Genomic DNA, 143,026 nt, shown 5'->3' on the forward strand with positions numbered 1-143,026 from the left:
GACCCCCCCCCAAAGTACAGTCATCTCACGGTGATGATCTGAATTAATCTGTCCAGCAGCAGCAAGAACTCCAGGCAGCAAAGGTAAAATAGAGCTGGAAGCAGCCAAGGAGACGGGAAACGATCTTCAACATCTGACAGCAACAACGTGATTGGTGTCAAAGGTCACAGCTCGATGCAGTTCGGTGAGAGGAATATATAAATTAAAAAAAGCACAAGGATAAAGAACTGTTGAGCTGTTTATATCGTGAATAAAAGATAAATTCTTTGGTTTAAAAAAAAAAGGGAAAGATGGCACCAAAAGGAATTTTATGATTATTCTTATTTACTAAACACTGAAAAATTCAATCTCAGTGTTAATTCTTTTGCTTCAGCACAACAGAGGACACAATGTTCAGAGAGAGAAAATAGCTGACATGCTGTGATGTGAATTTGGGGAAAAGCTAGTGGTAAATCTTTGAATTATGGAGTACAGTTGGCCCTCTGTCCTACCAGCTGTTACTGTATCTGCAATGTTATTCCAGGTGTAAATCTGTCCCACCACCAAAATGAATCCCAGCTGATCTGACAGACAGGATTTAAAAACACTCATCTCTTCACAATCAAACTGCATCGTGTCCTAAATCTAATTTTTGAGGTCTTTGTAAGATGCACTGCGAAACAATTCGAATCATCTTCTGTCAGAAGCCAATAACATCCTTTGCTTTTAAAGCAGTTTGATATGTCTTCAATCAAGAACATCTCTGAATAAAAGAAAGCACCTCAGCTGAGAAAGATAAGCTTTGATTTGATCCTGACCTGAGTTGTGGTGTCAGCCGACCTGCTAATGCTCAGGATTAGAAGCTTGTATGTGCTGGAGGTGTCGAAAGGGGTTTGCAACACTTTAGAAATGGAAGTTTTCTCATCAACACACTCGACCAAGTTGAAATAAACCCAAAACGCAGACTGCTCAACGTCTTGTTTGTCTGTTGAGACAGCTGAACAAGCATGGCAGCAACAACCTCTGTGCCCAGGGCTTCAATACTCCAGCTGAATTATGTCATCTGATAAACTGTCAGACATGGCGCAGATACTCTCTGCCTTCCCACAGGGAACTGAAACATGCTGACAGAGTCAACTATAGAACCTCTTGAGTTTATTGAGTCTAATGTTTTGAAACCACCACGATCACATAGTTGTGATTCCCATCTGAGTCTCTGACACCACAGACCTTATAAACATCTGTCTGTCTTCAACTGACTTTAACCAAACTTCATCTTCACAAAAGGCACAAAGTGCACGTCAGACTGAGCAGGTGTCATGTTAACCATTTTCTTACTGTTTCTGTAAGTTAACATTTTTTAATTAACACCACACTGAAGGAGCATTTGACAAGAGTGCCTTCAGTTTAGCAGATTTGTAGTGAAACCCGGGTCCTGGGGTGCAAGAACCGATGGCAATGGACAAAAAGATCATTATGTTTATTGCAGCTTCATTGCAAATGCAGCTATGTTCCATAAAGATGTGTGATTACTGGCCCAGTCTGCCCCATTAGGAGGGATAAATCGTGAGCAACCTGGTCGCTCCTCTGGGAAATAAGTGAAAAATTGGCTGAGGGATGCAGCAGAGATGCAGAGATGGAATTCATGCATGACAGATTACTTGTAATAAGTATGTAGATGGGACCATTAGGACATAATTGTACAAAGTTACTAAGACATTCACAATGTTATTATTATCTTCCTATAATAAATGAAAACTTGAATCATCCTGCCAAGTGCTAAAGTCTAATTAAATCCTCATCAGTTTGTATTTTGCCAACCAGTCTTTGTGATTCAGACATTAAAGCCACCCCCTATTTCACTGTCACTGATGGCTTAATGACCAATCAGGACAGTTTAAATCAGATAATCATATTCCTAGCAAAGCAACATCTGTTGCTAATATTAATATGTGTCAATATTCTCAGAAACTTTGTTTGTACATTGTTTTTATTTGCATAAAACTCCTAAATTAGGCCTCTATTACAACAATTTAGCTCCACAGGCCTCAGTTGAATGATATAGCTCATTTAGCTGTTTTGGACAGCTCAGTTTAGACAATAGCATTATCTGGTTAAGATTGGATGTCAAAACTACTTGGTTTTGATCGTTTACTGACCCAAACCATGTGAAATTATCAGCTAAATCCAACCAGTTGGTGAGAGAGTTTCATCATAATGTTTCTGGTTTGAATGTAACCACAACAACAGCAACATGGAGTGAGAGTGATGGGAAATAAATCTGGATATCATCAAAATAACCAGAATGTGTTTACCACAGCAAACACGATCCTGCATGTTGGGATATTTTAAAGTAGCGAGCTGACCAGTCATCCCACTGTTAGTATTGGCTAAAAAAGGATCGTCAGTCTTACCTGCATCTTTAACAACTTTAGCATCAACTGATCGTCATCTTATCCTGTTACCAGGATGCTGTCAGCTCACCAGTGTTTGATTTCACAGCAGCATCACCAAAAACATCCCAGGACGAAGGGACATGAGAATAAAAGCAGCCCGAAGTCTCAGGCAGAGATTTTGAGTCAGATAGCAGAGTTTTTAAACATCTTGAAATGCTGACAGGATGCACAGTTCCTTCTCCCTGAATTGATGCCACATTAGACAAGACAAATTCATTTTCCAGAGCTGGTTCCATGATCGTATCGCACGACAACATCATACAAACATTTCCCAGGACTTTGTCCTCTGGAAGGCTTTCCTAAACACCAGTCACAGAAAAACACTTATCTTCCTGGCCCTGACACCAGGAGGACAGCTGATGACAACAACGCGCCGGTCTATGTCTTTATTTGGGGCTGGAGCGCAGAAGTCCTTACTCGAGGCTGCATCTCACATACACAGCTCAAGGGCTTCACGCCAATTGGACTCATCCATGTTCTGTAAATACAGAGGTAATGTGTAGGTGTGTGTGTCTGTGTTTACACTCCTGGGTCACAAGGTTGTGTACTCGATTTTTAATGGCCAGGCCACTGCTGCCCCATATACAAGACATAGATGAGGACTAATGGGAGTCTTACTGCAACATTACAGCTGTGGTTCTACCATAAATAAATCTTTGGATATACACATGTTTAATTCCATAGGTTCATCACACATCTAGAGATACAGATGGCACAATAGTTTATCCAAGAAGTCATCTGATATTCATAAATTCACCCAATAGTGTCGTTAGCAAGGCTAACATGTGCTAGGCTAACATGTGCTAGGCTAACATGTGCTAGGCTAACAGTAAAGCATTCAGTTATGTGTTCATATAAAGCCAATAAGGAAACACATCAGCACTGATCTTAGAGAAGCAACTGCTGCTGCCCATCGACGGGTTATGAGCTAATTTCCAGTAGCTGTATGTCAGAGATAGAAAACTTCTGTTTGTTGTCACTTATGTCATCAGACGTCATCATGATAAGAAAGGTCTGCACTCTGTGATAGTGATTGGAAGTTTTGTTCCTATGCTGCTGAAACCATGCCTCCCTTCATCCTGAGTACAGGTAATTCTTTACCTTGAACAGAGCTTTCACACACACGGATACTGGTATTTCCACCCAGAGCCACGTATCAGACAGGCCTCAGTTAACATCTTAAATGTTAAATTATTCTGTGGTAAAGTTCACGACAGAACAATCAGAGAAAGACCAAACAAGACCAACAACAAATGTCAAGCACAGTGGTGGAGGAGTGATGATTTGGGCTTGGACCTGAACACTTTGCAGTCACTGAGTCGATTCTAAAGTCAAATGCGAGGCCATCTGTTGCATGAACAAACATCCCAAACACAGCAGCAAATCAGCAAAGAATCAGAAAAGAAGGAAAAAGACGAAATAAAATGGTTAAAGTCCCGAGCTCAGACTTATTTAGATGCTGTGGTGGGACCCTTAAGAGAGCTGTGCATAAATGAGTTCCTGCAAACCTCAATAAACCGAAGCAATGTTGTGAAGAAGAGAGGGCCAAAATTCCACCTCAACAATGTGAGAGACTGATAACGTCACACAGAAAACAAGCACTTCATGTTACTGCTGCTAAAGAAGGTTCTCCAAGACAATAAATCATCAAGTGTTCTTAGTCTGTCACACACTGCCTCTGTATTTTGCTTTAGTTCTTGCTAAATAATCAGTGTTAAATTGCAACATGTCAAGTGTTGTTGTTCATCTGAGGATGCATTCGCCAGATCTTAAGACCTTATAAGGACCAGATGCAGTTCTGATATTTAATACTTGCAGTTTCTTTTTCACATGACTCTACATGTTTGATGAATTTTCTAGAAACAAAACCTGCAGTTGCCTCACACATGTGGTCTGTTAATGAGTTATGTGCCTCATATAACGAGCCATGCAAACCCATGATAGCTAATCGGAGGGTCTTGCCCTCTTGTCATCTGCAGAGTTAAACATTAAAAATTACAAACACCAGCACACTGCAGGAGGCTGCTTATCTTAAAGCGGCAGTGAAAATAGGTCTTTATTTTTAATGTTCTTAATGTTTCATAGCAGACGTAAGCCAGACAACCCCCGCTGTACAGAACACACACTTTAGTGCAAAAGACTTTGTGTACATTTAGTGACTTTCTGGAGAGGGGCAGGCTGGATCATTAGCAGCAGTGTCTTCATCTTCTACCGGTTTCTGGAAGGTCTCCACGAGACAAGTCGTTTGGGTTCCCTGAAAGAGAGACATGCACTTTTATTTCATAATATTTCAAAAGCTGAAGACGAGAAAATATGATGAAAAAAAGCAAACATTTATACAGAGTTTCATTTGTCCGAATAAAGAAAACATTACTGAATGTTGTGTATTTCAAGTTATTTGTTAGTGGAAATAAACCATCTCACCCCAGTGACAAATTGTCAACAGGTTTGTGTTGAAGATAAAAACAAGTCTCCACACTTGGCAAGTTGTCGAGATGGACTCTTCCTGCGGGGGGGGGGGGGGGGGGGGGGGGGGGGGGGGGGGGGGCTCACAGTAGGAGGGAAGCTTCAAAATCTCCTCCTGCTGTGAGCAGGCTGCAGGGGGGGGGGGCAGAGTAAGACAGTGAGACGCTGCACAACAAAATTTAGCCAACGAGCAACTAAAGAGTAAACAAACAAAACATTATGACCAGAAAAACTCAGATGAAATTAATAAAAGATCTACTGAGCACCTTATTTATACCATTGCATCAGAGTTTATTATAATGATTTGTATGGATATCACACCCCATCCCTCCCCCCCCCCTGCTGAGAGCGGCCGGGCCAGAGACACGACTGTCTGGCACTGAAATGAAAACAGTGGTGAATCACACTGTAAAGCATCTGAGAGGATTATCTGGGTGACCTCTCCAGGAAAAGACCTTCAACATAAAGAAAAATACACTGATGTTTTAGCAAAGATTCATTCACCTTTCTCGAAGAAACTATGTCTCATCTCAACCGCATTTTATAGTTGGAAAAACTGTTAGATCTTAACCTTTCACGATGTTTTCTGACCTTCACCGTGAGGAAGCCTGTGCCCGGTCAAACCCTCTTGCCATTTGATGAATTCTTTACACATAAAACCTTTGAAGACATTGGACCCACGTCAGGTCAACCCAGGATGTTTATCTCCGGGTGGAAAATAAGTTTGTGCAATGGAAAAATCCAAAATATCAACAAGAAAAGTTTTTTTAGGCCTGTTGCTATCTGTCATTTTGCACATTAGGTGCAGAGATATTCTGAAAATCACGTTGAGTTCAGCTGACAGGAAATCGTCTGTAAAGATGGCTGCAGAATATTTTCAATCAACAAAGATCTCATGCAACAAATGTGTTAAAAAGAGAAAATAATACTGATAAAACGTCTTCATAAATGCTTAATTCTATGAAACAGCTGTTCATACATTTTATGGCTGTAAATTTTTACTCCATTCATTTCTTAATCATTTATACACCAGAATATTTTCTTTCTGGGGATAGATTTGTGGGTCATTTCTTTGATGGTGGAAAAGTCAAACCAAGAAACAAATCAGAGCAAAGAGCCCTCAAGGAGTTGGCTCACTTTAATGCAGATGAGTCACAAAGAATAGGGAATAAAAGCCTAATTCTGAGCGCCACAACAACACAGAGAGACGATGAAGGGACCCAACAGCACCGGTGCACAGCAGCTACCCTCAGCTGACGCTGCAATGCACCTTCTGGATCTTCTGAATCATGGAAATACAGCACAAAGCGAGCACTCCTGTGGGATCCACCTGGTGTACAATTTCCCATTTACAACACAGAAGAGGAGAAGTAGCTCCAGAGACTCAGAGATACATCTCTGAAGCAAAATCACACCTCCCACTCTGAGACATGGCAGACAAATAGGTGACGGAAGCACAGCAAACATTACTCCTGCAGAGCTGCAATAACATAAAGACTCTGTAAATATGAAGTCTTTCTTCTCCTTTTAGTGTGTTTTAGCTCATCTGTTTCTTCTGTTAGCTGCTGATGAAGCACTCCAATCCACGCTTATATCCACTTTGTGCATCAAACACACAGAAGAGGACATTTTGAGTCCAAGGTGCAGTTGATGGCTGTGAGTATTGGACTTGTGGATTTAAGCAGACTAAGACCAAATTTCCCCTGGAATTAAATATCTTTAATGTTTGACTCTCACTAGAAACCATCTAACAGCCTCTGTTGCTTCATTTTGTTCACTTTTTAATTCCATATCCATCAATAAAAGTGTTTTCTTTTTAAAGTTGCCACTTTCAGCTTCAGCTTGGGCCGATAATTACTCAAAACAAAGTAATGCCTTTTGTCTTTCCTGTGCCATTAAAGCTGGTTTAGGTTCAAACAATCCAGAGGAAATCACTTTAGGGCAGATTAGAAGCAGATGATGAAGTTTGATGCAGTGCTGCTCTCCAGAACCAGAGGAGCTAAAAACAGCTAAAAGCGTTGCTTTCCGGGTGTTCGTACCCTCTGTGACGTACAGTATATTTCAATCGATACAATGACTGTGTATAGCTATTAGACTAAATACTTTATACCAACAGTAGGTATAACAAATACGTGTGTGAGGTTTTTAAACGCAGGGCACAGTGATTACATAATAGTGTGTATTTGCAGCTTCTTTTTTTATAACACAGGTAAATTCACCAAGGAAGTTCAGTTACAGTCCCTTTCCAGTGCAGTAACAGCAGGATTTTCCTCCGTGCACATTGGTACAGGTAGCAATTATAGCTGGACACCAGCAGGACATATGGCTGCAGTTTCCCCCTGTGAGTGCATGTGTATTTGGGAGTGAAAGCAAGAGGCTTGGAGAAGGTGGAATATAATCAAAGCCTGCTATAAACAGTTTATTAGACAGATTCACAGATTATCTTGAACGTTTGCAGGCTGCTTTCTGCAAACTCTCCGGATAGGTGGATCATCTCACGGATCCATTCATGTGCAGGGAAAACATAGCAAATTGAAACAAATGAAGACTTTTCTGGGCTGAACATCGATCTCACTGCGCTCTCCATTGATTTCTCACAAATGTAGGGCCACGTTTTGGCATTTTGCTTCCATCTCATCGAGATGTGGAACAATCTAAGCTTTGTGCTGCTGCGTTATCTCTGAATTCTGTACATCGGTATCTTTTTAGAGGACTGTGCATATGTTTGTCTGCGTTGAAAAAAAAACGTTGAGAGCAACTTTTAGCATACTTTCAGGGGGATATGAAGCAGCTCTTATCTCTTACAAAGAACTGGTATAAATATCACATCACTCTGTTAGAAATAAATGGCACTGCTACAATTAAAGGTAAGCTTTATTGGGATGACCTTTAAAGAACAATGTGCATTTTCAGGCCGTTTTAAGTCATATTTATCCAATAGATTCCAGTTTGTTAATTTAAATGAAGAATCTTCCTCACACACCAAAGTAAGTCATGGAGATCCACAGGGGTCTGTGCTCGGACTGATCCTTTTCACTTTATATATGGTTCTGTTTGATAATATTATTAGACAGCATGGCAGAAATGTCTGTTGCTATGCTGATGATACTCAGCTGTACTTATCTATTAAACCAGTCAGTTGGTTAGACTTCAAGCATGTCTTAAAGACATAAAGACCTGGATGACTCATTTTTCTGCCTTTTCTGTCTTTGTACTTGAGCACATCAGGAAAAGACTGTATAGATATAGTTACTATAGATGGTATTTCCTTGGTTTCTAGCACTACAGTGAGATTCTTGGAGTTATTTTTGACCAGGATCTGTCCTTCGACGCAGATATAAATCTTGCTCCTTTATAATATTGCCATTTAAGGAACACCCTGTTTCAGAGTTTCCATGCATTTGTTACGTCAGTATTAAACTACTCCAATTCTTTATTAATGGGCTGTATTGGGCAGAATATAATTAAAAATTCGTCTCTTCACATCTTAATGACCAAGCTCCATCATATCTTAAAGATCTCATAGTTGGATATTTTCCCAACAGAGCACTTTGCTCTCAGACTGCAGGTCATCTTGTGGTTTCTAGAGTTTCTAAAAGTAAAATGGGAGGCAGAGCCTTCAGTTATCAGGCCCCTCTCTGTGGAACCAGCTGCCAGATACCCTCTCTACCTTTAAGGGTAGGTTTAAAACCTTCCTATATGATAAAGCTTATAGTTAGGAATGGCTCAGGTTATCCTGAAACATCCCATGCTATAGGCCTACTCTGCTTCTTGGATGAAGAAGGTTGAGGAAGATGGCCACCCTCCTGGTTCTGGTGGGTTTCTTCCTGTTAAAAGGGAGTTTTTCCTTTCCACTGTCGCTGTGCATGCTGATGGTGGGAGATTGAATTGAAGAGAAGTTTGGATGCAATCTGTTGGTTTTTTTGGCTTCCCTGCTTTTTTTAATTGGTAGTGTGTGTACTGGACTAATTTGGATTTTAATTAATTTCATTTTATTATAATCGTCCTGCAGTTTAGTTGATTATAATTGGCTTGTATTTACTCTGCATCTATGAAGTGCCTTGATATGGCATTTGTTGTGATTTGGTACCGTGAATATATAAAACTGAACTGAACTGAATATCTGTAACACGCCTTACTGTGAGTAGATATTTGATGTTATATATGGGAACCATGGTGGCCCCCGAAAGTTTATTCTCGCCTTTGCATACTGTTATGAGAACGGGTCCGTGAGCTCAAAGGCGTGCATGTCACATACTTGTTCGTGCATTTGATCTGCAGAGCCGCCCCGTGTTTGTCGTCGCCTGGTGGCCACAAAGAGAAAGCGATCGTGTGAGCAGACAAGAGTGAAGGAACACAGTGCTCAGAGCACATCGCCTCCTGTTGCTGCGGCTCACTGTGGGATCCGCTGTCGACCTTTCAGACTACACACATGAACGCAGAAAGCCATTTCACGCGTCTCCTCGCTATGAGCGACCAGGACGGTTAAAGGGGTTCACCAGCTCGGCGGCGCCTGCTGCTCTGAGTCCGGAGGGGAAAACCGGGCTTGTCGTTGAGGGGATTTTTTGACACAAGTTGTCAGAGAAGTCGCCTGCTGCTGCAGCTGCTGCTCCCGGAGGTGGCTGTTTGTTCGGAGCTCTTTGCGGACAAAGTGTGAAACAAGTGTCAAGAAAGAGAGCAACAGATGTTTTTGGTGGATATGCAGCCGGCTGAGGAATGAGAGCAGCAGCGAGGCACCGGCGGCCCTTCCAGCGGTTTTGCTGCTGTGGAGTCGGGCTGGTCGCCGTCATTTGGCTCGCACAGGTCATCCAGACACCAGGTGAGACCTTAATATAGACGTACAGCTCCGCGTGTGCGTACACAATTACTGCAATTCAACGCTCCATCAAATGATTGAACTGAAATATATACATATATATATATTTAATTTTGATATTAAGAACATTCACGGTTGTTAGAGTTTATATGAAAGTGTCTGTTAGCACTGAAGAGAAAAGATGAGCTCACTTTGTGCCAGATATAGCCTAAATTCATCCTGGTGAATTAACACATATCTTCCAAGCATAAAAAAAGACTAAATCACGCCCTTATACTACTACTATAATACTACTGCTGCAAACAAAGAGCTGCATCCCTTAAAGTCCTGGAGTATATTTAGTTGAATTCTGTCACGATGTGTCTTCATTTGAAGCCACATGTCTCCTTTGTATGTATGTGGCACAAGCTATATGAATCCACACCTTCTTTAGAAGTGCTCACATGTCACAGCAGCACATACCACATTCTCCATCAAAATGTCTTATGATGGAGTTAAAACTGACTATTATCCGGGACTGACTGTTTCAGGCTGAGAAGCAAGCTGAGCCTGCATCGATCAGTTTCATTTCACAGCAGAATGCCATTTATAAACCACCAAAAGTGACAAATGGTGCTTCGTGGTGGATATTTCAGCATTTCCTAACATGCCCGCTAACCGTGTCCCAGCCTCTTCTTGGGATGATTGACTCTGTTCACCCTGCAGGGAGGTGACAGATTGTTGATCACACAAAGCAAGCGCAAATCGTGGCATCTACAAATCCAATCACTGGGAGTGAGGACAGTTACTGTGTAGGTGAGGCATCCAGTGGATATTATCTTCATCTCAGGGGATATACGACATACAAGTCTGCACACAAAGGTCTCATTTTTTTGGGATATATTTGCTTTATCCTCAGATAAACTGCTATTTCTATCTTTTTTCTCGGGGTGTTGAACATGTTTACACCAACTAAACAAATACTATGTGATTTACGTTTCAGTAATAGACAAATTAATTTTGAAAGCCACGATTTCTTACAGTGAATTCCATTTAATTCCAAACATAATCCAACATGACACACTCCCTTAGATCCGATGGTCATAATCCTGATTTCCCCACGGACCGATTTCCCCGCACGCCTCAGGGTGAAATAAACTTCACACACTGACTGCGATGCATCTAGAAAAGGACACGTAGACAAGCGAGTGACATGCAAATAGTCTGATGTGATGCATTTTCTGTTGGGCACATGCACCCACTGGAGAAAATAACGCTTTAGTGTCAAATCAGGCATCACCCCACCCCCCCACTCTCCTCCTCTGCCTCCAGCTCGTCATCCTCTCATCACCTTTGCTGTCGCTGTCACACACTGTCTCGCACACACACACACACACACACACACACACTCAGCGGATGCTTCAGCACCATTTTCCTCCTCTGTCCTGCATAAAGATTTTAAAAGGTGAACTTTTTGTTCTGTTTGGAGTGTTTGATTTACATTTGGGCTTCATCCTGCTCTTACGCACTGTCCTTTGTGGAAGAGTGTCCTGTTGAATGAGCGGCGTCATTAATATTTATACTTCACCTTTAAATTATGAGTGTGCCATCAACCTGGAGAGGTTTTCAGGACAGAGACCGAGGCTGCTGGGCTTGAAGCGCATGAAAGCGCTGGGCAAAGCTTGTGGTCTGCTGTTTGTAATGGTGACAGGCAGGATACTCACCCAATACTTGGAAAATATTACACCTACTGTAGCATCCTGAGTAACACTTATAGCCATTTATGGATATCATCCCTGATAGTAAGAGCAAAAGGAGGAGAATGTACTTTAGCGCTTCGCATATGATGAAGAAGTGTGTAAAAACCACCTTTGGTCAGCGAAACGGCTACTAAGATACAAAGTAGTGAAGCAACGCATCATGTCCAAGATGGCTGGGCCTCGTCCTTACAAAGAAGCCATGAATTCATCACAAAAAACATTTATGTACTGAGGGAAAATGCAGCAAATGCTAATTTAAAAAGCTCTTATGTAACCGTGGTTACGAGCCAAATCGTGATTATCTCTGCGCTAACAATAGAAAATAAAGCAAAGCAAAGATACAGTTTGTCGGACCTGGACTACTGGTGGACTATGAAAGGAAATATTGTCCACAGATTCGACTCAATCACACGCAGAATCCATTCAGCTTCATGAGCAACTTGTTTAGTTTTATATTAAACCAAAATGGAAACCTGTCAAAGCTGATGCAAACAGTAACCTCGTTGTATTTCCAGCAGACACAAAGCAACATCTGTTTCTTCCTGATGAATTTTACTTATTTATATCTCCTTTATAGATGCGTTACTCAGGGAAATGAGTGACTCCTCAATGCTCACTCCACAGCTAGCTTGCTTTTCCTTCATGTGGTGCTGGATATGGGGTGAACGGCGGGTTTATCAAAGGTTTTTTGATTAATCCTCCAGTCTGATATGGCAGGAAACATAGTCAGTAAGAGCAGTGAGAGCCAATTAAAACAGTGAATGAAAATCCAGCTTTAAAACGATGAAATTCTCCCTGTTTGACAGTTTCAGACTGAATGAGAACACCTCAGCTATCTATGTTAGCCTCAACCAGCTAATGTAGAGTATAGATTTAGATTCTCTCAACAGTATCACTGACATTTCCAGTTGCAAACACTTGACAACATGTTGTCACGACTCATCACTTCCCGATGTGAGCTGCTGTCTTACTGGTGTCAGGGAAGCATAAAAGGTTTCACAGCCGAAGCCAACAACAGCCAAAAGAATACCGAAAGTCTTAGAAAAAAGGAAAGCTGCACAGTCAGCATTTTTAAGATTACTTGTGTGTAATCCAGTACAAGTAGCACACCTTAGGTGCCGTTAACCTTTGAAGATTCCACATGCGGAGACTTTGATCAGGTAGAGCAGGATGTGTCCTACTTTTGTTCCAAATAGCTCTGTGACAAAGTTCGCCTCCTGGCTTGTTGTTGTCTCTTATTTGTTCCAACTTTTCTGACTCAAATCCAAAACGTCTCACATATTTTACAAAGTAACCGCAGACCTGCTGCTGAGCCTCCTTTTGCTATCTCCACTCTACTTAAGGAGGTCACTTTGCTAAAAAAGGTTGGACAAATCTAATATAACACGATGCATTCAGGTGAATTTATTCATGAACTTCCACCTGCAGCACATCATCAGTCGATCAGGTTTAAACTCTTTTTATTGGAATATTACCTGCTAACAAGGTCCTGCTCAAGCTGACTGTGCCAAATAATAAGCTCTTTTCTTTGACTTTGATGGAAAACGTTAAGGAAAGGTGTTAGGAGACGTTCTTAAGGATCAGGAAGAGCCAGCTGAAGCTGTGATGTGGGTCTGCAGCTCTGAAACTACACATGTTCAATGAATATCCTGCAAAAAGTCGTAAAACCTATATCACACGTGTCGTATTAGCACAAATATAAGATATCACATTATTATCAAGGTTGGTAATTAAAGGAATTAGACAAAAGGGCTAAAAAGTGAAAGACGTGGATAACTTATGCTGCTCAGACTCACACTATTAATGCAGATAAATCCCAGTTAGGACAATTTGACGCTGGTTTAAAAGTCGCAGCCATAGGGAATTATGGGATGGATGCGCGTTCTTTCTCTAGTAAATAATTATCTTTTGTTTCCTATGCTAAATGAGATAATAAAGGAAGTATTGGAGCTCCTTTCTTTAGTATTTCAGAGAAAATAAACATATTTTATTGTGTCTTTATGCTCAGATGATTTATCTCAGTTAGGAACCTTTATAAGCTAAAAACACCACCAAATATCAGTGTAGTGATAGGTCAGAAGCTCAAGCTGGCAGTGAGTTTCTGGAGCATCTGTGGAGGATCACAAGGCAAATGACCGGCAGTGGTCAGCTGCAATTATGGGTTGTACATCTGGAAGTCAAAGGGTTGCAATTCAGAGCTCAACTTAAACCTTTGAGTGATTAACTGAAGTTTGACGGCATTTAGTGGCAGCTCTGCTCTACATGGACCCTAACCCTGGACAAAGGGGAAGAAAGTACAGTTTGTTTCTTAGAATCAGTTCCTGAGACATTTCTAATAACTGTACAAGTTATGTTTTGATCCCCTGCTCCTATAGAAATATATATTATTATATGTCTCCAGCACACTTGAACGGCACCAATTTGAGGAATTTTCCCACAAACGCATGATATGAGATGATATGAGTCAAAGTGTTGCAGTCTGAGGAAAGTTCACTTTGTGGCTTCAGGGAGGAGGTGAAATTGTATTCGCTCTGTGTCAGAAAGTGCAAAGAGTCATTCCCAAAAAGGCAAACTGGGAGAAACGCATTAAAGTGCAGTCAGTGCCAGCTTATTTTAAGATGGAAAAACATGCTTTTCACTTTGATATTTATGAAAGCGAAGTTTAAAGGGGGTTTATTTCGCCTCGACACTTACTGAACGTTCAGTGTAAATCTGGAGCTGGGAGAGCTGGGCTGATATATGAATGTTATTCTTATAAAGAAATATCTGGTTTTATGTGCAGCCAGACACATTTACAGCCGCTGCAGCCTTTTCTTTCTTTTCTCAGCCATGTTCCTCGGACCGGTCTGACCTGTTGATGTGTGACTGACGGCTTCAAATGTCTTGTTTCTGCTAAAGAACAAGTAGACAAAAGTGGTTTGTCTTTTCAGGGCAGAACAGATGATTATTTGGAGTCTCGTGTCCTTAATTCCAGCTTCTTCTTTAAAGTCCTGCAGAAATCAAAAGAAAAACGCTTGCTTTGATGTGTTCTTTGTCCTGTTAAATGTCAGGTTTGCAGCAGTCCCTCCGTTCAGCATATTCGCTGGATTTCTGACTTCTTTACTGCTGAATAGATCAATAAACTGCACAGCAGACAGCTTCAGCTGGAGGGTTCCTCACAGTTTGCACAGCTAACGAATGAATCCTGTTATTACCGCAGTTGGTCTTCGTTTGTATGTTCAGGAATCTGCCATCAGGATTAAGTTATTTCCATGCAAACACCATTTTTCAGGCTGTATCGCTGATTGTTCCATAACCTCTCCCCTGTATTTACATGCCGGGGCTTCAGTCTTATCTACTCCACCAAATCCTGTAACAATCCCGTCAGCTGAGACGCTATAAATCACCAAAGTTACACTTCAAAGGCAAAAGTCTGAGTGAACACAGTGTTGCTTTGTGCTTTGAGAAGTTTGATGAGTTGCGATATTGTCCAAATGTTTCCATCTCCAGGCAGCTTCTCCCTCTGTTTTTTTTTGTTTTTTTTTTTGTGGTAATTAGGAAAATAAATTAGACAAATGGGATATTTGGCCTAGAAAGCCATATAGAGTATGTAATCTAATAAGTGAAGTGGTCACAAGATGAGAGGCGCTTAACAACAAGGCTGAACAGTCCCTTGAGGGAAACCCTGTTTAGTGTTTAGCAGCAGCAGCACCAAACCTAACAATCTGAGTCGTCTGGGACACATCTATCACCTGAAGCCATTTAATCTGTCTTTAACACAATGAGCACTGTTTGCTCTTTTAAGGTGTGTTATTGTGAGATACATCATGTTCCTGCTGGACACTCACTTAGTATGAAGGCTGCTTTTGATAATAATGTCACATGAAGGAATATAGGATACATCAGTTCTTTAAAATGAATTATTTCATGCCACACGGTCCCTGTTGGAAGTCTTAAAATAGCTTTTTTATCTTAGCCAGAATCAGTTTTAAATGAACTAAAGTGTATGAAAAGAGTGTTTGTTTTTAGCCAGATTTTTGGTGCAGTTAATCAAAAGTCTGTTCAAGCTGCCGTCTGCTCTCAACACGGAGCTCAGATTGTCTCCAGTTCATGAAATCAGAATCTAGAAAAGAAACAAACATCACATTCTTCGTAGACCTCGAGACAACATGTTTGTTTAGGTGACTTGTCCCAGTTAGAAGTGTGAAAATGCTGCAGAGCCATCTGTGGCAGAGAAACCCATTTGAATTTCATACGAGTCGAGCGCCTCTTGATGCCTCAACATGAAAGCCCTCATGGCTCTTCTCAGCCACGACCGCTGCCCCCTGAAATGGGCTCATTGAGCTGTGAGGTACAAAGAGAATCTGCAGCGACTGGCAATCACCAAATGCATCAGACACAGGCGCCAAGCTGCCTCATATTAATACTACATGTGTACAGAGAGCGTGATGAATGGCTCTCTGTCCCCGGTGCAAAGATCTCTGCGGGTGGTGCAGAAGGATGCGCTTTTTTTCCTGATAGAAGAGTTGATGAGACAGATATACCTGATGGGAGTTCCTCAGCTGTCGCCCTCGAAAGGCTGCAAAAAGTCAAACCCACTCACGGATTAAGCATTTTAGAAGGAAGAGAAAAATACGAGCTGTTGAGATTTCACTGTTGAAGGCTCAGGATAACCAGGAATACTGCTTTCTGCATACCTCAAACCTAAAAACGTGTCGTTTCTTTGCTGAATGCACGCTGGTCAGAGGCTCAGAGTCACATAAGACTGTTCAAATTAGCAAATTCTGGCACCATTTTAGGATGAAAAACATATTATGGGCGTTTTATTACAGACTTTTAATGTTAAAGTGCTTTTCTTTGAACATAACTTCATAAAAATCACAAAAATCTCACAACTGATGTTCATGAATTCTCGTCTGCGCCGTGTTTAGCTCAAAGATATTCAACTAATCACTTTACTGACTGATTAAAGGCAAAGTGACCAACACTCCAGAGTAAATACTGAAAAATACTGTAGTTTTTACCTCACAGAGCCTGTGTGGGCCTGCTTTTGATCCGAAATGACTGCTGTTGTTTCCAACAGACACAGACTCCTCCGGGCTTCAGCCAGGCGTGAATGGTGAGCTGCTGCGATGGACGCGCAGGTTGATGCAAGAGAAGTCAGACAACCAGAGCCTGGATGAGCCTCGAGCAGGTGAGTCACTCTCCTTTCCCTGGATAGATGCCTTCTGGCCCCCCAGGACACACCTGCAGACTTTAGGCTCATACACTATCATCAGTTCTTCTTCACATATATTGACACTAGCATACATATTTTACCTGTTCTCAAAGCCAATGAAACTAAATAAGCAAGAATATGTGAATTTACAACTTCTCCACGGTTTGTGGCTCCTGGCGGATCAAAACATTTCAACATGTTGATGTAACAAAGCTGTTTAGTGGAGCTGATACAACCGGAGACAATCAGTCATGCCCATCGACACCGAAGCTTTTACAACTCAACCGGAGCAAACATGTGCTTAATGGATTAAGAGGCCACATACCTGTCAACATAACGTCTCACATTTGATGATGCATGCCAGTGCAAAGCAGTTCATGAGGCTAAGATTCCTTTGACAGGACTGTGTCCAGGCTCAGATCTCTGAGAGGATACCAGAAGATTTCCGCTGCTTCTAAAGCGCCCAAAAGTATAGAATTAAGGCCCTTGATCTTACAGGTAACCAGTGAGAGTTCCTCAGTAGTGATGGCAGAAGCTGACAGATGGACAGACATCATGCAGCAGTCCATCACCAGGAAGCATCAGGCTGTTCCTGAAAGGAGAGGCTCAGCATCGCCTCACGAATGCCATTAAAACACGGTGGTGGCAGCGTCATTCTGGAAGAGTTGAAGGAAAACCTCTCAGCCTTGTGTGTGCCACACCTTCAGCACTGTCAGATGTTTTTTTATCTGCATGTGGGCCTGTCAGTGAAAGCGATCGCTCCGGTTGGCTTTTCCACGTGTTCATGCGTTCAATAACTGCGTTAGCTTTGAATGCTTGAGGCCTAAAGCCCTGCGGTGTGCTCAAATATTTCTATTCTGCTGGTTTGTGATGCCGGTTTGGTGCTTCAGGGCCAAAGAAACCAACCTGAAGCCCAGTTGAACCTCTTTGGAGGGAGAAAATGGCTAAAAACGGGAAACAATCTAAAAACTCTGTCTGCGTTTTCACTTCTTTCTCACAGTTTTGGAATCACAAGTAGCCAACTTGACTCTAAAATCTGTGCGTCGAAATTGCGCAAAAATTCTTTTGACTGCTGTGAGTTTTATAAAGTGGAGTCGGGGAAGGTTTAGTGACGTGATTTTTCTGTTGTGTGTTCATACATGGAGTGTGTTTGGCGTTTGCATGTAAAAAAAACCAGTGGAGCAGACATCTCTGCCTCTCCCCTGCAGGTGAACTGAAAGGTCATGCAGACCAGACGCTGCATTTGTTTGTAGTCTCTGTGAAGCTCGTGCACTGAGATATTCCGGGACACAGATGAAGCACGTCAGAGGAGGCTGCCAGATAAGATTTTCTAAGGTGATCTGATTTTATCGGATGCTCAGTTACTTTCTTTGGCTTCCTAAATTTCTGGTGCTTGCTGAATAATTAGGATGGATTCAAACTGCTGCTCGGGAAGCCATTACTGAGACATGCAGCCTTAACCAGACCTCTGTTTCTCCGGTTCCCAGGCTGATTAGGGCTGCTGGCTGACATGAGCCGCATTAATCAGAGCTGACAGTTTTATTATGAAAGATTTAGATCGAAGAGGAGATCTCTGTATTGTTGTGCAGGGTGAAACGCTGCAGAGCAGGTAAATGAATACGGCAGCACAATGAAAAATCTTTAGCTGTACTAACAGAAAATAACCGTGTCTTCGTGTTATTTGCATTAACACTGTGGCCAATACAAGCCCGTCTGTCACAATGCAGCATAATATGCAAATTACACAATTATTGTCAAAGCCCGGCAACAAAATGTCAGGCACAGTCTTACGGAGATGTATGCAAATTGAGTTATGCTAATAATAAACCGTGCTCGGATTGCTGGGATCACACTCCAACTAAATATCGCTGCCTGCAGAGGATGTGCAACCTGAGAAATGTTTACTCAGTATATAAAGTCGAGCTGCGGCGTGATGAATTTCAGTGAAACATTCTTCTTTGATCACCTCATCTGCATGCAGGTGTGTATCCATATTTACAAAATACAGAAGATAATGGAGCGTCTCGTCGGCACTTTAAAGAGCCCATATTATGCGTCTTTATGGGATCGTTATTTCATCGGTGTACTTGAAGATGTTTGCGTAATTTCATGTTTTATAAACTTTTTTCTTCTTCTTTTGTACATTGCTGCAGCGTCTCCCGTCATCTGCTCTGTTTTAGCTCCTGTTTCTTTAAGGCCCCCCTCCCAGAAAGGCCAGATCTGCTCTGATTGGTCTAAAATGGTTGGGCGCCATCAGCTGCTCTCTCTTTGCTTTGTGTGGTTGCATTATTTAAATGTGTTGTATGCTGATGTGGATAAGTAGCAGAAAGTCATTCCCCTTGGTGTGGACTTTGGTGCTTTAACCTTTATTCTACTTGTCTCATGTTGAGATTAGAGATGAGAATTGGGGAGCACTGGGATTCTAGCATGGCTGCGTTTGATTAAACAAAGGAAGGGAAGGGGTGCCATTTCTGTTGTCTGCTAAATGATTATAAAGGTCCTTTAAAACAACATGAGATTCACTTTCAGGAGTGACATGTTCTGTATATGATGCTTAGCGTAAGTGCAGCATCAGTGTTTAATAACAATAACCTAAGTTTTGCACCCTTAATCAACAGGAGAGGACTCATATTTCAGGTCTTCTGTAATCTAGTATAAAGATAAGTGTGAAAAAGTTTGTTGATAAGCAGCATAAATAACTTTTATGAAATCTTATCAATCCCCATCCTCAGTTGAGATTTGATCCAAAAATTGTAGCCTTACCTTCAAGCAGCATGCACACATTGTGGGTTTTCTCTCATATTGTAGAGTTAACTTTGTGTTTCTTGGCAGTTTTTAGTTGAGTCACATCACAAATAACCTTTTTGCTACATCATTAAAAAAAATGCTTGTATTTGAGAGGTACCTGACCACCAGGAACAACTCATCTGACCACTTCACTGCTCCACAGTGACACTCTGTGACATTACATCAGCTGTTTTTCTGACTCTTGAGAGGGAAATGAGAGTCGTGTCTCTCTACCAGGGCTCAATTTGCTCTGTACAGCCATTTGTATTCTGCTACCTGATAACACACTTAACCTTTATTGAGTTCCTGGTTGCAAACAGATCTCCATCATTATCTCTAACAAAGACACAAGCCCAGTGCGAGTGGATACTTCATTGGTGTAAAACACTGGGGACAAGGAGGGGACTTGGATGGGGTTTCTGGGTCGGTTTTAGAAGGAATTACAGGAATTTCAGTGTTTCTATGAATCAGAGACTGTTGCCTGGGGTTCCTCCAGGCTCTGTTCTGGGTCCTTTGCTGTTCTTACTATATATTGTCGTCTGGTCTGATAATGAGCAGCTGTACTGCTCAAACAAGGACTCTGAGTTTCACTTATGTTGTGCTGATAGATTTAGATGTTGGATATATACCTCAAAACCTGCCTACCACCCACACTGGACCCCTTCCATCTCCACAGCACTACACTCTGCCTCACCTGGACAATAACAACAGCTATGTGAGAATGCATCACAAATAACTTTTTGCTACATCATTAAAAAAAAAAGAAGCTTGTATTTGAGAGGTGCCTGACCACCAGGAACAACTCATCTGACCACTTCACTGCTCCACAGTGACACTCTGTGACATTACATCAGCTGTTTTTCTGACTCTTGAGAGGGAAATGAGAGTCGTGTCTCTCTACCAGGGCTCAATTTGCTCTGTACAGCCATTTGTATTCTGCTACCTGATAACACACTTAACCTTTATTGAGTTCCTGGTTGCAAACAGATCTCCATCATTATCTCTAACAAAGACACAAGCCCAGTGCGAGTGGATACTTCATTGGTGTAAAACACTGGGGACAAGGAGGCGAACAAAAGGCTGGACAGGTAGTGTTAGACACAGCAGTGAGCGCGGCTCCAGGCTCAGGTCGCCTCCCTCTTTCCTCAGCAGGCCGTCTGACAGCGATTGTATAATCTGTGCTGTGATTAAAAAGCCTTCCCCGGGTCTTTGGGGATATTATCTTGAGGATTGCACAGTAACGTCCAGCCTCAGACTCTCTTTCTCTCTTTTTATCTCTCAGCCGCTTAACAAGATGGAAACGGCGTGATCCGGCTTCAACTGACAAGCCTTCGGAGACCGCTGTTGCTAGGCAACTGAATGCTAAATTTTGATACCCAGACATTTCTGTCTTTCAAGCATTAAAAGTGCAAAGCGGAGAGCTAAAAATAGACGGGAGGTTTTCGGGGTGGGGGTTGGAGTTCAAAGAATCCCAACCATGCAAATGAAGTAAACGGCCTGTGCCGCGTGTCGTTGTCGAGGTTTATTATGATGTTTATTCTGGCCACAGACACTCAGCTGAGAATAGTATTTTTCCACAGCCGTGTTTTTGGGGGCAAAAAGTGTTGAGAAAGAGAAACTGGCAGGTCCTCGAATCCAAGTTGTCTGGAAATGGTGGTGAGCTACGTGTTTTTTTGGGACAGTCGAAGCAGATACGTTTGCATGTTTTCTCCCACATTAAAAGGAAAAAAAATAGAAATTCTCTGAGCCAGAGGTTCGTCATAAACTTTCTCTTAAAGTTGTGATTGTCGTCGCTGAGAATCTGTTTTGTCTCTGTTTTGTGGTTATTTCCCCGCCAATCGAAGCCGTGCATTTGTTTTATTCTAACGGCGTCCTTGCTGTTTTTATTGATAAGTGAGTTGGCTGATGTGGTTTGAAGCCCTGCTGCTGTCGGCTCATCAGTCTTGTATTCAAACCGCCTCAAAGGAGAGTAAATCAAAGAACAAATGCATAATTGAATTTATATTACACACCTGGATGAAATATTTATTTTTTTGATTCCTCATAAAAAATGCAGCCGTGTTTCTGATGTTTGTGTGTGTGGAGACACAGACGGCGGTTTGATTCGTGCACGATGTGTGGCAGGCAGAACCTTAGCTTGACTCCAGGACTTCCTGCAGACTCCCAGATCGATACCAGCATCTCGTACCGCCCACTGCCTGTCATTCACCTATGATTCAGCTCAGCTGCTCGCATCAGCGCTGCTTCCTCTTTTCGTGCCTTGAGAGGAATTTGCTTTGACGTACGCTGAAAGATCTAATCTTTTGCGAAAGCTTTATTGATTTAGAGTCAGACAAAATGCTTGTTTTTGCAGGATTATGTCATCTCCACCTCATAAACACAGATCTGTTTTATTCATCATTATTACACCATCCAAATAACGCCAAAAGGAATGATGCCTCCTCGCAGTTGTAAACAGGACACTCTTTGTGCTCAAAAACAGGCAGTTTCTCATTCTAACACACATCTGCTGGTTTATAGTGTTTATAGGAGCTCATACAGGGCTTCAGAGTACCTTTTATGGCCCCTAACGGCTACAAAATGTAGCTGCACCCATATTCTTCCACAGTAGTGCCATGATAATGCATTTTAAGCTTTAGCATTTCTTTAACATTGGCAGTTAAAGGCGCCACATGTTCACAGACTGTTAAAAGAAGGCAGGACGCCACAGAGTGGTAATCAGGGCCCGTCCCAACTTGCTGCCATTAAATTCAAGATAAATCGATGCTAGACTATCACAGATTTATCTGAACAGCTGTTTTCTTTATGTCTACCAAAGGAAAGATTTATTTTTCTTCTTCTTTTTGTTCCTTTAAGGACACAAAGCAGAAAAAGCTGCATGAGGCCATTTAGAGGTAGATCCTTCCCATCGTTTGCAGAGCGGTGTGGCTCTAATTCAGTCTGCTGCAGTTCCCGTCACAGTGTCTCCATAATAAGTGGGTAGCTGGTTTGTAGAATACATGAAGAGCTATAACATGCATTTTTACAGTTTTATTCATGTTTATTTGTTTAAAAACATGTTATTGGAATGTTTAGCTGCCTAAATATTGTCATTGGCCCCCAAAATATGTTATTATATTAATTATTATGCGTTCTTCCCTGATTCATCATCATCTCTTGTCTATTACAATGTTTCACCTAACACCCTGCGTCCTGTTTCACCTTCAACCAGATCCGGTTTAACTATTTTAACTGTTTTCCAGCTGGAACGGTTTATTTCTAATTTATCCTGCCATATCCTAAGCAGTAATCCACTTGAAATAGACTCTGGACGCTTGTCACTGGCACCATTTCATTTTCTAATACTTTCAAGTCCAGCATTACTCCAGAAATTCTGCAAGGCAGAATTGAAGATCTTCTGATATGAGCTTTTCTCCAAAGTAGGAGAGAGGATAAGATTCACTTTCAGTATGGTACTTGTATTTGTGTTTGTGGTATTTGTCTTATGATGGGAATTCACCCTGCCACTAAAACCTTTTATCTCAAGAGTCTAAAGGTGGGTTTTATTCCTCAGCCTTTGGCACTGCTGATCGCAGCACCTTCCATGACTCGGATGGGGTTTCTGGGTCTGTTTTAGAAGGAATTACAGGAATTTCAGTGTTTCTGTGAATCAGAGACTGTTGCCTGGGGTTCCTCCAGGCTCTGTTCTGGGTCCTTTGCTGTTCTTACTATATATTGTCATCTGGTCTGATAATGACCAGCTGTACTGCTCAAACAAGGACTCTGAGTTTCACTTATGTTATGCTGATAGATTTAAATGTTGGATATATACCTCAAAACCTCCCTACCACCCACACTGGACCCCTTCCAATTTGCCTATGTGAGAATGCTGTTCATAGACTTTAGCTCAGCATTCAACACCATCAGCCCCTCCCAACTGATTAGCAAACTCAGTGACCTGGGTATCAATGCCTCAATGCCCAACTGGGTACTGGACTTTCTAACCAACAGACCCCAGCAACCTAACCACACCTCCTCTACACTCATCCTGAACACCGGCGTCCCACAGGGCTGTGTGCTGGGCCCTCTCTTCTACTCCCTCTTCACCTGTACATGGTTCTAATACCATTATCAGGCCTCATCAGCAACAACGATGAGACGGCACACAGAGAAGAGGTTCAGCATCTGGCAACAACCTGGCTCTCACCACCAAGAAGACCAAAGAGCTCATTGTGGACTTCAGGAAGAAGAGTGGCACCCCCACCAAAATCCTTATCGACGGGACGGAGGTTGAGCGCGTCACCAGCTTCAAGTTCCACATACGCACATACTCTGCACCTTAACCACTTTTACTGCTGTTTTGCACTTCTGGTTGCATGCTAACTGCATTTAGTTTTACTTTGTGCAACAATAAAGTTGAATCTAATCTAATCTAATATAGATACAGTAACTAAACTACAGTTAAACCCAGAGTCGTTCCAAGCAGCTGATCTCAAACTGCTTTTTCCACCTGAGGAATATTTCATAACAGGAGCTTTTATGTCTCTCTTGTTTCTGCTGCTGTAACAATGCAGTGGTTGACTTGTCTTAACAAAAAAGCCTTTTATTATCGTCTTCAGATCGGACTGCAGCGAGACTCATAACTGGAACAAACCGAGGAGACTCATGACTCTTGTATTAGCATGTCTTCATGGGTAAAATTTAGAATTTTAAAGTCTTTTAAGGGCATTTAAGGGAAGATTGTTACACACCAGATTTAAAACCCTTCACTTCAGCTTTACTTTGCATTGAGAGCTAACACCTAAAAACAGCTTATATGATGTTATTTAGAGAGAGATTTGATGTAATATTTGTGTTTTTTCTCATCATTTGATCTCTTTTTCTGTTTCATCGTGAAGCATTTTGTGATTCTTTAATTCTTTGTGATAAATTTACTTGCATATTTCAGATAACCCTCTTTCTGAAAGCTTTCCCGAGGTTTCACACGCTCATTGTTGAGCACCTCAGCTCACGTGGGAGTGAAACAAAGACACATTAGCTGCGGTGACAGGCAGAACGGGATCGGAGGTCAATGACTTGAAAGGAGTATCTTGGCAGTAAAAGTCACAAATTAAACAGAGATGTGATGCTCGATGCCCCCTGCTGTGAGAAAGCGTGTAGCTTTATGGAGATGATCTTGTCTACATCGGTGATTTGTGGAGCTGCAGATCAACCCTGGTGCTTCCGGTGGTGGCCTTGCTCTGTGAGACCACAGCATAGGAGTCTTGGCAAAGCTCAGCAGCCTTCAGTAAACCAACTTACTGTCTCTGTGTGTCTCCGTGCCGTTTCCCCCCCTCCCTTGCTCTCTCAGACCTCTCCTGAGGGTTTGTGAGGAAAAATAAATATTTTTAGACATTACAGTCCAGAGCTGCTGTCACTTTTACTCTTTTTTTTTTCATTTTTCATAAACCCTTACCATGGGAAACACATATTCACCTCCCCCTTTCTCACTGTTCGCGCAGTCGCCCAGCCTTTGGCTTCCTACTGCCACCCATCAAAAAGAAAAAGAAAAAAGAAAAAGCTGCCCCGAGGGAGAAGGTCACCATAGCAACTGCCTTCACCAGAGCAACCTATGAAAGCGTCCGTCTGAAGCTACTCGTAGTAGTCCTGCGTTTCCACCCACAGCAAAAAAACCCTGAGAGTTTGTGTCGGGCGGAAAGGAGACTGGAAGGCCTCCAGGATGCGAAAAGGAAAGATGAAAATGATACAAAGCCACACAGAGAGCACAGATGTCCAACAGCTGATCAGCTCGACAGCCCGCTTGAGAAGACACACAGAGTGCAGCCTCTCATTTAAGCCCCGTCCTTCGTGTGATAAGATGACAGAAAGTTTACATGCTAAGCCTCCATGAATCATTGAACCCTGCGCTGCAGCAACAGCTTGCACGCACCCAAAATTGGCTTTTTCCTCCAGTCTTAAGAGAGCAAGGAGCAGAGATACGACCACCTCAGACACTCATTTCAACTCCAGGTCTTCAAAAAAAGAAGAAGCATCTCTATTTTCCATCCGAACGTGACCAAATCCAAGTCCCCTCCTCTGGGCCATATGGGCTCCTACCCCGTGCCACTGCAGTATCAACCAGCATATCTCTTATCCCTGATCCCAAGGGACCCTCTGTTAATCCACCCAGTCTGTTCTTCAGTTTCTGTGCATCGTGACAGCTCCACTCTGCTTATTTGGTGCTTGTCGACCCATTGTTGTCTCACACAGCAGAGGAGCTATTAATAGCCGCATGCTCCCCTGTAGTTTAAATTCATCCAGCTCAGCTCAGAGTTGTGAATTGGAGCTGTACCACACACTCTCGAGCCTCTCTTTCGCAACGGTTAGGGAACAGCTACCATTTAAGAGGGTTTTTTTTGCTTTGTGCACTCGAAAGACGACAGGAAGCAGCTGTCAGTTTCACTTCCTGCCTTGTTCTTCAGTGCAGGATGAATGCTGCGTCTGCATGTTGTGGGTTTTGCAGCACATCTGTTCTCATGCAGCATAATAACACTAATGTCCTAATTCAAAACAATAAAAGGTAAAGAAATCTGTTCCTGTCGTCTTTGTTTGTCGTTTTCACGCCTCTAAATGATAAATTACCCAGGTAGCATGTTTCTCATGATGTTGACCCCCCCCACAGCCATCCATGAGTTTCCAGAGGACATCTTTACCAAGGAGCAGAGGAAGAACGGGGCTGTGCTCCTACATGTACTCTGTGTGAGTGTTTCTCATGATACTCCTGAAATCTGCATATTTTACCCATTTATTCATATCTTTGACTCATCATGCTGACATTTGACATCATAAATCCGGTTTATTTCATGTAAAAGCTGCGCTCTCATGTGTGCTCAACTGTACTTCCCAGGCCATCTACATGTTCTACGCTCTGGCCATCGTCTGTGACGACTACTTTGTCCCTTCCCTGGAGAAAATATCCGAGGTGAAGACAGCCAGCCTCAGCCTGGCATCAGATACATTTCTTTCTTGCTGAACCAGGTCACTGTGATGATATTTTATTCTGGCCTTCATCTTGCAGAACCTGCAGCTCAGCGAGGATGTGGCCGGGGCCACGTTTATGGCTGCGGGAAGCTCCGCCCCCGAACTTTTCACCTCTCTCATCGGTTCGTAGCTCAGCCGATCTCGACCAAACTACAGCGGTGCCGGTTTTTAGGAGGCATATCAACACTTTTTCTGATGTATTCTCAACATTTAGTCTGAATTAGAGAGGGTCTGGGCTCTGCACCTGTCAGAATCCTCCAGCAGATGTCAGCAGAGTTCAGTTAAAAGCACCAAAAGAGGGCTTGAATAGCAGATAAAATCACAAACAATCCCTTACAAACAGATGTGTCACTTAGAATAAAAGTTACAGTTGACTTTCCTGTTTCAGCTGTCAATAAATGTCCTTTTTGTCTGTAAAATTGAACAGAATTCACAGTGGCAGGCGGCAGGGTTTCTCTATCTAACCTGAACTTAAACTGAACCCTCTGGTCTTCAGGTGTCTTCATCACCAAAGGTGACGTTGGGGTCGGCACCATCGTGGGCTCAGCTGTCTTCAACATCCTGGTCATCATCGGCCTGAGTGGAATCTTTGCAGGACAGGTGGTGCAAACAGCTCCTTTTCTCTGTTTTTTGAGTGAATCGGACTTTAAACTCGGGTCCATTTGGTCTGCTTGAGTAGCCAGTTTGGTTGTTTAAGCGTTATTTATTCCACATCACAGGCAGCGTTTCTGCTCTGTAATAAAATCCTCGGGCCAGTATGGGTCTGAATGATGGAGTTATCGCTGTAACCTTCCTCCACAGACGGTGGTTCTGACGTGGTGGTCACTCTTCAGAGATTCCTCCTACTACATCCTGTCTGTGCTGGCCCTCATCATGGTGAGATGTGCATTCAAAGAGTTGTTTTGTATTGTTTCATGTCCTCCTAACTGCTTGATAAAGACCCCCCCCCCCCCCTTCTCTCCTCTCTCTTTAGGTTATCTACGATGCCAGAGTTGTCTGGTGAGTTCTGTTTGTACATTTGCTTGATTTAGGAGTTGTTCCGCTCCCTTTTTGGAGCGTGAGACGGCGTTTTACGCTAATATTTCACACTTATTTATGAAAAGAGCGAGCAGTACGACCACATTTTCCACTGAAGTTTTCCTGCTCAGGTTTCTGTCACAGTTCTCGTGGTTTTCTGTTTCTTGTCACGCCCTCCTTGTGTCACCATCAGAGAGCGAAGGTTCCTGAAGGAAACATCAGAATAGCGGCTGTGATTGAGCTGGTCGGGGTGTTTAATCCGTGTGATGGCGTCCGTCACCAGGAGCAGCCAGTGTGCAGCGTTGCTGTTAGCTTGTTTTATTTTGGGAAGCTTTTGCATTGAGTTCGGTCCAATCCTCCTGAGCTTCATGGCCTGACTTTACAAGAGTGCTTTAATGAAAGAGTGGATTTATTTCTGTAAATAATGTTCGTTGTAGCAAAGGATTGTTGAGATTCACAGCCTGAGGCCGCCCTGCTGTATTTCACCTCTCCACAGTGCCTCTGAGCACAGGTTGGCAGATTTGTGTTTTAGCTGACTTTGCCAAACTCCGTTTCAGAACAGCGAGTCGTAAATCTTCACACACGCCGCTGTGCTGCATGCAGCGTCTCTGCACCGGCGCTTTGCACGAGTTTGCACGAGTTTGCACGAGAAGCTGATGAAGCTGAGCTGTTGTGGAGTTGGATTTATTTTTCTTTATGTACTGACAGGGAAATGGGGCATAGAAGCAGGGAGTTAATGCAATTCAACATTTGTTCTGAGCTCCTTTATCCTCCAACACAGCCTGAACCCTCTGAGACCAGCTTTCTGTCATTTCTTTAAGGAGTCTTCAGGAATAGTTCTCCAGGCTTCTTGAAGGACATCCCAAAGCTCTTCTTTGGATGTGGGCTGCCTTTTGTTCCGTTCTCTGTCAGATGATCCCACACTGCTTCAATAATGTTGAGGTCCGGGCTCTGGGGAGGATTCATCCCTCCATAAGACCTGTTGCCACTGATTTTCAGTCCACTTCTTGTGTCATTTGGCACAGCTCAGCCTTTTCTCCCTGTTTCCCTTCCTTAAGAATGGCTTCTTGACAGCCACCCTTCCATGGAGACCATTTCTGATGAGGCTTGGGCCAACAGTAGATGGATCAGCTGAAGGTCCAGATGCATCTCTCAGGTCCTGTCAGGTCTTTGCTGGATTTTTTCCTCTTTCTTAAGGACATCACTTTCAGATCCTGTTCATCTGCTGTAGACAGTTTTTTAGGCCTGACACTTCTTCTTTTGTCCAGTTTCCTGCATTTTTTTAAGGACACACCTCAGACCTACTGAGATGTCAGGTTTTCAGCTGAAAGCTCTTTGAAAACCACCTTGTTGATGTAAAAATACTATTTTATGTCCATCAAACTGTGCCATCTTTGGTGTTTTCCAGGATGCAACAAAAAAATGGGAATAAATTATGTGTCGAGTAACAAAGCGCCAAAATTTTAAACTTCCTTTTCTGTTCATCCACTGGTTCATCCCATGACTTTGATGCCTTTTTGTGCTTGAATGATTCATAGATCAGTGTTTATCAGGTTAACGAACCAAAGACAGACAACTGCTGGACTGAAAATGAGCGAAAAAGCAGCCGATGTCTAAAGAAAAAGAGACTTTCAGGAAGCTTAAAGAACTATCTCTCACGATCACTTTAAAATATTACAAAAACGTCTGGCTCCTTGTCAGCAGAATAAGACTTTACACAGTCCTTTAGGTCTGTAGAATTACAGGAAAGAAAGCAAAGTGACAATGAAAATGCAGTTTGGAGCACATTCAGTGCAGAGAAAACCGACCAGAAAAAGCTTCATATTGTAACAGCAGAGCCTAAAACCAGCTCTAAAATGATACCTGTGAGATATTCTTCATTCAACAGGTGCTGTTGTTCTCTCTCGTTGTTAAGAACCAGAATAATAACCCACCCTTAAAGAGTTTAATAGCTGCACTCTGAGACGGGTTTTAGCTGCACAAACACCAACTTTGTACCTTTGTGTGCCGCTCACTGTGCAGGTGGGAGTCCTTGATGCTGATGACCATGTATGGAATCTACATCATCATCATGAAGTAAGTTTGAGCGGCACCAGGCCGGCAGTCCGGCTGCTGTGGCGTGGACTGTAAGGGGAAACCCGTTCGCCCTGTGCACAGACATGAGACCACAGTGTTTGTTTGGTGGCAGGTTCAACTCTCAGATCTCGGTGTTCGTGACGCGTCAGTTCAGGGGCGGCGGCTCGTGCTGCCGCAGGTCAGAGGACCACCGGGACAGTAAAATGGGAGAAGATGCGTCGGCCTGCAACACCTCCTTGGTTCTTCTCAACAAAGGTTGGACAAGTTCACTGCTCAAGCTGCTTTAAAAGTCTTTAAAGCGTGTTCTAAAGTGCGACTGTCACCTCTCACAGGGCAAGCCCACGGCCAGGAGAACCCTCCAGTCGTCATGGTAGACGAGCTCCTCATCCTCAACCCCCACAAACTGTCCTTCTCAGAAGCCGGCCTGCGCATCATGATCACCCCCCATTTCTCGCCCCGCACCAGGCTCTCCATGGCCGGACGCGTGCTCATCAGTGAGGTATTTGGACGCGCTCGGCAGACATTTTAAAGCGCTGACACAACACAAACGCATCACTCTTCCCCACAGAGGCAGAGGCTGATCAGGAGTTCCAAGCACCAGCGGGACGGCGACGCCGGCCCCGGCTCAAGGGGCGGGTCATCCAGCAACAGCCTGAAGAGGACGGGCTCCTGCAGCCTGGAGAACGGAGGCGGGAGACCCGGGTTAAAAGATGCGGAGTCAGGAGACAAACCCGGGGTTGAGGTGTGCCAGCCGGAGGAGGAAGAAGACGACGAGGACGGGATTTTTAGTCCGGTGCGCATACCAGGTGAGGACAGACCTTTCCCAGATCATCAAAGATCATCAAACGATGTTAAAATCTGTGTGAAATCAGAGAATAAAACGCACCTACAGACGGGCACCGTTTGTGACTCACATGCAACCAGTGAACCAGATGTGTTACTGTGTGAAAGCTGCCAGATGTTTCCCTGTCCCAGGCAGCTGCCGTGCGCGGGTGAAGTGGGTGATCACCTGGCCCCTGGGCTTGCTGCTCTTCTGCACTGTGCCTAACTGCATCCGGCCACGCTGGCACCGCTGGTTCATGGTCACCTTCGTGGCCTCCACCCTGTGGATCGCCATTTTCTCCTACCTCATGGTGTGGATGGTGAGCTGCAACACCTCGTGCACCGCAGACGGAAATCAATGCCAGAATGACCCCAAATGTTGCAGATGTTTCTTTTCCTTCCTCTCCTGGTTTCCAGGTCACCATCATCAGCTTCACACTAGACATCCCAGACTACATCATGGGCATAACCTTCCTGGCAGCAGGGACCAGCGTCCCCGACTGCATGGCGAGTCTGATTGTAGCTCGACAAGGTAACTGAATCCCCCTGGATCTATTTCCGGCTCTTTGTGGTGTTGGCTTCAGCTCAGGCTTTCTTTCTCCAGGCATGGGGGACATGGCGGTGTCTAACTCCATCGGCAGCAATATCTTTGACATCCTGCTGGGTTTGGGCTTCCCCTGGGCTTTGCGAACCCTTGTGGTGGACCACGGATCTATCGTATGCGCACGCTTTATCACCACATTCTCATTTCCTGTTGTATGAAATGACTCTGGGGGGCTGAGATGTTTTGGGTGTCACTTCTGTTACGACGATCTTAACAACTTCACCCCCCCCCCCCCCCCACAGGTCTCCATAAATAATAAAGGACTTGTGTATTCGGTGGTCCTGCTGCTAGCATCAGTGTTTCTGACGGTGAGTACCTAATGTTGCACAGCTGTTTCCGTGTTCACTACGGACCTGAAGGCTGAGCGCTCTTCTGATTTTCTTCAGTGTTTTTAGAAGCTGAAGCAGTTCATTGTGAAACAGATTCCTTAAATGCTTTAAAAACAGCACGAATCCCACCGTTATGAGCTGTTTCAGCTGTGTTCTCGCGTTTGTTTCAGATCAAATTATGTTGCTGTCCAACGCTTCTGTTGGCAGGAACTTCAAAGATGCGTGTTGTTGCTCAACTTTTGGAGTTTTCCCACTTATTCCAGTGCAAAAAGAGTATTATTTCAGGAAAAATAGCTAAAAACACATGAATGTGAATAGAAAAGGAGATTTGATTGGCTTTTTTTGTTCTCATTCCCAACACCTAACTGGTACATTTACAGCAAGGAGGAGGTGCTAGACTTGATTTTTCTGGCAGTGCCAGTCCACCCTTAATTTATTACATATTTCAGCTCATCGCCTTTATTTTTATCCTTTTATTTCTGTTACTTCCACTCCTCGTAGAGCCTCAACAAGTTTGTTTGGCATGCACAACTTCCCGCTCGGTTTTGTACCCCACGTGAGCAGCTCATGAACGGGTGGGTGGTCGGTGGCATCAGACGACATATTTCTCTTCTCCTGACACCCTCCAGCTGTAACAATGTGATGTAGAAGGAGATGAATTAACTAGAAAAGCTAGAAATGGCTCTAAGGCTGGATTCACAACAGAGACCACGGATTGTTGTTTTTTTTTTTACAGGTGTAGCAGCTGGTTGTCTGGTTTTTGTTTCTATTTTTGTTCTATTTCCTCTTCTTCTTTCCCGGTCCGGTTCAGCTATGTCATATATTGTAAACAAAAATAAATAAATGGGCATCAAGGGGAGCTTTACATTTATAAAACTTCCCTTGGCAAAGCAAATCTGTTTGGCATCAAAGGTATTCAGACTACAATTCTGCTGCCATAATGCTGAAGAAACTAGAAAAGGTTAACGTGTGTTTCTATAGAGACGTCTGGGCGTCCCTCCTGCTGATCCAATATAGCTTCTACTATAATACATTCCTGTTGTTGCACAGCTAATAAATGCAAGTTTAACGGCACACTTCAGTAAAAAGATTGCCAAAACAAAGAAAAAATGTAGTTTAGGTGCATTTCTTTCCTGCCCACTGACTCTGCTTCGGTCCCTCAGGTCACCAGTGTTCATCTGAACCACTGGAGGCTGGACCGCCGGCTGGGTCTGGGTCTGATGTTCCTCTATGCCATCTTCCTTCTCTTCTCCATCCTCTTCGGGCAGATGTGAGGCCTCGAGGTCAAACGTCCACCTGTCAGTCGACTAGTTACCTTTTTACCAGACGTCTTTTAACCCGAAGCCAAAAAAAAACCCAACAAAACAATCACAAAAAAACCGAGTACAGTGTTGTTGTGTTTCTTGTAAAAACTTCTGTAGGAATCGCCACGACGACAACGTTCAACTTCACTAACATGCGCGTCTTTTAGCACGTTTTTTGTCCTTTTTGTACAGTGCTGTGTTTGACTGCAGTGTTTTGGTAGGTGACTTAGCCAAAAACTACACCGTGAGGTAACAGATGGAAGCAGCGTCTTTATTAACGTTAAACAGGAAGCGACACCGACGACCAACGGAGCTTTTATACTTTTTGCACAGTTGCTATTTACAATAGTTTAGAAACCAAAACCGAGCGTAAATTTCACGCCTTTTTCTGCCCACAAAGCTCCACTTTTCCAGCTAAAGCTCCGGTTACCTTACAATCAGCTGACAGATGCAGATCTGAACCGCTTTCATTCGAACAAACGTCGCTACCTTATTAAAGCAATAAGCCGATAGAGGTTTTAACTCGGAACAATTACACATAATTTCCTCTTCATTCCTGTTTTTTAGTGTTTGAGCTGTGAAAGCTGCTGCGGCTGAGCTCACTACAAGCACAAGTCACTGCTGACAGGGAAACTCTCCCAGCTTCCACCTGGTGCTGGCTGCACTGCCTCTTTTTGGGACTATTTCTTTTTTATCTGGCAGCACTTATCAAACAGTTCGAGCAGGTTTTGCACAGTTGAGATTTTACAGGAGGGGGAATTTAAGGGTTAAAATCAACCTCCCACAGGAAAAATGCCCAGAGGCTTATAGACGCGTGAAAAAGGCTGAAATCAAAGAGGATTCATACTGCTGTGTCATGACTATTTGTTCTGAATGTACACCCCTCGCTGATGTTAGCATTAGTGTGACAATACGAGATGCATTCAAATGTAGCAGGTGGCACTGAATTACAGCGAATAATCTCCGGACCGCTAATAAAAAGGAGACTTTTAGAGTAGTCGATGTAAAAATGCACATTATCGTGACAATACTTTGTCTAACTACTTCGAAACAGCGAGCACTAGTAGGCTACAGCACAAGTAAAGAGATAAACTTAGTATTACCGTATTTTTAAGTCTTATGAATATGAAATCTAATATATATATATATATATAAAATGTACTTCTGAGTGTCACAAACGTTGATGACCGAGTGCAGGTTAGTGATAGACTTCATGTTTAGGTACGACAATCGATGTTTTGTAATGTTTCTTGTACATTTTAGGGGATTATTTCAGTTTGGCAAACACTCAACGACCGGGACGGACGCGGCGCAGCGCACGTGCGGGCGGCCACGTGACGAAGAACGCGCCTCCGTCACTTCTGCGGTTTTACGTCTCAGGGCTTTAAAATCATCCCATTCTTACGGGGTCTTTAAAAACAAACCTTTTAACTGCGTTAAATGTGAAGGTTTTTGGCAGATTTCAGCCAATCGTGGCTCACTTTCTGCATCCCTCGGTTTTTATTGGACAAACAGTGAATATTTGACGTGTAGTTTTCCATCCGATGAGGATTAATCACCTGCTTTTGTCCTGACACGTAAAACCTGAGAACTGACAGACGACGTCCTTCCTCCCTTTTAAACGGCGGCACATTATTCACATCGTGTGCGTTTGATGCTGAAAAGATGCCGTTTGTTCCTTTTTTCATTTATTTTGAGTGTTCCTCAATCTGGGCACATATTACAGTTTAACTTTACGGAGGAACTTTCAGTATTTGGTATTTTTGGTTCTTTATCTCTGTGAATCTTATCGATTTATTAGTTGTTTTTTTTCAAATGATTGTACAATACCGTCCACCAGTACTTTAGACTGTTTTAAATGTTAAATTACTTACCTAGTTTTACAGGACTGAATGTCTGAAAGAGACTTGTTTTGTGGTATTTTGATATTTTTTAAAAGATACATAATGTAAAGCCTATTTGTGAATTACTGTAAGAGAATGAATGCATATTTGTGTGTTTAATGGACTGTGAAGGCTTTAAAAACCAGACGAGCGCTCCTCTCATCCTTCACCGTTTTTTCCTCCGTATTTATCCACCGACGCGCTCGACCTCATCGTCTGAGGTTTAAACGGGGTTTCGAGGTTTTTAACATCACTGAAATGAGAAGAAAACGTCTGTTTTTACTCCTTCGGTTTGTCAAACATGAGGAAGCTTATTCAAACTCTTTTGTTGACTTTTAATGATTGAATTGGGGGTAAATGACAGCAAACCGCCTCCTTCTTTAACTAAACGTGTTGTAGTTTAGGGTCTTTCTCCGTCCTCGTGGCGCCGGCTCGCACCGACCGGTCCGACTCCTTCGCTCGGTCAGAAGCTCCTGATAACAACGATCATATTAATCCAAACAGCTGAACTCAGTTCTCCAAAGAATATTCTGTTCATTCTGTTGTGATGTTGGAGGTAGATGATATCTTAGAGTAAAACTTTACTGCTTTAGAGATTGTATTGGATCCTAGAAGACTGTTGTATTTTGAGTGCAATAAAAAAAATTGTGCAATAAGACGGATGTTTTGAGCCTGTTTTGAACCGATTCTGGAGTCTGTCGCCACTCAGAGACCAGAGATCACCAGCTTCATCTGGATGAAAGATGCTGCAGTTAACCACATCACAGAAAAAGCCAGTCTATAGTGCTTAGTATTTTATTTTCCTGAAGACATTTTTCATACAATAAAACATTCCATCAAATAAAAAGTCCACCCAAAGAGAATTCACCAACTACGTAAACCTACGATCTTGATTTAAATATTACTTATTGAGCGACTCTCTCCCACAGCTCGAAACGAGCTGGACAATCTTCTTGTTTGTGGGTTTGGTGTGAAGGCGGGAAGCTAAGCCGGTCAGTGTTTGCCTCTTAATCCCATTACGGACTTTGCTGCTCGTTTCCAGCTTTGGAGGAGAGCGGCTCGGCTGAGACCTGGATCACAGGATTAACTAGAGAGCGGAAAATGTCCCACACATCGGGTACGCCAAAGTCATCCATGAATACAAAACAACAGATAAATATTCTAGTAGCCACTGTCTCTAGGTAAAAACAGTAAGTTTAAAACATGTTGTGAAGATAAACCGAATGACACGCGTGTAATGCTTTAGTATTTGTTAGTCGCTTACTGGAACATGATAGCGTGATTAATTTATATTACACCACTTCCCCAACACCTTTAACAACCTAATTCTGAAAGGACTAAGTAGCATATGAGAGTGCAGACGAGCACTGAACTGAACATGCACTTGTTTCACTGTAAAATATGCAGTTAGTGAAGCAGACGCCGCAGCTGTCCCACCCACCAACCCACAGCACGTTTCAACCCTAAATACTGTTCTGTTTGAGGTAAAGTAGCCGCTGCAGCAGCAGTTCAGACAGACTTTCTATAGACCTGCCACAGAAGGAAACTATTGCATAATAAACCCCTAAAAGCAACGACAGAAACAGCAGCGTCCCCAGGACTGAACATGTCTCCACGACAGGGAGCCCCAGCAGACCTGTAAGAACGTCTTCTCATCAAATTTACAGTATCACACATCATACAGGAGCTCTAATATTGCTTTTCCACAGTGAGAAAGTGGCAACCTGCGAGATCCCTTGCATTACAATCTAACGGGCACCGGTTCGGGTGCACGGTCAGCCAACTGCTAGAACACAGCGATAATGCTGTAAGGAGGATTTGGAAGCGCCACCGTTACATTTCCACATCCATCACACAGGCGGTGGTTGTGCAGAACAGTCATTTATCAGCGTCAGGTCGGCTTTCTGTCCACAGCTGACAGTTTTGTCCAAAAAAAAAGGCCCCAAAGCCGAATGAACGTGCACGTTAAATGCATGTTTACGAGCCGAGTGCAGCTCAGTTAGCCAGCAGCACGCCGTCTAACCCGCCAGCGTGGAAATCCTGCAGCTTCCTGGCCAGAAACTAAGGGATCGTGTTCGTATTTCCAGTTTTTCTCAGTGAGCTGGTGGCAGTGGATGAGATGGGAAAAGAAAAGAAAAACAGCAATCTCAGCAAATCCCTTTGACTGTATCAGACGGATCATCGTTTGGTTGGTTTTCAGCACTACCGATAATAAAAGACCGTTCCTTTTCTCCAATTTATACATACGTAACACTATTATATACTATAGAAATATATAAATATTATAAAATGTCTTTTCTCCATTAGCAAGCATGGGCATGCCGTTTAATTTTCATGATTCTGCTCGAGTCAGAAGATGATTACATTGCAGACAGTGACGAGGCTTTAGCGACTTTATGTATAAAAGCTGAGTAGGACGTGATAATTTGGCTGTTAATGCTGTATCTCTGACACCAGAGCTGCTATGTTACGCTAAGCAGGTGATAATAAAAGTCCATCAGACTGAATCTGAGGCTGGAACTGTGTAACAGTCATATCTGATGCTAAGTGAGGCCAGTCTCGCTGGGCATATACTTCCCTTTTCACAATTTGAGTGTCCCTCTGAGGTGACCCTGTCAGGGCAGCTTATCGTGTATCTTCAGGGGTGAACCAGACTGCTGTGGGACGGTTGGGTGACGAGTGGAGCCGGCTGGAGTAGCCATCATGACGTGGGCGCGTTCTGGTTCTGGTATATGGATGCCTTGTCTTTCAAAAGGTCCAGACATAGATGGCAGCTCCAGCTCCCTGAACGCCACAACCACAGAGAAACCACTGCGTCAGAAGGCTTTTGGGTCACCACCAATCATCTTTCATCACTTTAATGACTCAAACATTTGTTTCTCAGGGTGGATTTACCTTCGGGAGGCTCAGACATCGGCGGGTTGAGGCAGTACATGTGATAGCCTCTATCGCAGTCATCACAGAACAAAAGCTGATCCTGGGAACAAAAAGTCAGGAATAAATAAACTCCTGAACAATCCTACTTTACTAAGTGGTTAGCATGTAAGATTCAGCTTCCATAGACGATCTGTGCGTCGTTTCTTTTCCTTTTTAACCTTAAAAATATCTAAAAATCAAAGGTGTAAATGCTCTGAATGAAACCTGAAGCTCTCACTTCATCAGTGATCATTAAAGCGAGTGAAGCTCTGATCAGCACAGAACATCAGAGACTCATCCATCGCCTGTTCTCACAGATCATCCAACAAACTCACGTCGTTCTCCGACGTGCCGCACATGTTGCAGCACTTGCACTCTATGCACTGCCAGCGATACGTCTTCACGGCGGCCATCATTACAGGAGTGAACTGCAGGCAGGAGGGGTGGCCTGCATGGAGGGAAGCAGTTTATTCTCACTGTGCATGTGTGTGTGTGTGTGTGTGTGTGGAGCTGATCGATACACGCAGAAAGTACCTGAGCGTCCGCAGTCAGAGCAGGACACCAGCTCCTCCGACTGGCCTGTCTTGTGATTGGTTTTGGAGTCTCCCAGGCAGAAATCACAGTAATTATTAGGCAAAGCGAGCCCATCTGGACCTTTCTTAGGAGCTGGTTGGCAAAAGGAAAACAATCCGATTATCAGTTCCTCACAAATCCAGCCGGCTCCAAGTTACAGCCCATTCAACCTGGTGCTCGTCTCTTACTTTTTGGCTCCTCAGGCAGCGGCAGGGAAGACTCGTTGATTTCCATGTCTTCCTTCTCCTCGCCCTCCTCCTCAGCCAGGTGGGAGTGGGCGTAGTGGTAGCTCAGGCCAGGACGGTTCTTGTAGCGTTTCCCGCAGGCTGCCACCAAAATGAGAAAATACAACGTGCATGAATATGAAAACACGGACAAGCATTCAGTTCCATGCTGTAAAAGCTGATGAAAAACAGACAGTTTAAAGGTAACTTCTGTGGCTAAATGAGGGAGTTAAAGATAAATAAAACCCTGTATTTTCCTTCTTTAAAGACACTTAAAGGACCACAATTAGACAGAAAACGAGAACTGTGCAACTTAAGGCTCTTTTGTGGTGGTTTGATTGAATTCACTGTGGCAGCATTAATGTGTGGATCAGTGATAATGTGGAGGTTTCAGAACAGGCACAATGAAACCGGACTGAAAGATGAAGAAAAGTGGGAGCCGTTTAAAAACACATGCTCAGTTTAAAGGATGAAAAACTCTCCAGTCGAACTTTCATTTCCTAACAAAGCGACTCTCAGCTTTCACTGTGAATGTAACAGAACCAGAGGAGCTCGTGCACGCTGTATCCGTTCTTAATGGGTTAAGATAACATCTGAGTCACTCGTGCTGTCACACATCTGCAGTTAGTAAATGAAACTTGTGGCTTCTTCCTAAAACTGGCTTTTATCTTCAATTCAAGTTCCTGAGACGCACCAGTAGTGTTTACCGCCTAAATTACACCGAGTGACTCGTCTCATTTCACTTCACTTCTACAGCAATCATCTTTTTGGGGCTATAAACATTATTTTCATTTCAACTAAGAGAAGCCAGCGTGATTGTGTAAGGATTGACTTTAAAGAGTCTGAAGATGCGAGGCTGTTGTCACAGAGGGTGTGTGACGGTTGTCATAGCAATACTTCCCTCTTTCACATCCATATAAGCGCTGGTTTTCATTTCCTCAAACTCTAAGTTACCTGATGTGTCATTTAAAAGTGTTTGGAAAGCATCTCAGAGACTAAAGACAGGCACAGTCACAGTGGTGAGGCAGAAGAGACATGAAAAGTCCTTCAAAAAGGTCAAGCAGACAGATGTGAAATGAAAAAGTACAGGATGCAGAGGTGGTGAAAAGGGGAAAAAAAAGAAGACGAAACACAAACAAAATCAACTTGTTGGCATTCAGTATTCAGACAAAAGAGGGGAAAACAGCCGCAGCATCCAGCTGTAGTCTCTGTGAGCTGATTACAGACTACACTTTGACTGATGTGTGGTTCTTAATCTAGTGAAGGACATTTAACTAAACTGAACGTTTACTACGAGCTGAACTACACGAAGCGTAAATCTACACAGACAGGAAATTAAAAACAGGCAGACAAGACAAGGCAGACTGGAGGGAAAAGTAATGAAGAGAAATATACCTCTTTCAGAAGGTTTTGAAATATGCTTTTGTTTGATAGAGTCTGAAAGAGAGAAGAGAAGGAGAGAGCACTGACAGAGGCTCAGAAACAGGCTCAAAGACTGACAGAGTCAGTCAGCAATGCCCCGCTGCTGAAAGTGAAACTGCTTCACAAAAGAGGAACAAAAAAAACAAGAAGAAGAAGAAACAAAAAAAACACACATTAAGCAATACAGATCTGGAGTCTGACAATTCCAAAGAAGTGTCAGGAACACTTGCAGCTTCCCATAGAATGATTTGAAATGCAGGTTAAAGGAAAGTATGACATCATAATGGCAAAAAAAAAAGCAAACTAGGTTCAGAAATAACAGATTTAAGAAGTCTAACAGAGAACAGAGAGAAGATGGAAAACAGAACAATAAGACGAAGGGAGGAGGGTGAGAGGAAAGGTGAGAGAATATAACGGCTATTAAGATCAGCAGAGACCTGAGGTCACATGCTCTACTCTGGCCTATCAGGACTCACTGTCACAGGCGTAGGGCTTGTCTCGGTCCTCCAGAGCCGCCGTGTCCAGTTTCTTCCGGCTGCTGCCCACTCCTCGACCCTGAGGACATCACTGAGGTCAACAGACGGACCGGGGCAAAAAGCACAGACACGTGTCGCTGGGATTGAGCCGTCTTTACCTTCCCTTTCCCTTTGCCTCGCCTTTTGGGCGTGTCTTCCTCGTAGTCCTCATCGTCGAGGTCATCCAGGAAGTCATCTGGCTCCAGGATTCGCTTCAGTGACGAGAGGACGGAGCAGGAATTTAAATGAAGGAAGCCACACCAAGCCCAGACACGTCTTATAACTCATCTCTGCCTGAACGACTTTAACTAGAAAAATGATGGCAATGCAAACAAGAACCTTTCTGATTCTGGCAGCGGGGTTGAGGCTCCCGGTGTAATCACTCTGGTTTGAATCCTCCTCTGATCCCCGGAGGTCTGCGGCCGTCCGTTTGTCCAAGGAGTCGCCCTTCAGCAGGGCCTCCAGGCTGCTGCCGTCCGACGACAACACAGCGTCCTTCTTCAGTCCTATATCAACCTCTGAGATAAAAACATTCTACAGTATGTTTCACGTCCTCCTGACGCACACCTAGAGTCACACAGCTGCTCACACTGAAGAAATATTACACCAAACTGAATTCAAAGGGAAAAACCTCTCATTTGTTATCTGTTACTAATTACAGCAGAAAAAAATCCACATTTTTCTTCAAAGTCTGAAGGCTGACAGGTTAAAATGGAGACGGGCTGAGCTCGGTGCTGCGGTACCTGTCTTGACAGGAGGGAAGATAAGTCGGGGGTCCTCTGGAGGATGAGATTTCCGTTTCTTCCTCCATCTCCTGGCTGGATAAGTATAAAGCTGCCCAGGAGCCATGCCTGGGAGAAGAAAGAGCCCATCCATCAACATCACACTAACTTAACCCGTACAAAACCACCATCAACAGACCAAAGTCCACCCATCATACTTTCTTTAAGCACTTTTAGTGTTCTCACTGAAAAAAAAAAGAGGGTCAGCAGAAGATATGTGACTCCCTATCGATGTTGTTATTTGTATATAAAATGTTGTAAAACAGTAAAAAACAGCAACAAACTCTGGTAAGACTTTAAGGAAGTGTTCAATAACTTATACCCCAAAGTTTATCTCACGTTTAGCCCTGGAAAGCGTTTCAGGGAGCATGTCTCACCTGGTCCCCTGTGTCTCTTCTCCATCCATATGTAGCAGTTGCTCTGGGCAACACCGGTCTGAGAGTCGAGGAAGGGCATTCGAACGCTCCTCTCGGCACAGAGCCTGGCATTGTAGTTGTGACACTGCTCCAAGGCGTCTCTGTAGTACTGCTCTCCCAGCCTGATGAAACAAAACCAGAGAAAGATTGAGTCAAAAACGGCCGAAAAGAGCAAAGTTTCTGTATGGATGAGTTCTTGTTTGGGTAAGACTTGGTAGTCAGCACCATCCCATCTGCGTTGTTTTATCAGCATTAATGTGCTGCATACTTATTCCCTATTAGGAAAGCTAAGACGTCCTGACAGGCGTCTCACTGTTTGTTCAAACCACTCATCTCCAAGACATGAGGAGGAAATGAAAACAAAAGGTCTCATCATCCAACTCCTGTAGCTGTCGCGGTGCCCCAGAGCACTCTCCAGAGCTAAAGTAGCACCCATTATACTGGCTTATTCTTTTAGTTTTACGCTGTTCTGTTCTCATAGAGGTGAAAGGGAAGTACTCAAATGATCTTTCAAAGTGATCCCAGTCTGCTCAAATATTAAGTTGTGTGTATAAAAGTGGATATAAGTCAGTGAGTTCAATTAGATCACTACTTGTAAAAATTAAATAACACCAGAGAATGATGTGTGAATGTGTTGTTTAAAGATTTAAATAACTATTTTAAGTAGTGCGGTCGCGCCAGCGCACGCAGAGACAGCGGAAATGGAAGCACGTTTGAGCACAGACGGCTCGTGTCATCAAAGCGTTAAACTTTACACCTTCAAAAAGTTGCTGTAAGCGGATCTGAAACTTGACAGTTAAAGCGGTTACCCAGGTTGGGCTTTCAAAATGAAAACGCTGACCTTCTTTCACAGCCTTTTAATCATTTCAACCTCGTCCACCGGTCGCCGTAAACAGCGTTGGACACAACAGTCTCTTTAGCTTGTTAGCGCGTGAGCCACCTAGCTGCTCCACTCATCGGACGTTAGCGGCACGATAGCCGTTTGACTGTAAAGACGTAACAACTAACCACAATTTCCCAATAAGTACACTTACAGCCAGATTTTACACATATTCTACAGCACCGCCCGATGATTCGTGCTTCAAAAAGGTCAGCTGCGTTTCTGCTAACTTACACTTCCATTCCAGGATGTGAACACACAGACACGACGCTCCGATACCGTTGGCTAACGTTACTACGTCAGTTTGAATGTTGTTAAGCTAACCAACTAAAGAGTCAGTGACTGTGTGGTCAAACAGCCGTTATGATGTGACCGCGGTGTGTGTCACCTGCCCAGGTGTAAGGTATGAAAAGGAGTCCAGCACTTACAGTTTGACAACATTCTCAACAACAGCTGCCATCTTGCTTTGATAAATGAGTAAAGTGCCTGACGGGTAATGAGTGCCCTCTATCCGTACTTGTAGGCAGGAACAGGAACGTAGGTCCCAGCGCCCCCTACCGGTTGCGACGTGCTATTGCAAGTGGATTGTAGGAAACTCTTGGCTTGTTATTTCAATAATAACAACAAACGTTATCGTCAGCATGTCAGGTACGGATTTGTCCTCTTATACGGTAGATAAACCCTTATATTAGGACGGAACAACTGTTTGTGGCATCTTCTTCTATGACAGGTGTGATAAAAAGCTAATGCTGCGTTTGTAGACCACTGGCAACTCGGAATTTTCCGTTATCACACAAGGACAAATTATGGAGAAAAAAAATCCTAAAAAAATAGTAATCTAAACTCACATTTTCAACTCCGTAATTCCGGTGACGTTTTTCAGCTCCAATTTCACACATTTTTTACGTAATTTCTCTTAAAATACTGCACGTTTTATGTATATTTCACGGTATATAAAACTACATATCTGTCGAAGAACGTTTGTAGGTCATAGTAAAACCACAAAATAAGCCTGGATACAGCCACGAACACCAAAAAAAAATCGTTTTTATTCACTGGAGACGAGTAGAAGTAAGAAAATGACACATTTGAGATCTCATTTTGCGCCTTTGAAGGACTCTAAATGCAGCATAACAGCGAATGACGTCATAATTTCTAGCGCAACCGTGGGGCTAATTAAATTAAAATGTAAGCAATTAAATATAAAACTACTGTAGACAAACAGTGTTTATGTCGAACAAAACAGCGAGAAAGAATAAGACCGGCTTCAGTGTGGAGGCTGGCAACAGATCCTAGGACAAGAGTGCAAAAGTTGTACCAGATCCCTGTTTTATCTTAGTAAATTATATGATTTGTGTCGTTAACCCCCTAAAGATGACGGAAAATTAATCAAGCCTGTGTTCAAATGGACTCGTGAAATACACGAGACACCTACAGAAGAAGAATTGTTACCAAAAAGGGAGTTTAGAATGACTTGATCAGAAAATTGATGGACTTTATTCTCGCTTTGACATCACGTGCAGTGGTTCAAACTGAAGATAAATACAGCACTTGTGTTACATGTGACATAGATCAACGTCATTCAAATATTCAACTTGTTATCCACTAAGAAAATAAATGAAAAGATCTCCAAAAACATTCTTGATTAAACCATGTTTTATTATTCCTAATATCGGATGTAGAGATACAACAAGTCAACAAACAGTATTTTCGATTTGTAATGAAAATGCTCCACAGCACACTGACATCGTGTGGAAGGGTCTGGTATTACAGACACGTACCTGAAAATGGACAGCAGTTGTAATTTTTGCAATAAGTTGCATTAGTAACAGTAGTATTAATAGTAACAACAGTAGCAATAATGATCATAATAGCAATTAATAATAGTAGTGGTATTAACAACTCTGGAATACAGAGGAAGGAACATTCGTCAAAAGTAATGAGAAATGAAAGGAGGAGGAGGAGGACAGGCTTATCAAATGCAGCAAGACAGACCACTGGGTGAAAAAATACAAGCTCCCGCTGGACAGCAAATGTCCCGCCTTTTCCCAAAAGAGGAAGCTCAAACTGTCACCAGTCTGTATTTGCTCATATCTAATACTCAACATGTAAAAGCTGTTTTTTATTTTTCTTAATTAAGTACTCGGTTGTTACAAGAACTCTTAGAACCAAGGATCCGTTTGACATCAATAATGCATACTTTCCATGTTCTGGTCGAAGCTCACCAGCAGCACGATGTTATTTTAAAAGGATGCAAAATGCAACATCAAATCACAGCCAAGTTGAGGACGTTCCCGCCACCCTGGACTGCCAGGGGTCAACTGCCAGGGGTCAACTGCCAGGGGTCATCCCGCCACACTGGACTGCCAGGGGTCAACTGCCAGGGGTCATCCCACCACACTGGACTGCCAGGGGTCAACTGCCAGGGGTCATCCCACCACCCTGGGCTGCCAGGGGTCATCCCGCCACACTGGACTGCCAGGGGTCATCCCGCCACACTGGACTGCCAGGGGTCAACTGCCAGGGGTCATCCCGCCACCCTGGACTGCCAGGGGTCAACTGCCAGGGGTCATCCCACCACCCTGGACTGCCAGGGGTCAACTGCCAGGGGTCATCCCACCACCCTGGACTGCCAGGGGTCATCCCACCACCCTGGGCTGCCAGGGGTCATCCCACCACCCTGGACTCTGCCAGGGGTCATCCCACCACCCTGGACTGCCAGGGGTCAACTGCCAGGGGTCATCCCACCACCCTGGACTACCAGGGGTCATCCCACCACCCTGGGCTGCCAGGGGTCATCCCACCACCCTGGACTCTGCCAGGGGTCATCCCACCACACTGGGCTGCCAGGGGTCAACTGCCAGGGGTCATCCCACCACCCTGGGCTGCCAGGGGTCATCGCACCACCCTGGACTCTGCCAGGGGTCATCCCACCACCCTGGACTGCCAGGGGTCATCCCACCACCCTGGACTCTGCCAGGGGTCATCCTGCAGTAGGTGTGCAGCACGGTACTAAGAGTAGGTGTGAGATCCAGAGAGCTTTTGTACAGGATGTCAAGTATTAGAGCTATTTCTGCGTCACGTGACCAATTTGGCCAAAGTAATTTGAATCATTCACATTCAAATGAGCTGATAGGAAATACACGGTGTGACCTCTGAGCGGTTGATGCTGTGTCCGGATGTTCGGAGCGGAGAGAAAAAACTAAAGCAGCTCATCCATGGGGGAGGAATGGCTCCTCCATTCAAAACCGTGCACAATGTATGCAAACTGTATCGGCTCACTTCATGTATGCTGAGTGGTTCCCAGAAAACTCGGAGCTCTGACACAGACAAAGGACGCTGAGTCCCACCGACAGAGACGAGGCAAGTCTGCGCGCCCTTACTGAACCCGGTTAAGTCTCGGCTTGGGCCATCAGGAATTTGTCTTCCCTGATTCAGAGGGTCTCTGATCTGAGCAACCAGACGTTCGTTCGGAGTGAGGAATTAAGGCCAAGCTGTCTGCACCACAGTCTGGTCTGATGTGGCAGCAGAGATCTGATGAAACTACGTGGGACTCTGCAAATTAACACTCGGCTTTCACTGACGTAAAACTCTGCTACATTCACCAGATACTGTAAACGCCCTTTTTGCTTTAAACATTTACACCATTGAGGAAACTAACAGACCGATCATTTGCTTCCCGTCTTCGGTACCAGATTGAAATGATCTCGTCTCTTTGATTCATTTGGTTGGTCTCCAATCCCGACTATAAGATGATCTCGTGTTTTCAGAGTACATCGACACAGAGGAGAATAAATGGCAATAATTCGGCACACACACGTATAAACCTACAGTAAATCATGCCACATATAATAGAAAATGTCGGACTTTTCCCCTCTCGGTCACATATTGTACCTGCATTTATAATCCACCGACATACATTAGGTCATTGCCACAGGGCACATTTTTAACATTCACATCTTTGTCTTAAGAAAACCTTCTTTTAGGCTGTTTGAATGGAGGGTGAGAGCGTAAAAAAAGGGTTAAGAGTAAATGTCGTTGGTTCAAGTAAAGCTGAGGCTTACATCTGTCAGAAAGCCTCCCGTGTTCACACTCCTCGCTTCACCTGTAATGAGATCTGTCAGCTGTCCGGATGTCTTGCTTTTTCCCTGCAGTCTGCCACAAAAAAAGATGTGCTTCGGCTTTTTTATCTACAAATGCCCCCCCCCCCCCCGGTGCATTCACACCAGCACACAGAGAGAAGGGAAACGGATATTAGAAACAGAAAGCAGAAGAGTCTTGACGGTAATGCCAGCTTACGTGTGTTTAAAAACCAAACGGAGGAGGAGGAATCGTTCCAGTAAAATTCATTCGTCTGGTTTTGTCTGCATTTCAGCGCAGAAAAGTGGCATCGACCATCTGGACATGTTTGATCAGGAACAAATAAACATGCAAAATCCACAGCACCACACACACACGCACACACACACACACACGCGCACTAGAAAACTAATCTTCTCTGCTTTGTACAGAAAAAAGAAAGAAAGTTGAAAATCAAGCAGAAAAGATCACTCAAAAGAACTCAAAAAACAGGCAAAAATCAGAGATAAAATAAAATAAAACCACTTATTAAATATAGATCATTTTCCCGATGAAACTCTTTAGCACTTACTGCAAACAGCTAAAACTTGAGCTTGTATTGTTGCTGAAAATGTCATTCCTAAAAAAGAAAAACGCGCACGAGCCCGACATCCTGCACCAGTGGAACCAAATTCCTTTTTCTCTCCACAACATAAATCAAAAATTATCTACGAATTAAGTTGTTTTTTTTCAAACCAGCAATTGCAAAAAGATAAATAGTAATAATAATAACAATATCAATAATATTGATCAGGTTAATAATAACATCAATACCAGGAACGTAAAAAGGGACTAAAGTGATCGCTCCCAGAAGAGCGCGGCGGCGGCGGCGTTTTGTTTTTAAACGCAGCGTCGCCACAGCTCTGCTCGCCAAGACCCCCCCGGGGAGAAAACCATCCTGTCGGGCCTGTTTTGGTGGAGCAGAGCTGAGCTGAGCCCAGATGCCTGCTGCACCTGTTACCGACTCAGACTACAAAAGGACTGACTGTTGGGGGTGAAACACGGATTGGGTGAAGATGACGGAGAAACGCTGTGAGATTCAGAGATGAAGGGAAAAAGCTGCTCTGGGAGCAGTGAATGTGTGTGACCTGTGTGTAACTTCTCTTCCCGTCTGCCACAGTCTGTTCAATCGTTTCCATTAATGTAGTTTTCATTGATTATTTTACAGCGTTCTATTTCTTCTTGCCAAAGAAGCTGAACCTCTTCTCGCGATCCTTGTCTTTCCCGTCTTTGTTGCGCATGGTGACACCTCCGGTGTCGCCCGAGCTCGGGGAGATGGGAGGCATCGTCATGGCTCGGCTGAGGGCCCGGGGACCTCCGGGCGAGTCTCCCGGTCCCGTTGGAATGGAGCTCAGGATGGAACGAATCCAGGAGCTCATTTCCGCCTTGAAACAGAAAAGGCGTCATTAGGCTTCGTCATTTGTTTCCTGCAAACACATTTGGTTCGTATGGACTCAGTTTAGACTCAGTTTATGACTCTGTGCTGCAGGTCTCACCTCATCCTTGGCTTGGAATAGATACTCTTTCCCATCTCCTAGTCTGCAGACACAAGGTCGAGAGATGAAGCACGTGGCAGAGATCAACTATAAAAGGAGACGTCTCACTACTCAGCGACTCTTTAACGGTGCGGTTTCCTCACCTTAGCTTGAACACGTGTTTCCTCTTCTTATAATCATGGGCTATTTCACACACAGCCTCTCCCAAGCTGATGGGCACCTCGCCGTGGTACGGGATGCCGTTGGCAGCACTTTTATTGTCTTTGTAGAAGCCGAGACTTCCTTTTCTTAGGACGCAGTACACATTCTGCCAGGATCTATGAGAGGAAATAAATCATCATGAGCGTCAGACAGTGCTAAATACTGCGAGTCTGAGCCAACAAATTAAAGAAAAACAGACAAAAGGCAGGAGTTTAGCGCTGTGCAGACATTTCTAATCTGAATGGGCACAATAAGACAGACTAACTGAGTTTAGCCTTTATTCAACAGACAGAAAGCGAGTGAAGAGGGAGGAAGAGGAGAAGTGCATTAAATGTTCCAGATCAGGCTTCAGGTAAGCCGCAGGGTCAACTGTCCGCCTCTCTCTAGCCTGACCGAGTCCTCACCTGGTAGCTGCCTTTTTGCTGTGGGACTCCATCTCCTGCTTTCGACAGAGCATCCCCTCCATGGTTTCTGGCTCAGAGTCCGCGCCGCCCCTGCTCGGTAAAGTGGCCGATGGATCCAGGCGAGAAGATGCCAGACCGCTGTCTCTGCCCGGCCCGTTAACCGACTCAGACTCTGAGCCCTGTGGTTAAAACCAGGACATGATGGGTGGTGAAAAGGTGGAAAAACACAGAACTGGACCAAAGTAAAGAGCAGCAAAGCAGCCGTTTACAGCCATACATGGAAAGCCATAATGATGCACTGCTTCAGTGGTTGTTGCACCGACAGTGTAGGTTCACAGAATCCATATCATCGCACAATACACTGCCATTACTCATGCGATTACAGCTGAGACATGGCTGAGACATACCGCACTACATAAATAACAGGAAACATACAAACAACAGGGACCAGGGATACTTTCAATTTATCACAGGGACGTAAAATCACAGCTGCTGTCTGATTTTTATCTGATTTCTGTCTGAAACAGATGCTTTTTACGTTCATATCTCGTACAAATGACATCATTCGTGGACATATCTTTGCTTTTTCAGCCTAATTTCAGTCATTTTGTAATGTAAAACCAGTTTTATTCTGCAGCACAAAACACAGACAGAAGTCCACTCACTCACACTTCAGCTTCAAGGATTTAGTACAAATTTAAGCTCTTACTTTCAAGTATTTGGGCTCTTATTTACCACATGAATCCCTTTAAAGTGCTAAAGTGTAAAAAGTGATGACATCAGCAGAGAAAACACTTGCGGGTCCTTCTTTTCCTTTTCTACAAACAGTTGTGACACGACTCCATCACTTTTACACTCAGAGGAAACACACACATAGAGGGAAAGACTACAACCAGCTACATGTAAAATACCACTGAACAGCTCCACATGTACAGTCACTCCTGTCCTGGTCAATATGAGCACGTGCACGTGTTTGATCCATGAGAACAATCTGTCCATGAATCTGCATCATGCTTTTTAAATTGCAATGGGACTCATTAATGAATAAATAAAGCAATGGCTGCGTCTGTGACAGAGAAGCGGTGGCTTCTTAATAAAGGAAAGGAGGCACTGCGGTTGACCAGGAGCTGAGTGGAGGCTGTGAGGAGAGCGAGGGGGAAGCTACAAAGCTGACCATGGCTTAGTACTCACACGCTCCGGCTGCTTTGGCTTACAGACGCGTTTAGGCTCTGATTTCTTTCCCACTGACAACGATAGCGATAATGACTGCTGGTAAAAACGCAATGAAAAATTGTTAAGGCGTCTCTGTCAGTGGCAGAGAGTTGGACCGTTAGTTCAGGCCTTAAATCTTTCACTTCATCGTCTGTGAGAGACATGAAGTGAGCAGGTGAGCGTCCGTCTGCCAGTGAGGAGATTCAATAAGAGCGTATGACATGCGTGGAAAATGCTTTTCTACCCGCCCACCTCCTTAAGAACCATCCTCTGAGACTTCTTTAAAAAGGAAGAAAGAAACAGCATGTGTTGTGCGTTTGAATTAAAGTTTCATTACTAAAATCTGTCATCATACTGGACCGGACACAGACAGAAACACAGTATTAGAACATTATGAAAATGATGCGATTGTTATTAAAATATTATTTTACTTATTTTCCATGTAAACATCCATAAAATGCTTGAACTTTCTTCGACTTCTCAAATGAATCCATCCATCTGATCAGAGGAATGTGTGGCAGCAGATGAGAGAAGACTGCAGGGGTTAAAAGACAGTTCATGCTAAGTTCTGTGGAGGAAGTCCAGAGCACTTGGCCTGTGTCTCACCTGAGATGTGTCGTTGTCACTGTGAACCCCGTTCACTGAGACCGACTGATTCAGTGTGGTCTGGTCCAGGCTGGTTCTACGTGTGAGAGGAGGAGGAGGCGTGTTATAAAAGTAGAGAAAAGGACGTTTGGCGCACACATACAGCTCCTCCTGACCTCCGCTCCACTGTACCTGGCAGCAGAATCGTGTGCTTGACTTTCCATCTCATGGTGTGCCACTTCCTGTGCTGGTGGCGGCGTTGGGGGTCGCCTCGCTCTCTCTTCTTCTTCTTGCCTCCTCAGTATCTCCTGTTCCTCGAGCTAAAAGGAAATGATGACGGATTCACGCTTGCATCCAGCAGGTCACTCCAGAGCTAACCAAATCTTTCCACTTACTGTAGTAAGTTTCTCCAGCAGCACAAAGCGGTCTTCCCAAGCTGCAGCAAGTTTCTCGAAGGCTTCGTGGCGCTTGATTAGACTCTCCACCTCATCTACGTTTGCGCCCAGCTCTGCTGCTCGCACGATGGGTTCCTGCCCTGCCAGCCATGACTCTGCCACATAGGCATCACGTCCGAACTGCAGCACCTCAAGCACTGAGATGACGAGAAACACAGAGTGAGGGCGAGAGTGATAGAAAATAGACAAATAAAGAGACATTAACTTCCCACTAAGGTCCGAAGGGTACATTTATACCAGCTGCAGCAAAACACACACTTCAGTAGGACCAGCATGTCGGGGCAGGAGGACTGGCAAAGCCACAAAATAAACACCTAAAGGGGAACTCCTGGCATGAAATACGTTCATCTACTCACCGAGAACAGTTTGGATATTTACATTCCTCGAGATCCATATAACGGAGTGAACGGGGCTTAGAGCCTCTAAATAAGGCATTATCTGTCTTTATTTCACCAATACTTTAAGAAGAATGAATGAATGAACGTGTGCTATAGCTCTGTTAGCTCATAGCTGCTGTTATGTGGCTACTTGCAGCTATAGGAGAGCTAACGGAGGGATTTCTACACAGGCACTCTACTGGGACCACTTCATCGACAGCATGGCTGCAGCACAGCTCATTCACTCCGGTAAGAACGTCCATCTTACTCAAAGTCATCTTTCACTTGTCAAAATCTGATAAATATCCTGCCATGTTGCACAAAACTATCAGCAGCAAACTCTGTGTGAAGTTAGCCGACTGTCACAGAGAAAGGAGTGAATAAACTGTGCTGCAGGGGGGCGTGTGGATGAAGGGGTCCCAGTAGAGTGCCTGTGTAGAAATCCCTCCGTTAGCTCTCCTATAGCTGCAAGTAGCCACATAACAGCAGCTATGAGCTAACAGAGCTATGAGCTAACAGCAGCTATGAGCTAACAGAGCTATAGCACACATTCATTCATTCATTCTTCTTAAAGTATTGGTGAAATAAAGACAGATAATGCCTTATTTAGATATTTAGAGGCTGTATTATCTATGCTCTGCTCTCTCCCGTTATATGGATAAACGCGGACCTCTAGGACTCTAAATATCTTCCGAAGGACGCCGACTTTCACCAAACTGTTCTATGAGTAGAGGAACGTATTTCATGCCTTAAATAAGGTCCAGGTTTAAAAATACCAGAGTTCCCCTTTAAGGAGCTGCAGAGGAACCAAAACGTTACTCTGATTGTACTTGATCTCATACCACAAACACAGCCAATAAACATCTGACCGCACACAATTCGCTTCATAAAAACATGTAAAATATGTGTAGAACACGCCTACCAATTTGTAAATGGTCCATCTTGTCTTGCCACTTCTTGTTGATCTTGTCTCTCTTTTCCTGGAGCTGAGCCAGTTTCTCTCGGATCTGTGAAACATTCAGAAAGGAGATGATTGGAGCATCAAGTTTGCACACACTGAAAATCACTTGTCCTGCTTCCTTCAACCACTGAGAAATACCTCATCAGCAGCATAGTGGTTGTTATCGATAAGAGTATTTCCCATCTCAGTAGTAGCAGTGAAGCTGTTCGCTCTGGTCTCGATCTCTGACTTGATGTCCTGATGATTGGCGATGACTAACCCTGCAGAGGAAACATCCCTTGGAACAAAACAGGAAGAGTTCACATAAATACACATGTGACACTCATTATGGCTCTATTCATCCTTGTAACTGGAATATAGAGCATCCACCTGGGGCTGTCGTGAGCATCGATCTGCAGGTTGACGCCATCCATCCAAAGCATGAGGTCTCGCACCATATTGAAGAAGCGGAACTTCTCCACGGTGTCCTCCAGGAGGAGCCGGCGGGCCTGACCCGCCTCCAGCAGACCCTCCCAGGCAGAAGTCACAGCGTGTTCGCTCCTCTGAATGTCGTCAGCTTTCTCACCAGCGTAGGCCTTCTGCAGCCGCGCCGCATCATCCTGCACCTGGTTCACCTGAGAGTAGAACAGGGTGGAAGAGACATGCTTCAGTGTTCTTCTCACAGGGGAGTTAACACGAGGGGTCTCTGAAGCGATAACCGACCTGTCCGCTCAGGGCCTGGATGTCATTCTCAAACGTGTTGTGCTGTCTGTGTAGATGCTGGACTGTGTTCAAGTCACGGCCAAGATCTGAAGGTAAAGCCTCTCTCTTCTCCTTTACACGCCCAAGCACCTCCATGGCGTCCTGATGGAATCGGTGCAGCTCATAGGAGGCCGCTAGCATCTGTGTGCGCGTGTCAATCAGCTCCAGCAGGTCCGCCCAGGCATCATTTAAACCGTCCTTCCACTCAGCCACGCTGGCATTCTCAGGGTGGCCCGACTCGATGAGATCATCTGCCAAGGCGTTCACACCATCCACGCGCTCTTGGCCGATGGTGCTGGTGTCACGAGCAAACTCACGGAACTTGTCCCTCAGCATCTGTAGAAATAAAAACCAGGACAAAAGACAGCAACATAATTAATTCAGTTCAACTTCCCAGTTCAATTTCAGGAATGCGACTGAAATCAACTCACTGTGACATGTTCGTAGTCTTGTCCCAGTTCATGGGAGCCAGCAACCACTTCCCTCTCAGCAATCCACTGTTCCAGGTCATCCACCTCCCGCTTCAGCTGGGTCAGCCGCAGTCTTTCCTGAAGCCGCCCACGGCGCTCCTCAGCAAGGTCTTTCAGGCCTGCGTACAGCTTGTCAACTTGGGCTTGTCGTAAGGTGATTCTTTCACTGTTTAATTGACAACGAGAGCCAGACAGACACGTTATTATGGGGTCCCAACCTTTTGTGCTACACCAGACTCTTGGGAATTAAACACAGCTTGTGCTCCAACCTCTCTGGGTGCTCACTGTTGACCATGAGCCGACTACTGTTGGCCAGCTGGTGAATGGTCTGGGCGTAGTCTTCGAGTGCCTGTTCCAGGATCTGGTGCTTTTTGACCATCGTTAGAGCGCTTTGCTCATCCTGGGAAAAACACAGGAAACGATCAAGTCTGCTCAACTGTGAACGAGCTGCACAGAGATCCATTGTCTCCAGGTACCTTTGCCTTTTCCTCTGACATCATGTGCAGCTCCTGCTCTCCCATCCAGGCCTCCGCCTCAGCTCCATCAGCGTAGAACTGCTGGGCACGATTGGCCTCTATTAAACGGGCATGGCGCTTGTCTGTCTCTGCAATCAGTTGGTCCCAGAGGTCCTTCAGCTCAACGAGGCGCTCCTCTAACACAGACTGTCGCTCGCCATCAACCTGGCTCTGAGTCTGGCCTCGCTTATGGATGTCATCGATGCGAGGCTGATGGCCCTGGATCTCCTTCTGCAGTGTCTGATACACAGCAAGAGACCTTTTTTTTACCATTTACATGCGTTTAAAGCCTTTATTTGACTTGGTTTGGCCTTCATGACAACACTGAAATATGTTCTTAATTCAGAGTTATGTTAAACATTTCTACATCCGTGATGGTACCTGGTTCTTCTTGGTGAGCATCTGTACGGTGGGCAGGTCTTTTCCGTGGTCGATGGAGGTGGCCAGGGGCATCCTCTCCTTCACCCAGAGCTGAGGGACAAACACAGTGAATAAAATCCAAGCATCACACAAAACAGGATGCAACGGTAACATTCAGACGCTCCCCAGAATTTCTAGAATTGATCAATTTAGGAGTCACTGGGGCAGTCATGCTCACAATTTCATCCTCCAGGTCTCTGTTGAACTGATGTGCTTCCTTAGAGGCGAGCAGCTGCTGTCTCCTCAGTTTGAGGGGGTCCTGAAGGCCTGAGAAGCTGTCAGTGACATGCCTCTGCTGCCCATCTATTTCAGTCAGCCCTGCGTCTTCCTGGGACAGAGCAAGAGCCTGAGACTGCAGAGACTGGACCTCCTTCTCTCTGACCTCCATCTGATGCTCCAACATCTACACAGAGACAGCGTAGAAATTAAACTTCATTTTTCTCCACTAAGCAAAGGTTTTTAAATGGTTTTCTGAGCAATAATAACACTGTTCAATCAGTCTTTGCAGTCCACCTGGTGCTTTTTGAGGAGGATGTTCACACTGGTCAAATCCTTTCCGTAGTCGTCACTATGCAGCTGGCTCTCAATGTTTTTCAACCAGACATCCAGGGCAGAGCAGCTCTGTGTAAAGAGCTCTGCCCTGTTAGCATCAAACAAGCACTGGGCCTTGGTGCGAGTGGTGCCCTCCAGCTCCTCCCACTGACGCTGCAGGTCCTCCAGAGTCTGCTGCACAACAGGCTTCAACTCCGGCTTCTCTGCCACCAGCGCTTGACCCTCCTTTGGAGACGAGACAAAGTGCATCAAAGTGCTGCTATGGCAACATAGATGCTGATAGAAGTGTAAAGGCTGGCGTAAAAAGATGTCTTTTATTGGCGTTTACACACAACAGTGGTCGCACCTTATCAATCTTGTCCAGCCAGTCTTTGTTGGAGGCCAGCTCTGCCATGAAGGCCTGGTGTTTCTGCCACTTGCTGTGAAGATTTCTCGCTTCATCATAAGACATGTCCTGAGCTGTCAGCATCTTCTCATTGATCCACAGCGTGAGCTACAGAACGAGAGATCATGGAGCTGGTTTTCTTTCTCATGCCATTATAAAATGCTGATTATTAAAACTTCTGCCTGTATTGTTACCTCTTGTCCGTCTTGGAGGAAGTGTTGAAGTTCCCGGTTATCCTTAAGTTTAGCCAGCAGCTCATTTGCAGCCTCCTTATTCTTACAGTGTCTGCGGGAGATAAGCAGAATATTTAATATCTACTTCTCAAGCATCTCACGGAAGAGGAAAACTTTTTTTCTCTCTTATCGTTTACTTCAGCTCTAACCTTTCCTGGATTGAATCAACTTTTTCCTGGATCTTATCAGCGTTTGCATTGGAGTCATTAATGAGGCGCCGTCCAGCCTCCACAACACCAGTTATCTTCTCCTCACTGGCCTCTGTGGTGGTGAGGAAATCCTCATGCTTCTTAATGGCCTCCTCTGCAGCCTGAAGACTGGTGGGCATCTCTGTGTGGGACAGAACGTACTCCTACACAGACAAAATGCATGTTATTTGCTCATCTGTAATGATGCAACTCGTATAGTTTCGTTTTTCAAAGCTCCTTAAAGAACATGAACATGCAGTGATGGTTTTGAGATTAAGATATTTTAAACTCGTGCAACTCGCAGCCGTCTCTGTTCCAGTTCTTACACTTCCTGTTACTTCAGGTTTGAAGTTAACTGAACTTTATGACATGAGAATAAAGCTGGTATGTAGTCATCATACGTGGCTTATTCTCTACTTTCCAGCTGGTTTGATTTTGACACGAGTAGCAGTATCTGTCTCATTACCTTAAAAACAGTTATAGGCATAAAAGATAACGCAGGGAAAAAGGGACGATGGTCCAGTAAGAAATCTGAATAATGTCCAACTTATTTACAAGTTCTGTGGGATTTTATTCATGTATATATATATTTTTACAGCTCACAGGCCTCATTTTGACAGTGTCGTCTGCTAACCTGGCTGTTGAGGAAGGCCTCTGCCTGCTTTGCATCTCTCAGGAAAGTCTGGAAGTCAAAGGCTTGGGCCAGAAGATTGTGACGATTCTCCCACATGCGACGCAGCTCATGCCAGCCAGTGTCCAGAGCCTGAAGCCTCTGGGCCAGGAACATGTGCTGGGCGTCCGTCTGGCCCTGGGTCACCTCCTCGCCGACGGCCCGCATCTTCTCATAGTCTTCCTTATAGTTGTCAACCTCATTCTTGATGCTCTCATGCTGGGCCAGCAAACTCTCGGCCTCGGGCAGAGAAGTAGGAATGTCTTCTGAGGCCACGGCTGTCTGAGTGCGGGATAGCCAGGACTGGAAGTCATCCAGGTCCCTGAGGAAGCCCTGAAGTTTGCTGGCTTCTCCCAGTGACTCCTCCCGTCGCTTCATGGTTTCATTCAAATCCTCCCACACTTCTTGAATCTCAGCCAAATGTCCTTGGATCTCTTCAGCCTGATCTTGATGTTCATTGGCCAGCTTTCCAGCTTCACCTCTCAGGTCATCCAATTTACCCTGAAATAGATTTTTAAAAGCATGAAGCAAAAATGAACCCCCCAATGTGTCTGTAGTGTTCTGCTCCCATCTCCCACCCACAACCAATGCATCTGAGCCCTTCATACCTGGATAGCCTCAAGGTCCCTCTCCATTCCAGTGAGCTTCCGTTGTAGAGCCATCACTCCAGCCAAGTCATTGCCCAGGCCCTGAGTAGACTCAATCACTTTGGTCTTTTCCTTCATCCAAGTCTGGATCTCATTACACTCGAGGTGGTAGTTCTGGATGTCAAGAGCCGACTCGAGGGCTTGTTTCTTTTGACCAGCCAGTTGCTCAAACTCTGTCCATCTAAAAACCACATCAAACACAAGGCTAAAAACACTAACCAAAGTGCAGATTAAGCACAAATGCATGTGGGTTTAAAGTAGTGGCATGCTTCAGGTCCTCAGTGTTAGCTCTGACCTGTTGTTCAGCTGGTCTCTTGTCTGGTGGATTTGGTCTTTGCTACTGTTGTCCGAGCTCAGCAGCTGCTCGGCCACCTGGTGCACGTCAATGACACGGGTGCCGAGGTTCTTCATCTCCGGTTCCAGTGTCTCAAACCTGCATTCGTAAATAACAAGGATCATTTCACCGATTCCCAAAGGTATCGTCTGATTCATTTCCAGATATAATAAAAAGCTACTGAAAGACTAATTCCACTACTTTCATATTTCATCAACAGTTAACTGCCTTTCCTCTTAAAACTACAACAGAAAGTGTTATTCTTTGCTACCTGAAAAGGTTCTGAGGGAAATAAACTCAGCCTCCCCTCCCTGACCAACGGACTGACCTCTGCTGCACCACCTCCAAGTCCTCCAGTTTGGTGGGGATCTCCATGCCGTGTAACCACTGTTCCTTTTCCTCTACCCACAGCTGGCAGGCATCGGCCTCGCTGAACATGCGATAGAGGGCCAGGGCGCCTTCCAGGGCCTGGCGCCGAGCTGCTGACAGAGACTCCAGTTCCTCGTAGCGTTGCTCAATACCAGGCAGACGGCCGTCCACCTGCAGTCGGTGAGAACCAATAATTTACTTCTTCAAAGAACGTGTCATCATGGAGCGACTATGAAAAACAAAGCACACATACTTCTGGAGAAGACATGTAGGCCTGTGGAAGTGCTTCGGCCTGCTCATGCAGGGACTCTATGAGGGGCCGGTGGCTTTGGATCTCCTCCTCTATTTCCCTCTGCTTGCGAGCAAGAGTTTGGGTGGAAAACTCATCGTGGCCGACCTCTTGACTGGACACTTGCCTGAATGTCTCCATAATCCACGCCTCCATGTCGTTGGCATCTGTTTGAAACTGATGCAGCGCCACTGCTTCCTTGAGGCTCTGCTCTCTAAATTTAGTTGTCTGAAGAGATCAAGAAAATGATCAGCATCAACTGGATATTTAGAGTAGCTTTGAATCAATCTAAAAGAACACCCACCTCCTCCAGATGAGTCCACTGAGCACGGATGTCTTGAATCCTCTCAGTGACCTCTGAAGCTCCGTAGTGTCCCTCATCCACCAAAGTCTCTCCAGCAGCGATGCTGTTACACAGGGGGCCGTAGCGGGCTGCCATCTCATCACTGAAAGCCTCATGTTTACTGAGTAGATGAAGGGCAGAAGTCAGGTCACGGCCACAGTCTCCACTTGCCAAGATCTGCTCCTGCTCTCTTATCCAGGCTGCTTCCTCTCCAAGGTCCCACAGGAACTGCCACAGCCGCCGCGAGTCCGCGAGGCGCTCTCTGCGTGTCGCAGCAAGCTGACCAAGTTCCTCATAGGCCTGACCCAGCTGGTCAACCTTTTCACTAACCAGTCCGGGTTCGCAAGGCTTGTAAGCTGGAAATTAGGAAAAAAACAGGCGGGAATGCATTTATATGTTGCTCACAAAAAGGACAGGAACGTTTGAAACCAAGCTCCAAGACTTACTCTGTTCATAGGAGGTGAAGCGCTTTGCGGCTCCCTGCACTGCCTTGATTCTCTCTGCCTGAGCTGAAATGTCAGCCTCCACCAGATTGTGTTTCTGTAGTAGGTCTAAGACATCGTGCAAATGTTTACCACTGTCCTGAGACTGCAGGCGACCCTTAAAGAGAGGAAGCACAGTTCAGTAGGACATTTCTTTAATCATTCTATTTATCTTTAAATCAAAACTGTGCAACAGCACCAATAAGGGTGGAAAAGGGGCTCGGTACGTATTCCTGAACAGATATTTCTACATATTACACATATCTATACTCTATGAGTTATAGCTTGTAGATGGTGGTAATTTACATCATCAAAATACAATAACAATAGCTTAAAAACATCATTTCACAAAGCTAAGGTTCAACCAAAGGGCAGCATCTGGCAGAAATGTATTAGAGAGGGCCTTTAAAGAACTGACAACTGCTAAAATGATACAATAACAGGTGATAAACCATCGAGAGATCAATCATATGGTTCCTGTTAAAAGTAGATAAATAAATGATGAAACTCTAACCCAAATGAAAGAAAGAGGAATGTAAAGAAAACACTGAGCGCTAACTTTAGCAAAGCTCAAAGGCAGAAAATGATGCAATACTTATCTAATGGTTGGGAGAGGCTGATGAGGAGGGGGTAAGAGAAGGAGAGACCTAACCGAGCTACTTATTAATCAGATGTGCCTGTGACACACACTCCCAGGTTTAAAGCAGAAACCTAAACAGTGTGCCACAGAGCACCGCCAAACTTGATCAGGATCACAGCATAAAGAGCAAGAACAACCAGACCCAACGCCTTAAGTTCTCCCAGAGGTTGGAGTCTACCTCGCTCAACCTCAGTAAAGCCACCAGTGATCAGGCGAGTCCTGGAAAAGGCTAATTACTGCAGTTAGGTGCCAACACTAAAGCTGTCAGGGATATGCCTGAACAGCATCCATCTTAATTAAGTGGATTAGGAGACGCTCTTTGGGTAATTAGAAACTATAGAAACTGAAATTAGGGATAAAAGCAGACATTTAATACATGTTGAAACAGTGTCAGCGCCGTTAAAGTGGTTTAAACAGGTGTCTTTGTGTCCGTTTTACCTTCTCGTCTGCCATCCAGTCCATGATGTAGCGCATCTCCTGAAATAGTCTCTGTAGGTCACGATGAGCATTAAGACGTTCTCTGCGTGCAGCGAGGAGCTCTTTAAGATATTCCCAGAGTCGAAGCACATTATCCCTTCGTGCGAGGACACGCCGCACATCATGATATCCCTCAGCTTCCAGCTCTTTGGCGACAGCCTCCACAGCAGCCACACGTTCCCAATATGCCCCAATGTCTGTCTCGATTGCTTCATGTTTACGGGTGGCAGCCTCGACTGCGCCCAAGTCCGTCCCAAAGTTATCCTGAGAACAGAGCACAGGGCCCACTGTGAATCTAATGTGTTCAGATTAGGAAATCAAATGCAACTGGAGCCACGCAGCTTCATTATTTTCTACCTGAGACACTAGCCTCTGGTTTTCACTCAGCCATGTCTCACGCATCGCAGCTTTCCGGTCAAAGCGGGCAGCGAGCATCTCCAGCTTCTCCTGGCGAATCAGCTCATTTCTCAGAGCCAGCTCCCGTTCATGTTCCGCCTTTTCCAGTCGTTCCCAAGCCTGCCATTTAAAGGAAAACACAGGAGGCCTGAATCAGGCAGCAGACGGGATACTAACACTTCATACGTGATGCTGTCAGTCTGATTCATCATTCGAGCTCTTTTTTCAGGAGGAACTGACCTTATTGATGTCAGAGATGAGTTTGCCTTCTCTCGGCATGTACACTTTCTGATTGTTTGCTCTCATCTTGCTTTGGATTGTGAAGAGGAGAACCTCCAAGTTCCCTTTCTCTGTAAATCTGTGGAGACAAGGCACCATTTCTGTTTAGCCAGCTTCAATCAGCTCTTTCACTGGGTTCCATTAATCCAGCCGGCACTCACTTCGGCGGCTTCTCCACGGTCCTGTAGGAGTTGAACGCTTGAAGCTGGTTCTGCACGGCACTTAGCGAGTTAGCTAGCTGCCGATCGTTGAGCGTCCCGATGGTCTGCTCGATCCACTGCAGCAGCTCTGATGCCAGGGTCTCGTATTTCTCTATCAGCTGGTCAGCTTCAATAGCATAGTCAAGTACCTGCAGTCAGAGAAATGAGTAATTACGCCAACTTTACTCACACATGAATGTACTGCACACTTCCACACGCTCAAAGACGGACAAACACAAAGCTAACCTTGCCAATTCGTTTGCCCTCCACTGCCAGAGCTTTCATCTTGGAGAAGTAGTGGTAGTAGGTTGCCACGTAGGTAATGATGGACTTTTCATCAGGCTGGTCAACATTAACATCTAGAAAAAGAAGAAGGCAAATTCCATATTTAATATTTCCAAACACTTAATCATACAGGCTTCAGTCCTTATTTCTCTCAGGAACCCAACCTCGTAGTACCATCCCTTTGCATAAGGCAGTCATGGAACTATACATCAGAAGGACCTGGAGACCGTGGAAGAAGCTCCGAAATGCAACCAGAGCACAGGGAGACTCACCTCCTGCTTTCCTAACAACCTAACCTGGACTCACATGCACTGCTGCATCTCTTCTACCTGCACTCTGTAATTCAAATGGATCCGAATTGATTTAGCACTGAATGTGTGGACCTCAACAGGAGAGCCGAGCTGCTTCCATCGTTCCACATGCTTTTTATCAGGTCACTGCAGCTGAGATGCTGCGTCAGCTCCAGTGAGCTGCAGGACTCCTCCACAGCCAAACGCGTCACTCTGTTTTAGGGAAACAGCATCAGGTTATCAATGTGAGGCTCACCCTCCGGGTCCAGCAGCTTCGTAAGTCCCAGTTCCTTCTCAGCCACATTGAAAGCATTCTGGAGATTGTAGTGAGCGTTGGACCTCTTCAGGTTGTCAAACTCAATGACGTCCGGTCTGCAGAGGATGGGCAACAAATGTAGCTTCAATAAGAGCAGATTGTGGAAGAGACCATGATGCAAAACACAGAGGCTACCAAACAGCATCTCCTGCAGATCAGCCGTATAAATTCCACTGGAATTAGTCGCCTGCATGCAAACAGGTTTTTAATTTGTGGATTAAGCAAAACGCCCTTGTGAATAACTGCTTGCTCCTGACTTATGTTCTCATTTTACGTTTACTTGGCTCTGAGAGGGGTTTAAATATAATTATTGATAAAAACCAATGAAAAGGGAACATTTAAAATGGGTCGTGAAACCTTTTCATTCCAAAGAACGCTTTAATACATAAAACACATGCAGAAACAATAAAAAGAAAGAGAAATACATTAACTAAATGTAGCATGTTATCGTTGCTTGTCTGATAGCATAAATAGCAGAATTATGGTTTAGATAAACAGCCTAAAGAGGCTAAAAGAATGTATTATTTTCCCTTCCTCGTGCATGTTCACTGTAATTAATTATTAACCAATTCATCAATAGTGTGTGCCCTATGCTAAGGACACACCTTTCAGCTGACTTCATTTAAACTCGCAGTATTAATGAGGTGCCGAGCACAAAAACAACTAGGTTATTATTTCTGTGATCTAGGTCATCCTACTCCTCATTTTATTTCCATCCTTTCAGCCGTACTGCAGACTGAAGAATGGAAGGAGACCTAAATAGAAAAGGGGATATGAACACCCTAAAGAAAGGCGACTGAACTGCAACTCGTGGTCCTTGGAGGGCATAGAAGAAGAAAAGAAAACACTACATGTAGAGTAAATGAACATCTAAGGGGGTCAGGTTGCTGTGTAGTAACACCGGGTACAGGGAGAAGTCATTGACCTGTGTTTGTGCACAATGGCATTGAACGCCAGTCCATCTCTCCAGCTGGTTGTGAAGTTGTGGATGTTGACATTGGGATAACTGCAGAGGGGAGATTAGAAGTCATTAATCATTAGCCCCACACGATGAAATTAATCTATAACCCCTCCAGTACCCCTATGAGTCTTATAATGTTACTTTCTCACCCAGCAGTTTTCATTTGGCACCAAAGTAGCAGGGCATCTTTGGCTGATTTCTTCTCCTTGTTGTCTTCTGTCTCCACACTGATGTCCTGGATCTGTTTTTTTATAAAGGCTCATTCAGTTAAGACTGTATCAACGTAATTTCACACAATTCCTACATCATTAGACACCCTGTTATTATAAATGACAACAATTAAGAGGTTGTATACCATAAAACAGTTCAAAACTGACACTGAGAGCATGTGTAAACCACCACCAGCAGCATGTAATTAGCATCTAAAAGCATTTTCATGAGTTTGAGGAAGTACTAGATCACACGAACACACCCAAAGCTGAATGTTCCCTTTGAAAGAAGTAAAGCAACATGTAATCTGCAGAGCTCAACACAACCGCTCTATTTGTTACCTGGAAACGAAGGATGATAGTCCAGATGAGACCCAGAGTGAGGCGGTGATTCCCATCCACGATGTCATGTGAGCCCATGTTTTCCAGATGGACCTTCTGCTCTTTTAGAAACTGCAGGGCTTTGTCGACATTCTCAAGGCAGTGGATACGCATGCGACCCTTCGTGGGTTTTGGCTGCGGGGAGCAGAGGAAAAATAAGGAAGTCTTAGGCTGACATCTTTAAACACAGCAATCCTAAAATGCTCAAAGGGCTGGAAGGAAAAACAAGTAAAAGAAAGAGAAGTCAGTCAGTGTAAATGAAGCACACATGATTGCTTCTTCCTGATTTGAGGTGCATGTTCAGGGTCATGCTGAGGGGCTCAGTTAGAACAGAGAAGAGGAGTTTCTCAACAGTACTGACCAGCTGCTCCCCCGAGAGCACTTCCAGAAGGCGAATTAACATGCGGCCGTCCCGCAGGTCTGTGTACAAGTCCCCGATGCGGCAGGTGACTCGGCCTAAATGAGAGTTTACCCATTTGGTGAAGGTCTTCTTCTGTACCGCTTCACGCTCATCTGCAAATGTGGAACAACAGAAGGGGGACAAGCTCACATTTCACCATCTTAATAAAAGTCACCACTGACATGTTCTGGAAAAATCACTGGAAAAATGTGCTAAAAGCTAATCATTGTGAAATCTCTCGGGTCATTTTTAAAGGGGCTTCATCAGCGGGCACGGACACATCTTAATCAAACTGATCAGAGCGCCGGGACGCGTCTTAGCAGAACTCCTCTGTTCATTTTTATCACATCTGACGCGCCCCACATTGGATCATTGGTGACTGGCCAAGCAGGAGGGTTTGAAGGGAGGGAAGCCAAGAGACGTTTAGTCAGAGCTCTGAGAGTAATCTGCTCCCAGGCTACCTGGGCTGTGGCCTCGACTACATTAGTCTCCGGGAAATAAACACATGCAGGGAATCACTTTAGTTCTTAATAAGCACCAATGAGGTCCAGAGCTCTGATTATTTCTGCGTGCAGACAGCTAACCGTTAGTCATCAGGACTTAAACCCCAGTCTTATAGCAGTTCATTTCATAGGTAAGCTATGCTACTAAGTCTCGGATCTCCACACTGACAGCTTAGTGAGAGCTTCTGCCTCTTTAGACTTCATTGACTGATGACTTGTTGGTGTATTTAATTAATTCAATTAGGTTTAAAAAGGTAAAAAAGGGACTTTATAAAATTTCAGTGACATTGCATTTTTGTTCTATCTTTGAAAGCAGGACTGAAAAAAGACTCAAATTAAGCTGTGACAGCAGCTCAGACATATGGACCGCAGGAGGAAGAGGCTAATCCTGCTCCGCCACCTAACAAGGTGACCTAATTTCTGGGACATAAGGTCTCCCTGCTTTTTGAAAACACTGATTGCACTGCACCCAGCACACGCCCACACTGAGCAACTCTGAAGCTGAACTGATCTGAGAAGCTAAAAAGACTTGCAGCAGCCACCGTGAAATACAATGAATTCAGCATTAGATCTAAACCTTAACCACAATTAACCGCATAAAGGAAGCTGGATTTTAAGGGTTTAACAAAGTTCAAACCCTCTTTGTGAACTCAAAATGTACCTCCGATGTTGCCACAACAAAATGAAACTCAGCAAAAATCTGTCTTCACGTTTCCAACAATCTACACAAGACTGACAACGGGTCTGTGCCACGTTTGGTCCCTTTCACCTCAGCTCCTAACAGCCGGGGCTGTGTGGTCCGCTTGAAATAAGCCCATACATGTGCTGCTCTGTCAAACATGCTAAGGCACCGTAAAGCTCATTGTTGCATGTTGTTTAAATGAGACCCAAAGGTCAGGTCTCATCACCAAGGCCCAGAGAGCCTCTCTGACAACTGTCAACTATAAAAAGAAAGCGGAAAGAACGTATTTTGTAATCTCACACATGCCTTCTAGGGTGGAGTAAATGCCTCGGTTCATAACGTTTGGCAAGCTGCAGGCTAAAAAGAGGCTTCCTCTCTGTGCATATCTAAGAAGCGTCTTTACTCTTTTCCAGTGCGGTTGGGCTTATAATCTCTAAAATAAATGTGATTGGAATCTGAAAAGCAGCCCACTATAGCTGTGAGCTACGGTGGACTGAGCTAAGCTTTAGTTTTTATCTTATTCAAAGTATCCTGTAGAGTTATTCTGTTTGCTTCGATCACACGGCTGCTTCGTTTACCTGCCGTCATTTCTCCAAACACTTTGGGGTTCGTTCACGTTTGAGGGTAAAAATAAAATGTGATTTCTTGGTATTGCTGCTGATCAGCGGGTCATTGTTATCCCAATAGTAGTTGCTGCTGTGGGACAGCTTATCAGTGAGTCAGGAAGACTCAAGGCCGAATTATTTCAGCCTGATAAAGAGGAAATGTGAAGAAAACCTCCTCAAGAGAGCATGTGACCAGAGGCTGGGGCAATAGTTCACCTGCCAGAAAAACAGTGAATCACAGCATCCGGCCAAGACAGTAGCTTAACGTGTCTGTCCAAGCTTTGATTTAAACTCAATATGAAATCTATGAGGAGACCTTAAGACAGCAGCACACCGACACTCCCCATTCAATCTGAAAAAGCTTGACAGGATCTGCCAGGAAGAATGGGATAAAGTGCCCAAATCCAGGTCCGCAAAGCCTTTAGTGACCCTCCAAAGAAGATAAGAAGATATAATTGCTGCCAAAGGGCCTTCCACTAAGCACTGAAATTAAGAGATTTTAGCTCTTGATTTTTAGCAAACACACATTCTATTGTGTCTATGATGCTGTGTGAGAGTCACTGTCTGGTTCAAGCTTTCATTACTGGAACATAAAACTTTTTAAGACGAGTACAGAAAGAAAATTAGCTCAAAGCCGGTGACCAGGCCGACTACAGACATGTCCGACAGCTATCCCATCCCTCTTTGTCTCAGAGGCGTTGTGGTTGTTCTCAGCATGTCTAAATATCTAAAAGAATATTGTAGCATCAGAATCAAACAGCACTCAGTCAGAGGGGACTGCTTTAGCTTATTACCAGGCTTGTTAGCTTCCCACTATGATGGGACGTGCTGCTGGTTTGGGGACGTCGTTTTAAATATGGTTACACTTTCCCATATGTAAACCTGCCTTGTTTGCCTCCCTAACTCTCTTAAATACCCCACAAACAGATAGCTTAATTACTAATGGGCCATTAATTTTAAATGAGCCAGCACAGGGAAATGCACTGACAGGTGAAATACTGCGGAGTAATCCACATTCCTCCCGTGGCTCAGTCATGTTGTGACAGAACCCAGCATTGAGGCGGGCATAGAGGAAATTTAGGGACCATCTCCCTGTTCCTGCACTCCTACATTACACATTAAAGGGCAACTCCGGTGTTTTTAAACCTGGACCTTATTTCTGGCATGAAATACGTTCATCTACTCACAGAGAACAGTTTGGTGAAAGTCGGCGTCCTTTGGCAGATATTTAGATAACTGGAGATCCATATAACGGAGTGAACGGGGCTTAGAGGATGCAGCCTCTAAATAAGGCATTATCTGTCTTTATTTCACCAATACTTTAAGAAGAATGGATGAATGAACGTGTACTATAGCTCTGTTAGCTCATAGCTGCTGTTATGTGGCTATAGGAGAGCTAACGGAGGGATTTCTACACAGGCACTCTACTGGGACCACTTCATCCACATGCATGGCTGCAGCACAGCTCATTCACTCCGGTAAGAACGTCCATCTTACTCAAAGTCGTCGTCCACGTCGTCAAAATCTGATAAATATCCTGCCATGTTGCACAAAACTATCAGCAGCAAACTCTGTGTGAAGTTAGCCGACTGTCACAGAGCACGGAGTGAATAAACTGTGCTGCAGGGGGGCGTGTGGATGAAGTGGGCCCAGTAGAGTGCCTGTGTAGAAATCCCTCCGTTAGCTCTCCTATAGCCACATAACAGCAGCTATGAGCTAACAGAGCTATAGCACACGTTCATTCATTCATTCTTCTTAAGGTATTGGTGAAATAAAGACAGATAATGCCTTATTTAGAGGCTGCATCGTCTAAGCCCCGTTCACTTCTTTGACAAAAATGCCTCCGAAGTGTTCTGACCAAACTAGTCTTTTGTCACAGTCACTGCTGCAACAATAGACAATAACCCCGATGGAGCTCCAGTTTAGTCATGGTGACTTTTCCTCTACGAACCGGTAAGATGGCTCAGACTCAATAACAACTGTTTATTTTAAACAGGATGGAGGTGACTGAATATGAAAACTATGCTTCCTCTTTGATGCCAGACGTCTCATTCTCAGACGTAAAATACCTGCAGAGCCTGCCAAAGAAAGCTGTGCAATTATAAAAGATGTCGAGTGAGAGTGATGGGAAAACCTCTCTGAGAACAAAATACCACAGATTACTGGAATATCTTCCTGCCCAACCTCCCGTAACTGCGAGATGTTCTGCACGGAAAAGAAAGTTGTTTTTAATTTCGTTTTCGTTGCCCCAGCACAAAATAAATACCAGCTGATCTGAAGATTGCCCCCCCAACACGCCCCATGTGTGAAATGTATGTTAAAATGGTGAATGAGCTGCTCTTACTGCATCTTTTCTACAAAACACACACATAAATATATATATAAATATATATATATGTATGGAGCACTTTTCCAACGTACAATCACACACAAATGGGAGGATTTGGGGCAATTTTTGATTCACCCGGCGACCCTAAACTGGATTAAACAGGTATAGAAAATGGACGGATGGATTTTTTGGGGTATTTTACGTATCAGAGCTGAGGATCACAGTTTGAGGACCACAGAGACCACCTTTCCAAACAACTGAAACTTTTTTTCCTGCAAATACAACATTAGTTTAATGAGAATCCCAAACATTACGTAATGCTACAGTAATGTGACACCACAGCACTTTTACAGAATGAATGTTGTGTTTAAACCGTTTTGAAACACTTCAGGCTGTCGTGGAGCTCTACCAAAAAGGAGTCTACACCTCTGAGTGTAAACTCATTTAAATTTTCAGTGGCATTGCTCACCAACAACAGATTAAAACCAGTAGTTAGAGGCAACACCAAATGCTTCAAAGCATTTTTGGGCACGTCCAGGCACTTTGAACATGCTGCGTCTGGTAATAACCTTTAAGTATATGTCAGAGCGGGACTAGAATCAGGGCCTGTCTCAGCCAGTGTCCTCTTCACAAAATTTAACCTCAAACAAACTCAGGTGCTGTTGATAATGATGATTATCTGCAGGTAATCTGAGCAAACATGCCGGCAGACATAATCCCATCTGTGTGGCTCATGGTGCCTGCCGTCATGTTTAGTGATAACATGTAGACAGATGCAACACCAACATTAAGTTAGTGGGTCGCAGATTGTTGTGAGGTTGAACCACGTCTCATCAATGCCTCACAATGATCTACAGGATGTTTAGGACAAAGCCTTCATCGTCTGTTGCTTTGTTCTGAGGCAATTCAATGATAAGATGATCATCTGTGGGTATCTGGACAATGACCAGAGCCATTAATGATTGGTTTCCATCAATAACCTGTGACCTCTGTTGATGTCTTAGCTTTTTAAAAATCACAGATACTCAAAAATCTAAAAAAAGGGCCACGAACAGTCAATTTAAATAAAAAGAAAGTAAGGAAAATGTCTTAGTCAGAGTCTAGTTTGTCTGGAACTTGGCTAACAAGATGCCAGAAGCCAAGTCACAATTTGTTCACCGGTTTCCAGCAAAGCGAAGCTCAGCACAAACATCTTGGACAGTCACTAACCCTCCTGCCACAGCACAGACTGACAGATGTACGTATCTGACCGTGACAGAAACCGCGCGCAGGATGAGGCTCACCGCTTGATCGTTGATCAGGCCTCAACAGCTCCAACGATGACCGATTACCAACTGATTAAGACCTTCCATATTTACAATTAAAGCCTTGTCTGATGCGTGTTGCTGTATTCATAACAGATACCGGGGCAGTGCGAGGTGCTGCCACCACTGATTAAATCCTGTTTACACATCACAGAGACAAAGACTCTTTTTATGAGGTAAAAACACAGGACAAAACGTGTTTTGTTGCTCATTCATACTGACCAAAGTGTTTTTGTACATCCTGCAAGGACTGCAGCAGCAACATGTCTTCAGTTTTCTTTTGCTAAACCTTTTACTGTCCAACGCACGCGATTATCTCCTCAATAAATACAAAGCTTCCACCAGAAAATAGCAGCGGCCTTAAGCAAAGTTCTGGCCTCAGCACAGGCTGGTATTCATTAGGTGCTCAACAATTTCCCCTCGTTTATGCGCTGCCTCGGTCATATCTCCCTGGTTTCCTTTCTTGTTCACTTTAAATGACTTTGACTCCGTAAACCCTTCATATCCTGTCTGTTAGCCAGCCCTCACTTGCATTATGAATGCCTCAGACCCACAAAAGAGCATCTCAATGGGTCGCAGAACAGATCATTTGGAAGTCCCCCGAGGCTCAAGAAACAAGTCATTGGCCTTGAATTGTTTTGCTCCAGAAGACCAGATAAGATACTTATTAAATAAATACCATAAAGTCATGTCACACATTGCCTTGATAACCATTCTTTAGTGACGCCAGTGGTTGGGGGAAGCAGAGTCAACTAAAGCTATGGTTCAGGGAGCCATAATCAAAGCAGCCAACAGGGACAAACCATCCTAGGAAAGGTTTCTAAACCAGACTGCAGCAGCTGGAATGAAGGTGTTACATCATGCTTGTGGTACTTAAAGCAACTGTTAGCTTCTGAAATAGGAATCAAAGCCGCACAAAGGATGGACAGACTTCCTCCCTTCGCTGGTGACGGCCCTGACCCGACACAGAGGACACTTTCAAATTCACAAGTCCTCTGTAAATAGCATTCCTAAACCTCAGAGTTTGTCAAACCTTGAAGGAATGTTGAAATATCTTCTACAAGTTCAAGGTGAGGTTGAGTCTTCTCATGTGATTTACAAAAAGAAATCTGTCAAACAGCCACAAGCCGTTGTGTTGCGTATGGATCTGCCACCGTTTGCCCAAACTGTGCAATTTTTCACCCTAAATTGACACATTTCTGGAGGAAATTGACTATTTGTGAACTGTGGGGTAATGTGTGAGCAAACAAGCAGATGTTTTCACCCCTCTGCAAAAGCAGAACTGCCCTTCCTTTGTTTACGACTTTGACAGTAGGACTGTGGTCAAACCGCAGCCTTGCCACATGTGGGATTAACTATCTTCACAATTTAACGGTTTAATGTCGCAAGTGCTGAAATTATCTGAACATTTACAAGTTTGCTGCGACAGACAATGCAAGTCCAGCTCCCTTAGGCCTATTTTTCTCTTTTCTGATGGCAGGGAACGTGCCTTTCAACTCATTCTCTGTGCAAACTGCAGCTGCAGGTGAAAATGGGGAAGATAAGGGAGGAAGGGACCGTCCCAAGGTCGATCCCATGAGAATACAGACAGAAACAAGCACCTCAGAGAATAACAGCTGCACACAGAGAGCACGAAATGTCATAAAGTCTTACTTTACCAAGGACAAAAGCTGCGAACAATAAGAAACTGCGCAGGCTGTTTTCTAACGGTGTGTATGAGCATATCATGGCTGTGCCGATGGCAAAACCTTTTCCGCAGTAATGTGACAGTTACAGCTGGAAGCCACAGGAGTCTTGTACTGGTGGTTTAAATAATATCATGTTGCAACGTTCAAGTCACAGTGCTGCTGGACTTGAAACCTGATCAAAACTTGGTGCCAAAGCAGCCCTTTTTGTACGTTTAAAGGCCTTGAATGGAAAAAGAAAAGCAACCTGTTTGTACTCTCTATTTGAACAACACCATGCTGTTAATGCCTGCTGAGTGGCAATCCAACTAAAGTCCAAAGCAACTGGCTTCCAGGCAGAACAGTGACCCTTTGGATAAGAGCCCTGTGGTCTGAGATAACTCTCACCGTGTATTTATGTATGGACTGAGACGCAAAATCATTCTCTCAATGTATTTATTTTGGCACCAACTACGACTTAAACATACAGCGGTTCAATATTAACTTTCACACGGAACTTCTATTGCGTCTCATATCCAAGAGGGACAGAAACGCCACATAAAATCCTACGAAGAACAACTCAGTGGTCATGTTAGAGTACACCAAAAGCAGCCTTTTAGAAAATCCACTTTCATCTGTCAACAGGGCCTATTGACAGAGGGATGTGACACAGCCCACATGGCCCGACGTTCCCTTCCACCCGTCTCCTGAAGGCGATGCTAATCTAGCGGCTCAGTTTAATGTTTCACCATCAAGAAATGCTACATATGTACAGTGCTTCCATGCTGGTGTTACTTTCTGTAAGAACTTTCAATCTTTATAAACCGTAGATGAGAAGCGTCATCTCTGCACAAACTGCATGTGAGCTGAGAAATATTTAAATAAATGTGTTTTTTTCTGTGTGCAACGGTAGAGAAATGACTCTAAACTATGAGTGTATCTTTGACTAAACCTCATACTTCCTGTAGACATCACAATTTAACAGAAGGAGGGAGTGACAAAGAAAGAGACGAGGTTCAGTCAAACTGGAAATACAAGTGGGTGTTGCCAAAATGTGTGTGCGTCTGGTATGTGTGTGTATTTACAGCAAACCGAATTCAGAATTTACCCGTGCACAGAGACGACTTAACCGCTTCATTTCAGAATATTAGGACTGATTTAGTGACCAATCTCTGCCTGCCTAAATGAAGCAGCGAGTTCAGGGTTTTTATGGCTGCATGAACAACTCAGACAGCTGTAAAAGCTGCTAATTCTTTCAGGAAAAAGATCCCATCCTCTGTGGATCTTATCTCCAGTCAAAGGGGCATCTTCTTCTGTTCACGCATCACTTGACTGAAATGTTTATCCTATCAGCAGAGCAGTCCCATGATAACTGAAGCTGTCACTTCACACGAGGTGAGAAATGTTGTGTTGCAACATTCGAAAAAATTCAGAGTAATCTTGTTTAAACGAAAAACTAATCTCCATGCGAGTTTCATACACTGCCGCACGTACACACCCGGCACGCTTTAAGCCACAGCAAATACTTGACCTAAAGACTTGTGGCCTGTGGCAAACAAGTTCAAAGAAACAGGTGATGTGATGTTCCAAAAAGGAAGTTCAGGTAACGCGTATTAGAGAAAATTTTTTTACAAAGCACCACCAGAAAGATTTACTTATTCTTTCCTGTAACTGAAGCAAAGAAAAACTGAACTTAATTACACAAATCCCTGAAAAAAAGGATGAATCCAGTAAGTTTTGGTGTGAAATTGACTTTCGTGTCACAGCCGATGGCCTCTGTGATTTCTGTGGGGAGAACCTCGGTCTCCTCAGGCTTTGGCCAAAGACAGAGCAGCGTATTGTAAGAAGATAAGAGCAGACAGGTGGCCAAGTGATCAGGTGCCAGACTGCCTGCCTGCTTAGACCTGAGCTGAAGCCCACTGTGCTCAGAGTATCCTCTTTTCTCCCCACACAGCTCAGAAATGTGAGACGCAGAGAGGTAATCATTTATGAACCATTTCTGGGAGCAGAACAACCCAAAAGCACCTGCTGTAATAGCAGCACTGACCATACAGTCCAATTCCACCTAACATGTCTGCTGCAGGAGCTAGAACAGCTTTAAATATACACCTACTGTTGTTTTCATAAGAAACACTTCAGAAAGAAGTGTGTGTTCACCTATTCCTTCCTAAACTGGTGGATAAACATCTACTACAAGTTACTCATTAAAATGGAGTATCCCTCCTAACCACAGTGAAAGACGAGCGTGACTCTTACCTTGCAGCTGTTTAAATCTTCCTTCCAGGATATTGGAATATTGCACCTGGTTAACAAAAGCTGCTGCGGACAAGCAAGGGTCTCGGTCCCTGTGCTCCCACTCCATCGTAGTTTCCCTTGATTTTTGGCTGAAATTCTTCTCAGGAACACTTAAAATAAAAGTTTTCCTGCATAGCACAGCAGAGGCAACCACAAAAATGCATCAAATCCCTCAGAGGGTTTTCCCGAGGATCATTTTTGTATATCCAGAATGTCTTGGTTTATCCTTCCTCTTTCAGATCTCCAGTTGCTCCTCAGTAAGGCACAAACAGGCTCCTCTCTTCATCTATCGTCTATCCCACCTTGTTGAACGAAAGCCCAGCAGTGAGAGGCCAGAGAAGAAGATTTTTCTTTATCAAAGAATCATTTCAAACAAAAGTGAGGAACAAAATGTCCTCTTTTTCTTTTCCCTTCACTGATGGCCTCTGGGCAAAGTCAAAGCCTCCTGTTGCACTCTTGTGGGTTTGAGCAAAGAAACTTTTGCGTATTCCTTCCCTCCAAATTCTGAACGTGCATTTGCTGAAGCACAGCACTGCAGAGCAAGCTATCCGGCTGTGGTTGGATAGCTGTGTAAACAAAGCCTGCTGTGCTGCCTGAAACTGTGTCATTTGCATAAGGTGTGTTTGAAGGAGGAGCACAAAGATAGAACATGGTGGAAGAGAAAGGGGAGGAGGTGTAGAGGTGGACTGAACCATTGGAGCCCTTTGCGCAATGTAGCTTGAGGTGGATTATCAAACTCCACCTTAATTCCAACAAGCAGCAGGGTGTGGCCTGCCGAAAGGGTGCATCAGTTTGCATAAAGTTATCACTGTGGCGTTATCTTCTGGCTTATAATCGCACATGGCAGCATCTGATCTTCCCCTCTCTATAAAAAGGGGATGCCTCATGATAAAGGCATCGAGGCAGGAAGGAAGTTGTTGAGAAAGTCTCAGAAATACATCGAGCACTTTCCTGCCTGATGAGATTTGAAACTGTGAACTGTGCGTATCTGTTAGCCTGGCAGATGTTGAGCCTGGAAGCCAGTCATTATGTGTCTAAAACATGAACAGAAATGTGCATTTCTGACACATTTTAATGTCTTAATAAATAAGAAAAACATGGACATAAACCCTGACAACTCTTTAAATCTTTAAGCCACAGAATAAAACATTTTCCTCTGAGAACAACAGAAGCAAATCTTTATAGAGAAACAGAGGAAACACAGTCAGGGGAAGGTTAGAAATACCTTTTGAAATTTGAAGGCTACGGTACTGATTTAGTAAAAGTCAGCGGAAGAATTACACAGAGCTATAAACACTGTCAGGACTGAGGTCATAACCTCTCATATAAGTTGGTGGCTTTCTGATCTGGTCATGGGGCAGCAGTAAAACTCATTATTTTCTGATCTGTGTTTGCTGTGATGAGATGGCAGCAGCTGGATGCGTCTCATTAGAGGACTGAATGCCTCGGGCCTTCTGTGACAGCCTGTTTATGGAGGAGGACTGGACTAATGAGATCTGAGGAGGACACCCTTCCTTCTGAGGAACAGAGGCTCTGCTGTGGACACATGCAGCGAGAAAACTACTAAGTCACAGTCTACAGCATCCTGTGGAGCATATATCAAACAGTCCCATTTACCACGAGACACAGATGTGATAGTTTAGGAGGTCTGTGTGTTAGCCACATGCCTCTTAACACGAGTGCCTTCATATTCTAACAAGGAGACATTTCCATATACAAATAAATAAACACAAGGAACGAGGTTATGATGAATCATTTAAACAATTCCTGAAGCAGTGAGAATCCGTCAAAGTGAAATACGGGAGAAACGTTCCCATTGAGCAAGCTGGAAGTAATGATTATTAATGGCCTGGCATGGTGAGTGAACCCACACAAGGAAAGGGAAAAGACGGAAGCAGCTGGGGGAGGGAGCACTATCAGAAGGGGAAAAAAGGGACGCTCTATCGCAAGGCGTGTTTGTTTAATCATAAATTCAGCAGACACCCTTCTGAGGGCCCAGGGGAGGACAAAAGGCTGGACCAAACACGGTCAGTAAATATGTGGCGTGAAAGGAAAACCCTCTTGGTGTGATGCAAGTTGATTTATTGTGAGAGGCACAGAGTAAACACACACTCGGGTTTATTTTCCAGTTCAGTGTACTCTGAACACACGTCACATATAAAAAGGTTTTAATGTGTAAAGACCAAACTGCTTTGATGGGAATATGCCACAAAAGTCCTGCTCTTTCCAACTGCTTCCACATGTAAATTCAGACGAGCGTCTGACCGTAGCTGTGGCTTAAAAATAGGCAAAGTTATGCAGCTAGCTGCGCTACCCACACAGGTGTGTAGATTAGCCGCTATCAATGCAAATTACAATGATTTTGACATAGGAGAGTCTCTCGGATGTGAACCATGTGGCACGCTCAGCGAGTAAAGTGAGAAAGACACATCGGATGAGTGGGAGGTGGAAACGAGGGACTGAGGCGATCATCGAGCTTTGTGAAAAAGCAGAAAGAGAGGGTAAGAAAAGCGTCAGTCGGAGGCACCTTGCAGAATGAAGAAGGACTTGACATTTGGGGATTAGTTGTAAAAGGTGGGCAGGAGCTTAGCCTGGGGGGGGGGGGAGCATGTAAAAGAATGTGCACATCAAGTCCACACTTGTTATACCGAGAGGGTATAACAGGCATTCACACTGGAGTGTTCACCCACATAGAAACACACTCATGTGTTACTCTAATGAGACTCCTTACAGCACAGAGCAGCATGTTTAAATACAACATGTATGAAAGCACCATGAGCGCAACTCAACCTCTTCTGTGGGCACAAAGGAACATTTGGGACTTCATTTGTTAGTGAAATGAGGTTTATCTTTAAGAAATTCGTCGACTGAAGCTGTGTGCAAACATCATGGCACGATGTGGTTTCTGCTCAGCATGTGTGTGTGTGTGTGTGTGTGTGTGTGTTTCTGGATGTTTGTCCATGTGTGTGTTGGTGGCTGCCCGCTGCTGCCCTCTGCTGGATTCTTTGTGACACTGCAACTTGTTTTGACTAATAATAGTTTTGAGCTGAAGAATGTGAAGCCAGGTGCAGTTCAACACCCACGTATACACAGAAAAAGAAAAGGACAAGCTAAAAAAAACCTGGATCTTAAACAAATCCAGACAGGTAAACATCTGCAAAGCTTCAAAAGATAACGCCACTGTAAAGGCTGGCTCTCATCAGTCATAAGCATGAAAGACTTTAAGCTATCTCTGACGAACACCTTCCATAACATGGATGCTGATGCAGAAAAGCTGTCGCATCAGAAAACTTACTCAGAACAAGGTGCAGCTGGCAGATTTTGCTTCATGATGGACCAACTGTACAGCCGCCCAGCATTGTCCTCCTTTTTGAGGTATTTCTGTCTTGCCCTATAAAGAGACTTGTGCCTTTTGGGAAAGAGAAGAACCACATCTGCTCCCCCGTCTACAGAACCTAATTAGATTTTTGCACATTACCAGTAGCTCTGTGTTTTTGTCTAATCTGACATCTGTGTGTGAACGCCGTGTTGCATATCTGACACGATCACTGAAAAAGCTGTTACCTCCTGACCCAAAGGAGGAAAAACAGCTACAGGCGTATGATTGGTGTAAATTCATGTTTCAAAACCTAAATGGTACTTTTCAAGTTTTAAAGTGCAGCGTTTCAAGCCTAAACACTACTTGTGGTTCGAGTCTTCTTGCCGCAGCAGTGACAAGAATAGAGGGAACAAAGTGATGACAGATGATTTACCGATGGTCCCAAACTCAATAAAAGCTTCTGTCTTCTGTGACAGGGTATGTAGCAAAATGCTAACTTTAGCTTCTTACCCTTAGAGCACCGACATATAAATCATTTTTTGATGTTTAATATTAAATTAAGATATTCTAAATTCAACTACAATATTTACAGAAAGGTACTATGGCGTGTTGAAGCCCAAACTTGTTCATTTTACAGCTCTTTTACACTATGAAGCAGTCACACATGCACTCATACTGCATGTCTTTGTCTATGCAGGCTCGCCAGCGCACTGATGGACGTGAAGCTAAGCTAAGCTAAGCTAATGCCTGAGGACACTTGTGCTTCAGGAAAACCTTCCAATTGGCAGAAGGTCACTCTGTCTGCTGAGCTAAAGCCGCCCCGGGACTACAGCGTGGTTCTGTTCACTTGCACAGACGCCCCTGATAAAGCATCCTAACTGGAAATGGCGTGTGCCAATGATGAAAGCGGTGACAGGCGTGAGCTGGCGTGGTCTGAAAGTGGAGCATACCTGCCAGAGCTTTAATTCGGGAGCGCTCAAAGAGACGCGCTGAACTGTTTTCATTGTCCCAGTCAGTCTCTGCTGCCAGGTCCCAGCGGTTGTTGATGTCATTATACTGCTGCTGGATCTCCAAGCTGTCAAAGTCCGTCGGCGAGATTGTGCTCATGGTGTCGAGGCAGAAGGAAAACACATTCAACCTGCAGAGGACAAACACAGACACAAAATGCAATTAGAGTACAGCTGGGGGAGGAAACGGCACAGAATGAGCCTCAAGTTCTCGTTGCAAATGTTTAGAAAATTCTAGTTGAGAAACAAAAGCAAAATGATGTGCATCACACACACTCTCCGCAGGGCGCACCAGCTGCACGGTAGTTTTAAGTGACTCAAATGATAGTCGTATGCAAATGGAGGCTTGGACGCTGCAACTGCCAGACATAAAGTTTGAGATAAGGTCAGCGGATCAGTCAGTCAAACAGTAATTGAATATAAAAGCTGGAAGACCCAGACGTTTAATTTAACTGTAACTTTGCAAAGCTACAGCAACGGCTGCCCTATGCATAGCCTGCTGATGCTCTCAACTGACAAAAGAAACACAAATGTTTATGTTTATGCATTTTGCAGAGGCTTTTATCCAAAGCGACTTACAGGTAGGCATGTAGGGTAAGGGGGTCTTGCCTAAGGACCCCTACTGGAGTCATGCAGGGGATTTAAACTCAGGTCTCCCACATGGAAGGTGGCAATCATACCACTACACTATCCAGTCACTGAAATCATCAGTACTGCAAATAAAACAGGAAGTGGCTTTAACGGGGAACCACCGCAGTGGTCAAAAACCCACAGAATAACCAGGGGCTCACACCAAAAGCGCCGTGAGCGGCCAGCTGCCATTCATTTTCAATGTAAGCTGGCGCCGATGAGCGGCCGGCGTTGTGAGCGGCGCGTTGCGAGCTTCAAGAGTTGAGAAAGGCTCAACTTTATGCAAATGAGCAGTGACGCGACGACAGCCAATTAGGGCCGATCTGGATTCCGAAGGCCGAAAAAAGCGGAAAACGGCAGAGCACAAACACAAAGAAGGCCCAGAGTACTCTACATGGTGAAAGAGGGAACCGATGTATGGATGGGTTGTTATTTATATATATACATATATCTGCTAGTTGATATACATATAAGCCCCGCCCCTCTGGCCGCTTCCGGCTTCTCTGGCCGCGGAAAAAGAAGTAAAAGCGGCGGGTTGTGAGCGTTGTGAGCCCCCAGTAAGTCTGCTGCTTCACTGCGAGCCATAAGTGTGCTGCCCTGCTGTCTGGAAGAATTCAGCATCCAGTTATCATATCAAGGGCAGCTAACATTACAACAACCGATACTTAATAGAAAGGAGGTCGGTCCTCCTTCCACTCCCCCGCCAGCCCGCCCCCCACAGCTGGCTGACACTTTGAGCCAGAAACAAACGCATTCCTCCTCCTTCTTTGTTCAATGCGAGTATTTTTCAAACAAAAAGAGTCTCGTTTCATTAAATCAACACTCATACCTCACTGTTCGACTTCAGTATATCTTCAACATCACTCTGACAGCAGCAGGTTGGAAAGTCAGAATCAGAAAGCTGAAACAAACCATCGTGATGTTCCAGCTGCTTAGAGACAGTTTATTTACCGTTTTATTTAACCGACCAACAGCCAATTACAAATAACCAGATGGATGCTGTTCTTATACATTACACACAATGGGGAGGTCCACTTTGCAATTAAACCCCCTGCCGAAAAGACCGATTAACCAACTGAGAGCCTCTGCTTAAAAGCATTGACCAGATTAATCGATGTGGCTGAGTTTGTTAATACCTTTATTTTATCTTTTGCTGTGGCCCAGGGAGACAGGATATGGAGATGGGACCAAAACACTAAATTAAATAGGAAACTGGTGGGCGGGGGTGTGACTTAGAACTACTGCAGCCCGTCTGCGGGTCCAGTGTTGAATACATCCATTGAATGATGTAAACTTTGTCCATGATGCCTGAATCATTCTTTCCATCAACCCCAGTCAAGAAAGCACAATAGTTAGGACGAGTGAAACGAATCCCACAACTTGGAGCTATTAAAAAGAAGAAGAAAAAAAGCTTGGCAAATCCAATTAGGTGTAGATTAAGAAGTGGCTGGGAATAGAAACTAAATGCAGGGATTAGAGAGGAAGGCAGAACAACGCCTCCACAGTGTCCCCCTGACCTGTCACAGCTCCACTCACCGGGACCCCAGGACCTGGTGGTGCAAGTTGCTGCTTTTCTGATCAGATCTTGAATCCTAAGCAATGTCCAAACTGGAGAGAAGTTCAATGGAAGCGAAGAGCCACAAAGGCGACAACCTCTACACGACAATATATTAGTGGGAGTGGCTCATGGTGGGGGTTGGTCGGGGGTAGGACCAGTAGTCTGGTCCCCTCGTTATGGGTAGGAAGGGGCTCAGCTCTGTGTCTGCACTAATCACTCCTCAGTGGATCAGACAAACAATCCCCTGACCTACTATGATACTGTACTCATCCTCCCAAACACAACACGCTGTGGCTCAAACACATAAAAAGCACAGACAGGCAGGCTGAGTTGACCCAGTATGCCCCCCCCCCCACCCCATACAACTCCTTACACACTGACGTTTTGCCTCTGAAAGCCACACATATGAATCCACCCACTCAGCGTGTAGCATGTTAGCATGTTAGCATTCAGCAGATGAAATGGCTCAGCACTTATTATTATTATTATAGCTTGAGTGATGTGCAATCGCCCCCCCCCCCTTGGAGGACAGAAACCAAACCAGAGGCGGAAAAGAACCCCTAAACTGTAACAGAACTTAACATGAAGGAGCTTTTTGAGCAAAATGACTTACAAACTCACATGTCAGCCCCATAACTTCCACAATTCAACTTCCAGCAGATCAGAACAAGACGTGAGAGAGGTGGGAAGACAGATGTGGCACAAAATAAGGGCAGAGAAAAGCCCCCTGAAGTCACAAAACACACACAATAATCTATCTGTCACGTACTCATAATGTCTTTAGGGTGCAATAAAAAAGGTGTGTATAAACTAAATGAAAGCTAAACAGAATCAATCATAGATTGAGTTGTTATGAAATACCCTGAGGCTGGGTAGCAAGGCGAGACATTGGTTTAAAATGAAAAGCAACCTTTAAAATGTGAAAGCAGGACATCTGTCGCGATTGTGTTCTGAGAAAGGGACGAATTAAAGTAGGGCACAGAGGAATGTCCCAAGGCTAAACCCCGGCTCCTGACTGCACAGACACACATTAAGCCGTCTCTCACAACAGAGTGACACTGGTTAAGAAAGCAAGGCGAAGCCAGCGGCGTGACGGGCAGCACCGCCACCTCTTTCTGTTTCACTCGCTGTCATCCCTCCTCCCGTCGCCCAGCTGGTCCGTTTGTCACTGCACCCTTTAATAAGGGAGAGAGGAAAAGAGAAATAGAGCCCACAGTCAGACACCCGCAGGGAATTAGGCTTGTGCACATTAGCCAGCCACACTGCCAACGTGCACCGAGGGAACTGGGCAGACGGACTCACACAAACACACAGACACACAAAACCACTCCCTGTAATGCCAAACAAAGGCTGGGGGCTTTGCCGTTCAGCTGCTTCCCAAAAGCTACAGTGCAACACAGTCCCAAAAGCACAAAAATCTTCAATATTTAACGGAAAATATTAGATTTTTGTGAATATACCTCAGGAGGGGGGTCAATAAAACTAAATAAAATTGCTTTATGTGCATAAAACAGCAATAAGCTTCACACAAACTAAATGAGCTGAGATGCCAACTCTGCATGGCCCCAAATCAAGCGGCCCGTGATGCTCCTGTGGCTGGAGCGTGGAGAGATGGACTCCCACATGCGGCACACAAAGCCTGCCACACCGAGCTGGCCCCGCACAATGAAGGAGTCAGCACAGAGCTGGGGCCCTTTCCTGTTTGCAGAGATGAGGCAGCCAGAGGCGCACATGCATCAGGGGCCCCTCCACAGGCTGTTGATCTTAGCCTGAATGCACAGCTGAATAGGACAGCAGAGGTCCTTTGTTGAGCTGTAGCATCACATTCGTCAAACACTCAAACGACCGGCGTGCCCTGAACACGCTGATATAGACGTGCTATTTGGGTTTTGAGAACCAGTACTGAACCCAGCACAATAACAAATGTCGCCTGGTCTTTCGACTCTCTTGAGAATCCAGTTAGCTTGCAAGATAATCACAAGTTAGCGGGTGACACGATGGCAATTCAGAGCCATCTATTGCTTGGCCTATTATTAGCACCTCTAACAAACAAGAAATTACAGCATTTACTGCGCCTGTCATGCTGCTATTGCTGCTCAAAGTGTACTGAGCTTCGAAAACTCGGCTTCAAGTCATAACAGCGGCACCGATCTCAGCCATATAACCCAACTAAAAACACAGGTGGAAAGAATTAACACAGATCATGCTCATCCATGGGCTGCTTTTCTAATTTTCAGTCACCGTAAGCACATCCTATTGATGCCCATCTACCTCTGTCTTATTCGGCCTCTTCTCTGCTCAGCATGCACACTCAGACACAGGAAACCACAGAGACTGCGAGCTGTCCTGCGGGTGTTGAAAAGAGTCTTTTAGAGGACAAAAAAAAACCCCGGTGTCCTCTCACTAAATGCTACACCAGATAATTACCCTATTTGGTTTTGAAAACCTGTCATAAACTGTCCTTAAAATGCTTCCACACCAGAAATAAACCATTGTTTGGTCTGATTTGGGTAAAACAGGGAAGCACCGTGGGATATAGTGATGTCTAAATGTAATGCAGTTTTGTATAGTTTATAATCAGGTAGCTAATGCTCAGCTGCACGACTCTGTGCAGCATAGTTACAGAAACTTCCTAAAGTACATCTCCATGAGAAATCTGCACCAACAAGGTGAACTGAGCAAAGTCCCCTCAACAACCTGCTCTTCAGAAAGGATACTCATTTGTTAACTCTCATAATAATCATATTTAGATGGCCGTGGTGCCGCTTTCTTCTAACTCAACGGTCCACTTTCTGAGGTTTTGTGATTCCAACTTTGAGAATAAAACGTTTCATCATCATTATCCTACTGTCACTCTTTTCCAATTTTGCAGCCTGCAGTCTAAGTTTGGAGTTAATGGGGGTCAGACTCATACCAGACAGGACGAGTAAAGCTAATATTTCCAGTGGAGCATTATTAAATTCACTTTATGTAAGCGGCCCGCTGACATCACAATAACATAATTATTCATATAATTCACTCAGATCAGTATCAGCTGGTTCCTGTTTCATTAACATCACATGATCGTGTGATTTAATTAATACTAATTACACCTCCAAAATACTATATATCCAGGAGATCATCCGAAGTTTAGACATCATTACTTCCTTTTGACAAAAGCAACTTAAACTGTTTCTGTATGCAGGTTTTATTTAGTGATATGGTGCACAAATTAGGGGAAAAAAAAGCTTTTTCCAGGGTGATTTTTTTTGGAGAATTAGCTCTACAGGGGGTTCACATTCACAATGCCATGCTATTGTTAAATGTTGTTCATTTAGCCAGCCTTTCAGCCGGCTGACAGCCATTTCTAATCCATCTTTCATCTAATCGTGTCCGTCTCTCCCTTAAAAAGGCTCCACAGATACTTCAACTTGTTAACAAGAGTAGGATTGTTTGAGGAAATAATTAAAAACGTATATAAGGAACACATGCTGTCTGTGTGGCGAGTTTCCTGGGAAGAGAACATGAAGTGCTAAAAATATCACTAATTCCATACTATCGCTGAGAGATGACTTTTATCACATCTGGACAATATATTCTTACCTTCTGCGTTGATTTTTAACAGCTGGTTGAGATGATAAATACAAATAAGAAACTTCTGGTCTTATTAGACTAAATTCAACAGAAAAAAAAGGAAGATTTGCTCGCACAGATCCTGCAAAAAGCTGACAATAAATGGGATATTTCTGCAAATCTATGCAGGTTTAGTGAGTTTGCTTTAAAATGAATGAATATTACTCCCCATTTTGACCATTAAAGCCTGACAAAAGCCTGTTTACACAGCATAGCTGCAATCAGCCATGACAAGGGTGGCAGAAATTTATCATGGCCAATAAATTATACGCTGGTGCGATTTTGATGCACAATTACACAGCGTTATTCTCCTTCAAACTGTGTTGTCTCATGTCACAGCAGGCCTTACAGGCGAGATGTCAGCCACAAGTCCAAAGGGACATCATATATTATTAAGCATACTGTATGGGCTGCGCTCCAACCCTCCACCTGAGGCTAACTCCTATAGGCAGGTGAACGGCACCAAGGAAAAGCCCTCATGTTGCCCCCTAGTGGTACAATTCCAGTTTACATATACACAAATGTGAGCACAGTGCATATTTAATACCAACCAAAACCTGAATGACCCGTTCATTCCTTAAATCCTATGGACTTGCTGAGCTGTCTGACTTCATATCTCACAGACGGAGGCAGCAAAGTTAAAACCTGCAATTTGATTTTGAGATGCTGAAAGCTGCAAGACAAGACGGGATGGAGAAGCAGTGCAGCTCAATACAAATCAAGATAATATCTTGTCTTTTACTCTGCTCGCTTTGTCCATCAGAAGCTGGATTCAGGAGATGCTCCTCACACTGCAGCAGAAGCACGCCTGCACTAGGATGGTGACCTCAAAGTTACTCAGTAAATTTGATCACGATTACGCCTGTTTGCTGTATCTTTCAGAAAAAGATCCACACCAAAGCCTTCAAGTTAAATATACCACACTGTGCGCAACGTTTCTGCTCGGCTGCAATCACATCATGTCATATATTCATATCAAACATGAATATACAGATACAAGTTCAGTAATGGCCATAAACACAAGCACATCAATGAAGTTATTGGCTTTTATCTTATGTTACTTTCTTCACAAGTGGGATTAGAAATATCTGTATTTTACAATCAATTTCATAGATATTTTTTCATCCAGTTAAGAGTTCAACATGAATCAGTTTTCGGGTCAAAAGGAGGGGACAGGATAGGTGGAAAAGGAAGCAATTACATATCTACTAAAAACCACCAGCTGAATATGAGGCTCATGAAAAACCGGAAGTGTTGCATTAAAAACCACCATCACTGAGCAATGTGACCATCCCATGATAGGCAGACCACAGGTTTGGTTTCACAAAGCATCCACAGCTCTTTTCAGAGTCCTTCCAGGACACTTAACTGTTTCCAGACCAGCTGTTTTGCTGCAAAACGGTTTTAAGTACCACTGTGGTGCTCTTGGAGAAAAGTGCACTTTTGTCTTAGAGTGGGGGGGTCTTTTCAGTTCAAATGCTCTGATTTCTCCCATCAGACCATCTTTCAGTACTCTGTTTATCATAATAACCGCCACAAAAATGTCAAACAGCCCGTGGGTTTTTATTCTCCAACCATTTTTCATTGGGTTTTTGTTTCTGGACCATGAGACGTGCTTCTGCACGTGGTGGTCAGTACACGTCAGCTCGTGGGGTGTCTTGATTTGAGCTCTTGGATTGTTAATAGGAATGTGGCAAACTTGCACTATTCAGAACAACACATTTCCAAGTCATTTTAGCTGATAAAGACACCGTTTTCAGATACTTTTACCTGATTCATCCCCGCTATGACTCACAGCCAAGGCCGGGCACCCAGTAGAAATCTCGGTCCCATCATAACATCATAACCACACAGAGTGGAAAAAATGATTTAAAAAAACGCAGTTTTTACAAGATGCCATCACTGTAGCACGCCTCGGCGTGATGCAAAAATAACCAAGCAAGCAACTGGGCTTTGGTGGGTTTAGCGGCAGATGCTGGGTCAAACATCCACAGGCTGCACAGAACACGCAGATAAAATGTGGCTGCGTTTGACATCGATTTCAAACAAAGGCGAGAAGAGACACACACACAGAGATGGCTCCCAATAACTAACGTGATGCGTTTGCTGTCACACATTTCTGTAATTGGTAGCTAATATTTCCGAAGCGTGTGCGCCTTTATCCTTTACAAAGACACAGAAAATGCGATACAATAACGTTGCCTTGGAGAGCTAATAGCAGGGCAAGCTAACAGCAGTCACCTGAATATCAGACTCCTCACTCATTAGCTTTGTTATTGTGGAGAGGCTGCTGGTAGTGGAGAGGAAAAGGACAAAAAAAGCACCCACTTACCCCTTATTTTCTGTCCTCTGGTAAACAGGTTGTCGATAAAAATGTCTGTAGTGACACTACACGTTACATGAAAAATATCTCCCTTCGCTACCACGCGCGCGGCTATGCTAATTCGAATTTTAACGGTTAAAAAAAAAAAAAAATCCCAGGTAGCACCGATAACGTCTTTCCTTTAAATCCGCATCCTCGAAAAAAAATAATCTTTCCTCCGCGCTGCACCGGTAGCAGCGCGTTATGAAACCACCCTCTGTTAGCTACTGTAGCCTTCACACAAAACGGTCACCGGGGAAAGACGAAAATATAAGCAAGGGAGAGGACCCCGTTTTGTGGCAGGTATGAGACGGATATCCGCAGCAGCTTCTTCCCCCCCTCCTCTTCGGCCGAGCATCCGAGGGGCCGTCCGTACCTCACTGACTCCAGCTCCCTGTGCCCCCGTTCAACAGGGAGAAGGGAAAAAAATAGTGGACGTGGTGGTGGTGGTAGTCAGGGGGGGTGCGGGGGTGGCGGGTAGGTGTTTGGGTGGGTGGACGTGTGGGTGGGTTTCAGACCCTTCACACACTTTTCAGCGTTCCTCCCAACAAGGAGAAAACACGGAGGAAAGGAGATGATCCAGCTTTAAGCGTGGTGCTGTCCCTGGTGCTAAAACTGAAAGCCTTCACATATTGCTTTATCAAACTACTGAGCGACACTATATCCTAAAGTTCCCTTGAAACACACTCTGTACTAAGCCAAAGATTATGTTTTTGCACATCACAATCTCGACTTTTCACACCATTAATTTGAGCGGTTTGTCTTGTTCAGGCCAGCAGTTGCACTAAATTATTCCTGAGACACCATGCAGCACCTGGCTGGAGTGTGCCATAAAGCAAGTCATCAACATCTGGGTTATTCATAAAGCCCCAGAGGGTCCTCAAGACTGGAAACAGTGCATTCGCTGTGCTTTTTCAGCCACACCTCGGATGAAGGAGTTCTGTGGTCATAGCAGCTGAGTTGGAGAAGATCCACACTCCTGAAAGTGACTCATCCATGTCAGTACACTGTCGACAAAGCAAACTCTGACACCTAAATGGCTTTAAGGAGTTCTGTTCTGCATTTTTCTCCGTGCTTTGAAGGGTGTGTGCTGTATCTGTGAGTGTGGGTGTAGCTCAGCCAACAAAGTGGTAGTGGCGAAGGCTTTATGGGATGATGGGTCTCTTAGGGAGGGCTGAGCGACTCAGAAAATAGCATTTAGCGGTCATGAGAAAGTTCTGCTGTGTTATTGGTGCTTTGCGTTTTTCTTGTGAATGTATTGTTGGAGTTGGAGCTCTTAAAGTGGGCAGGCTTCGGTTTTTTTTTCCAGTGGCTGGTATGGATTTGTGGGGGGAAAGATGGCATCTTTGGAAAGCACCTGACTCAACAGACTCATTTCAGCAGGGGCTGAAGGACAGCTGAGGTGATTCAATATGCTTCTGGTTTGTACGTCAAAGAAACCACTGTCAGCAAAAGTCACCAGAGGAGTGGAGGCAGTTATTTTTAGGGAATCAAAATGGCCCTGGATATTTACACTTTGATAGTGTTCAGGAAGACTTTCATTTCTCCTACTATACAGCTTTTGATGTTGCATACTTAATTAGCATATTCTGACTTAATTTGCCATTAAGCACCCGTCTAACTATATTGGGAATCTTAAATCTTTTATTGGCACTTGAAAAGAACACTTGGCTCAGCCTTTCCCAGTAAATTAGGTTGATTGGCAAAAGGTCAGTGTCATGATTTGGTGTGAAAAGAGCATCAGACACAGAGGCTGGGCCTTTCAGAAGTAAAGATGGGAAAGGAGTCACCACTCTGAGAAGACTGGACATTTGGGGACTTCCTCTATTGCCCCACACTCATTTAAGAAGGACTGAGTAAAGGTAGAAATCTGTCCTGTGGTCTGATAAATCAGAATTTAAAGAATCTCTGACGTCATGTTCCTGAGGCTGAAGAACCGAGGGACCAGCTGGCATCAGAGCACAGTTCATAACCCAGCACCTGTGCAGGTGTGGATGCTGTTTTACTTCATGCTCACGGAGGCAAGTGACTCGCACGAACTCACGCTGTTGAACTTTTGGATGTAAATGATAAACATGGCCACATTAGAGAAGGTTGGTATTTGGTTAATGTTAAGATAATTGCAGAAAAAGAGCTGCAATATTGCATAATTTAAGACTTTAAGATTTCTGGTCACTTTTCCCCCTATACTGCCCCCTACAGGCCACCTTCATATTGCTTCTTTCACAAGCATCGTGTTTATTTCAGAGGACAACCCAAAAAAAACAGGATACCAACAGCTAATAAAAAAAAAAGCATGCACATTTTTGGCCCAACTTGCACATTGGTGAAGCCCCCATTAAAGGAGAACTCCGGTATTTTTAAACCAAGACCTTATTTCTGGCATGAAATACGTTCATCTACTCACTGAGAACAGTTTGGTGAAAGTCGGCGTCTTTCTGAAGATATTTAGATTCCTCGAGATCCATATAACGGAGTGAACGGGGCTTAGAGGATGCAGCCTCTAAATAAGGCATTATCTGTCTTTATTTCACCAATACTTTAAGCTTTAAGCTTTAAGCTTTATGCTTTATGCTTTATGCCTGCCGCTGCAGCACAGCTCATTCACTCCTGTAAGAACGTCCATCTTACTCAAAGTCGTCAAAATCTGATAAATATCCTGCCATGTTGCACAAAACTATCAGCAGCAAACTCTGTGTGAAGTTAGCCGACTGTCACAGAGCACGGAGTAAATAAACTGTGCTGCAGCGGCGGGACGAGTGTGTAGAAAGCCCTCTATAAGCCCCCGATAGCTGCCAATAACAACAACACAGCAGCTATGAGCTAACAGAGCTATAGCACACGTTCATTCATTCTTCTTAAAGTATTGGTGAAATAAAGACAGATAATGTCTTATTTAGAGGCTGCATCCTCTAAGCCCCGTTCACTCCTTTATATTCAATTCAATTAAATTTTATTTGTATAGCGCCAGATTACAACAATTGTCATCTCAAGGCACTTAAGTAATATAGTCCAATTCAAGCCAATTGGAATAAAAAAAAATTCAAAAATTAATTTCCTAGCTAAGGAAACCAACAGATTGCACCGAAACTTGTCTTCAGTCCAGTCTCACGTCCTGAGCCTGAGGGACTGTGGAAAGAAACGACTCCCTTTAACAGGAAGAAACCTCTGGCAGAACCAGAACCAGGAAGAAACCTCTGGCAGAACCAGAACCAGGAAGGGTGGCCATCCGCCTCGACCAGCTGGGGTTTGAGAAGACAGAAAAGACAGAAAAGAGGGGGAAAAACACCATAACGCCATTCAAAGGATATCTGTTGGAACAGGGAAACACAAGTTAATAACCACAATAATGTCACATGTACATAAAATCATTTGAGAATTTAAACAGGGAAAAAGAGAGCAAAGTGAGGAAAGGTGTGACAGATGAGGCCCCCCAGCAGTCTAAGCCTATTGCAGCTTAACTATGGGATGTTTCAGGATCACCTGAAATATGAATATATGGATCTCGAGTTATCTAAATATCTTCCGAAGGACGCTGACTTTCACCAAACTGTTCTCGGTGAGTAGATGAACGTATTTCATGCCAGAAATAAGGTCTAGGTTTAAAAATACTGGAGCTCCCATTTAATGCTATCTTTAAGCAACATATGCTGCCGTCCAGATGATCTTTTCCAGAGAAGGTCTTGCTTACTTCAGCAATATAACACCAAACTGCACTGTGCACAAATTAAAACCGAGTGGCTTTGTGGTAAAAGAGTCCGGCTACTAAACTGGCCTGTGCAACCCCTGAAAATATTTGGTGCATTATGAAACCAAAAGACTCAACAAATGAGGCCCCAGTTGAAATGCTACACTGTGCAAAAATTAGCCTTTTGCTTTCCAAGCTAAAGTTTGTCAGCGACCGTGCACAAGAACATTAATTTCATAAGAGATGCATCACCCAAATGAAGCCGCTGGCCAGCATCCATTTGTGGAGCCGAGGCAAGTAAATGTAACGGAGTAAATAGTTATTATTCCACTTGCTTTTTATTATTGTAATATTGGAATTTACTGCATTGTGTGTTGGCTCTTGGGCGTCTCCTCCTTAATGCTGGCGTGGTTACGTCATCAGCTGCACCTGATGGACGTCAGTATTGGGACGGATGCGTCCGAGGTAAGTTGGTTCCTTTTCACAGTCTGTATGTGGGAGTTCTTTTTAAGTTCCTTCTTTAAGCATTTCCATTCCCCTGCAGTATGTGTGAATTAACCGTGCCTGACCAGCATTCTCAGGTGTTATGCAGGAGAGAATAAACGGCCGGTGCAGGTGAAATCAAACCAGTCTCAATACCATTCAGGGTACCATCAGAGAAAGAGAGAACTGAACCTGCCAGTACCAAGGACTGGCATGGTTGCATAAACACAGAAGTATATATGAGATAAAAGTTGAACATACTGACAGACAACACCACGAGCAAATCCAAAAACATATACAAAGAATAAAGCTTCCAACACTTGTTAAAAGAAGAGGCTGTTCTTCAAAGTGGTTCGTGACAAACTGCCCGTGTGTTTCCTCCTCTGCGCATTAACATATCAGCATTTGATGTGTTTTCTTTCTGTTTTCATTTGAGTTAAGAACTTCATGACACATTCGGTTACTACGTCACACAGCGTCTGCTCTAGAAAAGTCCCTGATACAACATTTGAAGCAGGGGGGGGGGAAGTTCAGGTGGATTTGCGTCTCTTTTTTTCAGGGACGACGGCGAAACTCTGTCCAGATGCAACGCGTTCATGTTTACGGATGAAAGAAAGCCCTCAATCTTCAAAAATCAGTTATGCGGGCTGCATGCATGTGTGTCAGCACTGATAGCGCACAGGCGCAGGAACCTGTTTACGCCCCCGGCCCCCGGCCCCACCTCTGCTCACAGACCCCACACCCAGGCAGAGGGCTCATCCTCAATCCACAATGACAAAGGGAAAGAGCTGAGCGCAGGACATAAGGCTGCCACTGGCTGCCAGAGTGAGTCCAGCACAGTGATTTCTGCAGATTGCAGCACTTTGAGCTAAACCCCCCTCTGTCCGCTCACTATAGATGGGACGTGGCGGGTGGGGTCATCATTGATGCACACTGTGACCAGGATGGAGCTGGGGGATGGTGTTTGGTAGAGCTGGCTTGGTTATATACCTTCAGTTGTGGGTGGATACGATCTGTTTTTTCTTTTTTTTTCTTTTTTTTCCCCGGCACATTGCTCGAGTTTGACTGATATTCCCAACCTTAAAGCTGAATCATATGACTCCAATCCTGACTAATGGAGGGGGTCTCTGCGCTGCCCTTGAATCAAGCGTCAGGGATTGAAGGAGAGGGAAAAAGAGTGTGGGTTTACTCTAAGATAGAGATCCATGAGGATATATATCTGCTTCTCATGTACACAACATGTTTGAAACCGTCCCAGTTTAACAGAAGAAGACTGAATCTGCAGCTTTTACATTATTAGTTGACAGCATTTCAACGACACCGCTGAGCAGAGCATCCTGAGTCGTACGCGCTGTTAAAAAAGAGCAAAGTTCATGCTTGCACATGCACTGCCTCCTTATAAGGCCGCCACGTTTTATTTTTCTTTATCAGCAACAGCTCTGATGCTCTGACAGCAATTCTTCTTCCAAATTTGGCCAAGTGAGTAAATCTTTTCGCTTCGGTCATCATTTATTTGAAAGTTTAAATGAGTTTCCCTCCCAACAGATTGATATTTCATCACTTTTAGCTCCCTTTTTATTCAGCATTAACCCAATAACCCCAAAATATTATAAAGAGGTCCTAAAAACCTTCTTCTACGTGCAACATCTCCCCCTTTTCTCTCCACTAAGTATAAATCAGCCTCTGTGAATACATCAATACTGATGTCTGAACCATTCTGAAGTGACTAATTGACTGGCTTAATCTAATTTATTAGCAGAGGGTTGTGCAGCCGTTATGAGACAGCACATGTCAGCATTTGAATGATACTGAGCGCTGCGTTTGCCGTCTGGTGGATGTGAAATAAGCTGTTTTTCAAACATTGTCATGATGTCACATTTCTCTCACAAAGCCAACACAGGTTGTATTGGAGTAAAGTTGCAGTCTGCAGCCACCATTACCCAGTGGGTTATGCTCCGGTCAGTGTGACCTACTTTTTATATATTTATATCCCCAACACCAGTTTTCTGAGTCGTCTCCCAAGGACAGCCGTGCTATTTCTGTTTCGGTTCTTGCTCATCCCCTGCCTCCCATGTCCCGATTCATATCTCTGACTCTCCCTAAACTAGTTGCTGGAGGTCACCCTGCTGCTCCAGTTTGAAATGATATAATTATTAGACAGAATGAAACCAGGACAGCGCGGAGCTGTGGTGCCACTCTCGTGCAACGTGACTCACTGAGCTCACAAGATGAGGATCATCTGTGGGTCTGGGTAAAGAGGGAACATGACACCCATTTTTTGGTGCACAAATCAGAAGACAAGCTGTCTTACAGGCAGTTAACCGAAGGTGAATCATGTGATAAAACAGTGGATTCATTCATTCAAAGCTGCCTCTTTTACTGATCTAGCTGTGAGGATTAAAACGTAATAATTCTGGAAACATTTTACAATTTATGGCTGGAACCAGAAATTATGCTGTGAAAACATCTATTTTGATAAGAGAGAATAGTAGTGACAGTAAGTTTGAGTGAGGATTCCTCAATGAATACAATGCCTACAATATCTTTTCTCCAGAACGTCTGAATAAAGAAAAACTAAAATCAGGGCATTCACTGTCTCACAGGGACAGAAATAGTCTATGTACCAATACTTATCCCTTTGATCCACTGCATACAGCACCTAATAATCTTCATAACCTTTCCATTTTGCCATCATACTGCTAAATCTACTGCTACCCCATTACAGCAGACCTCTCCACACATATTCGGTGGTCCACTTATGTACCAGCAGCTCTCTCTAGTGGAAGCCTGCTTTTTTAAGCCCGTAAAATCTACTGTGAGTGCGGGGTAATAATAAATGTGACACAGTCCAGGCTTTTTAATAATTCATTCAGTTTCAAGTACATTAAAAGCAACAAAACCTCTGAAATCAACAATGCCCTTTGACGACTGCTATGTTAAGTTTGAATTTAGATTAATATAAATCACATGCTTCCGAGGCACAGTTGTGAGTGTATAAGTCAACTTAAAGCTTCTTTTTATGGCTGATTTATGGCTGATTTGTAAGAGATCCAAGTGGGGGCATTTTCATTGACAATCTGGGGAATTTCATCCTAATCACAAGCCACTGAGTTAAATCAACAACATACGAAAAATATACAACCTCCGGACAGACTGCAAGTATTTAAACTACTCGTGGGGTGTCCAAAGGTGCTCGTGTCTGGTCATGAAGCACATTTCACAGCTGTTTTACTTGCTGTGACTGTCACTGACTCTACTGTTGGTCTGTGCAGGTGGAGACGAACGAACACACTGCAGGAAGCTCCGTGGTGTCTCCATCAGCCTAACCCCGGGGGGCACAACGTGTTCCAGCTCCAGCTCTGACACACAACCTGACTGGATGGGCACTGGACCGGACATTTGTAAAAGAGAATAGGTAGATTTTCTGAAAATAAACCCTAAAATCCCAACATTTTGTACATTACAAAAAGAAAAGTCTTGGAACATCCTGCAGGCCGACCTGCTGTTATAAACATTGACTCCCTGAACCAGACCTGGAGAAGCTGCATTCAGCTTCTATGCTCCACATGTCTGGAACAAACTCCCAGAAAGCCTCAGATCAGCTGAAACACTCAGTATTTAAGTCCAGGTTGAAGAAACATCTATTTTCAGCTGCATTTGAATAAGCTTGAGTTTCAAAACTATTGATTTTATCTTTCATATATATAATTTTTTCTGATTTTATCTATTGTTTCTATTTCTTTCTTTTGCTTAGATTTTAAATCGTGCTTTTTATTTTTTATTTCCTCTGTTTTAATGTCTCTGTAAAGCACTTTGAATCACCTTGTCGTTGAATTGCACAAATAAACTTGCCTTGCCTCTCTGACCCCTGACCTGTCTACTTTTGTAGTTTTATTCATCAGATCAAAAGCAGAAAATCTTCCTTCTTTTCCAAAGCACACGAGAACCTGTCGACACTCCTTTAGATGAGGAGGAACCATATTTAGTTTCCTTGGGTGTAAATGGTGTGTAAACATTGTACCACACGATGGAGGTATTGAGGCCTTAGATTAGGTCCTTACTAAAGAAAACTCTTCAGGGATCCTTCAAGGCACTTTTTTCTTGAACTTATTAAATGCAACAACCAGTACATTTTCTAAAATTTGTATTTAGTCATCTATCTAATCTAATTAAGGCCTGAATGAGAATATTTTCCAAGTTTTTTCCGAGCTAAATGGAATAATTATTAAAAAACCTCAACATGTTTTTCAAGTCTTTTACTATTCATGAACATCATAACAAACAGATCAGTTTTGTAGATGTGTGGCTCATCGGTTGCTTAAACACAGATCTATTAAGATTAATTATGTTATAAAGAGCAGAATAAGATCATCCCTCATTATTAGAAATAGTCTTTGCTTTGCATTAGTCTAAAAGACAACATATGGATAGATAGATAGATAGATAGATAGATAGATAGATAGATAGATAGATAGATAGATAGATAGATAGATAGATAGATAGATAGATAGATAGATAGATAGATAGATAGATAGATAGATAGATAGATAGATAGATAGATAGATAGATAGATAGGTAGGTAGGTAGGTAGGTAGGTAGGTAGGTAGGTAGGTAGGTAGGTAGGTAGGTAGGTAGGTAGGTAGGTAGATAGATAGATAGATAGATAGATAGATAGATAGATAGATAGATAGATAGATAGATAGATAGATAGATAGATAGATAGATAGATAGATAGATAGATAGATAGATAGATAGATACAGTCATGTTTACCACCTCCAACAGCACCTCCTCCAACAGCTCAAACTATTTCACCTGTCCTGGCAGGTCGTTGTGGCTGTGGGAGTCAGTGTTACTGTTCATATGTGAAAGAGTCTTTGTTATAGCACGACAAACATGAGGCCGTGTTTTACTGAAGAACTCAGCTTGAAGAAGGCCTAAAGGCTGAAACGTTGATTAAGAGTAAACTAAAGCCATCAAAGTGTCCATGAACTGGAAAAATTGGGGGAAAAAGGTGACAGAATTGAACTTTTAACATAAAAACAGACAATTTTTTCAGAATTTTTCTGAGAAATATTTATTTAGATTTATTTAGATATTTCTATGTATACATTTTATAATAAAACTATAATCCAGTTGAATCTAGGGTACTATGTAAGAATATATATATATTCTTACGTTCATATGCATTAAGGCTGTTCTGGTGGAGTTTGTAAACCTTTGTAATGTTACTGTAAGAGATCTGTTGAGATCGTCCTGCTTAATGTTTCCAGAGGCAGTTGAAGAAAATCGCCATCGTGTTGCTCCATCTGTACATGTGCGTCCCTCTGAATCATTTCCACGAAAGGCCGAATCAAACGCCAACATCCTTTGTGTTTGTGCAGATAAAACGGTGGTTGCTGCTCGTCTTCTCGGACCCATGATGCTTTCTTTCTTCGCCCTTTTGCAGTCCTCGGTAACCAGCCCACCGTGGTTAATCACATCGAGCTGAGTTGCTTTGTTCTTACACTCATGAAGTCGGAGTAGCAGAATCCTTTCGGCTCTCTTACAACCTTCCTTGCAGACTCAGGGGTATCAGTCAGTGACACCGATGCACAACAAAGGCCCGTCAGTCCCAGCTTAAAAAGCATGTACGAAAACACTTTTTGTGTGAGCTTCTTCTTCTTTAACTCTTTAACTCGTCCTTTGCTGAGAACTCATTAGCTGCAACTCCATTCAGCAGTCCTGGAGGTGCTTCCCAAACTGAGAGAACCAAAGAAAAACAGGTTCCCTTTTCTCTACTTTCCTCTGAATGTGTGTGAATTCTGTAGGTTTTGTGAGGTGCTGGGTTACTCTGGGTTACTCTGGGTCCTTGTTGCACCTGGGCGGGGTTTGATTTCTGTCCTGAGGCCCACTGCTGTGTGTTATCTGCCCCCTCTGTCTTTCTACCTTCCCTTTTATAGAAACAGTGAACCCCCCCACCCCACCAATTGGCTGAAGTTAATCAAAAGTAACTATAAAAACAGACTTTTTCCATACTGGAACAGCTTTTCATCGTGTTTGTTCGCACTTACAAAGTTTCAGGGGACAAAAACTCGTCGCTGGAGGTCGTCTTTTCAGTAAAAAAAATGATCCCCCTACTTGAGACCTGCTGTGCCTTCGGTTCGATTCCCGCTCTCACTGCTCACAGATTGGTGCCCTGACAGCTGGAGGGGGGGCAGGTGCCCTTGAGCAAGGCTCCCCGGGCTCCAGTGAATAAGGCATCTGTCTCTATGAGTGTGTGACCCTGTGCGTGTGCGTGTTCCAACAACTTTCATCACTTTCACATGAACTCGTACAGAAAACCATCTTAATCAGTATAAGTCACAGAAATGGATTCAATGTCATTTGAATCTGTTTCTACGAATGTCACAGATTTCTATATTAAAGTAATGGGAAGCAAACCTAATGGAAAAGCTATAAAAACCTTGTAGTTTTCTGGGTTCAGTTACTTTCTTGGTGTTCCTGAAAGGCAAACCTTAACCCTCCTGCAAACTAAGTGAGCTAACTTTCGGTTACATGCTGCCATTCCGACATCTCGCCATTCCGACATGGGTCTCCAATTGTCGGAATGGCGACGCTTATTTTTTTTATCAAACGTCCCGTCATTCCGACACTTTTTTCCTCCTATGGTCAGAATGGCGGTATGTTTTTTGTTTTAACATACCGCCATTCCGACAGTTCCTTTTAATAGCCTATTTTTTCCCCAAAACATTTTGCACTAATGATATGCCGGCGCAAATACGCCCTAAAGTTTGGCGCACAAACTCTGCACATGCAGAGGCCACAGCCTTGCAAACAAACTTTAATAATCTATTATCAAATATAAAAATACAGGTATTAATGTAACTCTGGCGAGACTGAAACTGATTAAGCATGTCGGAATGGGTGTTGCCACCCTTAACTTTCGGTGTGTTAGTCTGATCTAACTCCACCACTGCTCTCCATCTTCGTGTCTATCTGTGTGAACACGAGCTGAAGCTTAAGCCCAAACACAAAAGCATGAATTTTTAAATCCTTTTTTATTTCATTTCGTCTCATCACAACAGCATCTCTGGTTTTCTAAATACTTCAACGCAGCAATTATGAAAACGGTCGACTTTCTGGGCTTTCCAGAAGCAACATTTAGCAAATATTCCCACTGTATTCACTACATAGTGCATGAACTTTTTATTTCTTTGTCCACTAAGTCCACATAGGTGCACATGTCAAATGGTACAAAAACCTCAGTTTTCTCATATTTTACATGAACAAATAAACAGGGGTGGTATAGGGACCACTCCACTGAACAAACTGTACAATTAAACAAAGTGATTACTGTAAAAAACATACTTAAGATGATGTAAAATTAAACATGACATAATGTGGATTTAAATGGGAATGTAAAGGGGAATACCAGTTCATGTAAAAGTTCTCATGGTATTCCAACAGTACACACATATTCAATGGGTTCAAGACAACAGTAATACCACTGAGATGTTTGAAACACACTCCCTTATTAGAGCAAACAGAAAAAAAACAGCTTGCTTGGGACCAGGGGTTCAAATTAAGATCAATGCATCGGGGATATCAATGAAAAAAAAACACAACAATTTATAATTTAAAGTTAAACCACAAAACAGATTAAAAAACAATAATTACAATAATGTTTAACTGATGAACCAACATTTTCTTGCCTGTTCTGGCTGCTTCTTAAAAGTGAACGGCAGCTGAAAGATGAGCGGACAATAATATGTTCTGTAAATTTCGTGTGAGCCACTGCTATGACGTGGCTCCTGAACCGTGATCTCAGGTCCACTGCAAACGCACACAGCGCCACCTCTGTACTGTGAGAGAGAAGTGTGCGTACGGCCTGTGTGCTGCACAGGGAGGGATAAACACGGCGGCGCACGGAGGTTACCGAGATCTGCGACGGGCGCACACATTCGGCCTGCGCGTGGCCACGAAGCCGTGCTTGCAGAAGCACTTAAATGAGCCCAATGTGTTCACACAGCGAGCGTTCTTGCAGGGATTGACGCGGGCGCCTCGCTCTCCACACTCATCAATGTCTGAAAAAATCCAAAACACAAACACTTATTGGTGAGAGTAAGTTGTTAAACATATGAAGCATCCATACACACCCTCCTTCTATCCTTAGATTTTACATATTAGGTCTTAGACATGAGTATGATTCACTCTGTTCAGCTCTCTTAAGGTCCCACCACAGGCTGAGGTCTGGACTCTGACTGGACCATTGCAACACCTTGATTCTTCTCTTTTTCACACATTCTGCTGTAGATCTGCTGCTGTGTTTGGGATCTTTGTCCTGTTGATGAGCCAGTTTCAGCCCAGCTTTAGCTGTGGGACAGATGGCCTCACATTTGACTCTAGAATACTTTGGTATCCAGAGGAGTTCATGGTGGACTCAATGACTGCAAGGTGCCCAGGTCCTGTGGCTGCAGAACCAGCCCAGATCATCAGCCCTCCACCACCGTGCTTGACAGCTGGTATGAGGTGTTTGTGCTGATATGCTGTGTTTGGTTTCCTCCAAACGTGCTGCTGTGCATTAGGACCAAACATCTCCACTTTGCTCTGGTCTGTCCAAAGGACATTGTTCCAGAAGTCTTGAGCTTTGTTCAGATGCAGCTTTGCAAACCTAAGCTGTGCTGCCATGTTCTTTTTGGTGAGACTTTCTCCTGCAGCCCTTCCAAACAAGCCATATTTATTCAGTCTTTTTCTAATTGTACTGCCATGAACTTTAACACTGTTAAACTGTTTAACTGTTAGTCTGAGGTGCAGCAGGTATAGAAAATGGAAAATGGATGATTGGATCTATGAATAATCTTTCTCTCTGTAGAATGATGGTCTCCCTAAAGTTTGGAAAGGGCCTTATAACCCTTCCCAGATTGACGGGCAGCAACAGCTGCTTCTCTAAGATCATTGCTGATGTCTTTCCTCCTTGGCATCGTGTTAACACACACCTGAATGCTGCAGAGCAGCAAACTGACAGAACTTCTGCTTTTATAGAGCTGCTCACACTTACTGATGATCAGTTAATCAAATGTATTTGATTAGCAGCACCTGGCTGCCTCTTACCCTCTTAATTCCCCTAGAAGCAGGAAGGATGTACTTAGTTTTTTACATTCTGCTTCTGCATTTCGTCTTAATCCCTGTTCAAAAGCCCCACATTGTTGTCAGTCTGAGGTTGTATAACCTTAAGAGCTGGTAGGAACCAGATGTTTTTTATTGCTATGTCTTGATATTTAAAACCTTAGAACTGGAGGAGGGTGCACTTTTTTTTACACGACTCTATTCATACAAGTATGCAAGTACATCTATTAAAAAAAATACATATTTCTGTATACTTAAGAAATACAAACCTGTACAACGGGCACGGGAGTGGTCTAACCTAAAGCCTTTGTTACATTCACACATGGTGCCCAGATAGGAACGTACACAGCGGCCGTTTGCACAGCTGCATTCGTCTGAATCCTCCTCTGAACTGTCACCTTTTTATAAACAAACAGAACAGAGAAAATGTGGGCCGAAAGACAAGCGAACAACACTCGGTTGAAGTCTCACAGACGTGTGCCTGGCATGGCCATAAAATGACAACAAAGTGCATGGTTTCACCTGGGTTGTAGTTGGCGAAAGCTGGCAGGAAATCTGGCTCCCCATCAGACTCGGTCTCAAGATGCATCTCACACAGGCGACTGAACATCTCTAAATACAAGAAATACACTTCTTTTTAGCTCAGAAGAAAACGTAAAGTGTAAGTAAGTAAGTAAGTAAGTGAGTAAGTAAGTAAGTGAGTAAGTAAGTAAGTGAGTAAGTAAGTGAGTAAGTAAGTAAGTGAGTAAGTAAGTAAGTGAGTAAGTAAGTGAGTGAGTAAGTAAGTAAGTAAGTAAGTGAGTGAGTAAGTAAGTAAGTAAGTAAGTAAGTAAGTAAGTAAGTAAGTAAGTAAGTAAGTAAGTGAGTGAGTGAGTGAGTGAGTGAGTGAGTGAGTGAGTGAGTGAGTGAGTAAGTAAGTAAGTAAGTGAGTAAGTAAGTAAGTAAGTAAGTAAGTAAGTAAGTAAGTAAGTAAGTAAGTAAGTAAGTAAGTAAGTAAGCTTTATTTGTACAGCGCCCTTCGCAGACCAGGGTCACAGAGCGCTTTACAGCAGAACAATAAAACAGGGAATACATGCAATTTTAAAAAGGCCAAGACAACTCAGTAACAATCATATCAGCCCAAAAACAACTAAACAAACCCTAAACAAATAAATAGGTCTTGAGTTGTCTTTTAAAGGAGTCAACAGACTCCATCGAACGCAGAGAGAGCGGAAGATCGTTCCAAAGCCTGGGAGCAACAGCTTGGGAGGATCGGTCTCCTCTGGTCCGGAAGTGATCAGGCTCAAATGATGTAACGATCAAAGTGCAGAACGGCGGCAAAGCTGCGAGTCAACATTCAGCTCACCCGAGTTTCTGGAAGGGCAGGTGTTACACTCAGGTCCCCAGCCACGACCGAAGTGACAGCAGCACTCTGAGTAGGTCACCACCATGTCATTCACAGGATCACTGCAAATGAGACCCTCATCGACCTGCACAAAGCACACATCCTTGTGCGCTGCAGTGCGATCTAGAACAGAAGAAAACAGAAGAAAAACGATTCTATTACAGGCTCCTTTAATGTGCAGAGCATCAGAAGTCATCATCAGAGAAGAAGAATGTTTGCTTGTGATGTTCTTGTATTCATAATGGTGCTTCAAAGTCTTTGAACCCTTTAGAATCGTTCATATTTCTGCTCAAAAAAAGGACCTAAGCCTCGACATGTTTGGGTCTGGTTTGCCACAACTAGGCCACAGTAATTTAATTAAATTTCAATCGCTCACCTCAGTAAATAAGAGAAACTATGTGATACTGTTGTCTAATGGGTCCTCTTCTGGAAATCTGAAAACTTTGAAACACCACTTCACTATAATGTAAAACCTCAAACATGTACAGTCTTAGTCTGAGAGGGAAATCTTCAGTTCCCAGTGTTTCAGAATACATGCTAAAATCAGCACACACTATGGTTGGGTTTAATGAAGTTAGGAAGCCTGTCCAAGCATCTGCAATATCAACCATAAGACATTAAAGAGTCTGTGTCATATTACAGAGAGTTTATACGTTTTTCAGCTCGCCGTAACATGCAGTTTACTCCCTCTGTTCAGTATAACATGCACCAGAATTAAACCAAGAATGCTGTTTGTAAAACAATGAACATCTGGGGTCTAACTCGTGGAAACATTTCCTAAGTTTAGACTTAAATAGCATCATAGAAATGGACTTTCAAGACACCGTGCTGTCACTTAGGTCATAAAAGATGCTGAGCATGAAAACCTTGCTAAAGCAGGGCCATAGATTTCCATCGTGTGTCTGTGGGTTTATACTGTTAATCTCAAATCAATTAAATCTGACGGGTAAGCCACAAAGTTCATTCCAGTCTGCTAAAGTCATGCATTTCAACTTATTGTCATGTGAAGAAGAAAGTGCTCCATTTTTTAATTCTAAGGTTTGTGTATCAGGACATATTTTATCCTACCAGGTATTAAAATGAGGTAACTTCAGATGAACAACAACAAAGTACATATTACACTAGTATCGTCGAGGTCAAGGTCAAGTCTGGGTAAATAGCACATTTACAACAACCCAAGCTGCTCAAAGTGCTGTACAGTCCAAAGATGATGTCAATATTCGGTTAATAAAAGCGGGTGAGAAACTAAGTACATCCTTACTGTGAGCACCTCCATAAAAGCAGAAGCATTCAGGTGGGTGTTCACACGATGCCAAGGAGGAAAGACACCAGCAATTATCTCAGAGAAGCAACTGTTGCTGCCCATCAATCCGAGAAAGGTTGTAAGACCATTTCCAAACTATTTCTAATCCATCAGTCTAAAGTGAGAAATATTCACAAATGGGAAATACTCCAGACAGCCGATAAAATTCAAGAAGTGGAGCATATTCACCCCAAGTTCAGCTACATCTCAGACTCTCCAGGCCTCAGTTAGCATGTTAAAGGTTAAAGGTCATGACAGCACAATTAGAAAAAGACTGCAATGGGAACATGACCCTGAGCACAGCTGCAGATCTACAGCAGAATGTGTGAAAAAGGAAAGAATCAAAGTGTTGCAATGGTCCAGTCAGAGTCCAGACCTCAGCCTGAGTGAAACGCTGTGGTGGGACCTTAAGAGAGCTGTGCATGAAACAGTCAATCACCTCAATGAGCTGAAGCAACGCTGGAGAGAATCAGAGCCTGATGACATCACACGGAAAAAAACAAACACCTGAAGTAAATGTTATCAGAGGATGTTCAACAAACGGCCCAATTATGGGGTGTGTTTATTTTCTTACACACTGCTTCTGAGTTTTAGCTTTGGTAAATGAATGATGGCACGGAGTAACATGTCACGTCTTGTTGTTCATCTGAGGTTGTATTTCCTTCATTTTAAGACCTGGTAAGCACCAGATATTTTCTCCTATTGTGTCCTGATACATGAAAGAATGTCGGCTTTTTCCCCTAAATATGTCTTTTTCATTTTACACATAACTTCTAGAACATCACATCTTCAACTTATGCAAAGTTCGTCACGCTTCATGCACACAAACTTTTAGTTTCTCTTCACCTGGCTTACTGAAAGGATCAATTTCACATCAGAGAGACGTTTGGTTTTGACACTAATATGCTTTAAGAGGTTCTCTGCATTACTTACATTTACTACTATCCAAACTGCACAGATTGTACTTGATAGTAAATAATGTTTGCAGGTAAGTACGATTAGGCAAACAGCTTATTTGTGTCAGTATGTTTCCATATTATATGATAATTATGAATAAATGAACAATACAGTGTCTGAAATTTGTCACATTTGTCCTGTAGCATTAAATAAAGATATGAAACCAGCCATATCACTTATATTCATAACTTGTAAACATAAGAATTACCGTAAACTATATAGCTTACATACATTATTATTACTAATAGTAACAATCTCCACTAAAATGAGCAGTTTTCAGATGCTGTCTGAGTCAGTTTTATCACTTACACACACAAAGGAGACATGAATTGCTTTTGGAAAATAAACATGCAGGAGAAACTACAAAAAAAGTGATTAGTTTTTCCTCCCACTGAACTACAAAAATGTCCAAAAAAACTGTTAAAATGTCTCTATAAAGCGGGCAAAAAGGGGAAATATTTTACCATAAAGCCAATACCGGCCACACATTGGGAGGAATCATAAAGGGCAACATTACTGGCAGATGTGGAGGGAAGCCAAAGCTAAATTTGAGCATTCAGGCTGAGGCGAGCTGATTTTACCCACCGTCATAGACGCACTGTTTCAGCGCTGCACTGAAGGTGAGGGGAGGGTCGCAAAAACAGTGAAAGGAGCCGGGCGTGTTCTCACACCTCCCATTCTTACAGTACGAGGGGTCCTGGCACTCATTCACATCTGCAAAGGGCACCACAGACACTGGTTACAGTATGAACATCTGCTTGGGGCCAGCGCTTAGTTTTATATTGCATCATGAAATTCAGAATAATTCAGTCCTGCTATAAATGCTCAATTTGGGATGTTTCCTGCACAGTTTTAAGTGTCTGTGTGATTGTGTGACAGATGTTTTTGTTCAATGCCGTGCCAGTTGTTGAGATTAACGTGGCGAGGTGTGCTTTCAATTTTTCAGTTCACCTCATTGTTTACAGGGCGTTGAATATTGATAACTCTGACACAGTCCCATCAAAAACTGAACATTTTTAGCTTAAAATGCAGCATTCATTGCAGTGATACCCTGCTGATTTATACAGTGATGTACATATGATTTATAAAGTGACAATGCTGCTGTGGCTGCCTCTTTGAATGTCTCATTTGGTTCTGTTCAACCATCAAGGTTCTGCTTATGACAGCATTCAGTCGTGCACAATACCGCAGCTGGTTTCTAGTAACACTACGCTGTGTCTTAAAGTTAAAATAAGAAACTTGGTTTCAGCTGGACTTCAGGCTGCCGAGATGTTTGCAAGCATCTTAAAAGGAAAGAGAAAGTGCTCCGTAGGCCAGTTAGTAGCTGTAATGTGTGGATAAAGTCTCTTTATGTTACTTCCTTCATGCTCTCTGAATTAAACCAAATATAGAGAAACAAGGATGAGGGTCTATTGAGCAGTAGGATAAGCTGAAAATAGATGTCACTGGGGTTTTCTAATGTGTCTATACATCCATAAACTCTACTTCCAAACAAGCTGTACAACATTCATTCATTCCTCAGAACTGACCTAATTCAAAACACAGACTACAGTGAAGGCCTTCTGAAAGTTAGAGGCTCAAACTGAAAGCATGCATCCAAATATATGTCTTACAAGGTCGATATTATCCATCCACCCATCCATTTCCACGTCATGGAAGCTTTCTCTGTTCTGATCTCCTCTATGTCAGTCTTTAACTAACTGCAGAGACTCTACAGGAGCTGCAGGTAGCTGGTTTCAGAGCCATCATGCAGCGGTTTCATGTGAAGATGCTTTCACCATTATTTCTGCTTGTGATACGAGTCTCAACCAAAAGCTTGTGAACTAAAAAGGAAGATTTACCAGCACTTGTGTCTTTTGGAAACAGTTTAAAACAGCCAGTGCCCCCAAACAGAGAGCAATGTCACCATTCTGAACCCAAAGCCCTCCAGTTTAAGCCCCCTAAAAGGTGTAATCCTCCCTTTTGCAGGACAGAATCACAGGCCCAAGATGTGGTAGATGCAATTTAACTGGATGAACAACCAGGTTTAGCAGAGTTCTCAACCAGAAAATAGCAAACCTAGACAGTATCAAGTATCAAGCAGAGACCAGCTGAAAGCCCAGTTCTTTCTTTTTAATCCATTCACTTCAGGAACTATACAGCTGTGACCTCCTGAAGTGGTGTGAGGCTAACAAGCAGCGCAGAACATGGATCTGTTTTCACATGAATCTGCACACAATTCCCCATGACTTTTCCTGAAGAGATTCTGTGTTTTCTGGTCACAATCAGTCTGAATATGAGCCTTAGTCCCAGCCCGAGAGTTTCTATGGATCCACTTTCTATCTTGACGATTCTACCAGCCCCTGTTGCAGAAAAACGTCCCCACAGAACGATGCTGCCACCGCCGTGTTTGACTCCATCGAAGGTATTACTGAGGTGATGCTCAGCTCTGAGTTTGCTGTAAATTGTATCTTATTTCGTCAGGTCACTCCCACATGATTATCTATCTGAACAAGGTCTTAATTTAGGCTGGGAAGCCAGTCCAAGGACGCGAGTTTGTAGTTTCATACTTCTTCCATTTTAAAATGATGGATGCCGCTGTGGCTTGGTGTCAAGAAGACGCTAATCCCAACATCTGTGAGACTTTTACAGTAATACAGGAGTATTGTCAATGCTACACTAACTATGGTATGTCCAGTGAATTTGGCACAGATGGACCCAAGTCAACTTATAAAAGCATCTCAAGGACCACAGGTAGAACACATCAGAAATGAGTCGTGAGAGTTGTGGTGTGACTCCAATGCAAGTCATTGCAAATCCATAAAACAGTCCAATAACTTGATTTTGCTTTGCCAAGGTGGAGACTTATGTGTAAACTTCAAGAAACTGACGTAAGCCTTCAAAGTACTAAATGGAACGGCTCCCATCTACTTGAATGCTCTCCCAAAGGCTGACGTCACGACTCGGTCGCTCCGGTCGCCTCGCAGCTCCTCCACCACGCTTAAAACAATCCAGACTCTGTTCATGTGTCGTGCCACGATGGTGGACCTACAGAGCGCTACCAGAACAGGGGCGTCCCTGTCTATCTTCAAGAAACTCCTGAAGACCCGGCTCTTCAGAGAGCATCTCCTACCCTGTACTTCCCTCTATGCCTGCACTCTGCCTCTCACAGACCCCGACTGGTGGCTTCCTTCTACCTAGCTTTTTGTTAGCTTTGATGTTAGCTGTAATGTTATATCCTCATTTGTAAGTCTGCTAAAACATAAACTTATGAGATTAAAATGATCACATTTCTTATGAGCTTGAATTAGAACAACATGTGAAAAACAAAACTGTCTGACATCTTCACATCAGTGCAGATTTTCTCCTATAGAGCACTATAGAGCCTTCATAAATAGACTATAACTATGTTTTTTCATCACATGGACAAAATGTCTATTCATATCCTGTATGAGTGGATAATGCAACTTACATGTTAACAGTTTGTCCATTTACTATCTGCAACTTGATTAAGAATCCAAGTTTCCTGTTGGTTTTCCTCACCGTGCACAAAGACACGATTCTTTGTGTGGTTAAGCTCAGACAGGTTGATAAAACATTGTTGCTGGACTATTTTCAGCCACAGTTCAACCACAGAAGTTTTCCTGAGGGATCAGGGACTTTTAGAGAGAGTCCTTGTCCTGAGTCCTGCATTTCCACCACAGTAACCGGGGGCTAAACATAGCTGTGGGGGTTATTTCACCCTTCAAAAAAAGCCTGGCTCTGAAGGTAGCTCTTTTGAGAGGACCAGTGCTCTCAGGGTGGGACTTTGAGCACCTAACTTACAGCATCTCATTTCTGCTTTTCTGTCTCAATCATCTCACAATCCAACACTGATGAAAAGGCTGTAAAATCTGTTTAATTTAAGGTATAAAACCTTTAAACTTGGCCACTCGTGTGGAAAAGATAGTGAAAGCTGTGGTGGTCGACAGAGAGAGAGACGTAAGGGATAGTTACGACAAAGCAGTGAATCGGAGAAATAAAACGCTTGTTTCACAGCCGTTACTCTCTAACGTATGAATAAAAACACTCACAGCTCAAGAGCCCTGGAGGAAGCTGTCACATTACAGATTAGCCCTGATGCAGGAGCTAAAAGGGACGTTGATTTTTCACACTTGTGTTCGAGACATTCTGCTGCCTCCAACCTTCTCTGTGGAGGATCATCGTACATGTAAGTTCGGCTGAATCCACTGCATAGACGTTGGCTTTAAGTTAACGGGGATTTTTGTCAGATGACGCTGCGGTAATAAAAACTGGATTTTATCAGAGCAGAAGTCTGGAAATACTTTACGCGACCACAAGTTGTAATGGAGTCTTTATCGGCTGACAAATGAAAGGATTGAGAGCAGCTTTAATGGGAATCTGACTTACACTTTAAGTGCATATCAAGTGTAAACCTACATTAAATGTATATTCAGTTTCTTGACAATACTCCTTGTATTAAGTACTAATGGTCTAAATGCGGCTGCTGTTAGCAGAGTATCAAACTTCTTTCTCAGCTTGTCAAATTGCCCCCCCACTGGCTGTCAGGTGTAGCTGTTGTCGAGGGTCTGCACTCACCGGCCTGCTCCTCCGGGGTTATGCAACTGTTTCGGTCAATGGCCAGGGTCCAGGGTGGAGTGCAAACGCAGTAGTATGACCCAAAAGTGTCCACACATAAACCATTTTTACAGTTTTCTGGGTCCTCGCATTCATTCACATCTGTGTAACAAAAACATCAGTGTTCATGGTTAAATCCCACCAGCAGCTGCTGTATGAGCGAGCCGTTTAAGCTCAGAGAAAAGAGCTTACAGACCTGCTACTGTGGCCATCACACACTTCTTCTTGTTGGAGTCTGGGGTCCAGGGCCGGTTACAGATGCAGTAGAAGGACCCTTCAGTGTTGACGCACTGACCATTAGTACACAGAGACTCGTCATGGCATTCGTTCACATCTGAGGGAGAACATACGACCACAAAACCAGAATCTGTTACCAAACATTTACAAAACCTAACATACAGCAGAGCATTAGCTCCTATTTTGAGTTGTGTACCAGAGCGCTTACCGATGCACTCGAGAAGGTTGCCATCGTAGTAGAAGCCTTGTTGACAGTAGCACTCGTAGCCTGGCATCGTGTTCTCGCAGCGCCCCTTCTTACAGATCTCCTCGGCAAACAAAGAGCACTCGTCAATATCTGCAAAGAACAAACAAAAGGACAAACTGCTTTTGTAAGCATGAGCTAACATCAATATCTTTGGATAACGATAAGTACAAAGGTTTTAAAGGTGCTACTGCTACTTTGGGTTGGTTTAATATCTGAGTACAGCTGTATCTATATGGTCTTTAACCACTGTGTGGCCTTAATGTGCAGCATCTGATTGCTGTTAGTGACGTTACACAACATGTACCGTGGTAGGCAGGCAGCCTGTACTGGAATCCTTCCTCATAGTAGAGGCCTTGCCCATTTGGACACAGGGAGTGGAACTCAGCTGGGTTAGAGAAGACAGGAGTTCAATAAACAGTACATAAAAAGGACAGGAGAACGATAGCTAAAACGACAAAGACTGATCATTCACTGAATGCAAATGAGAGCTCACTTGCATTTGTGTTGACGGTGCAGTGCAAACATACCTGAGTGAGAGACGGGGCAGGGGTAGATCTCACAGTGATCTCCCCAGCCCACTCCGATGGAGCAGCAGCACTCCTGCTTGGTGACGTTGATGGCCAGGACACTGTCGCAGAACACAGTGTCATCGAGGTTCAGGTAGCACTCTTTCTTCTCATCTGTCGGCACTCGAACTACTGCAGGACAAACCCAGATGGAGATGTAACAAAAGCGCTTAATGAGCACAGGATCCCGTGATTCAACTGGACTTTAGCTGGTCTGTTAATCTTAATGCTCTAATGTGTTTGATGATGGTCTGGATTTCAGGCTTTTGTAGTTTAGCAGCACACAGGAGTTAAACATCGAAGTCAAGTTTAACGTATGTATGAAACACATTTAAAAACAACTGCCGCCGACCAAAGAGCTGCAGACTAAAGACGAATAAACACAAAAATTAATCACTGATAAAATAACAACACTGACTCTCACACTGAACTAAAAGCTAAGGCACAAAAAACGGATTTTAAGACAAGATCTAAGTCTGCAGTGGCAGTTATTCTAAATCTCAGTCTTCTCTGTGTGCCAGCCTGATCCTGGGGACAGCTGGAGGCATGTAGGCTGGGAAGAAGTCAGAAATATAAGTACAAACCCCATAAAGTGCCTTATTAAAACCTTAAAATCGATCCTAAAATGTACAGAGACACAAATACAGAGGGCATGTGCTCACTCCTCTATGATTGCATCATAAACTCAGAAGGAAGGACTTGACCTTGTATACAAGCCTCAGTTTAAAGAAACTTCCTGTTTTTTACCACTATGTTAACCAATTGTCATAATAACTATCAAACAAGAAGCAATACTTCCTCAGAAGAGGGCCGAGGGGGAGCATGTAAAGGGCCCCGAGTATAGGAGCCCGGGGGACTCCACGAGAGATGGGGACTGAGGAAGAAACTGAGTCAACCAATTTCTGGCATGACCCGAACCAATCAAATGCAGCGCCTTCAACGCTGACACAGGGCTCCAGGTGAGGGACACCGAATGCACTGGAATACATGTTGTGTGACACCATAGCAGGCTTACCCTCGCAGTAGTGTCCGTCCTCTGAGAGGACGTAACCGTGATTGCAGACACACACATACGAGCCTGGTCTGTTCTCACAAAAGCCGAAGGGCTGGCAGAGACTTCTGTCGGTGGCACATTCGTCTATGTCTGAAAGGGAGATCACACAGTCTGCTCTGAGCATTTGTTTCCATCTAAACACCATCTGAGAAACATTTCATTATCGGTGTCTTTAACCCACAGATGAAAACCAAACTCTCCCATCATAATGTCACACAAGGTAGATGCATCAGGGGAGAATTAATGAACAAAATATGATAAAAACATAGGGGAAACCATTGAAATGATAAAGAAACAGTATTCTTAATTAACTGTAACAGAATAAATTTTTCCCAAACCTTCAGCAATATATAAAAATCTGAATTAATCAAGATAAAAGGAAAATGAAGCTTCTGCACATGAGGTCTCTACAGTAGAGACTGACCTTGGCATTCCCTGCCTCCGACCAGAGTGTAGCCCTTCTGGCACTCACAGTGGTATGAGCCCATGTTGTTAATGCAACGGCCCCGCACACAGTTTGATGGCGTCTTACACTCATTGATATCTAAATGGAAGGAAAAATGTACAGATTATTGTGAGAAATCACAGATCTGAAAGCTAAACTAACGTTAACCTAAATTAAACCGACCATCCAGGGAGTTTAATGTGTTAATCACATTTTTTCCCATCAGACTCAGGGTTTATTAAGTTATAAATAACAATGTGACGTAATATAGAGTAATGAACGTATGAAAGCTCAACAAAGAACTAAAAACATTGTATTTCTATCAGATAAAACACCACTTCCTCCAGAAAATTGCACCAATATACAAATACTTTGATGTTATCATGCTTATTCGTTTAATATTTGATAGCCCACCCTTAAAAATAACTACTTCTCTTATACCTCTGTCTGACTATCACTGGGTACTTCTTAAGCTAAGCTTTGGATCGTTGCTCTGCTGTCAGACTCATGATCTCTGATGGAGATCCTACGTAGCGTCCTAATATATTTGGAAGTCTTCAGAGCTCATAACACACGTTTAAAACATCCAGTGCCTGAAACAACAAAGCAATCCCAAAACATTCCACCACTGTAGCGATGGTGCTTTGCCCAGAAAGCTGTGTTTTAGTTTAATCTGTACACAGGAGATTCTCCCGGAAGGATTTTGGCTTCTTAAGGTAAGTTGTGGCAGACTCTGAACTGGCTTTTCTGTATCTCGGTCGCCATGGTTCCTCTGCCATAGGATTCCTTTTCATTCAGATGGCGACAAATAGAGAAAAGTGGCATCTTGTGCCTGCAAGTCAGCTTGAATTAGTTTGGAAGTTGATCGATGGTGTTCATCCACCATTTGAACAATTCTTTCATCCACGGAGGTTAGCTTTTGGTTCTTAAATCCTCTGCTCTTCTTTTCTTCCTCCATCCTCAGTGAATTTGTGATTGCAACAGTTTTCTGTGAGAAGTGGTGTGTTTATATTTCCTGTTAAATCAGGGATGTCCACATCTGGTCCCCGAGGGCCGCTGTCCTGCAGGCTCAGATGTTTCCCTGCTTCAACACACCTGATTCAGATCAATGCATCAATAGCAGGCTTGTGCAGAACTTAACAATCTTTTAAAGAGATCCATTTCATCTGAATCAGGTGTGCTGAAGCAGGGAAACATCTAAAATCTGCAGGAGAGCTGCTTTAAATGAATGGTTCCCTGAGGCCTTCACACCTTCACAGTGGCTGCCCTCCTGTGTGCGCTGGTATCCCGGGTAGCACTGGCACTTGAAGGAGCCGTCCGTGTTGATGCAGCGGCCATTAGCGCACAGCCGAACATCCGCACACTCGTCAATGTCTGTTTGGAAGAAATTGCTTTAATGTAATAATTCAAATCTGCAAAAAGACATCCATCCGTGTGTATGTGATGTTGGGGGGGAGGTGCTCATCATTTACCACTGCAACTTTTGCTGTCTGCAGAATGGAGGAAGCCCTCGTTGCACAGGCAGCGGTAAGTACCGGGAAGGTTCTCACAGCGCCCGTTTGGACAGATGCCGGGTTTCTGACATTCATTAATATCTGGTGTTAAACGAAGGAGAGATTAAACTCATGCAAGATTTGTTATTTTGGACCAAACTCACATGAACTGTCTCCAAGAAACCTTTTTTCCCCCCAGAAACTAAGTCTAGCTGCCATCTGTTTTTATCATCAACGCAGGACAGATTCACGACACACAATATATTTCACATTACTTTAGTACTCATATCTATCTCCTCACCGTACCAAATGGACTTTTATTTCTTTTGGAAGTAAAGCTAATAAACTTGTGTTTTACTCACCGTAGCAGGTTCCAGCATGGGCCTCGTGACCAGGCAAGCAGGGAACACACTCATACGAGCCTGGTGTGTTTTCACACTGCTCATTGGGACAAGTGTCAGGATTCAGACACTCGTTGATGTCTGGAATGAACAAGAAAAGGTTTCACACCGCTGCTGAATGTTCAGATTTATAGATATATTCACAAAGTCCTCTTGTGTGTTAAACCCTTTATGACCTGGAGCAACAGATACATCTTTGTTTCACTCTTTCAACCCATTTCAAATAGTTTTTATTTCATGTTTCTAGTATCTTCAGGGGCAGAGAAATAAAAGGATCGTTTTGAGTTTTCCAGAAAACCCTCAGCTTTTACAAGGCTGTTTTAAACAAAGCCTTCGGTTTAAGTGGGCTAAAGTCATAATAATCAGTGTCTTTGTACCTTCACAGGCTCGATGACGGTGGGATATGCTCATAAAGCCGCTGTGGCATTCACATTTATATGAGCCAGGCAGGTTTCGACAGTTGCCTCCCACACCACATATGTCTGGGTCGGCGCACTCATTCATATCTGCAAAACACAGAGATGAGAGGAAATGCTGTGTCTGATAGCCCGTGGGAGAAGAAAACATTTCAACCTAGCAATCACTCAGTCCAACTCACCTACGCACTTGAGTCTTCCATGCTGCACCATGTGTTTATAGCCTGGGCGACAATAGCATTTGTACGCTCCTTCTATGTTGATGCAGCGGCCTCTGCCGTGGCCGCATGGCTCTGACTCACACTCGTTATCATCTGTTCAATAAAGTCACACAATGAAAACAGTGCCGATTAGTGCATATGAACAGCTGAAGGCTGTAGATAACAAAGAGCTGGAATTTCAGTGTCAGTTTGGATAATAACTGCATATGTCACGTCTAAGCTCAGACTCTCACATCCCTGCAGTCCTGACGCTGACTCAGCTGCTTTGGCACCTGCCTGACATATGAACAGTGCTGAGTTTTTTCATTTCAGGTCTGCAATGCATTCCCCTGTGTGTGGTTGTTTGTCTCGTTTGTCTCTATGTGCCCCTGTGATGGACTGGTGACCTGTCCAGGTAACCGCTGGGATAGGCCCCAGCCCCCCCGCGACCCGACCGACGGATTAAGCTGTATAGAAAATGGATGGATGGATGGTTATTGGCAGGAGGATCTCCAGTCCATCCATCCATTTTCTATACCCGCTTATTTAAAGCTCATTTACACCAGCGATGGCAGCATTAATGCAGAAAGCTTCCCTGAAATTTAACACCAATATATGTTGCCCTCAAGACGTTATCTTTTCCAGGGACATGCATGCATTTTTAAACAATGCAAAACCACATACAGCCATTTTTCAGAGGCATGACTGAGGAAAAAGAGGGTACTGGACTGGTCAGCCTGCAGTCCAAACACATCCCCAGTACAGACTGTGTGTGTTTGCAGGGAGAATGGAACAAAATAACAACTGAATATGAGAAAAAAAACTAAGCTGCACAGTCCCAACTTGTCTTTAAATGTGCTGCAGGCCTGAAATGCAAGAATGGATGCATAGCAACGAATGAAAAACAAGAAATATCCTGTTTGTGCTGTTTGCAATGAAAAAAAAGTCGAAGTAAAAGTAAGAGTCGCTCCATGTCATTTTGTTTTTGTTTAAATTTTCCATATTGTTTCCATATATTTTACAACTTTTGCTGAGTTGGGGTCATAAAATGAGAATGAGTCTTTACAGTCGAGCCATAAAGAATGATTTGATCACTTGTTGTTACTATTTCAGTGTCGATGCTGAGGCAGAACTCATCCATTAACATTGTTTTTGGGAAATAATGAGAACATTCAGTGGCAGGAGGCAGGTTTTCATCACAATGAGGGGAAAGGTTTGCCTGAAACAAACTTTGTTTACGTGAGGCGACAGTCAAACAAAAGAAACCATATGAAATATCCATATAAATGCTGTCTCTGCCCCTGTCTCTTACCTTCACAGATATTCCTCAGTGGGCTGAGATGGTAGCCAGGGTGACAGTGACAGATGCGGCCATTCGGGCTGTTCTCACACTCTCCGTGACCACAAATGTTTCTGCTCAGCCCACATTCATCTGTCTCTGCTTCAAGGAGGGAATAAACAGGACACCAGTGTCACACTTATATGAGCCTCTGTACAGAGACACATATGCCTCTGCAGTATATGATTAGCTCAAATGTTTTGGCATAAAGACCATGTTCACACCACTTTAGATTTCAAAATGCTTTCCACCTTTTACTGTCCAAACATGTCAGAAAGGAAACTGCTATGGGAGAGAAGGTGGACTGAATATCTTAAGGGAAAACAATCAAACGAGACAGAATCAGAGTCGAAAAGCACATGAATCACAAAGAGTAGGTCTCATCTACACTTTATCACTTATATCTTGTTGCTGATGTCTTTGGAAAAACCTTTTTTCTTTTCATGGAATTGCATCATGCTGCTTAATTCTCGTTGTCAGCACAAAGAGAATAAATCCATAACTGCAACTTCCATAAAAAAAAAGAAAGAATGAGTGTGAACATAGCCTTAAGGCTGGTTCATGCTTCACGGTTGATTGCACACGACATGCAGGGTGCCCAAAAGCATCAGTTAATCATTTCAAAAAGAAAAAGCATGCAAAAGACTTGATTTAGTGTTGAACTCCAACTAATTTCTACCTATTTCTACCACCATGAATTGTCCCAAGTGTTGAAAATGTGTCGTCACTCTTGTGTTACTCCGTGGAGAAAGTCAACATGTCATTTGCGAGAGGCGGACCCAAAGCTCACTACAAAATCTTCTCTCACTGGGAGACGTGGAGAGCTGGATTTCCCATTTCGGAGGTGCATGAAACACGAACCAGCATTTACAAACGCAACTCTTTGCGAGGTGAAAAGCAGAATTTGTGTGAAACTCACGGAAGACTCTTATCTGTGTTTCGAAGGGGTCATTGCCTGGGTTCATTCGGATGATTGTTGGAGGGGTGGGTTTAACAACTGTGGATCCAACAGAGGAGAAATGAAGTGGACAGACTTTAGGAGGAACTATGACATGTTGAACTTTAGTCCTGATATTTTAGTCTTAACCCCACACTTTTCTGCCAGTTAGCAGCAAAAAAGGGAAATTTTCCCTTTTATTGTGCCTTCTGAAGAACATTTAGCAACACGAGAGATTAAATGATCATTTGGGATTATTTGAGTGCGGGAGAAGGTGCGTTTTTACCAGGCACACGAGGACTGCTGGTGTTGGAGTGAGTCTGCACAGTGTGTGTCTCTGCAGGCTTCTCCTGGATTAAAGCAAAAAAAATTATCTCACAACACCAAAAATAAACAGATATTACTATTAAAAGAAGAAGAGTCTTACCACCCGCTCTTGATCTGAAAAGCAAAATGACAGAAAGGAATTAAAACGAATAACGCATGCTAATGGCTTACAAATAGAAGTGTTGGTTTTTCTTTGAGGTGTTCAAGGACTCACCTTCTTTGTCGTAACTGTGGGAAAAGATGATGGGAGGGAAAGCCACGGTCTCAGTTATACTTTGGAGGAAGTATCCCTTCCCAGCAGGACAGATCTGAGTGAAGGCCACTCAATACCACACGGAAAAAGAGAAGATGATCTCATTGTTACTTTATTTTACTTTGTTAAAGTCCAACATGCTGCAGAAACACACACTTTTTAACTTTTCGTGTTCACTGTCTTTATTTCTATCTAAAGGGCCAAAAAAACATGTGAAAAAGAAAACGTTTTCAAACAAAATGTAATCAAGACTTTACTAGGTTTAAAATTTAAGCAAATACAACCACAGATTGTGTTATTTTCTATCCAACCAAAGAAATGAACCAAAATGTCGAAGCTTACTATTTCCATAGAAATGAAGCAGCTTAGGAGCAGCCAGGTGCTGCAGATTCATTCCACTTGATTAACTGATCATCGTCAAGTGTGAGCAGCTCTATAAAAGCACAAGTTTTGCCGGTTTGCTGCTCTGGAGCATTCAGGTGTTTCGTTAACACAATGCCAAGGAGGAAAGACAATGTCGCTTCACATCAATGTGAGAAGATTTATACGGACACTTCAAAACTATTTTGAGTCCATCGTGCTACAGCGAGAATGATTCACAACTTTTAAGACAGTTGCTAATCTGTGAATTAAATGAAGGTCAAATTAATTAAATCCAAGGTCAAAAAACCCAGGCTACATCTCAGACTCTGCAGGCCTCAGTTGGCATGTTAAATGTTAAAGTTCATCATAGTAAAGATAAGAAAAGACTGAACAAGTATGACTTGTTTGGAAGAGTTTCAGGAGGAAAACGCTTCTGTCTGAATGGAGAAAGTCTATTTAAAAAGAACCCGGCAGACCAAAAGACTTCTGGACAGACCAGAGCAAAGTGGAGATGTTTGGTCCTAATGCACAGCAGCACGTTTGGAGGAAACCAAACACAGCATATCAGCACAAACACCTCATACCAGCTGTCAAGCACGGTGGTGGAGGGCTGATGATCTGGGCTGGTTCTGCAGCCACAGGACCTGGGCACCTTGCAGTCATTGAGTCCACCATGAACTCCTCTGGATACCAAAGTATTCTAGAGTCAAATGTGAGGCCATCTGTCCCACAGCTAAAGCTGGGCTGAAACTGGCTCATCAACAAGACAAAGATCCCAAAGCAGCAGCAGATCTATGATGAGGCAACATTCTAGGATGCAGGATTTTTTTCATCATGTCTCGATACATAAAACCAAAGAATTGACTGGTGTCTTTTTCACATGACTGTGCATAAAGAAGAAAATAAATCAAACAGCCTTTGAAAGATATTTACCTTCATCCTGCCTAACAAACTGTCAAATCATATATTATCAACACTTAGCTGCAAGAAGCATAAGGAAGTCAAGTTTCCCTGTCACCATGGCAGAGTTTTTAGTTTGGAATCAGGAAAACTTTCCATTTAAAAAAGATCAGTTCACTGAAAACACTTTCCAACAGTAGCACACATGAACTACTGATAAACATGGTCTTTAGAAATGAAAGGTGAGCAGCAGAAGAACAAAATAAAGATCTTAGGAACATATCAAATGGAATTAATGATCAGACTGATGATTGAATATGAACTGGAGAATTCCCACGTTACACGAGTGATAAAATGTGCTTACATGCAGATAAATGTCCCCGTTACATAACAGAACATAATGTCCAAGGCAGGATGAGTTGAAGCATGTTATTACTGACTGATTTGTTCTTTGAAAATCACTCACCTGTGCCCACCTGAGGACATCTTTCACAATTACGGCCCCAGGCTTTTCCCACCGTGCAGCAGCACATCTCCTGGGTGATTCTGGTGAGCAGAGGGTGCTCGCAGCCCCTGGCCTCGGATACCAACAGGAAGCACTGACCCTGCTCAGCCGGAGAGTCTTAACACAGGACGCACCAATAAATGTCTCAGTTTGGAAGGAAAACAACATTTTATTTCAATGGACATGCAATGAACGGGTCTCTGACTCACCGACACATCGATTCCTCTCCGAGACAAAGCCGGACTTGCAGGAACATTTGAAACTGCCCAGTGTGTTGAGACAATCTTCGTTTTTGTGACAGACGCCCTGCATGGAGCACTCGTTGATGTCTTCAAGGTTGGGAGGAGGGATAAAGGGACATGAATGCAATAGAGCAGCTTTAACACAAAAAACTTTCATTTAAAGCTGAATAATGGTCAAAACGTTGAGTCTTGCCAGTGTTACCTTGACAGTGAGTGTCATTGAATCTTTGATAGCCTTGTGGACAGGTGGAGCCATACTCCTCCACAATGGTCTTTTTGACTGATGCATCTGAAGGAGGTGAAAAGACAGAGTGGGGGGGGGCATCAGTGTATGTAGTGCAGGTGGATGAAACAAAATACAATAAAACTGTAAAATCCTTTAACATAAAGCTGTTTTTCTGAGAAATTCAGAGGAACCTCCACAGCTCTGACCTTAAAATCAAACATGGCTGTCCAGAGCATAAAAGTAATAAACTGCTTCTTAGCAACTCCAGTCAGTTTGTGCCATTAAATCAGTTGTATGCAGACTGTGTTTGTATGTGTATAATCTCATGTTATCTACATTTAATGCTAATTGTTAGCCTGGTCAGTGATCCTACTTTGCTTTACGCCTTCATTCCCGGCTCAGAGTACCGACTTCCACAGCAGGAGGAGCGCAGCATAATCATATTAATTCAAACGCCTACTGCAACATTGACCGGTGACAATTTAGGCTGTGAAAAGGGAATAATTTCAAGCTCAAATTTTAAAAGCATGTGGAAACATGTTCAACAACAACCTTCAAGAGTCACTGAATCCACTAACGCTGCGGTTTTTGAATCTTTATGATCCACATGAAGGTCAAACAGCTACTGGCTGAGTGTCGAGGTGTAAAAACTTAGTGAGGTTTGAACTTTTCTCTTCTCATGCATATCTGCATCCAGCACTTTCCACCTGTGCATTCACAAGACACCGTCAAAGCTTCGGGGAAACGCCTGAGCAGAAGTGGGAATATCCGATTTTTGAATTGTACATTTAAATGCACCATGACAGTTCTGCTTTTGATCTCATCTGAAGCCTGATGAGTGAGTGAACCTTTGAGGGAGTACTAGTTAGAGAACCTTTGTATTATTATTATTTCTAAGTGGGGTTGTGTGTCAGCTTCTCAGAACGGGTTTGCAAACAAAGCTTTTTACCACCTTAAACAACTTAAACCTACAAAATGTCATTCTGATCAGTGCACTGATCGGTTCTGCATCAGATAGTCGTTTACTTTGTCGCTATAATTGTAGAACAGTGTGAGGCAAAGTGGCGCTCACCCATCAAGGAACCCTCTTATTCTCCGATCTCTGAATGCTCTGACCGTTGTCTGCTTCAGATAAGACAATGATTACTCATAAGTAGCACACACAACCCCGCTCGAACAAATTAAATACATTTTCCTTTAAATGGAAACACTTACAACTCTCTTATGTCGGTGCAAAGAAATTTAGCATTAGCTTAGCATTAAGCTAGCTAATTCTGTCCAAAGTTAACATTCATATTATGCTGCTTTTTTTCTCTTCCGTTAATCATCTATATTTCCACATAGCAAATGTGCATAATATCATTATTTTGGCAAGTTTGAAATGCCTCAAAGAAATGACGAGCAGCCGCCTGACACTTCATCATTTCTGATCAATCATCTGATCAATGCAAGAAAACTGAGATTTAAAGAGACAGGAGCTAAAACAGAGCATTTCATACAGAAAGGTACAGGAAGTGCTGCAGCAATGTGATGTGTTCAAGTTACCTGCTAAAGAATTCATTATGGAAATAACATGAGCCCTCAAAAATCTTTTGGATGCATAATCAATCGTTTGTGTCTCCTTACTGTCACTTAAACAAAAACAGACGTCTAAGGCTCACTAATTTATTCCTTATATGTAATTTGGCCTTCACCTGGGGCCTAATCAAAGATTTTGCTACTACAAAACCAACTTATTTTAGACGTTTCTATGTCATATTACCATGAACAGCTGCTGTTTTGACTGTTTTGACCCACTTTTAGGGTTGAACAAAGTTTCTTTTCTTCTCTAACTGCAGCTTTAATTCAACACAGCGTGGTCTTTGGTGAGGTTTGAACAAATGAAAGACCAGAAATGTTGCCTCAAACTACATTTCTTTGTTCCTATTCTGAACCCCTAACCCAGAAGAGCGCTTTGTCTTCCAGGAGGGAGCGAAAACACGTGAGGCAGCTTTATTACAGAGCTGTGGGAACGCTACACATCGTGAAAGCAGGTTAAGAAGAAAAAAGGGAAGTTCAGAGGATTATCTGTGCTATTTTCATGAAAAAGGAGGAGCTTCACAATAGACACATGCGTAAGAAAGTGACAGGCGAGGACCTTGTCTTCTACAGACTAACCAGACGTACAGTATCAGGTTTTGTCAAAGGCTGCATTGTCTGAGCCAGAACTGAAAGATGGAATAATAGCAGAGTGGAAAAATGTGAGTAGCCAAGATTTTTCTTGAAATTCAATCTTCATGACAGTCCTGCACTGGGCAGGCCCATAGGAACATGCTCAAGTAGAGGCTTATTTTCCACTTTTTCTGCCTCTGTCTCACTGTCACATCATTTCTTACATTTTCTCCCTCCCAGCACAATCCTTACTGCTAACTTTCATGCACACATTCAAACTATTTTTATAGGACTGTGAAGCGATTATTTCAATCCAGGGGGAATAATTTGATAGCGTAGTAGAAGATATAAATATGTAGACACGCCCGACATTTTTTGGCTGAATAATTCCCAGGACTGGATATAAATTTTACTATAGAATACTGTAAGAAAGCATTTTTTCTTACTTTCACATGTGAAAATTAACACTAGATGCAATTAACTGATGAATGGTTCACATCTGCAAAGCTGGATTTAAAAAAGGACTAAAACCTTGCGGGATGGTATAACTCACTTGGTAATTTGGGGCACTGATAACACTTGTTTTGTCCCCATGAGTTTCCCACACTGCCACAGCATTCCTCCTGATTGGTCAGAACGGGAAGCGGCGTGCTGTTGCACTAAAGATGGAGAAACGTCATCAGTTGATACGTCTACCAGGATTAGCTGACGGCTGTTAGGCGGGGCTAAACTCACCGCTTGTTTCGGAGTGGTCTCCTGGAAGCAGCGTCCCTTCGGCTTGTGATGGATCAGACGCGGCCCTGTCTTGTGAGGAGGCTTGGTGTCTGATTGGTCGAGAGATTGAAAGACCACAGAGGTGTCTGGCGTGTGGTGAACACGTACGTTAATCTGCACTGAGTACAGAGAGGAGGTAGATATCAGAGGAATGACACACGTCACACAATGAAACGCGGTGAAGCAAACGATAGATACCTTCTGATGAGTGGTGCCCCCCTTGCGACACGGGAAGGCTGAAGATTGAGTGCGTTTGCGTCAGCCCGGTGCGTCCTGTGCCTGACTGCTCCACAAACTTCTGACCGTCTGGTTTCAGGGGTACGGGGTACACAGGCTGTTCGTTGCCCCGCGCTGCCTGAGGTTGCTGCGTCTGCTGGAGCGGAAACTGGCAGAGTCGACCAGTGAAGCCAGGAGGGCACAGGCAGTGCTTCCTGGAGCTGCACACTCCTCCATTCATGCATGTCAGGGGACAAACAACTGCAAAGAGACATTCCCACACAGTTACAATTACAAATACCCCTGGGACAAGCAAGACACAAGTTGTAAAATAGTTTCTGAATCCATTGACATTTACTCACACGCCTTATTGGACTGAAACCGGTGATTTAGAACCTCTCAGACACTTTTATATGATATTTATGTTCATGTGAACAGCCTGATGATTGGGCATATGGTTTAGTGCACTCAGTACTTAGTGTCTGATTAAATATACACACGATATATATGGCAGGCAGGCTGAAAAGCTTGTGACTTAAGCAGGGCCACATAAAGTATTCACTTTGAACTGTAGAACTGTAAAGATCACATCAGCATGAAGGACTCAGTCGGCCGAGCAGTACAGCAGGTAAAGTCACTGATCTGTGTAACGGCTTTACTCTGACATATGGGAAAGATCTAAAAGTTTTGAGGATCTTGTGGGAAAGCTGCTGGTCGAATGGTGGTTCATGGCACATATTCACTGCAGTCTCCCATTGTGCTTATTTAAGTGCACAACAGAACAATCAGAGGAAAGAGATAAAGAGAGAAAGCAGGACTGTGAGGAAAACAGCAAGCACAGATTGAACCAGAGAGAGATTAGATTCAACAATATGAGCATTTCAGTGATAGTTGATGGTTCATATCAGTGCTCTCTGTCCGTGTCTGGGCTGGGTCACATCCAGCCTGAGCAAAAGATATCTAAGTTTTAGTATTACCATCGAAAACCTCCTAAATTTACTATAAACGAGGCTGAATTGATCGTAAGTGACTGTGGAGAAGTAGAGCAAATTGATCAGCAGCCATTTTGGTAATAATATAACGAACAGAGCAGGAAAAACTGAGGACTATCCAAGAAGTTTGTGTTAAGAACAAAGTTTCCCAACTTAGCATTTTCACACATGATCTTTGGTTTATTTGTTATAAGTGCAACTGATTAGGCTGCTAATTTAAGTTAAAAGAATGATTATTTCGGCTCACAACTGTGGAAATGTAGGGAAAACTCTGCATTTTACTGAGAAAATGTGGTAGCTTAGCCCTCCACTGCAAGAAATTAAGTGAATTTCCCAAAATTTCAACAGTTTCTAAAAAGTTACTTTCATTTTGGGCACCTATGATAGCAAAATATCTACATGTTTTGGCCTGTAGGCCCAATAAAACAAGAAATCTGAGGGTTTGTACAGGCTTACAGAGTTACAGGCTTGTTGCTGTGTCTCCACCATTATGCCAGGGATCAGATTTAACCTGTCAATAAAAACTGCAATGACTTCATTTATGAGACTTCTTCTCAAATGAACAAAATAATTCTGAACTTTGACCAGTTTATACTTTAGATCAAGAGGATATTTGTGCCACACCTAGTGTAAATCCCACAGTTTGCCAGATGGATAACTGGAAAACACGATGCCTCCAGTCATGGCTGTTGTTGGCGTGGAGGTATTCGATTATTCTGCCTCTTTTCTGAACCACATCGAATAGACAAATCAGGATCAAGGCTTTTGTACACTCAGTGTTGTTTCATTTCATCTCTTTTCTTGTCTTTTTAGTAAAACATTCAGTACATTATTGTTCAGTCCACAAAGTTCCTACATGTTTCCATCAAGATCGCCTCAAAGCGAGTTTAAATAGATGTTTTTGAAAAAAAAGAAACGTGGATCAGACATGTTTCCATCGCTGGAACTCAACAGAAGAGGCGGTCGTTTACTTTGAGAAAAACCATCGCGCTCTTATCTCGTGGAGGGGAAAAAACAATAAACACAGCAGGGACATCTAGGAACTCCAAAACTCTTCTTATCATATCTGCACGGTTGCAACGTTGCTTCTACCCCCAAAATATGCATCAATGCTTCTTCAAAAGAGGCTAAAACCACCTTAAACCTTCCTGAAATATCCTCTAAATGAGCATCAAACAAAGCAATGGAAGCCTGGTTGGTGACTCAAAGCTTTTCATCTCCCCTTCGTCAGCTTGTCTTAATCTAACAGTTTTTATCCAGGAGAGACAGGGGAAGAGAGATGAGGGGGCCTCTTTCTTCCAATGTGCCATGCTTCTACATATGGAAGCAATCAGATGGGGACTGCCAAAGAGTCGGAGCTGCAGCATAATTAGGGGACAAGATCAATTTAAGCACAGCTGGGACATCACACAGTGAAAGTCTGGCAGATAAAATGAAAGAGCCTCACTGAAACATCAGCTGGCCGAGTGAAATTAGCTGAAACTGAAAGAAAGATGGATCATTCTGGAGCAACTTTTGACTACCTATAACAACATGTGACGGCGGTCTTTAACCGCAGTGACTGAGCGCAGGAAACAACATGCAGAGTCAAGCTGGAAGGCTCAGACATGGCAGGAAAAAGACGGTGAGCAGCACAGACTGAAGACCGCCTGCTCAACTCCGTCAGACGCCCTCTGACACAAGTTTCCGTGATTCAAAGTGTGTCTCGGTTCTGAATTAAGAGTGTGAGAAAACTGGGAAAGATGTGGGGGTGGAAAAGTGAGATTGCAGACATGGAGAGAAAGCAAAAGCACCTCTTTCCAAATGTTATTACACAATCTAAACCAACAAAGACGGAGAAGATGACATACTGCAGGCAGAGTCTGGACTGAGGCTCCTTCTGGCTGTGAAAGCGTCTGACTGAGGCCGAGTGCTCTGATGCAGCCTGAGCTACTCTAATGAACACAAAGAAAAGGGAGGGATCGTGTTTCATACTTTGGGTTGCATTTCATGGGTGGAGACAGGGCGGGGGGTCCTGTGAATGAGAGCGTTTGAAGTTGTAAAGTAAGACCGGTGCGATGTGACACAGACAGTGCTGATTAAAGAGAAAGTACACTTCACATCACTGACTGAAAACTGGGCTCAGGGTTGGTCAGTTGTGCCATGACAGGTCCTGCAGGTCCAGGGCTGATTCCTGTTTCTTTGGGTTGGGTTTAAATAAGTAAATAACAGCAGAGCCTAAACTTTTATATTCAGTATCATGTCAGCAAAACTGGGATAACTGAATGCATGAAGCTGCCTGGAGGTGCGATCAGATATGAGATGCTACACTTCCTGTGAGAACAGTGAGAATAACACTGATGTGAAGGAATCTGTGATCTGTGAGGACTTCTGACAGGGGAGCGAAGAACTAGACATAACGGGACCACCGGAGAGCAAACGTTCTCCATCTGAAGCAATTCAAAGCACATGCAAGGCGGCTGTTCACTGTCAGACTTGTTCGACAGCTTACTGTGGGACATTACTTTTGAAAATACGGTAAGTCTTAAGGTATTTTGGGATTAGACGGGTTGAGTCACAGCTGATCAGGATGAGTCGGGCATTTAACGTGCATCCAGTGTGTCGCAACACGGACGTTCCTGAGTTGAACAAACAGTGACAAAGTAAATAAACTGTCTAATGCAAAAGTGATGAATAAAAATCACTAAACAAAGCACTTGCTTTGAGGTTTGGGTAGAATTTGGACTCTTTATTTTGTGCTACTTGTGAGTAGCTGCTAGCTTAGCTCCCGTGTCTCCAAACTGAGAGCGCTCTGACCGCCGCCTACTGCAGGTAAGACGCCGACGCCTCACGTGTCGTTCACATAAGACCTCAGATGTTTGATCGCCCACGTCAGGTCTGACAGTGAATCTGGAGCATTGCATCATCATCCCTTTCATCTGTGTGACGGGTCAGATTCACACTGATGACACACTATTTTAAATGTCAACTCAAACAGGAAACGGTGGAAAGATGCTATTCCCAGCACACATAAATCACATTTTTATGTGGCCTTGGTGTGACAAATAGGCCTGTTTTGGCAAAATGTGGTCACTTGTTTGTGCCAGGATGAAGCTCCGCCCCACTTGAGTCTGAAAATATGTAGAAAATGAGATGGCAGCTCCTGCTAGTTCACAACTTTAGCGTCGTATAAAAATCATAAACACAGGTTTGACCCTGAAAGTCTCTCTTTACGTGCCTTAAAAGCAACAACAGGGGAAACTTTGTTTGGAGATGTTACGAAACAATATGTTTCATAAGTTAAGCTTGTTTTTTCCTTGCATCTCTGCTTTCTGTGTGTGTGTATTTTATTTAGCTGTTCCTCTCCACATGGGGCTTGCTGCTGTTTGCATCTATTGGAAAATATCCCTCAATGGTGACACACTTTAAGAACAATATATTTTATCATGGAGCAGTTTATAGTGTTATGTTGCAGTTGAATGACTGTATTGTTATCATAATTAAGGCAAACTAAGCTCTAATTATAGGGAATTAGCTCCCTGGATAATCACATTTCAGCATCAAGACATAGCTTGCAACAACAGCTGGATTTACAGCTGCACTTTACACCAATTTTCTCACAACTGTACCCTGAATACCATTCTGTTTAAATAATCTGTGTTGTGTCTGTTTGTCTTCAGAGCCCCAGGAGGACTGAATGACTTGTATGTTCTAATAACACATAGTGAAACCGCTCCTTCACTTTTCTGGCCCCTGATTTGAGCTTGAGTCACGCCTGCAGTGCACAGGCTAATGTTTTCAGCAGATCTTGCATGTAAGTGGGCGTGTTTGTGTCTGCGTGTGCCATTAAGTGGAGGGTGTACCGTCTCCCCGAGAGCCGCTGTGGTTAGCTGACTGCGCCACATCATATACCGAAAAGAGCAGAGAGATTAAAAGCTGAGATCATAAATACTTCACTCTCCAGCACAATCTCCTATTAAATCATCACGTTGGAGTTCATTAGGAAAATTTATAATCCTAAATCCCACACTGATTCTTCTTGTGAGCGTCTCGGATGCAGCATTGCTGCTTTGTACCACACCTTTGTCTTTGCAGTTCTAACACATTCCTGAGTCTAGAGGTGGCATGTTATTAAAATAATCAAACGTGCCTAAGAGTTATTTGGTGGTCTAAATGAATGTGAGGTATGAACTGGGCTGCCTGAAGTTTGGAGGAGGTGGAACTTGTGGATGTGAAACAGTTAAGCTACTATGAACGTAATTTTCCACCCGCTCTAGTCAAAGAAAATCAGGGAAGCTGGGAACAATCCAGGACTTTACAATTACTTATTTTTGCATCTGTGGATCATCTACATGAGCACAAAGTCTTGATAGATTGACTTTATTCACTGCAATCAATCTGAATTAAGACAGCATAAATGCTACTTTCTAGAACGAGTTAAATATTTTCTCTTTTTCACTGATAAGACTAATTTAGTAAGTGAGTGCTGGCATGCAGGTATGTTCCAAGAGTGAGGAAACATATAATCTTCCAGCATAGCACTTATTCAACAAGAAGAGGGAAAGGAAGTGGATAAAGAGACAGGAGAAGGGGAGTCTGTTTGTCTTCAAGCTCTTATCATCGGTGTTTCTCATGACATAATGAGAGCTGTTTCTTCAAATGCTAGATCTCCTCACAGTACAAAAGGCAAGAGGGAACGCAGATTTGTCATCATATTTGGGGGGAAAAAGGGAACAAAGCAACAAGAAAGCTTTAAAAAAGGAGCAATGCGACGTTGGATTAATGATTTCTGACACTTTTTTCCCTTTAAGAAAAAAAATGTGCATTCCTCAGCTGCCAAGTAAGCGAGCCCAGTGGAACTAACAGGAAACACTGAAAAAGACGCCATGTATGTCCATGAGAATACATAGAGGCAGAATCAACATTCTTCAAATGTTTAACCATGCTAACAGGTCAAAAATAATGACACATTCACACAGACTTGTACTTTTTTTTGGAAGCTGAACAGAGAATTGTTCATGTGCGTGACGGCAAAAAGAGGGAAACAGACAAAAAAAGCATGAAAGTTGTCCTTTGAGTGCCCTGTGAGAGCACATCCACCCACAGGCACCGCTGTCTGTCTGTCTGTCTGCCTGGGGATGACACATCGGCAGCCCCCTCCCTCGTCACATCGTCCCTCCAGCCGCAGCCGCACCCTCCCAGCACAAAAACAACAAATTACAGTTCTACAAACCACAGCTCGCTGAAGTAAAAAGCTACTGCACCCGTGATCTCCGACAGTACAGATGATGCATATGGCCGATCTGGCCCTTTCTTTGAGTAGAGTCTTCTGGCACGACTACAAATAGCAAGTCTGCAAGATTCAGACGCCAGAATGTTTGGGCCAACTTTCATTCGTTTCCATGATCTCGATGGGTGATTACTCCACGAGTCGTGTTTCCATTGCAGCGATTCTCCAACTGCAACAATGCGATTGTGATGCATGGCACGAACGCAGGCTCCTTAAGTTTCAGTGGAAGAAATTATCACAAATTAAATTAGATTAATTTAAGGTGTCGATTCCCAAATATTTCCACAAGCTTTTCTGCTGCTATCATGGTAAATTTCTTACTAGCCCCACCAAACATGGTCTGGTATGGTACTGTGTTAGCCAGAAGAATGGCATCCCTGACTGGAGTATCTTCAACAAAATATGGCTTAATATTAATGACCCGAATCAACCTGTAAATTGTCATTTCGAAGCATAAAAATTGGGATGATTCTTTCTAATTTATTTCCAGCGACGGCTGTCTGAGAGCATCAGAAACATTATTAAAAGAAAAACATGACTCCAACAGCTAAACAGCAATCAGCAATAATCTTGAGGTCCTCCTTTCAGCACTTTGTAATGTTATTAGGATTAGGATGCGTCCACAGTGTGGTCCTGAGAAGGAACCCAATCAGAGACGTTTATAAGGAGAAATCCAGATTGGCAGTTTCAGCCAGTTCACTGCACATGTGACCAAGTAGGGCTGAATGAGTGAAGACCGAGGAGAGCACCACCATGAAAAGAAAGACAAAAATAGCCAAGATAAATGTCTGAAAAAACTTAGAGACGAGCCACAGTCGCTCCGGTATAACGCTCTAAGGACAGAGCAAACAAAGTTTTTGTAAAACCATAAGAACAACCTCACGGTAAGAAAGAAAGAAAGAACACCCTCTTTTAATTCTACGGTAATACATATCAGGACGCTACAAAAAGAAACATAACGGGGTCCTTGTCAGGTCTTGGATTTAGACACTTACAACCTCAGATAAACAATAATACTTCATAAATTACACAGTGTTGATATTTAGGAAAATTTATCACAAAACGTCGCAGCAGTGAGTGAAAAACTAAGTACTCCTCTGGTGTTTCTATAGGACTTAAGAGGGTAAGTAGCAGCCAGGTGCTGCTAATTAAATGCACTTGATTAACCGATCATCAGTCAGTGTGAGCACCTCTATAAAAGCACAAGTTGAGGCAGTTTGCTGCTCTGCAGCATTCAGGTGTGTGTTAACACGATGCCAAGGAGGAAAGACATCAGCAATGATCTTAGAGAAGCAACAGTTGCTGCCCATCAGTCTGGGGAAAAAAAATTGGAAGTGGAAAACATTAAAGACAGTCGATAATCTTCACGAGAATGAACTTCCAAGGAAGTTGAACCCGAGGTTAGACGCAGGAAAACTGAAACATCTTAAGAGCTTCATCTGAGACTCTCCAGGTCTCAGTTAGCATGCTAAATGTTAAAGTTCATGGCAGTTGAACGAGTATGACCCGTTTGAAAGGGTTGCAGGAGAAAGTGTCTTTTCTTTAAAAAGAACACGGCAGCACAGCTTAGACTTCTGGAACAATGTCCTTTGGACAGACCAGACCAAAGTGGAGATGTTTGGTCCTAATGCACAGCAGCACGTTTGGAGGAAACCAAACACAGCATATCAGCACAAACACCTCATACCAGCTGTCAAGCACGGTGGTGGAGGGCTGATGATCTGGGCTGGTTCTGCAGCCACAGGACCTGGGCACCTTGCAGTCATTGAGTCCACCATGAACTCCTCTGGATACCAAAGTATTCTAGAGTCAGATGTGAGGCCATCTGTCCCACAGCTAAAGCTGGGCTGAAACTGGCTCATCAACAGGACAAAGATCCCAAACACAGCAGCAAAGAATTAAGATGCTGCAGGACAAGGGGATTTTTTCATCATGTTTTGAAAGAATTGCCTGCTTTCTTTTCATCAGACTGTATATAAGTATTTATATATGCACAAAGGTCAATGAACTGAAGCAATGTTATAAAGACAAAGGCGTGAGACACTGATAATGTTTCACATCAACTGATAACTGCAGGTTGTTTAAACTACACAGAATCATGGGGTGTACTTAGTTTTTCAGGCACTGCTGCTAATGACACAGTTTATTATGTCATGTATTGTTGGTCACCTGAGGATGTATTTACTTAATTTCTAGAGCTGGTAGAGACGAGATGATTTCTCATCATGTCCAGATAAGTACAACTTAGAATAGAATAAAAGGTCTGCTTTCTTTTGGACTGCATTTACAGCAGCAGCACACTGAGCTGCTTTGCTGCCTCCGGTGTTGAAGGCACTGAAAGTAGCAATTAATTACAACAATGGGAGCAAATCGTTCACTCAGTGTCAATAACTGGGCTTTATCTCAAGGTCTTGGGTTTTTCAGGAGGTGACGAGCAGGTTAAAGCAGGTAAACATATTTCTAGTTATGCTCCCTGTATTTATTTAAGTTTCATCATGACAAGCCTGCATCCAACAGCATAAAATAATGGCTGAAAGGGAAAAGATGGACTGTTTTAGAATGACTAAAGAAATTGTTGCTCATACAATGCTTGATGTTTTTATGATGCCATCTCCTCACCTGAGCCATGTTTTTGTTGCTCAATGACTTCAGACAGTTTATAGAAATAATCTGATGGTGTATAACCAGTTATTTCTAAAGATATCTACACCCTTACAATGCTTACAATTCCAGTAACTCTGACCAGCACTGTATATGAAAATGGTGAGGTTCAACTTACGGTCAACGAGAAACCAAAATAATAACCTGCAAGCAGCTAAAAGCTGCACAGAGCTTCAGTAACAGATGTTAACTCTCAGTGGGTACGGCACTGGGAGCTTTTCACAGTCCTTATGAAAAGCATTTACATGAATATTCCTCATCGACGTGTCGTTCCACTCAAATGACCCGCGAGAGCCTCAACGGGCCAACGATGGGTCCCATAAAGAGTAAACACATGGCTGCCAGTTTAAAAAGAGAACAGGAGAAAGGTTACCATCACATTACGGGCTTCCCTTCATCATCAGCTCCAAAGCAGGAAACCGCGTCCCCAAATACACCCACCCTCAACTGGGACTGTGACGCCACAGACCACATGGCCTGTGAGAAGCCACATATGAGGTCGGACTGCAGCTGAGCGAGACGCTGAAGTAAATGACTTAATCAGTGGCTTTTGAAAACATCCCCAACCCCCCGCCAGAACTTTGCTAGCTCCGTCAACCCCCAGAAACCCCCTTGGCTTCTGCTATCCAAACAACGGGGCTGCCCTTTGCCAGAGTCTGGCACTGTCACCTGAGGCGCTCATTATTTCTCACTGTCGACATACAACAACAGCTTGTTAACATGAGAGAAACAAGACGTCAAGAAGCCTCCTTCTGAGAGGTTGAGGCAGCCATCATTAAGATCCGGACGGATCTGAGTAACAGTTATCTACATCTTTAACATATCATGGGAATATGAAATGTGTTTTCAAAGCTCACGGGTGAATCCAGCACTTATCTGTACCTCCTCTCTGGCAGACATGTTTATGAAAAGAGAGCCAGACAGAATCTTGGCACCGGTGTGGATGATGTCATATAATGACAATCTAGAGGCCTCGGCTACAGGGACCAGAGGGCAGGCAGGTAGAGCAGTGCTGACAGTGCTCTGCAGAGATTATGTCAGATACCTGCCCCGCAGGATTGTCAGCAGTGGAGCGCGTGGCAGGTAATGTCTGTAGGCTGCTCAGCCACAGCAGCAGGCCGCGCTGGCAGGGCCCGTGTTTTTCTGTTTACCCGAGCTAATCGCTACAGCTTCAGGGTCCTGCACGCCGTGCCGTGGGTGCAGTCCCAAGCGCTCGCATTCCTCTGAGTGGCTTTAAATAACTGCTGCGTTTCTCTCCCTTGCTACGCAAATGGGAGGAGAGTGTTAAAGATGGTAAAGAGGGTTGTTTGTTTGAGTTGAGTGCAGCACACTGCTCTGGCGCACACTCGCATGCAAACACACAAACTGTTCCCCGGTGACGAGAGCAAAAAGAAAGCCTCTGATTGCTGCTTTGTTACCCAAACTTAATTTTAATGTGATGCTACTTTTCAACTTGCACAGCAGAAATGTTTGTTTTGGGGGTTTTTCCAGAGAAATTGATGACATGCGAGAGTCTAATTTCATGGGAAATTCCTGCTGAGATTATGTGGATTTAGGCTGTGAACAAATGGGGTAGAACAATCCCGACAAAAGTAGAAACAGAGAGAGCTGGCTGTGGATTTAACCCTTTTAACAACCAGCATTCTTTCAGTGGCAGCAGCAAAAAGAAAATCAAAAGAAGTCCGTAGTGATTGTTACAGCCTGGACATTGTGTGTGTGTGTGTGTGTGTGTGTGTGGTTCTTCAGTGATCCTCCTTGTGTAACCGTGTTAAAAGATTCATGAGAGTACAAGCCCTCAAATAACCTCCTGCGTTGCCCTCTCAACAAGCATAAATAGACGGGGAGAGGTGACAGAATGTGCAGCCATGTTTATCAAAACTGTTCAGGCCGCAAACCTTTCACGATCGACATTTTGCCTCGGATAAGAAGCCGTTCAGGATTAATAAGCTGCAAATGAATGTGCCTGAGTCTACGTGTGTCTTTGAGAAGTTGTGCCAAGCTTCACCTCAGAGTTCAGTCCAACCTGTGGCAAAAGCCCGGAGTGCTGCAGGTTTTTGGTTGCCTGTGTTAGACCGCCTTCTCCAAAGTTTGGCATGAGAGAAAGAGGAGTGCGTGGGGAAGAGCAGAGGGCTTTGAAAGGTAAAATAAACTCACCTCCCTACTTAGAGAGAAAGCAGAACCTCGTCTACTGTATTTAACTGACTTTTCCTCATTCTCTGGCTCCCATGGACCTCTGACCCATGCCGAGCAAAAACCAAAACAAACCACAGGGCTACTACTGTCACTTTACTCTAAATACAAAACCACAAGGGAAATCACGGAATAGCAATTTCCACTTGTCATGATGCCCATTTTAGGGTGAGACAAGCCCAGGCCTGAATATGATAACACCACTTCTTGTGAAACGCTGCTTGGATGTCTGGTGCCCGAATAAAGACGAGATGCCACTGAGATGAAGAGAAGAGGCGACGCTCACAGGGGGCGGCGAGCAGCTGCCGGCGGTAAGGCTGATGTATGGGATGCCTCTGGGTGCAGCAACGGCAGGAGAAAAATAGACTTGGACTAAATTCTTGCAGGAAAAACACTTCTTGTTTCGAACAGTCACAACAGCAAGTTGGTTGTTGGAGTTTTCAGGAGTCAGGGAAACATTTATCTGCCAATAAACAGGAAAAAACGTGCAATGTGTTCCGCATACACACATTTTGTGCTTTAAAAACAACCAATAAGTCAAATACAATTTCTTCATCCCCCCTTTTTGTGCCTCCTTCAGAGTGCTGTTCTATATAAAAAGAGGAATATGCCTCAGACTCCACCCCCGCAGAGCCCTTTAATCGGCTAACTGGATACAATGTGAATTCTGTGGAAAAAGGTCGACTTTCGCCTGCCTGCTAACAAGCCCGGGAGGAAATCCATGAACGACACGTGGAAACATGACCGGTGCATATCTGAAATATCTGAAATGAAGTTACAGTGATGGTCAGGTTAAATTTATCAAGTAAGAGATCAGATATTTTTAATCTGGTGAGAACATGAACTGTGAATCATCATCTGACTCCCGCGGCTCCATGAACCATTTTGGCATCCTCCAGCTGACTGGTTCGGCTTTGGGTCATTCTAAGACAGCACTTCATGTGATTTGATTGCTTCGTTTCTCCCTTTTTTAGAAATGAACTTCGTCCCTCACTGTTCAGTTGAGTCCTGACACGATGATAACTTTCATACAGGAAAATATCATGCTTTGACATTAAATATAGCCTTTGTGTTGCTGTGTGATGAGGAGGAAGTGCACTGAGAAACATTTAGATGATACAACATAACAATGGTAACATTTAACTCTGGAAGGCTGCAAACGTACATTACCATCCATGGAGCCAAGCCTCCAACATTAACTGTTTAAAGTTGTAAATGTGATTTTTTTTCTGGCTTTTCTCAGTTTGTAAAAATTCAAAACATTCCTCCATGGAAGCGAAAACCTCTGCCAACACTGATATGTCCTCCAGCTGTTTAAACCAAGAACCTGAGTTTGCTGTCCTCGTGTTTTCACTCACTTTCTCGCACCTATTTATCCACCAGAGGTGAAGAATAATCTATACTTCTTTGTTCCTTTCAGAGCTATGGTAGACGCGCTCTGCTGGCTGATATCCCAGAACCGGTTCACAAGTAAAACTTGAATGTTTCACGGTCCTCGACCTGCTTCTTCACCGATCTGACTTCGACATTCCTCATACATTGTGAGGCACCGGTCATAAAAGAGCAAATGTATTCCTGTAGAGGAAAAGTTTAGTTGGGTTTGTTCATTCTGAGCCTCAGACTCGCTGCACGCTGACATCACAACTGCTCAAATATGGAAAAGTCCTCATTGTTGCTGTTATAGCATTGGCTGTTTTAACACGGGAGGGAGAAATTTCCACTTGTCCACACCACATTCCAGCGCTCACTACGAACAACACACATCTCCTGCCCAGGCTGAAGTCAAACCCTCAGTGAAGACCTTTTCAGACTTTCTGTGAAATCCAGGAGGCAGGTGAACGAACGCATGGCAGCTTTCATTATTAAGGCCAAATGTGAGGCAGTGTGAGGTATTCCAGGAATCTAATATGCCTCTCTTGAATGATTTGACCCAGAAGTTCCAAAACATGACGCACCACATGGAAATTAAGAGAAAAGAGGGAATACTGGAGTCTGAGCCAGCTCTGACTCTACGCTGTGTCAGAGAGGAAGAACACTGTCGCGGCGCTATAAAAGCAGGATTCAGAGAAAAAGAAACAAATCCAGGCTGCTTACGTTCAAAACTACAACTTTTCTGGGAAAAACTGCAAAGAAGCACCACAATTAAGTCCTGCTGACTTTTTAAAGGCGGTTTCTTCTCTCTTTAAAATTCGAACACAAGGGGCTGTAAAACGTTGGACAAAATCATAGAAATTGGAGGGAAAATGTGGGGTTTAAGGAGGGAAAGATGGGAGTTTGAGGAATGAATGGAAGGTAGATCTGGAGCCAGTGTGTGTCTGCTGAAATATGATAACAGCTAATGTCCCTACTGGCTCGTGCTTCCTTTTGTTTTTATTACCAATATGGCAGCAACCAATGCTTCATTACAACAAATTAATATAAAGTAAAAAGGACTTGAGTTTGCTTCTTATCAACAATCTCATTCTCTGCTCTGGGCAAAGGCTAAGAGGATCAGTCATGTCCATTTCTGGGCCGGATACTAACATAGACTGCAAGGCTCCATGTCTCACCACAGCTGATCTGATACAGCACTGAAAAGGCTCCAGTTGTGCCAACCAGACACTGGAGTAAGAGGGGGAAAGTATAGATCTTAGGAGTACATTTATGAGTTACGTAATGAGCCATGCCTTTCTGATTAAAGTGCAACACTGGACTATTTTCCAGCAGTATAGCAGAGGGTAAACCCCACCTCACCTCATCTTAAGCACCTATTATTTCGCAGATTTTACACCTTGTTAAAGTAGTAAAATCTTATTGGGTTTACTGTGAATATCACAGCATCAAGCTGGATTACGTCAGAAAGAAGAAAAGGACTTTTCATGGAGTCATGGCTGAACCTGATGGAGCTGGACGTACAGGCTATCGTGTGCCTAACGATAAATAGAGCTGAGTATTACCTCTGATTTTAAGAATCATTCAGATCTCATCAAAAGATCTTGATTCAATCTCCAACTCCATCTTTAAAAGGAACTTTTTTTTTTTGAGGCAGCCCTGATGATAATCACTCAGTAGATAAGGAGATAAATGTTTTTTATTAAACATTACTCTGTCAGATCCATTTTAATATACTTTTTTTAATTTTCTTCTAAACCTAACTTTAGTCTTTCACACTTATCTTACAATTTACTCCAATGGAAGCTCATGCCCATGTTTTGTAAGCTCCAGTAGAGGCTGAAAGGTCTCACTGAACCCCACATTTTACTTTTCTGCAGATACTAAGCTGCTAAAACTCAGTTTCCCTGTAGTGCAGCACGAGTGGAGCCCTCCACCTACTGTGTAGCTGATCATTTTCCACCACAGTCTTGTAGTAACATTAAAAATTGGCTGCCTGAGTTTGTCATCCTGCGTAATGAAGCATTTTATGGACTGGCAATGCTGTAATTAGCAATTTCACTGTCCACAAAGAGTCATTTTATGAGCAAACAAACAGGCCTCCCTCGCCCCTCCACCACCTATAAACCTCAGAGGTCAGGGCAGCACTGATCGCAGCGGCCTATTCATATCGCCTCATAAATAAACTGCATTGTTTCAGCTTCCGTCACTCACCGACCCTGAAGCCCGGTCCGATGAGCGTGTCGGCCGCCTGCCCGTTCTCCGCGATCAGCGTGGTGTTGTTGCCCTGCTCGCACTTATCCTGGCACTGTCCCTTCAGGCAGATCCGCTTGCAGATGAGAGGAGCGATGACCACCTTGAAGCGCTCCCGTGTGGAGGAGCGCTCCGCGCACCACACCAGCCTGTGGACGCTGAGCCAGATGACAAGCAGATGGGAGATCAGAGAGGGCATCCTGGCATCCTTCACTGCCCTCTGCAGAGATCCGAGGACATTAAATCACAAGCTGGGGGCTTCAGCTCCAGCTCAAAGGCGCCTGCTTTGTTAACCGAGAGATAGCTTTGACGTCTCATACGGTGGACAAAAAAGAGGAAAAAAAGGGGGAAAAAAGCGCGTCCACCCTCAACTTTTCTCCTTCAGGAAAAATATATTCACTTCCTTCGCGTGCCCGAATGATCCGCCTGCGAAAGCGCCACGTTTGGCATCTTTGGAAGTTTCTCGTTGTCCTCGCTTTAGTCGCTCTTCTCTTCCTTCTTCTCGCCTGTTGCTTTGGAGAGTTGGAGAGAGTGGTGCGTATGTGGGTTTGGGAGAGAAAGAAGGGAGGAGAGGAGAAGGGGTGTGAGCCAACCCTCTCTAAAGAAACCTGGCTGCAGGCCAGCCAGGCGGTGCAGGAGCAAAGCTGAGAGTGGTTTCCTTGTTGGTCATTCCTCCCTGCGCCCCCTCCCCGGCTCTGCTGCCCCCGCACAGACCCCACTCTGCAAATCACAGCTGCACAGCTGTGTGTGTCACTCCGACACACAAAAACTGTCAGGGGCCTGTAATGTACGACTTGATTCACCTTTGTGTCTGTCTGCTGAGATATGACGAATGTGGCCGAGCTAAAGGATAAAAAAACTAATCTTCTTCTTGACTCTGACACCCTGAAACATTATTGAGAATGGAAACAAGCAGTGTTTCAGGCGCTTTTATTGGATAAATAAAGGTTAAGGATATATACACAAATAAAATATATTAAAATGACACATTTTAGTCTTGGAATCACCGTTAAACTCATCAATCAGATTTAAAATCAGCTTATTGAAGCCATGTTAATACGTGAAGTTCAATCCAAGGGTTTAGATTAGGGTTTTAATCCACATAAATTATATAATATGTGAAATCTGGAGAAAAATAAGTACAATGTAAAGGTCTAAAGTCTGAAAATGTGTCATGGTCGCACAGGCGGGCAGAGACGGGGTCTTTAATAGCCATTTTCTGCCTGTTCTTTGTTTTTTTCATCGCTTTGTTGCTTTGATGTCTTTCTGTTTCTGTGTACATGGTTTTAGTCTTTATGAAATTGTTCTGTCTCTGTAGTTTTCTGCCCCCTTGTTTGGGTTTCTGTTCACATAGTCACGTTCTGTCTAATTTTCTGTGTCTTTGGGGCCATTTTCCATTGTTTCGATGCCTTTTATTGTTGTCTTTGAATTTGTTTTCCTCTTTTTCATTTACATCTCGTGTTGTTTCCTCTCTTTGCGTGTCCTTTTGTTCCTGTATTAAATCCTTTTGTTTTAACTTAGCATCTCTTCATCTAAATCGTTGCGCATCTATATGCTTCTTTAAGTTTATCTCTCTCTGCAGACATCCATCTTTCTTCATCCCGTTCAGGGTTGTGGGAGCTCTAATCTGTCCCTACTGACACTGGGTGAGAGCCAGGTACAGCCCAGACATTTCACCCAGAACACAGACGCAGACATGCACAGGGAGGCGAGTTGGGCGCTTGGAAAAAGAGGCACAGTGAGGACATGAAAGAACCTTCTTGGTCGCCAAACACTGCAAGACTGTCCCGTGAGACCACATGACACCAAACACGGTGCCGCATCCTCTCATCGAAGCCGATAAAAGTCAGACAGTGAACGTGACACCACGCTGTCTGCAGAGCTGAAGCTGCTTTAACGCCTGACGTCATCCGGGCGACCTGCTCAGCTGTGACTCTCGTCTGGGACAAGTATTAAAAAAGTGACGAGTAAGAGTCAGAGTCTGGGGTCACGTGGGCTGAAAGCGAAAGAGCAACAAAGAGAAAAAGACAGAATGAAAGTTGAGTCACTTCCTCAGCAAAAAGTGAGAGTGTTTACTTTCCGGCGCTGAGGATATGACTGCATGGGCCTGCAGAGAGTTCACAGGCCGCTCTCACATTTCTCTGCCGGCGCTGCTCGCCATCGCCGCATCAGCGGCTGCCAAGACACACACACACGCACACGCACGCACACAGAACTGTAAACACATTGTAGGTCATACAAAAGCCATCCCTGAGTGTTTGTTGGTACAATATAAATACTTCGCTGATGAAAACCGAGACCTTAATCTTACGTAATGACGCGCGCGATAATGAGAAAAACAGAAAAGAAAAAAGGACCGAGCAGCAAAACCTAAAAATAAAGACAGCTCTGGGTAACTGGTGCTGCTACAGGGCAGAAGTTCAAACTTTTACTCAAGTAAAAGTTGCAATGCAACAATAATGATCGCACAGCGTTTATTTGCGGGACCGCGCTCTCCTCTCAGAGCTTCCACAGCCACTGGCTGCAGTTTTCCTCTCAGAGCCGGTTCCGATGGGCCGCTGGCTGCAGTTTTCCTCTCAGAACCGGTTCTGATGGGCCGCTGGCCCTCAGATTTAAGAGGTGTCCACCGGGGCTCCGGCTGGATCCTCCTTCCACCACAGTGACAAAAGCTTTAAGCAGCTTTGTGTGTCATCCGTTGATCTTTTCTCTGTGTTTAGGTGTGTTTGTTTTCCCATGCCCGCCCCCCCCCCCACTTTTTGCCAAGACTGCAATTATTTGAATCTACAAAAACACCGGCTGCATATTCTTAAGAGATCAGCATTTCAGCTTCAGTCATGACTTTGAGGGTCGTCTGCAGAAGGGCGAATTCGTGGGATTTTCATGATCCTTTAGGACCACCACGAGGATAAAATTAAGATGTCAAACGGCCATAAGATGGCTGGATATGAAATGTAAATACATATCCAAAGTTCTGCCAGTGGATGCCTTTTATAAGCTTTAACGTGACAGCAAACACAACCTCCGCCTCAACTCCTGCACTGGTAGAAAACTTCATTTTTTAAAGTGTGTCAGGGTTCAAATCTGCATTCAGGAAAAAGTATAAAGTCCCGCAAGAAATAGCAGTAGTGCACGCTGTGTATAATCATTTTAACACGCCGCATTCTACATGCACTGCCTGGGACTCTTATCCAGCCATACGTTAAGCTTCTGCAACGACACCAAAAGCCACCGGAAATAGTAGTTTGCGTGCACGAACAGAGCGGCCGCAGCGTGTTATTTGGGATCCATTTTTAAGCGTGAACACGCCTCTGGGGCAATGCTTCAGGTGGAGGGGAAAAAACTGTCCTCCAAGGCAGAATCCGGATGTCCTGCACTCAGACGAGCTCACACCGTCACACTGACAGCTCTTTTCTGACGTGGTCAGAACAGCTTTTACACCCCAGGTGGAAACAAACAACCAATCACACAGAGACCGGAAGTGTAAACAGGCCCTTTAATATAGTAACGTCTACAGTAGGTAACAGGATGGGTGTGATTACATGTGGAACACAGAAACATAAGAAAGTAAAGTCATTTCACATTAAACAAACCTCCTAACCTGTAATGCCATTTTTGTTTGAACCTACATGCAGTACGGCAAATACGGAGAAAGTCTCTGGGGAAAAAGGTACTTTGGCAAACTGTTTCCAGGATATACACAGCGTATAAGTTTGAGTGACTGTTAGAAGGATGTAAATGTACACATACAGAAGTAGTTACATGGATATTTCAGTATAGGTGAAAAGTAGCGGCGGACAGTTTGAGAGGAACAACGTCTGCAGAGGCAGGCAGCAACAGCTTAACATGAGGAAGAAATGTCACAGGGTTATATACATCTACACTGTGTGAAGCTCCTCACACGACAGCCTCCTTTAAATAAAATAAAATAGCTAAAACTACATTCTTATATACAGAAATGACACGGTCAGTGTGCTATTCACATGCAGCAGGCCAGCAACAACGATGCCAGTCTGGAAAAGGAAAGCAGCAGCAGCAGCTTTAAAAGATGCAAACAAAACAGCTGGAATCAAGATGGACGCTAATCAGATGGCAGAAACGCTTCTTTATTCGGGCGCATGCTAATCTTTCTTGTTTTGGTGAACAAACACGTGCGTGTGTTGGTGTTTTTAAAGCAGGAAGTCCTTGTTTTAGATAACTTGAGCTTGATAGCATTACCGCCGTGTGACGGATGAGTGAAAGGATGAGATAAGGCGGAGCAGGAGGAGGCACACGAGCTGCTGGCTGGAGAGCGACGCTCTCTCACACAGCAGCGCAAATGGGGCCAAAGCTTGAGCTTCAGGTGTGGTTTAATGAGTGCTTCTTCTGGCGTATGAGTCACACATTTCATCAACTTTGAAACAGAGCATTACAGTGATGCTCGGTGACATCAGCAAACAAAGAGGCTTTAACAGCTTTATGGATCGTTTAAAAATGAGCACAGACTGTAAGAAGCAGACTACAGAGCAGGTTTAAGGGTCAGAAAATAACAAGCTACAATAAGCTTAACCAACATGGCTGTGTGTAAATAAGACACTTCTTTTTAGGCGTTTCCAGCTGTTATCCATCTGTCCAAGAAAAGCAAACGACCCACAGCTGATTTAGACGGTTTAAGAAAAGTATCGTGAAAGCACCGGCAGAAGATGTTAAAGCTTTATCCTTAAACATTTAGCTGTCCGATGACATTAAAGGCCGTCTGAGAAGTCATTTCCCTCAAAGGAATGAAGGTAAGACTGAAATAAACACATCTGCTCCATCAGACGTCATCGGAACAAACGTCCCTCTTTCTTGACTAATTAAAACTTTGTTTAAAGCAGATTTTATTCATTCTCGCTTTAAACATCCGGTTATTAAACCTTAGATTAGTGACGTCGTTGTTTTTAAATGAATTACACCTTTAAAAGTGTTGTTCGACTTCTTTATTTCCCCAGATCGGACGCACTTTGGGTCAATTTCTGTCGTTTTAAATGTAAAAAGCTGCTTTGACTTGACAAGGAAAACAATAATAAGGAGTCAGTTGGTTCATCTCCCACAGGAAGCATGAGCTTCACCTCCGATGCACACCTGGAACTCAGAGAACCGCCGTTTCTGCTTCTGGAGAAATGTCCAGAGGATGAATAAGTGCTGCTAAAGAATGTGGAGTGGATCGTTTAAGAGCCTCAGAAACTAAACTGGGGTTCAAATCAGCCACTTTCCTGATGCTCTACACGCAGTTCACCACCGAGCCGTCCTCCTCCTCAGCCCCCCACTCCCCAAACCTCATCTGAGGAGACGGGGCCGCAGGATGCAGGTTGTTGATGTCGTCCATGGCGTCTGGGTCCGTTTCGTCGCTGGGGCCAATGCCCATGTGGCCGCCTTCCTCGCGGTGCGTGCGCACGTGTTTGCGCAGCGCCGCGGGCTCTTTGAAGGTGCGGTTGCAGAAGGGGCAGCAGCACGGCCTCTCCCCGGTGTGGATGAGCTGGTGGTGTTTGAGGTGCTGCAGGCGGCTCAGGCGCTTCCCACAGATGGCGCACACGTAGGGCTTCTCTCCCGTGTGCGTGCGCCGGTGTTTGCGCAAACCGTCCAGGTGGCGGAAGCAGTTCCCACACTCGGAGCAGGAGTAGGGCTTCTCACCGGTGTGGATGCGCAGGTGCGTCTTCAGCGCCCCGGACTCGCGGAAGCGCCGGCCGCAGACTCCACACGGGTAGGGCTTCTCTCCCGTGTGGATGCGGATGTGCTTCTTCAAGCTGGAGATGAGCCGGAAAGTCTTTCCGCACTCCAAGCAGTGGTGAGGCCGGTCTGGAGGGGGGGGCTCGCCCGCCGTGTCGGGGACAGACGGCCCCGCAGAGTCATCCGCTCGGCCCGGGGAAACGGTGTCTCCTCTGCCTGCCCCTGAAGTCCTCTGCAGAGGTTTCTGTGCATCAAGTCCAGCCTGCTGCACGGCTCTCTGGTGACGCAGCGGGTGAGAGAAGGAACGCTGGGAGCTTCCTTCCCCTCCACACTGTCCAAAACCAATGTCTGCCACGTTATGGGAAGATCTTTCTCCATCCTGGCTGTCATTACGTAACCCAGGTTCCTTCCTGCTGGGCTGACCGGAGACCGAAGCCTGTCCCTGCTCCTCTTTGACCTCGAATCTGGAAGCTCCACCTGGTCCTTGAGGCTGCCTCTCATCTTAAGACACAGACAGACGGTTCACTCATAGTATTAAAACACAGAAAGTAATGTAGATGTTGAAGTGGGACATTAACTTATTCAGGAATGTGTTTCTCTGAGCTTATTACCTGGTCTGCTGGAATCAGAGCACATATGAGACGCGTTGGATGCAAAGGAGTCCAGAGCGTGGTTAGTCACAGAACCATCTGGTTGGATTGACAGCTGGCACATTTTATAATCGTCTCTTGGTTCAAAACCATGAAGAGATTCCTCCACAGAGCCGCCCAGACCCAAATCCACGCCTGATCCATTCACATTTCTGGGGTTCTGGTGATTTCGGTCCAAGCCGGAAGCCATTGAGGCCATAGAAGTCAGCGAGGGGGCGAAAACAGACTGACTGACAGCCTGAGGACCCGTGTAGGACACCTGGAGCTGGTCTATGAGCTTCTGAGCGCTGCACAGACACTCCTGCAAAGTCTTTAGCTCCCTCTCGGACACCTCCAGCCGCACTTTGAGTCTCTCGTTCTCCTGCTCCTTATTCAGCAGCTCCTGCTGAGTCTCGTTGAGCACCAGCACCACTTCGCCGAGCAGGGTGTCCACTGCAGCGGACATGGCAGTCTGAATGGTGGGAGCCAGACGCGATTTGAGCGACGTTACCGTCATGCTGCCCTGCGACGCTCCGTATCCAGCTTTGTCCGCTTTGCGATCGTAACAGGACTCAATCCTGTCGGGAATGTTGATTATGCTCTGTTTCCGGTTTCCACTGTGGACTGCCCCGCTGCCACTGTTAGATGAAGCGGAGTCCATGCTGCCTGCGTAGCCAGTTCGTCTGGAAGTCATTGCTGAAGCTGTATTTTGCGCGCTGTGATGCGGTTAGCTAACGCTGATATTTATTGTGCCGCAGTAAACCGTCTGGAGGAAGCGTTTCTGCAGCGTGAGAAGTGGGACTTACTGCCACAGCAGCGCTGCTGATAAAAACAGAGCGGTCACAGTGAGCTGCGACTCTCTGCTGGGCCTGGCTCCGCTCGCCAACATCAGCCTGCTGAACACCAACGATGCCACTCGGTCAAAAACGTGTTCCTGCAAATGCTGCACGAGGAACCAGTCGGTGTTCTGGACCTGCGTTAATTAAGCCTCTGATGTATTATTCAACGACTTTATTGCCGCGACTCACCCATTTCCAGCCGCCTTTGCAGAGCTGCACAGTATACGCAGAGGCCTGTCGCGTACAAATGACGTCACAGATAGGCTCTTCCTGTTGTGTTTCACCCTGGGTTCAGACTCGAAGGCACCCAAGGGTCTTCGAGATTGATTTTTGGCAGTCAAAGGGGATTAAAGTGGCTATCCTTCTTCTTCTTTTTTTGCTTCTCTCCCTCCATACAAAGCCCAGTTTTGTTGTAGCCACGAGTTGCAAAGAATCCCACTTTCTACTTTTCCGGTTCAGTTACACCGACTGGAGCCTTTCTTTGTGCATGCGTGGATTCTCTACAGGTATTCCGCCCTCCTACCACCATCCAACAAAAACATGCAACTACATGGTTGTTTATCCCATTTGTCTCAGTGTGGCCCTGTGATGTACTGGCAGCCTCCCCGGGGTGTAACCTGCCTCTCACCCAATGACAGCTGGAATAGGATCCAGCCCCCTCAGCAACCCTGAACTGGATTAAGCAGGTATGGGTTAAGTGAGTAGAGAGAATAGATGGTTGGATAACATGCACAGAGACTGAGGCTCCTTGATGCAGCTCAGTTTGCTGCATGTTGTCTGCATACATTTTACAATCTTTGATCATCCCCTTCTTTCTGCTCCTTTACCTGACAAGCAACTTTCAATTAAATACCCAAAAATCCTTACAATATATATACATATATGTCTTACCTCCACTCAGTTTAATAGTGGTTGAGCTAAAGCTAAAAGCTACTCAGACATGGGTCACAGAA

The 143,026-nt window shown here is 43.8% G+C and overlaps 5 protein-coding genes across 11 annotated transcripts; 1 reads left to right on the forward strand and 4 right to left on the reverse strand.

Annotated features, from left to right (window-relative positions):
- The first annotated feature begins 9,232 nt into the window (after positions 1-9,232).
- LOC140279379 (sodium/potassium/calcium exchanger 3) lies at positions 9,233-35,122 on the forward strand. The gene is made up of 17 exons (XM_072374493.1): positions 9,233-9,720; positions 16,519-16,629; positions 26,081-26,157; positions 26,306-26,380; positions 26,477-26,561; positions 26,936-27,039; positions 27,241-27,315; positions 27,413-27,438; positions 29,479-29,532; positions 29,645-29,787; positions 29,865-30,031; positions 30,101-30,338; positions 30,508-30,674; positions 30,772-30,886; positions 30,959-31,071; positions 31,201-31,266; positions 32,451-35,122. The coding sequence occupies exons 1-17, from the start codon at positions 9,618-9,620 to the stop codon at positions 32,559-32,561; spliced, it is 1,830 nt and encodes a 609-aa protein (XP_072230594.1). The 5' UTR covers positions 9,233-9,617; the 3' UTR covers positions 32,562-35,122.
- A 131-nt stretch (positions 35,123-35,253) lies between these two features.
- Positions 35,254-42,723, reverse strand: dpf2 (double PHD fingers 2). 3 transcript variants are annotated; one of them, XM_072374494.1, is made up of 12 exons: positions 42,631-42,723; positions 41,284-41,444; positions 40,868-40,975; positions 40,464-40,642; positions 40,244-40,336; positions 40,086-40,164; positions 39,583-39,624; positions 38,152-38,289; positions 37,925-38,056; positions 37,726-37,838; positions 37,370-37,451; positions 35,254-37,258 (listed from the first exon to the last, which is right to left on the reverse strand). In XM_072374494.1, exons 1-12 carry the CDS (start codon positions 42,660-42,662, stop codon positions 37,176-37,178), a joined length of 1,242 nt encoding a protein of 413 aa, XP_072230595.1. In that variant the 5' UTR covers positions 42,663-42,723; the 3' UTR covers positions 35,254-37,175. The 3 variants fall into 3 exon arrangements, with proteins under 3 accessions (XP_072230595.1, XP_072230596.1, XP_072230597.1); XM_072374495.1 differs by lacking the exon at positions 42,631-42,723 and adding an exon at positions 42,437-42,591; XM_072374496.1 differs by lacking the exon at positions 39,583-39,624.
- A 1,117-nt stretch (positions 42,724-43,840) lies between these two features.
- sptbn2 (spectrin, beta, non-erythrocytic 2) lies at positions 43,841-85,437 on the reverse strand. Of its 5 annotated transcripts, none has more exons than XM_072374618.1 (40): positions 85,325-85,437; positions 77,136-77,323; positions 63,446-63,597; positions 63,046-63,219; positions 62,644-62,735; positions 62,459-62,539; positions 61,474-61,589; positions 60,889-61,001; positions 60,604-60,791; positions 60,404-60,521; positions 60,125-60,283; positions 59,729-60,031; positions 58,615-58,768; positions 58,130-58,524; positions 57,790-58,053; positions 57,496-57,707; positions 57,129-57,266; positions 56,795-57,014; positions 56,151-56,687; positions 55,478-55,680; positions 55,290-55,380; positions 55,057-55,203; positions 54,672-54,935; positions 54,337-54,561; positions 54,120-54,209; positions 53,700-53,978; positions 53,493-53,623; positions 53,185-53,389; positions 52,715-53,089; positions 52,382-52,626; positions 52,151-52,289; positions 51,974-52,058; positions 50,615-50,811; positions 50,412-50,539; positions 50,241-50,316; positions 49,614-49,688; positions 48,423-48,601; positions 47,961-48,134; positions 47,818-47,860; positions 43,841-47,706 (listed from the first exon to the last, which is right to left on the reverse strand). In XM_072374618.1, the coding sequence occupies exons 2-40, from the start codon at positions 77,290-77,292 to the stop codon at positions 47,494-47,496; spliced, it is 7,137 nt and encodes a 2,378-aa protein (XP_072230719.1). In that variant the 5' UTR covers positions 77,293-77,323; positions 85,325-85,437; the 3' UTR covers positions 43,841-47,493. The 5 variants fall into 5 exon arrangements, with proteins under 5 accessions (XP_072230719.1, XP_072230718.1, XP_072230721.1 ...); XM_072374617.1 differs by having other exon boundaries at positions 49,614-49,691; XM_072374620.1 differs by lacking the exon at positions 49,614-49,688 and having other exon boundaries at positions 85,325-85,436.
- An 11,109-nt stretch (positions 85,438-96,546) lies between these two features.
- On the reverse strand, positions 96,547-135,504 carry ltbp3 (latent transforming growth factor beta binding protein 3). The gene is made up of 28 exons (XM_072374429.1): positions 134,882-135,504; positions 120,167-120,445; positions 119,930-120,087; positions 119,748-119,853; positions 117,020-117,106; positions 116,785-116,904; positions 116,537-116,692; positions 114,726-114,876; positions 114,514-114,668; positions 114,210-114,287; positions 113,264-113,392; positions 111,934-112,065; positions 111,713-111,841; positions 111,297-111,416; positions 110,914-111,036; positions 110,693-110,815; positions 109,421-109,540; positions 108,958-109,086; positions 107,904-108,074; positions 107,681-107,761; positions 107,338-107,466; positions 107,089-107,226; positions 106,854-106,994; positions 102,861-102,989; positions 99,977-100,138; positions 99,154-99,243; positions 98,901-99,029; positions 96,547-97,589 (listed from the first exon to the last, which is right to left on the reverse strand). The coding sequence occupies exons 1-28, from the start codon at positions 135,117-135,119 to the stop codon at positions 97,438-97,440; spliced, it is 3,855 nt and encodes a 1,284-aa protein (XP_072230530.1). The 5' UTR covers positions 135,120-135,504; the 3' UTR covers positions 96,547-97,437.
- A 2,900-nt stretch (positions 135,505-138,404) lies between these two features.
- LOC140280090 (uncharacterized) lies at positions 138,405-142,314 on the reverse strand. The gene is made up of 2 exons (XM_072375360.1): positions 141,217-142,314; positions 138,405-141,106 (listed from the first exon to the last, which is right to left on the reverse strand). The coding sequence occupies exons 1-2, from the start codon at positions 141,926-141,928 to the stop codon at positions 140,160-140,162; spliced, it is 1,659 nt and encodes a 552-aa protein (XP_072231461.1). The 5' UTR covers positions 141,929-142,314; the 3' UTR covers positions 138,405-140,159.
- Positions 142,315-143,026: the final 712 nt, after the last annotated feature.

Source organism: Leuresthes tenuis, unplaced genomic scaffold (assembly GCF_036924035.1).
Source record: "Leuresthes tenuis unplaced genomic scaffold, fLeuTen1.0.hap1 SCAF_21, whole genome shotgun sequence".
NCBI classification, from domain to species: Eukaryota; Metazoa; Chordata; class Actinopteri; order Atheriniformes; family Atherinopsidae; genus Leuresthes; species Leuresthes tenuis.

What these genes read in the sequence shown, in the direction of transcription:
- dpf2 (XM_072374494.1), bottom strand. Translation starts at nt 42,662, where the DNA reads ATGGCAGCTGTTGTTGAGAATGTTGTCAAACT. An exon ending in CCGCTGCCAGAATCAGAAAG is followed by an intron (nt 40,337 to 40,463) that starts GTTCTTGTTTGC and finishes TCGTCACTGAAG; the next exon opens with CGAATCCTGGAGCCAGATGA. An exon ending in GCTGCCTGAGGAGCCAAAAA is followed by an intron (nt 38,057 to 38,151) that starts GTAAGAGACGAG and finishes TTTGCCAACCAG; the next exon opens with CTCCTAAGAAAGGTCCAGAT.
- sptbn2 (XM_072374617.1), bottom strand. Translation starts at nt 77,292, where the DNA reads ATGAGCACAATCTCGCCGACGGACTTTGACAGCTTGGAGATCCAGCAG. An exon ending in TCCTCCAAGACGGACAAGAG is followed by an intron (nt 55,204 to 55,289) that starts GTAACAATACAG and finishes CTCGTTCTGTAG; the next exon opens with CTCACGCTGTGGATCAATGA. An exon ending in TGCTGGAGAAACTTACTACA is followed by an intron (nt 50,540 to 50,614) that starts GTAAGTGGAAAG and finishes ATTTCCTTTTAG; the next exon opens with CTCGAGGAACAGGAGATACT.
- LOC140279379 (XM_072374493.1), top strand. Translation starts at nt 9,618, where the DNA reads ATGAGAGCAGCAGCGAGGCACCGGCGGCCCTTCCAGCGGTTTTGCTGC. An exon ending in CCTGGATGAGCCTCGAGCAG is followed by an intron (nt 16,630 to 26,080) that starts GTGAGTCACTCT and finishes CCCCCCCCACAG; the next exon opens with CCATCCATGAGTTTCCAGAG. An exon ending in CCTACCTCATGGTGTGGATG is followed by an intron (nt 30,675 to 30,771) that starts GTGAGCTGCAAC and finishes CCTGGTTTCCAG; the next exon opens with GTCACCATCATCAGCTTCAC.
- LOC140280090 (XM_072375360.1), bottom strand. Translation starts at nt 141,928, where the DNA reads ATGACTTCCAGACGAACTGGCTACGCAGGCAGCATGGACTCCGCTTCA. An exon ending in CTCTGATTCCAGCAGACCAG is followed by an intron (nt 141,107 to 141,216) that starts GTAATAAGCTCA and finishes CTGTGTCTTAAG; the next exon opens with ATGAGAGGCAGCCTCAAGGA.
- ltbp3 (XM_072374429.1), bottom strand. Translation starts at nt 135,119, where the DNA reads ATGCCCTCTCTGATCTCCCATCTGCTTGTCATCTGGCTCAGCGTCCAC. An exon ending in CAATGACACTCACTGTCAAG is followed by an intron (nt 116,905 to 117,019) that starts GTAACACTGGCA and finishes CCAACCTTGAAG; the next exon opens with ACATCAACGAGTGCTCCATG. An exon ending in GGAGGGCAGCCACTGTGAAG is followed by an intron (nt 109,541 to 110,692) that starts GTGTGAAGGCCT and finishes CCTTCCATTTAG; the next exon opens with ATATCAATGAGTGTAAGACG.